This window comes from Triturus cristatus, chromosome 12, assembly GCF_964204655.1.
Source record: "Triturus cristatus chromosome 12, aTriCri1.1, whole genome shotgun sequence".
NCBI lineage: Eukaryota > Metazoa > Chordata > Amphibia > Caudata > Salamandridae > Triturus > Triturus cristatus.
Genome location: NC_140595.1, coordinates 494537096 through 494681274, shown reverse-complemented (window position 1 = coordinate 494681274; position 144179 = coordinate 494537096).

The following is a 144179-nucleotide window of genomic DNA, read 5'->3' as shown; positions in this document are numbered from 1 at the left end:
CAAGACAATATCACCTCTGGGTCTGGTGGTTCTAATTATAAATGTCAGCCTGGGAGTGTAAAACCAGTTCAGAAACTGTAGACAGATATCAAGCATTCATTACTTTTCCATAGTCTTAGCTCATCTTGGGAGAACCAGGAAATGTTATTGCACATAGACTCCCTGGTTAGCTCAACCTTTAATAGGACAACTGATGCTAAATTGTAGAAGAGTTAAACAGGTTGTATGGCTGTGGGCACATCTGATTCATATTTTCTTTAACAGCAGATTATCTTCTGAGAAGATAGATCAGGATGCTCCTATTATCAGTCGGTTTCTGGCTTAGATTAATCATTGTTTGACAGACACACTGCTTTCAGTCTTTTTATCTTATGTTACCTCTGTCTCTTCTCCTTCCCTTTCCATAACTTACAGGCTTAATTTGTGCTGCATGCAGTCCTATATATGTCCCGGTTATTTTAAAAACTGTAGAGGGTATTCTGATGCACACAGAGACTGGGGTATCCATTGTTGAGAGAACTTACACAGTGAGACATGTGATGCCCCCGTGCACAGTTGCCATTGAGGATGTCATGCCATGAGATGTTGCAGTGATGTTATCAATAGTGTCATAGAACATGACATGAGTGATGTAATATGTGAGGTATTTAACAGTGCATGGCAAAGGCATGAGTTCTGGTTACATTATGGCATACGTTAGAGTTACTTGAGATACCTATAACTGTTGAATTTCAGTGGTTTTGTTACATTTTCACCTAACTATAACGTTCCTTTAACCGTGGTTTTTTTTAGTGAATTACTAAGGTTTTTAAATGTAATGTAATAAATAATTTCAATTCCTAACTATAACATCATTTTAAACTTTGCTTTTTTCAATGAATTTCTATGTTTTTAAAAATGAGAAATAAGGCGATTGGCATGTGTGGCATGGGATTGGACGCCATGCCAAGCACCCAACCACCTGCGAGTGCCCAAAAACCCCAGCACGTGGACTTTCACTGTGAGTAGTGAGGGATTGGGTACCATGCCCTGCACCCAACCCTCTGTGAGCACCCTACACCCCAGTGCGGCACGGCCTTTGACCATGTGCAGAGTGAAGTTGGCGCAGAGCCTGGCCTGTGGCCAGACCCTGCACACAACCCCTCACTGGTAGCCACACACCCGCTGCACACAGCATTCGACCCTGCAGGAGTGAGGTTAGGCTCAGGGCCTGGCCTGTGTGTTGTTTGAATATAAAGGGTGATTATTTTAGGTAAGGCAGGTATAATGAGTTTGTCAGAGAGCCAGAACACAAAAACTTAAAAAGTGGGCCTATTGTCTTTCTTAATTAGTCAACATATCAACATACATAAAGCAGACCTCTTGCCTCTGTCAATAAATCCCCAATAATATAATAAAATGTATATTTCATTAGTTCACACATTATTATTGTCATAAATACTTTTAAATAAAGTTTTGCCAAAAATATATCAACATGTCTTTGAGTATTTCTTTTAAAAATGTTCACCCCACAAAATGCAGCCATAAAAACAACCACATTAGAGCCCTGCACTCCAGCTAAAGAGCATTGAGTTCCAACTAGTAGGGCTTAAAAAAATACATTAGGCTCTCAGTGGTTCATGGATTTAATGACTCAGGAGACTTATTTTTTTGTAATGTTGGTGGGTGGTTGCTGCATCCCATGCAGCCCCCCACATGGCACCCACACCTTTCCTTTTTATTGAAGGGAGTAAGGTAGCCTCAAGGCCTCCACGGCTCCCTGCAAGTGGCCCCATGGGCTGTTCAGGAGCCAGTATAACCTTTTTTATTTATTTTTTTTTAAACTGGTGTGCTCCGGTGCCCACACAGGGCACTCCACATCATTTCTTAGGTTGGGGAATGTTGGGGGTGCCGCAAGGCCCACACAGCCTCTCTGGCTCCCCTGCCAGCACCCATCCTGGGTGCGATGGGAGCCAGCATTCCTCCACTCAGCGGGAGCAGCTTTTCTTTAGCTTCCTTTGGCAACAAGCAATTGTGTGTTTCCCAGCCTGCAGGAGCCTGGGCAGGGTGAAATGCTTGTGCTCCCTCCCATCAGGAGCGTTTCTGCTCCAACTGGGTGTGAGCACATAAGACTTCCCTGCCCACCCAGTGGTGAGAGGTGCTAGGTATGTGTATTGGTGTGTGTGTGTGTATATATATATTCACTTAAAAAACCATAGGTTTCACACATGTTATAGTTAGCTGGACATTTCACTCATAAAAAACCAATGAAATTCCCCCGTTATAGTTACTGCAGGCAACTATAACTCACGCGACCGCAATCCTCTGCTGATGCTAATACTGTATTTAGACACTTATTTGCCCATGTCTTCTTCCATTAAATTTTAGCTATACATATATTACAAATATTTTTTTTCCATAAAGACACATATGTCATCAGCAGAAGATTGCGGTCGCGTGAGTTATAGTTGCCTGCAGTAACTATAATGGGGGAATTTCATTGTTTTTTTATGAGTGAAATGTCCAGCTAACTATAACATGTGTGAAACCTATGGTTTTTTAAGTGAATTTGCAAGGTTTTTTAAATGCTAATTCCTAACTATAACGTGTTTGAAACCTATGGTTTTTTCAGTGAATTTCTACGGTTTTTTAAATGCTAATTTATTTATGTATTATTTTTTTTATATATTTATTTTACAATAAACTACGTATTAAAAATTATTATTTTTTTTTTGGGGGGTTTTCACCCTGCAAATTATTATTTTTTTTTTGTAAAAAAAAAATATTTTTTTTGTGTTTTTCAGGGTGCGCGCACTGTGCGCGCACCCCCGCGATTTTTAAAAAAAAAAATTTTTTTTTTGCCTTCGGGGTCCTTCAGGGACCCCCTGACAAAGGCTAGGGGGTCAGGAACTCTCTACCCTGCCCCCTTTTCACGTTCGCCACCTTCCTTTTTCACTCTCGCACTGAAAACAAACAAAATGGCGGCCGACACTTCCTGATTTCGACCGATTCGAACGTTGACTAACATGTAACCACCAATCAGAATTACGCTCGCGCACGTTAGGGTGCTCGCACGGTGCTCGCACGGTGCGCGCACCCTGCGCGCATATAGATATATATATGCATTTAAATGCTATTTTCTCCGGAAATACTGAACAGATTTACACCAGACCTGCAAAAGGCACTTCCTTGACCTTATGGCTACCTCTCTGCCAAATTTCAAGTAATTCTGTTCAGCCGTTCGGGCTGTAGCTGTGTCTAAAGGTCCTATGGAAAAATGCATGGGAAAAACGCGTTTTGGGACCCCCCTTTTATCTCAGCCCCCGCTTGACGAATCCCCCCGAGACTTTCAGGGTAGGAGCGGAGCGTAGCGCCCCACCTATTTTGAAAAATTCGCGAGGATTCGTCGACCGGCGCCAAAGTTATTCAAAATAGAATGTTGCGGATTTCCTATGGAAACGTGGTCCTAACTATAACTACCTACTGGCGACCGCCAGTAGGTAATATATATATATATATATACATGCTTCAGTTTTTCAGTGTCAAAATGCACACAGATTGATGAACTCTCGGGGCTAAGTTCCAAAAAGGTTTATTAGAACCCTGCAGCAAACACACAGACGCGTTTCGGTAGTCGCCTTCGTCAGTATTAGGCGTGCCGGAAACAGTCACACTTTTAACATTTTTTCTGGAATGCAAAAAGAAGCTTATGTTAATGTATTGGTCAGCACCATCTTGGCGTGGTGAAAATCACCGTAAAACGCCCCTGAAACCTATGGTTTTTTCAGTGAATTTCAAAGGTTTTTTTAAATGCTAATTTCTAACTATAACATGCCTGAAACCTATGGTTTTTTAAGTGAATATATATATATATATATATATATATATATATATATATATATATATATATATTTATATATCTATGCATACATATATCCAACAAAAGACCTCTTCGTGAAGAAAGCCAGAGGACACAGCGGGGAGCTTTCGAGAATGCTTTAATGACAGCTTGGTATGGCATGATGCATTTCTGCGTTTGCCTTCTTCAGATGCCGCTAGCTTGACTGGGAACACTCCTCCTCACACCCTTGATATTCTCAGGCCCTCCCAATCAGGGGAGGTCAGCTGGCTCCTCCTACATACATATATATATATATTAACAGAAAAAACCATAGGTTTCAGGCACGTTATAGTTAGGAATTAGCATTTAAAAAACCTCAGAAATTCACTGAAAAAACCATAGGTTTCAGGGGTGTTATAGTTAGCTGGACTTTTCACTTGTACAAAACCATTGAAATTCCCCCGTTATAGTTAGTTCAGCTAACTATAACTCGCGCGCCCGCAATGCACTGCTGATGACGTCACATATTACATCACTCATGACATGGTCAGTGACATCACTCATGACATCACTGATGACATCTCAAATGACATCACTGATGACATCACTGATGACATCATCCAGTGAATGTGTGTTATTCTGAAAATTAAATATGTTTTATATATGTATATCTCAAGGTCGATGGAAGAATAAATGGGTATATAAGTGTCTAAATGGATGATTTGTTTTTGAAAAATTGATTGTGTAACTGACTGATTAAGTGTATCATAGTGAATACATGGCTTAGTGAGTAATGTTTAAATATGTAAATATCTGTATCAGTCTCTCACTTTGTGTATAAGTGGCTGCATGGGTTGGTGAGTAGCTACATGGGTGTCTATATAGGTTATTAGTTGGTTTTTTGAGTATCAGTCTGAGTGTCTGCATGGTTCGGTGGGGGTATTACGTAGTGCATAGGTGCATGAATGAGTGACTCACTGTTTGTATGTGTTGAACACAGTATGTGTGCAGGACTGTATGGGTGGATGAGTGTGTGTATGGGTGTGTTAGTGAGTGAATGACTGTCTCAATAGTGTCTTTATGAGTAACTACATATGTTTTAAACTAGTATATGTGACTATTGGTGTATATATGTGAGTATATGTGAGAGTGAGAGATTGAAAGAGTTCCTGTATGAATAAGTATGTGTTTCTATAAGTGATTGTTTAAAAGACTAAGTATGTGTAAGTTTCCGTAGAAGTAAGTGTGGTGGTGTGTGTATAACTGTATATGCAAGTAAATGTATGTTTGATTCTTTATTAGCATGAGTGACTATGTGTGTGAGTAACTATGGATGAGTGGCATTGTGTAACAGGATGTATAGGTGTATGAGTACATATGATGAGTGAGTACATGTATGAGTGACTGTATTGGACTGTTGGTGAATGAGTGGATGTGTATGTGGATCTTAGAATTACTGAAGAGGTTGTTGTAACTGGTATTGGTATGTCCATTGTTTTGAAAATTTTAGTCTCTATTTTTGAATGTGTGTATCAAAGGTTATATTAGGGTGAGAGGAGGTCTGCCACTCTATCACAAGGATGATGTCATCAGTGATGTCATCAGTGATGTCATTTGAGATGTCATCAGTGATGTCATGAGTGATGTCACTGACCATGTCATGAGTGATGTAATATGTGACGTCATCAGCAGTGCATTGCGGGCGCGCGAGTTATAGTTAGCTGAACTAACTATAACGGGGGAATTTCAATGGTTTTGTACAAGTGAAAAGTCCAGCTAACTATAACACCCCTGAAACCTATGGTTTTTTCAGTGAATTTCTGAGGTTTTTTAAATGCTAATTCCTAACTATAACGTGCCTGAAACCTATGGTTTTTTCTGTTAATTTCAAAGGTTTTTTAAATGCTAATTTCTAACTATGCCTACAGAGATAGGACATGTGAAGAAAGAAGAAAAAATGCACAGAAAGAAACAAAAGAAGTGCAGAAAGAAGCAACAGAAGTCCTCAAATACGAAGATAAGTGCAGGAAGAAGGATAACGTGCAGAAAGAACAAAAAGAAGAGCAGAAAGAAGCCTTGTTGCAAAATCATCCTGTACCCTCAACTTTTTCAGACGGATACTGGTGGTAACTGAGTCTGACTAACCAGTCCTAGAGCCAGTGCTATGTTAAAAGACACTTAGAATACAGTGAAAACACCTACATACACTAGGGAACATTATGCGTTGGGGTCCCCCTGTGATTAGCCTTACCTCCTCTATAAGCCCCTAGTATATAATAGGGCATGGGGATTAAAACTACCTCTTAAAACAGGCCACAGGGCGTTTTTGCACACGTTAACTCAGGCCCCGTCCCCTCCTTTCACCATTGTGTAAACACGCCCTGTGTCCGTTTTTAGTTGGGAGATTAAGTTCATTTGAGTCCTGAGGGTCCCTAGGGTCCAACTAGCCCACTAGGTACCTCCAGTAAGTGCCACAGAGCTGCGTTGCAGAGAGGTGTAAAAAGTGGCACGGCCTGGACCACCTCTCTGCAATGCAGCTCAGTGGCGCTTACTGGAAGCACTTGGTGGGCTAGTTAGCCCCCAGGGGCCCTCAGTATTGAAGGGAAATTATATCCCCAATTTAAAACGTGCCATGGTGCGTGTTTGCACACGTCACCTCAGGCCCCGTCCCCTCCCTTCACCACTGTGTAAACGCGCCCTGTGGCTGTTCTAAGTTGAGAGATTAAGTCCCCTTGAATCCTAAGGGTCCCTAGGGTCACACTAGACCACTAGGTACCTCCAGTAAGTGCCACAGAGCTGCGTTGCAGAGAGGTGTAAAAAGGGGCTTGGCCTCAGAACACCTGTCTGCAGCGCAGCTCCCTGGCGCATACTGGAGATGCCTGTTGGGGGCGCGTTTGCAGAGTGCTGCATGGAGGGGGCATGGCCTCCGGCACGATGCCAGTCTTTTATTTATTTTATTTTTTTAAGAAGGGGGGCTGTGTGGTTCCCCTTCTTATTCTAATTTATTGGCCCTGATGACCCCATCCCCCAGGGCCTGTCTCCTAATTTTTTTTGACCCCAATCCCCAGGGCCGGCCACTGTTTTTTATTATTTTTAAAAAATATATATTTATAGACACACCTAGGACATGCTGGACAAACCGTACGTACCTATCACCATGACGATTTGCGTGATATTCATTAAAAGGCGACTATGCATGCAATTAATCCACGTGGAATGTATTTACACCACTAGTGAAGCTCTGACATGTCTGATGCTCTACCGTGCCTAATCCCGGTAGACACCCTGGTCGTTTATTTATACAAACATGGGTAGCTATTGACGGGCACATTTAATACACATGCACACCAAGCCATTCAAAGGGGATTCGACAAAAATTCGACCAAAACTATGCAAGAAACCCCCCTCACAGTTAATAAAACACACATCCACTGCCGGATGTGTAATACTTTTTATTTTACTCTCTGGAAAGGGGACGAACATCACTTGCGAGTCACAGCACGCTCCTGGCAGAGCCCAATGCTGTGTTACACCCACCATTGCCTGCCGAGTGCCACACACCTCTGTATTGTATTCCACTAGCTAGTGCATATGCTATGACACTCTCTAGCCCATGTGCACTGTAACACCACCCCGTGAAAATGTCATGCCACACTTGTCTTCGCACGGGTTATATTGCCCCATCTAACGTGCCTTCCTCGATGCCTATGTTATAACGCACAGTGCTATGCCATACATATTACAATTTGGGATCCATATCTTTGTCACAGTGCATATGCAACGTTACACTCCCCAGCACATATTTTATATTACAACTTTAGAGACTAGTTAGGTTACACAACACTGCCCTGTGCATATTACACTCCAAGGCGCATATCGCACGCTAGTGCCTGTGCTATCTCGCACTCTCCAATGAATCTGTCATTGCGCACAATGTATTGCATATTATATTTCACGCCTGGTTCATCTTATATCACACTTTTTGGTGCATAGTTTATACCATACACTATATCTAGTTTTCATTTTCAATCGTGCTCTCAGGACTATGTTCTATATAACACTGTGTTCACCTACCCTTTTCACGGGCATTACATTTTGCGATAGGGGGTGGAGGGTCAGGGGGTGTTTTTGCCAAGTGAGCCCGGAGTCACAGTCACTAACGTCTTCTTCTTCCTGAATAAAAGTGAGATTATGCTGCATACTTGTTCATATTTTAAGTAGTTTGCACAGACAAAATGTTTTAAAAACAATAAAGTTTCTAATACCCGCCTTCTCTGAACAGTTAGCTTGCTGCCCCATCCCCCTCCTCCCTATCCTCTGTTGTGTGAATCCATGGACTAGCCTCCTCCCTCCTGCCATGCATGGTCTGATGTGCTGCCACTGCCCTCAATTTAGTATGATGTACCAGTCCACTCCTCCTGCCCTCCATTGCCCAATTCTATGCCCCATCATTGACCTCCTGCTTAAACTCTGTGCTTAGCTTGCTGCCCCTATTCTCCTTCCCCCTGCCCTCCGATGTCTTTGTGCATGCCCCTGCTCCATCCTTTTTGCCCACCATGTCCCATGGACCTGCCACTCCTATCTACTCTGAGTGTTCTGTTGAGCTGCCACTCCCCTCCCACCTGCCTAGCATTGTCAGATGACTGTAACCTGTCCCTGCCACCTCCACCCTGCCTGTCCACATGCCATGCCTCTATCCTCTTCCTCATGTCCTACATGGTCCATTGTACTGCCACACCCTTCTGCCCTCCCTGGTCTGTTGTGCTGCAACTGCTCCTCCTGCCTGCCCCGTGTGGTCTGTTGTGAGGCCCCTTCCCCTGAACTTTCTTGTCTGTGCACAGGTCCTGACCCTCCCTTCTATCCTCCATCGTCCTTTGTGCATGCCCCTGCACCCTCCTTCTTGCCCATCATAGCCATTGTGCTGCCACTAACCCTCCCACTTGCCATGCATGGTCTTCTGTGCTGCCATGGCCCCTCCCACCTTCCCTGTGTGGTCACTTAGCTGCCCCTGACCCCCTCCCACCTTCCCTCCATGGTCTGTGTGTATGCCATCACAGTCTCACTGTTGCTCTTCATGTTGTGTCTTGCTTCTAGTGCCCATCCTGCCTGACCTCCATGGCCATCTTGCTGCTCCTGCCCTGCCCCCTTGCCCCCAGCCCTCTGTTTACATGTGCAGACCCCTACTCCCTCCCTCCTGGCTTGTCTGTTCCATTGTAATGCCCCTGATCCGTCCCTCCTGCCCTTTATGGTCTGTTATGCTGCAGCCTTCTCTCCTGTCTGTCCATTATGGTCAGCTAGCTACCATTGCCTCTTGCCCCTCTGTTCTCTGTTGTCCATGTGCATGGTCCTGTCCCCTCCCTCTTGCTTTCTATGGATTGTTGTGCTGCACTCCCGTCCTGCATGCCCTGTGTGGTGTATTGTGCTGCTGCAAACCCTGATGCCTGCCCTGCAGGGTCAGTTTGGTGCACCTCTCCATGTCTCTCCTGTCCTCTGTTATCCAAGTCCATGTCCCTATCCCATTTCCTTCCATGATCCAATGTACCATACTTGCGAACATTTTGAACTTGGTAAGAGGGAGATTTTGAAAAAAAACTGGGGTATTGAATTTCCCCTTTGAGTTACATTGAAAAAGAGGATATTGTAGACAGGAGACAGATCAAATAAAGCCCATTTGAGCTTAAAAACATTGGACGTTTCCTGGCTGAATCGGGTCTGTTGGCATGTATGGTTGTACTACCATTGCCTCTTCCTTCTGCCCACAATGGTCTATTACATTGCCACAGCCTTGAAGGAGGGTAGATTTTGTATCAAAGGGGGCCCCTGGCCCGTTTTGTCCACACCTGAAGTATGAGACCCTTGTCCTTGCCCTGCCAGCCGCATTTGTAGGCCGTATTAAATTGACCAGCGGGTCCTGTGTTGCTATATAATTATCCTGAGACATCCTTACCACTCAGCCAGCATAAAACCCCTGTGTAGGCCCTTCTGTTCAATATGTAGGCCTCTTTGTTAAATTGACCATAGCTCTGCAATTTTAGTGTATAGCAGTCTGAAGGCAGGTCTGCGAGGCCTTCTGCTCCAAACTAGTAGCCCCCACCCTACCCGAGTGCTCCGTGCTCGGTATCAAAGTTCAACATCCCCCTGAAGCTGTCGACATACAGTAGGCTGCATCCTGGACTGGTACTTGCTTCCTGGGCAGGTTTCCCGCTTTTAAGGAAGTGGCAACCGCAGAGCGTCAAGTTAGGAGAACTGAGGAGATTTTATACATGAATATATTGAATTCCTGTACAATACCCATTATTTTCTGCTTGCTCTATGGAACTTACGATAAGCGATTGGCCTGAGAGACTGACCTTTTCACCCAGTCCATTGTCAGCATTAAGTGGGTAAATGACGAAATGTCTGGTAAAATCTGCAGACGAAGCTTTTGGGTAGCATACGTAGGTAGATGTAGCGTGCAAAGGAGCCCACAAAATGATATAAAAAGGGAGCACCCACAGATATCGACGGACAACCTCGCCGTCTGTATGTAGGTGAACAGGCTGTGCAGGTTTTCCCCAAGAACTGGGAGCTCTTGTCTTCCTTTGCTTAAAATGTCTTGCTCGGCTTTGCTTGAAGTATCTTATTCTATTTTACCTATATGAAATGTCATGTTATGTTTAACCATTGTTCTCTTTACTTTTGCATTTAAAAGATGTTGTATTGTAATTGCAGGAATGCTTGCTCTAAGAGTAAATGTGAGTGTCCCTAGGTAACATTTTCCTTGGTGTAACTTGTTTCTCATGATGCATTTATAGATGTGTTTTCTCTCTCTCTCTGTCAGTCCATTAATTGAGATACAGAGAATATCATGACAGCTGTATGATTATCTGGATTCTGTATTTTGTACTTTAGGTCTCTATTCTGCGGTTTCTTTGAAGTTGCATCTTCTCATTAAACTGCCATTGTATTCTGCCTCCAATTCCATGTCTCATATGTCTGTTTTCTTCATTTTTGGAGCAAGCGTTCCTAGGCACCCCGGCTCAAATTAAGGTGCCCCTTTTGTCCCTGACTCACTCTCCTGCTCAGTTCTGTGGTGGCTCCCGGGGCTCTGGGGACCGCCCCTAGCTTCCTTGACCCGTAATAGATCTTCCCTCCAACAGCCTCTCTTGCAAGTCCTGTATTGTTGGTTTGTTGCCCCTGCCCCCCTTTCCACTGCCCTCCATAGTCTGTTGTGCTTCCACGGCCCTTCCTGCCTGCTCAGTGTGGTTAAATTGTTGCCTTTGCACCCTCCTACCTGCCTTCAATTTTCGGAGTCCGTGCCCCTGGCCTCTGCCTCTCAACAGTATCCTAATGAACAACTAGATTGCTAACATTCTATATTTATTACAAAAGTGTGGAGCGCCTGACATCATCTTGATGTAATCAAAACTGTAATACCTAGAGCATTCCTTTAGAAATTACATATATGAGAGGGTCTTATTGGCATCAAAATTATGGTTAGTGCTCTAAAAGACTAAAATAAGGACATATTTTCTGAGTTTTCAAATAGCGACAAAGCACTTTTAAATTATTTGTTATCTTTATGTTTTTTTATCTAGTTGACAACTTGATTAAATGTTGCACTTAGAGGAGAGGATGTGGTGTTACTTCCAGAACTGCAGACTTTGCAACTGGGGAACCAGGTTGAAGTTTCTGCTTCAGCTCGACATTCTGTGATTCTGGTCAAATCACTTAGTTTCCCCATGTCTACAACCAAAATGAATTTGTTCTTGTGTGATGTAACCAATGCTCATGTAAAGCACTCCAATACCTGACAAGTCTGCACTATATAACACTGCAAAAACACAAAATAATAAGTGTTTTGCACACTTCTGTCATTGGGCTATATTTGGGCTATATCTGGGTGATTTTGGGCTACATTTGGGCTCTTTTGTCTCTGGTGGCCATCTTGGCAGACTTATTTGTTATGAAGATTCCTAATTTCCTCATTTACTGCAGTCTCCTCAGTCGGAAATGCTTTCAGTTTTTTACTTTGATTCCATCATGAAGGTATTCAGATATGTCACACATTTGCCATGAATTCTGAATGTTAGCACTCTAGTTGCTCATTAGATCACTGTAGTAAAACTACTGCTCACCATGGAAGTCTGCTCCTGGTATTAAAAGTGCATGTTTCAGTCTGCATGTCAGAATTTTTTAATGAAATAGAAGAGGATTTGAGAAGTCACTCAAAATGTGCCCTCATTTTCTTTCTTCAGCATTAATCATAATTTCTATGGCAAAATGAACCCCCTCATTGTGTTCCTTTTTAAATTAAATGTTTTAAGTGTTACCAGTTTATTCCAATCAAGATGGCTTCAGGTGTGCCATACTTTTGTCATAATGAAGACAGTAAGTGCTCTAGTTGTTTTTAAGAACATTCTTGGACATTCTGTCATTGGGCTATACTTGGGCTACATCTGGGTGATATTTGGGCTACATTTGGGCTCTTTTGTCTCTGGTGGCCATCTTGGGAGACTTATTTGTTATGAAGTTTCCTAATTTCCTCATTTACTGCAGTCTCCTCAGTAGGAAATACTTTCAGTTTTTTACTTTGATTCCATCAAGAAGGCATTCAAATGTGTCACACATTTGCCATAAAATCAGAATGTTAGCACTCTTTTTGCTCATTAGATCACTGTAGTAAAGCTACTGCTCACCAGGGAAAACTGCTGCTGGTATTGAAAGTGCATGTTTCAGTCTGCATGCCAGGATTTGAGAAGTCACTCAAAATGTGCCCTAATTTTTCTTTATGCAGCACTAATCATACTTTTTATGGAAAAATGAACCACCTCATTTTGTTCCTTTTTAAATTAAATGTTTTAAGAGTTACCACTTTAATCCAAGCAAGATGGCTTCAGGTGTGCCATACATTTATCATAAGTAGGACGGTTAGCGCTCTAGTAGTTCTTTGGAACACTCTGGAAAGCTGCAGTAGAACACAAAGGAATCAACTGACAGTCTCTGCCCTTGTTGGATGTACATGTTTTACTGAGAATGTCAGACTTCATTCTCACATGACTGAGAAAGATAATGTGAATTTACAGAAAATAAGCTCTCAGTTTAGCTTATAGATCACCTTCCAAACCTCTGTGGTAAAAGCATGAGAAAATATTTTTCTCTCAATCATGATATCCCAGCAGAAGGCTTTTTCACATGGTGAAATCACCTTAGAACATACCACAATTCCTAAAATGAGTATGGTACCATCAACAAATGATTTATAATGTAACTAAAGTCTTAAAATCTTCTATTAACTGCAATGCTTTTTAATGAGGTGCTATCATGTATATTGGTCCCAAGATGGCTGCCAACACTTCTTGGATGAAGTGCTGACAGCCAATCAGATCTCAGGATGAGATGTGTGGTTAGGCTCCGCCCACATATATATATTGATTTAAATGCTATTTTCTCAGGAACTACTGAACAGATTTACACCAGACCTACAAAAGGCACTTCCTTGACCTGAGGACTACCTCTCTGCCAAATTTCAAGTAACTCTGTTCAGCCGTTCGGGCTGTAGCTGTGTCTAAAGGTCCTATGGAAAAATGCATGGGAAAAACGCGTTTTGGGACCCCCCTTTTTTCTCAGCCCCCGCTTGACGAATCCCCCCGAGACTTTCAGGGTAGGAGCGGAGCGTAGCGCCCCACCTATTTTGAAAATTTCGCGAGGATTCATCGACCGGCGCCAAAGTTATTCCAAATAGAATGTTGCGGATTTCCTATGGAAACAGGGTCCTAACTATAACTATCTACTGGCGACCGCCAGTAGATAATATATATATATATATATATATATATATATATATATATATATATATATATATATATATATATATATATATATATATATATGTCACGGGGCAGGCTTGCCAGGGGACTGTAAAAGGCACTTGAAGCAATGGTACGATGCCCCAACAACAGAACAACCTCTTGTTTTCCAGCAGCCGGAGGACTGGATTTATCGCTCTTCCCCCTTTGGAAGTCCGGCAGATAAAGGGTTCTGTTCCTTTAACTGGAATGCGGAACCTGATGACTCCACCCCCAAAGCTGATGCGGCGTGGAGCAGGCCAACAAGAAGGAACGAGACCTGGAAGGAGGTGTGTTACACCACCAGAGGACAGGAGGCGAAGGAGAAGCAAGGAGAGCGAGGAGAATCAGTAAACGCGGAGCGAGGAGACGACTGGAGTGGAGCAGGAGTAACATCAGGCACCGGAGGGTTCGGAAGAAGTACGGAGACGCCAGGAGAGCCAGGAGGCCACCGGGACCTCGTTTCACCCAGCCACGCTCCAGGAGGAGCGTGCCTAGCACAGGTATGAGGGCGGTTTGTGGGCTGGATAGGGATGCAGGAGAAACCCAACGGCTAAGGGTACTAGCCCCTACCAGACCCCTCCGTAGGTGTGTTCCCCTCCCTGCACAGTCACTCCTTTTCTTAGACGTGCGACACCCGTTTGGCGTGTATTACTTCACTACCCCTTCCCTCCTTAGCACAGAAGAGCATGAAACACTCACATTTTTCCCCATTTCATTTAACCCCATGAGAGCCACCTCCAGAAGCGAAGGAGCTGGACACCCTAAATGACCTGATAGCGGAACCCCCGAAGACGTCATCAACAAAAGAGGCAGACCAGGAGGGGAGGAATATCGCATACCATCCTGACTGTAAACTTAACTCTGGCTTCAAAGAGGAGGCGCTTTCTGCATACAATAAAACCCTGTCTGCATCATCCTGTTGTCCTGCCCCTTCCTTTGAACCCCCTACAATATATATATACATATATATGTGTGTGTGTGTGTATGTATATGTATATTTATGTGTGTGTGTATATATGTATATATGCATACATATATGTATACGTATACACACACACACACACACACATATATATAGATATATCTATATCTATATATATATATATACATATACATCCACAGCTCCTTGTCGCAGACAGACCCAAGCCCCTTTTGGTGGTGGGCCGTGGTGGGGTCACGAACCCCTATAATCCATCACAATCGTTCCTTCGATGTCAGCAACAAACGGTGCCACAGCCACTAGATCCTTTGAACTGCGTCTTTAATAAAGTATAGGTTTTGGCCAAATCACTCAACGCGTTTCAGAGGAAACCTCCTTTCTCACGAGTATGAGTGTAAGTAATTTACAAGTGTTTATACAGTGTTCGTGACTCACTTCTTCATAATAGATAGTGAAAACAGACCCGGAGGTATATGTGAGTATACAGAGCTAGAAAGACAGACTTTACGTAAAATTTCATACACAAGTAAATCACGTGTAATTCACATTATCTTAAATGTAAAATGAAAAACATTTCATTTAAATATATTTAAGGCATATTAACCATTTTTTTCATTAAAGTAACTTTGTGCAATCACTAGCTTTTTAACATTGGTTGTCTCAGCTCATGCTGACATGGCGGAAAAATTAAACAAAACTTCATTGATCACTAGACGGACGTATGTATAGACCATGTGGGCATAACCAAATTTCGAATGTCTCAAAGAAAACAAAAATGCCCTTTACTCAGGGCTGTACTGGTCTTGCAATTAAAAAAATTAAAAGTGCTACTAAGTTGACGCGCACCCCATGTCACCTCTCCTCAGGGTGCTTTTTCCTTCTTACTGCACTTCAGGAAAAGCACTAGTGAGCAGGAGGGGCATTGTACATGACCACCTAATTGTTGCTACCAGTTAAAACTCGGTTAGATGTGGCAATCTTTTGCCCTAGCCAGGAAGACAATGTTGTCCATCCCAAGTGGGTACCAAATTTACTTTCATACTCTAGTGAAAAGTGCTCTTATGTCCGTTCATTCCTTGATTTAATTCACGTGAAAGAAAACAAAATTCCTGTCAGTCTTGCATTCCACTCTCCTTCTATACCTCGCCGCGGATCTGTAAAAGTGACAGAAATAGTACAAGGTGAAACATCCTAATTAAAAATTATAAACACTTATTTACAAACACTAACAGTTATTTACAAAAAGGAACGAGGTTATAAAAACATCATCTGGATGTCGACATTGAAACAGCTCACTGAATATTAGTTCTGTGGTATCGGTTGGCACTCTGTTAGCCCAAGTGTGCCGATAATCCTTCATCACAATTTTGCCCCTCAGGTTGCATGGTATGGAATTTTGTGATCATTCTGGATTCTAGTCTCCTGAGTTCCTGCACTCTATCTCCCCCTCTTGTTCTAGTTGGGATTTTGTCAAGAACACAAAATGTCAGAAGCGCATTATTACCATTGTGATGAGAGGCAAAAATGTCTTGCAACTGGGTATTGTCTGTCATTTTTTTTATTGCCCTGAGGTGTTCCAGGACTCGTTTCTTGGCCTTGTGTAATGTACTGCCAATGTAGTACTTGTCACAAGGACACCTCAGGGCATAAACCACAAATTCCGTGTTGCATGTGTAGTGTTTAAGGATTTTAAAAGGTCTGCAATATGGTGATAGTTTTACTTCCTTGACATTTATGCTGTGTTTGCAGGCCTTACATTTATCACAAGTGAAAAACCCTTGTATGTTACTCTTCTTTGTAGTGGATGGAATGACTGCTCTGCAAAGTGAATCCTTCAGAGATTTGACTTTACGGTATATGATTGTTGGGAAATTCCTCTAAACATTCAGTGAGATCCCTGTCGGTCTTAAGGACCCCCCTGAATTTTTTCAAGGATTCTCTGACACTCCATGACTGCCGTTTATAGTTGGTTATGAACCGCACAGTATCATTCTCTCCTACATTGTTTGATGCATCTTTCTCTTTAATCAGATCAGTCCTTTCTCTAAGTTCTACTTTTGAAAGGGCTTGTTTAAACACTTCGGGGTGTAGTCTCTATCCTTGAATCTTTTACACATAACTTCACTCTCTTTTTTATAGTCTTCTTCATTGCTGCAGTTGCGTTTTGCTCGCAAAAGCTCACCCACGGGGATACTTTTAATTAGACTGTCTGGGTGACAGCTGTGTGCATGGAGCAGTCTATTTCTCGCTGTCTTTTTTCTGAACAGAGAAGTAGTTAATTTGTTCTCTCTGATTCTTACTAGGAGGTCAAGAAATTAAATTTTCTCATTGTCTATATTGCTGGTAAAGTTAAGGTTCAGATTGTTTTTGTTAAGAGTAGTGACAAATTCATTAGCTTCATCAACACCACCATCCCACACAGAAAATTTCGTATATGTAGCGGGCCCATGCCTTGACGTGTGTTCTGTACTCCTCTAGGTTTCTGACCACTTGCTCCTCCCACCAGCCCAGATAGAGTCCTGCAAAGCTGGGGGCGAAGCAAGTGCCCATCGCCATACCAAGTGTTTGACGATAAATGGTTCCCTCAAACAGAAAGAAATTTTGCGTAAGACAAGTGTAAATCATATCTAAAATCATCTCTGTGTGAAAAAGAAAGGAGAGGGACCTTGTGCCCAAAAAGTGTCAACATGCCTCTACCCCTTTGTCATGTGGGATACTTGTGTACAGGCTATTAACATCTAAACTCATGAGTAGATAGCCTGGGTGCCAGTCCGTCCTCTCAATTAGTCGTAACAAGTCCCCTGAATCTTTGACATAAGAGGGGCGGTTTTGGACTAGGGGCTGTAAATAGAAGTCCACATATCTGGAAGTATTTTCCAAACAGCTACCCCTGGAGGACACAATCGGTCTCCCAGGTGGATTCATCATGTCCTTATGCAGTTTCGGGAGAAGGTACAAGGCTGGTAGCTTTGGATATTTGCATTTGAGGAAATTGAATTCCTCTGGTTCAAGTAAGCCCCTGTCTCTCCAGTCTTCTACCTGGTTTTGGAATTTGGTATTTGCAGTGTCATAATCTTTCTTGGAACATTTCTCATATCTATTACTGTCATTTACTTGAAGAAGACCCTCTTCGATGTACATTTCTTTAGGGAGCACCACAATGTTCCACCCTTTGTCTGATTTTCTGATGACAATGTTCTCGTCCTTTTGAAGGGTTTGTAAAGCTGTAGCCTGAGCCTTGGAAAAATTATTACTGGCATAGCTTCTGTGTTTTGAGAGTTTATTAAGTTCATTAATAACTCCCTTCTCAAAGACCTCAATTGCTTCATTGGCGATTTGGGGTAAGAAATTTACTTGGGCCGGAACCCACTGTTGTGGTTCAGATCCAATCTGATATTGTCATTTATCAAGTTTAAGGTGGGGTTTTGGTTAATGGATTGGTTGCCATCTAGGTCATGTAACGTGTGTAAAAAGTCAATTTCATTGACATATACATATATGAATCGTCAAAATGTTAAGAACACTGCACTCCAAGAAGTTTGTTTACTAATTCAATGTATTCACCACATACAAATATCGCCATATAAACTGCCACAGTGGTTTATATGGGGATATTTGTACGTGGTGAATAAATTGAATTAGTAAACAACCTTCTTGGAGTGCGGCGTTCTTCACATTTTGATGATTAATGATGTACGGGGTTAGTCTGCCCTCAACGTAGGCACCAGCTGTGTGAAGTGTGCCCTACAGATGGACTAACTTGGTGGAGAAATAGCTATTTATCTAGATACATAGATAGATAGATAGATAGATAGATAGATAGATAGATAGATAGATAGATAGATAGATAGATAGAAGGATAGATAGATAGATAGATAGATAGATAGATAGATAGATAGATAGATAGATAGATAGATAGATAGATAGATAGATAGATAGATAGATAGATAGATAGATAGATAGATAGATAGATAGATACTCAGGAGGCTCTGCCGCTGTTGGAATGAGAAGCCTGCCTGCTGATTGCTTTGAAAGCACCTTGATGGCAGTCAGGGTTTGCAGGGGTATTAACCCTGCACTTCGAGAGTAGGAAAACATTGGATGCTAAAATGAGCAGGTACTAACATTGAGGCTATGTCAACAAGTGCATGAGGATAAGTGCATTGGGTGTAATATGAGACAAGTGTTGCTGCTCAGCCCCACACAGAATTTATTCCATCCGATGCAAGAAGAGGGCATCATGTCTTCATAATTATAAACATGTCATTCAATAACTTTGTGATAAAAGGAAGGATGCAATGACATTTAACCACAGTTGCATGGCATTATGAACTTTGGAGTCTTGTCTATATGGGGACACCGAAAGCATCGATCTGCCAACTTAAATATTGCTAACGTTGGTGCATTGGCAATATATAGTGACATAGTATTGGTCATTAAGAGTGCTATTTGATACACCAAATAACAAGGAACTGTGATGCTGAATTACTGATTCACAGTCTATTATTGATATGTTTGCACTCTGGTCCTTCTTCACTGTTTGATCTTTGCAGTATATTCAAATCCACGAGCAAGTTCCCCTCGCAATTTGCATATGATTAAGACACGGCTGGGTCGAAATGTGTTATGCCATGTTATTGGGTTACCTGCTGGAATTAAAAACGTACTTTTACCTGCTCTCAACTGGAGGGCTTGTTGTTCACCTGAACTCTCTGGTGCTATATGATGTAATATGTGAGGTCGTAGGCTGTACATTGCGGGGGCGCAAGTTATAGTTAACTGCTGAATTTCTCTGGTTTTGTACGAGTGAAACCTGAGCCTAACTATAACATCTCTTTGACCTTTGGTTATATATATATCTTCACTAAAAAAAACAAAGGTTACAGAGACGCTATAGTTAGGCTCAGGTTTCACTCGTACAAAACCAGAGAAATTCAGCAGTTATAGTTAGCTGGGCTATCTATAACTCGTGCCCCCACACTGAACATCTTATGACCTCACATATTACATCACTCATGGCATGGTGAATGACATCACTGATTACATCTCAAATGACATCACTGATGACATCATCCAGTAATTGTGAGTGTTTTTAAAACGTTTCTGAGTGTTAAATATATATACCAAGGTGTATGGTGGATCAGTGGTTGTATGAGTGCCTGTAAGGATAATTCAGTGGGTGCGTGACTGTATAATTGAGTGATTAGGTGTCTGAGTGAATGTATGGGTGAGTGACTAGGTTGTGTGAATATCTGTGTCAGTCTGTCAGTTGGTGTCTAAGTGACTGTATGGGTTGGTGAGTGGGTACGTGAGTGGCTGTTTGGGTGATTGATTGATTGTCTGAGTACCTGTATGGGTGTATGAGTGTCCGTATGGGTGGGTGAGGGTGTGTGTGACTGCCTGCATTGATGAGTGAGTGGGTGAGTCAGTGGCTGTATGGGTTGGGGAGTGCATCTGTGAGGGGCTGTATGGGTGACTGTGTGTATGGCTGTGTCATGAGTGAATCGAAGTGTCAGTGATATATGGGTAAGTAACTGCATATGTGAAAGGCAGTATAGGTGAGTGCTGGAGTATATGAGTGACTGTATATATGAGTGAGTGATTGTGAGAGTCACTGTATGGGTGAGTGTGTGCTTATATCAGTGACTGTATAGGTGGGAGAGTATGTGTTAGTATCTGTATGAATAAGTGAGTAGGTGTGTGTATAACTGTATAGGTGAGTAAGTGGCTGTGTGGTTGACTCTATTGGTGAGTGCATAGGTGTGTGAGTAGCTCTGTGGCTGACTGACAGTGTGTGAGTGGCTGTATGGGTATATGAGTGGATATAACAGTGGTGGTATTAGTGAGTAAGTTGGTGTATGAGTGGCTGTATGGGTGTCTGAGTGGATGTGTGTGTAGACCTATGAATCAGTGAGTGTGTGTGTAAGTACTGGCAAGGGTGTGTCAATGGTTTTGATAATGGTGTTCTGGAAGCTGGAGTGGGTGTACAAAAGGTTATATTAGGGTGTAAGTGGGTACGTCAGAGATTCTATGGATGATGTCATCAGTGATGTCATTTGAGATGTCATTTTAGATGTCACCAGTGATGTCACTGACCATGTCTTGAATGATGTAATATGTGAGGTCATAAACAGTGCATTGTGGGGGTGCAAATTATAGTTAAACCTGAGCCTAAATATAATGTTTCTGTAACCTTTGTTTTTTTCAGTGAATTTCTGAGGTCCCATCCCCCAAGGCCAGGCCTTATACATATTTTTTGAATAGGGGAAGGGTGCTGCCTGACCCCCCATCCCCAGGCCGATTTTTGGGCCCAGGTACCCCATCCCCTGGGGCCAGGCCACTTCCTCTGGGACTGCGGGCGAGCCTCAAGACCCTGCGGTCCCTGCCGGCTCCCCGCCTCCTACGAGAGCCAGAATTGCCTTGAGACCCAGGGAACTGCTATCATGCAGCTCACTGGATCCCAGAGCAATGTCTGTTTCCCTGCTCGCTTCACAGTGGGCAGGGGAACAGACGTGCTCTGCTTTCAGCAAGGGAGAGCATTTTCTGCTCATTCTTGCTGAAAGCAGAACAGGTTTGCTATGGCATGGCAGGAGAGGTGCTCCCACCAAGCCATAGCAAAATGCAATGCAACTCCACCAGGGACATTGCTGGACATTGCTGGAGCTACCCTGGGGAGTGGCGGTCCCTGGGGCCCCCTTCTCATTCTTTTTATGTTATATGTGTGCCCTGGGTAAGTGGTGGTCCCAAAGACTTTGAATAGCCCTAGGAGGGGAGCCCCGTCCACCCCTCCTACATTACCACAATGCCCCCGGGACCTGGGTTATTCTAAAGCATGGGAGTCCCACTTGCTTTACTAAAAAAAATGTTGCGCAGATTCACAGATCCACCCATGAGTCCGTGTCAAAATATTTTTTTTAAGTGCTTTTTATTCCCCCCCTGCGGGGTACCTGAGGGACCCCCTGCCATATCTGGGGGATCAGGGTATTCCTACCCTGCCCCCTTTCCTTTATATCTAATGTTTTTCTGGGACTTGGCTTCAAGCCGATTCCCAAGATGGCTGCCAACACTTCCTGGTTATAATGTTGGCAGCCAATTACATTTTAGTGGGATCCGGGAGCCCAGTGCACAGACTCTCATCCCCAGATATCTATATTTTTTCAAGTTAGATAGCTCAAGAACTAATAAATGGATTTAAACCAAATTATAAAAAGCACGCTTTATGGACCAACATCTAACTTTCTGCCAAATTTGGTGTAATTCTTTTCAGCAGTTCGGGCTGTAGTCATGTTAAAAAAACAATGTTACTAGGGTTACAAGAATGTTGAAAAGAATGAATAGTTCAACCATTGAACAATTGCGCTGATTAAATGCAATATATACAATGGTGCTTCTACGTAGCATCTCCTATCCTAGTAAGCCTAGGGTGTGCTAGTCTGCCAGAATACCTCAGAGTGGTCTAACTCCCCACTTACATGTGGGTATGTGATATCTGGGAGCCATTCTTGGTGTAGAACAGGCTGCCGTCCTTCTCAGGATGGTAACGGGATTCAGCTGGGTTAGAGTTCCTGCATGGGGTGACCTCGGCTATCCCATTGAAATGTTTTGCTGTCTAAACAACAGCTAGGTGCAGTTTTTATAATAAACTTCACCTATTCTCTCTCCCAGAATTCTGGTCTGGCTGCCATTGTTGATTCTATCCACCCAAAGCTGTTGCCAAACAGACTACAACATTTTATGTAGTAAACTTAGTCCTTGTACAAAATGTTCCAAGGCCTGATAATGTGCCTATGAAGAAGTGTAAATGTAAGCAAGCCATTTTCTCAGAACATTATCCAATACAGGTGCACAAACAAATGTGCAAATGTGTGTAAATAGTCATCGTTCATAAAGATGGTAACTTTAAACATGAACATTCATTCATTAATCTTTATTTCGGTTTTGCTTAATCCATAAAAGATACATAATAGCAATTCATACATATTGTTTGGTAAAGCACAGTTAAAATACAAAACATTCCAGTGGTGCCGCTTTAGACAAATACAAATGCTAAAATAATCACCATTTGAATAAAAACCGGCAATCGATCTAGCAAGTTAAAATATAATAAAAGTGCTAAGTTTACAATCCAATATAATTAAAACGTTTAGGAGAATATAAAATTCAGGTTGGGTTAGGAAGAAGCGAATACTAGAAGAGTAAGTGTGCTGAATGAAACCTTCTCTCATAGAATCTAAACAATTACAAAAGTGTAAGTGCTTTGAAAGTGCTTATGGGTTACCATGAGCGGGACGTAGCATGAACAACAATACATTCTACCTGAGCTATGGGCAATTCTAAAGTGCAAATGCAGAAAAGTTCATAATAAAATTTGAGATCACATATAAAATTCAGAACATCAAAATGTCAGACCTTCTACATGAACATGTAAAATAGAGCTGTTTGTGCCTGGGCCTATTTAACTTCATGACACCATTTTGGGTGTTGATCGGGGAGTCAACCGAGGCCTCAGGTCCCTTGAACTCTCCCCAACAGCCCAATTATTTGATATATGAGGTGCCCTTGCACCGGGGAACTAACCAAAATAAAAAAGAAGCAGCCTGCTCCCACCGGCACCCACATTGGCCCTAGACCTCCTTCAATTACCCAGTAGGGCTGAACACCCACAAAAATAATGCCCCCCCAAATAATTAGTGTAGATAAAAGAATAATACATGAGCAGAGGAGCTGCTCATTTGTTATTTACCACTCCCTGAAGGAGTTTAACATAATTAAATATATTTTCATGAATGGTGGTGCCCTAATCTGGGCAAGGACACCACCAGCATTTTTTAAGTGTTGCGGAGGGCTGCAGGGAGTACAGCAGCCCCCAGAAAAACATGAATCCTATGTTCCCTGGGGTCTGGTTGACATGAACCCAGGAAAAGTTGAGAATTTATTTAAGCATTCCCAAAGTTGGAGCCTTTGCTCTTCAGCTTGGGGATGCATGGACCACTTGTGGTTGGTCTTGTGGCTGCATTATGAGTCTTGACAATTGCATAAGAAAGAGACTCACACGTGTTTAATATTGTTATGACTACAAATTATTTATTTAAATGTTTATTTACAGACATTGTAATCACCCTTTGACAATATCATTTTATATATTGACAGTGACTTACATTAAACAAGCATTGGAAATTCATTGAAAAGCCAGAGGTTATAGTGATAGTTATAGTTAGGTATTCAAAAAAACCTTACAAATTCACTGAGAAAAAGAACAAAGGTTAAAGTGCTGTTATATTTAGGTGACACTGCCAGTTGTAACATTACATTATAGACTAAAAACAACACTGAAATTCACAAGTTATAGTTGCGGAAATAACTAAAACTCTAACCCTGAAGTAACTATAACTCACGCCATCAGCATGCACTGCTTATACCCTCACATAGTACATCACTCATGACATGTTTTATGACATCATTGATAGCATCACTGCTGACATTTGAAATTGAATCTTTGATGACAACACTGTGCATGGCGGGGCACATGTTATAGTTACTTAAGAGATTGAGTTATAGTTACTTCAGTTGTATAAAAGTAAAAAAGATTGGAATTACACGCCTATTTCTCGGGTTCCTAAGCAGAACATCAGTAGAATCATGTCACAAATATTACAAAATGTGAGCAGTAATCTATTTGACATCAGGCCTACACTGCAATTGGTAAATATTCACTCCTAGCTCATTTTCTCCTGCAAAATATTTTCTTCTATTTCCAAGCACATATGAAGTAAATTATTATAAACACATTAATAACTAACTGTTGAAATTAGATACATCTTTAAAATATCCACTTGTATATCAACTGGTTTTAGCACATTCAGCACAACTCTCTAACGTGTACTAATTTGTAGTCTAATAATGTGCTGAAACTCGCCTATAATATAATCCATCAATGCATTGCAGTGCATTATTAGATACCTACACTAAAACTACTCTAAAATAATTAAGCATAGTAAAAGTGTCAATATCAAACATAAATGCTACTTGAATTAAACCGAGATTACCTAATTATAATCTCCCAAAAGATTGTGCTAATTTTCACAACTTCTAATTAATTAGTTTCACCATTTTCACAGCAGAGTTGTAATGTTTTCAAAAACAACAGACATGGGGCACACAAAGCAACATAAAAGAACCTAATAAAACAACTATGAGAAATAAAACAAAAACAACACCAGCAAAACAATTAGCAAAATTAATATTGCTCATCCTTAAACCTCTATTTTCAAGTATATCCAAACTCTTGCTAATTTAATTCATAGTGCAGATAGCATATTTAAGGTGCAAAGAAGCAATTGCTATGTACCCATAATGTTGTCATATCTGTATAGTTGATTTTTAAAAAATAGAACAGAAACAAAGCAAAAAACAAGAGAAAAATCAATTCTAAATGCTCATGGAGCTATAATTAATTTATCCTCTTAAAATATAGCTAGTTAAAATTTGTAGCTTTATGTCTCTCATTGAGACATGCCCAAAATAGACAATCTAAACCAACCTTTGTACAGAGCACCATTCAGTTTCCTTCTATCAAACAGCTTGGCAGAGGTAAAACAATGTGGTGAGTGCAAATGATATTGGCATCTGACATCATGACAGGCAATACGTCACATTGTCCAACATTTAAAAAAATGTTAGCACATTTTTCCATTTCTATTGTAGTTCGAATAAATGAGACACAATACTACACTGATTCTAAATTTGACTGAAGGTACTTTTCATTTACATGGCAAGCAATATTCACATTTTCCAAATTAACTATTTACCTTTATAATAAGCCACAAAGTACAAAAAGTACACTACTCAAATACTTACCTATTTTTTTAAAAATATAGTCTTAGCGTTTCACAATATACAATTACTTATGTAACACATTAGGGAGTCTTGAAATCCTAATAATTACATCTATGGAGCTGTTCTTTCCTCACCAAACCACACCACTCAGGAAGCAATATTTCTTTTGGATTCAGTATGGTGATAGGAATTTTCTAAACAATGAGCAGTTATAAAAACCTACTCCAAAAAAGGACACATTTTGTGATAGAATAGCTAATCTCAAGTGTAAGAAATTGGATAACTGGTTGAGGGTGTGAAACCCTTCTCCAGCAGCAACCACAATTCTTCTCAGGGTGGTCACAAGCGAACCCTAAATTAACCTGTGCTCAACTCTTGTGTAGCTTGGCACAGAGCAACCAGACTAAAATGATAAGCAATATGTAAATTATTTGTGCAGAATTCAAACACAGCACAAATGGAGCCCACAACAGAGTTAGAAAAAATAGAGTAATTTTTAATAAATAAAACAAGATGACAAAATGAGAACAAGCAAAGTCTTGCTCAAATTAATTGTTAATTGTGAAACTGTGTAAATGTGTCTTTGGACAATATGATACAAAAATAATTCATTCTGTAAAAATATATGTACAAAAAAATCTTTTTTTATAAATAAAGAACAAAATAATAACCAAAGAAATTGATGTGTGGAGACAACTTCTTGATAATGCCCCAGTTTGTTGAGCTGTAGACAGCCAAGTTAAAGCAATAAAGGTCGGGTGGGAGTTTGCATTAGCAATAATATATATGTTAATTTCCCCCTGCTCCCAGACCTAGTGAATAGGGGGCAGCCTTTTTCTGACATTGTAGAAAGAAGTATTATACATATAGGATAGGGAGGTCCAAGTGTGCTGTGCGGTATTGAGGAAGTACATGTGATCTGAGATAACCTCGATTAGTGCACTTTGTCTTGGGATGAACGCTTAGGGGGAAGAACAGGAGGTGGTCAGAGAGCAGGTAGGAGGTAGGACATTGTGATACAGTGTCAGGGCGCAACGGCGAGTAGGGATTTGCATTGAGGCGGCGGCTATCCCTTCGGGACTGAGGGGTTGAAAAAAAGGACTTTTAGTTGTTTTTTTAATTTTGTGAAGGACGAGATAGTTCTGATATCTGCTGGGATTGAGTTCCAGATTTTGGGTGCACTTCCGGTGAAGGATCGTGCAGTGGTTTTTTGTTTGCGTGAGGTCAACATTAATGAGGATCTTTTCATAACCATGGACATCGAGGCGCTCTATAAGAGCATCCCCCAAAGACGCACTCTGGCAGTCGTCGAACAAATCCTTTTGAATCAAGATTGCATATACATGACCCCGAGTCATTTCATTATGGAGTGTGCGGAGATGGCCCTTACCGAAAAAAAATCGAGTTTGAGGAGGTGCTGTACCATCAGATCAAGGGCACGTCCATGGGCAGCACTTTTGCGCTGAGCATGGCGTGCCTGTATGTCCACCAATTCGAGGAAGACTATATCTTCAATCCCAACAACCCCTTCGCTCAACAGATGAAAACCTGGAAGCGATACATAGATGATATCTTCATCGTGTGTCACGGGACACCAGAAGAAGCCACAACTTTTGTTGAGTGGGTTAACAGCAAAGATGAACATCTCAACTTCACCCACATCATTGAAAAGAACCACGCTATCTTCCTTGACCTGGATATTACCCTGACGAACGAGGGGATCGCCACTAAAGTACACATCAAACCTACGGATAGGAACAGCTTAGTACTGTACGAAAGCTACCACCCCAGGGCACTGCATCAAAATCTACCAGTGGGACAATTTCTCAGAGTTCGGAGAAATTGTTCTGACCTAGAAGTGTTTAAAGAACAGGCAGAACATCTGGAAACCAAACTCCTGGCAAGACCCTACCCTAAAAAAATGATCAGAAGAGCCAAGAAAAGGGCTAGAAATAACAATAGGGAAGCACTGCTGGACACTACACCCAATGAAAAATCTGATCGGATGGTATGCGTAACCACGTATACTCCTGCATCAAACAAGGTCCAAAATATCATAAAGAAAAAATTTACAATTCTGAATATTGGACAGCAACAGTGGGCACCTCCCCTTCTTGCATTTAAGAGGAGTCAACCAAAATCCACAGGCCATTTTCCCTGCGGTAATTGCGTAGCATGCCCTCTTACCATCACCACAAAAGAAGTGGACATCGGTACTAACAAACCGTGGAAACTGAAGGATTTCAGTAACTGCAATACCGAAAATGTAATTTATCTCCTGAAATGCCCGTGCAACCTCAGATACGTGGGAATGACCACAAGGAATCAACGAACAACGAAGTACCATCCGGTACAAAATATCAAATACCAGACTAACGAAACAGCTCTTAGACCTCAACCATAACGAATCAGATCTACAATGGGTAGTGCTGGAAGTGATGAAAAAACAAAAAACGGACATCACCAGAAACCTGCACATCAGGGAACAACGCTGGGTGTATCGCTTGCGCACATGGGAAACAGGACTAAATGACGAAATCCCATGGCTACAGATGGCACGATAGCCCAACCAGTCTGACACAATCATAACTAAATAAAATGCCACCCAGAACACTGATGGCTATGACACACATTGCTTATAGGATGATGAACAGGCATAAAACATCTAAAACATTGTGAATATTCATAAACTGTATACCAACACATACACTGTGTACCAACTAAACCACATTTTTTAAATAAAAACTGTCACAGGATACTACAACATGTTCAGACTAGGAACGCGCGGTAATCGTTTTACCTGGTACATGACCAGGAAATCATACTTCTTTAAAAAGTGCAACAGGAAGAAGAGGACTCTATCTATTATAAGAGAAATGATAAACAAAAGAGGCGGCATTACACGATCTGCCTTCGCTAACCCCAAATCAGGCTATTAACCATAAGCTTTGACTGAGATAACAACCCCTCCATCAAGGAGATTAAGAATGTACCCCAGTTTGTGATTAGATACATCTTTCCTAACACGAGGGTATTGTTGAGATTACTATTGTCATTAACTAAATTCTACTGACACAGGGAATTAACAGTATACTATTTTACATATCCGTCCATGGCCTTTATTGTGTGAAAGTAGGCGATCCGCTATCTCAAACTGCCTCGTTTGTTTCCTCTATGATACTCTGAACGAGTCCGTTCACCCGCTCCTAAACAGCATGAGTCCAGGCAACTGCCTGACCATGAGTAGTGACTCTGAAGCGCATCCAACATCAGACGCATGCAAAGTTATCTCACCCCCATCCACGCCCATAGCGAGGAGAAGTGCTGGAAGTGAACACATGCTCTCCTCAATCGGGAAGTGAGCAATGCGACTCTGTTCCCGACCACGCCCACTAACCAGGGGAATTTTACCAAAGGCGCACACACTTGAGGAAGGAAGCAGCGACTTCGCTACCTCGACTAACACGCCCACAACCAGGCAACCAGGCACCATTACAATGGGACACCGGATCCCACCCAAGTGCTACTAGCATACTCCTAATTGGCACCAATTACATGCACAAGAGTACTATATAAGACCATTCCCACTAGCATTCAACGGTGGGGAGGCGAAGCGGACACCATTAGGCTTTACTGCGGAAGGTGCACCTAAGACAGTAAGAGTGTGAATGATGTATGGATGGATGCTAGAGCGTTCACTACGCCCCGATGTAGGTAAATCCCTCAACTACTTTTGTAAAGTACCTGTTTTCTGCCACAGTTTTTAATGTTTACCTGCATCTTTAGATTTTATGTCATGAACCTGACCCAACACCATCAGGCTCTCATGTTGTGTTTTTCTCCCACTTTTTCCCAGAATGTCAGTATAGGGGCTTTCCCCACTCGACGTCCCATGGAGAAAGTAGGGTAATTACCGAGGGTAAATCAAGCGAGACATTCTCTCGCCATTCACGAAGATGTGTAAACACGTTTGACTGACACGTGTTCTGCACTCAGAAACCACCACGCACGATTAAAAGTGTGGTGATGTATGGTAACTTGCCTTACAACCAACAGAAACCCACATATCTTGTCTGTGTTTATTTTCTGTTTCTCTACAGGTATATTTTGGAGTACTATACCGGTGGGGATAGTGACAATACACACCCCATATAGTGGTTGGTCTTTATTTACTTTCTTTTTAAATATGAAGATGGAGCCCCATAAATACATAGTCCTGACAAATGCTACGTACCCTTGTGGGACATCTAGCAGAAACATGTTGACCACAACCAACACGGTGAAGGGATAATCAGCTCCCCAGTCACCGCTCACTTCTTTTAATGCCATACAGTTGCCCAATTAAGTAAAAACTAGTCTTTATGACAACTGTAATGGTTTTTAAATCACTTTCACTACTCACGGGCCCCCACTTAGTTTAGAAGTGCATCCCTGTCGTCAGGTGTATGCCCGCCCTCTATCAAACCGAGTTTTTAGAGGGTGAGGACGGCCTATGATGAAGCATGACACCAGGTGGTGTGTGAGGCCAGTCCTACACTTTTTGTGAGAGGCCTCCACCTTACACGCATCTCTAGAGACCTGTAGAAATCCCGACTAGGGGCAGCCCCATTTTGTGTTTACATTCCATGTTAGAGGCTGGCTAGCCCCTAGGCCCTGTGCCTCTATTTCCCTTCCTTGGCTACATACCAGGGCTAGTGTGTTCGATCGGCCATCATTTTTAGCCATTCTGCAATTCGAACAAGTTCTGGCTGGCCGCGATAGAGCGCTGGCCGACTACAGGGCCCCAGTTAGGCCTGTTGAACAGAATACCTTAATACTGGTTTGCAGAGCATTGCGAGGATCCGTATTGAAGATCTGTTGTGCAGTTGAAGCGATGTGTCGGTTCCGAGATGTGGCGAGGCTGGGGTTCGAGGTCCTGCATTGTCTTCAAGAATCCCGTCATTGAGGGCTTGCGATGTGAAGTACGGCACTTTGTGCTTTTTGGGTGCCATTTTTCACTAAAAACATTTCAATTGCATATCTCCGGTTCTAATGATTGACTTTTTGTCATTTTGGTCTTGTTTTATTTATTAAAGAAAGTTCTATTTTCCTAACTTGGTGAGGGATACTTTATGTGTGGTATTTTTCATTGTATTACTGTTTGAAGTGTTGCACAAATACTTTACACATTGCTTCTAAGTTAAGCCTGACTGCTCTGGTCCAAGCTACCAGAGGGTTGAGCACAATTTAATTGAGGTTTGACTTGTGCCTCACCTTGACAAGGATTGTGGTTGCTGCTCGACCAGGACTCACACCCCAGGCCACCAATAACCCATTTTCTTACACATACACTTTTCAATAAGGTTACAACTTTTCGGTATTCCCAAACTGCACTTTTGTAGGAACTTAAACTTTTGTTGTAAGTCCCTATCTCTATTTTTGTCTAGAGCAGGGTGTTGCAGTACTACAGGTTGGCCATGTCTAATGCTGGAATTACAAAAAAAGTGTATGTTTACCACAAAGTGTAAGTTACTACAAAAGTGCAGTTTGTGAATACCGAAAAGTAATAAACATACTCAAAAGTGAAAACTTACACAAAGGTACAAATTACCTTTGTGAATCAGGCCCTGAGTTAGAAGCACATAGTACAGTTGTCCACTCAGGTGTTTGTAGATCAACCTGCCTGTGTGTAGGTGGTTGCAAAACCTTAGGTCAGGTTCTTATGATCTACTTAACTGGGCCAATACAGAAGGAGCATGAATGTGATATTGCCCTTTTTTTCCTCATAACCTTTCTCATTTAGAACCGGGTACATAGGAATTAAGAACATAAGGGGGTGTGCAATTCCATATTACTTTCAATATGAAGCATGCTAAAATGTAGTTCGAATGAAAGACGGTCAGCGGAGACAAATTAACCCAAAACCATCTAGAAAATTCAAATAAACTGTTTCCACAGCTGGTATTTCACATCCTACATCTGAAACTTGATTCTCAACTTTAAAAGGCTGCAGAGGAAATACCTTTTTCTTTGACTTTGTTAGCATAGGCACATTTTTCACAGTTCTGTTAAGCGACGTTTCTAAGCTGCTAGATTCATTGCCCAGGCTTTTTTTTAACCTTCAGTGCTATGAACAGGAATAACAATCAAAGCTGAAATTTGGCGAGTTAGCAAATTGTTATGCACTGTGATGATGGCGAGATTGGAAATTCCTCTTTTGCACCAAAGAAAACTTGCTGCAATAGTATAGTTTCTTTAAAATGAGAAAATCAATTCTAAATTTCTCTTTTTAAAGTAATGAAATTGAAGGCTACTCCCAAAAAAATATAGGAGTCAGACGCGACCTACAAATGAAAACTCCCCATTTTGTTTGGGCTGATAGAGACCTGTCAACTACTAAAAACATTTCACCGTGTGAGAGGAGGGAGAAGGGCTTTCGAGAAATGCAGGACTTTTTATCTGGACACTACCGAGAGGTACTTCTTCTAACACCCGTCAATTTCTTTTTTTTTTTTTAAATCTAATGTCACCTATTTCTGGAAAGATTTCAAAAGCCACAATGGACATCAGCTGGACAGATCCTTCAAACAAAAGCTGGAAGACCCTTGTGTATGTAATATATCATATGACACATGGTTTCATCATGTGAAAATTGGAAGGTCTGTAGTCTTGATTCAGGCACAAACAAAAGTTTCTCAATAGAATGTTTACTTCGCATGTATCCTGGAAGGTGCTACGCTCAGTGAGGGCAGGTATCTGAGAGGAGGGGGCAGCGGGCAAGTGGATGCATGCGAATATAAAATTTGAAAAGAAAAAAAAAACACTTACCTTTCATATCCTCCTCGCTCTGGACCTCGGACCCTGCCTTCCATGGGAGCACCGACAACAGAGCGGGCACCTTGACCAATCCTGGCGCTGCTCACATGCTGTTAACCAGCATGAGAGCAGTGCCCTGATTGGAAAGACCGGCCTCCACAACACACTAGAGGCCTGCAATTGCTCTCAACCCAGCTGTCCTAAGACAGCTGGGTTGAAAGGTTTAAGGCTTAAAGGTTTAAAGAGACCTGTGCACTTTAAACAGTGCACAGGCAGCCCACCACTGCTGCCACTCAGCAGGCCCCACCCCATCCTGACGCTCGGTTCAGGACAAGATGATGAAAAATTAAATGGCATTACCATTTTATTTTTCATCTCTGGGGCTTTGGGGTCCAATTAAGTGGGGTGACGTTCCTCCGCTCCAACAGAGGAGCCGCCCCTGGCTGCGATATAATATGACTTTGTTGGCCCCAAGTACAGTACTCAACTCTGTCACATGACTCTGCGCAAGATGAGTGTTCATGGCCATTTCTCTCATGTTCAACAAAGAAGCTTACTCAGTGTCCCTGCACCATATCTTGGGTCCCTCTCAGAGAGATTGGCTGCTGTCCTCGTGAAATCTACCGATTGGTTGAGGACTGCTTAGCTTGACTATAAACTAACACTAAAATACTTTCTTTGTCTCCCTCTAATAGAAAGATAGCAATTTAAGACTATTTGTCTTACCCATGTGGCTTTGCATCTATAAGGTATGTGTTACCTACCAGAAGATCTCTCCAGGCTCAAGGTTGTTCATTATGTAAAATGCTTAGTCTTCGTCTTAACCAACTTAAATGAATTCGAAAATATTATCTTGCTGTGTCATATAGAAATATGATTACGAAGCAAAAAAAAAGAGAATGGCGCTCTGCCTTTCTTTCCAATTGAGGAGAAACAAAATATTATCTGAATACGTCACATTTTTATGAGAACAATTTTTCCTACTGCTTGTGAATTAAGGACCTGTTTCACAAGACCATCTTCAGTCATAAACCTAAGTTTACAGCAGAAAATGTGTATATTTGTGCCTGTCAGGAATTCACAAAACGAATCCTGAGAGGTGTAAATATTTTTTTTCTTCATTTTAAAAATGCTTCATTAAACAATAACCAAAGGGAAATACAGTAACATATGTAGAAAAGTATTAATGTTGAGAAATGTAATGAGGAGGGCAATACCCATAATAGGAAATTGATAAAATATACACAAAATCCTTATATGAAGGTAAATAAAATAAAATAGATCTCAATTGAAACTAAAAAGATAATGTTGCAATGTAAAACAAATTACATTTTATAAATTATATAAATTTTTATTGAAGGTAAGGAAATAGAAAAAAACTAAATAAAATATGACTAATAAGGAAAATGAAGGATGGCAGGGAAATGAAGATAATGTTAAAGCAAGAGGTGAGTATCTGACTATATTATGGGATCACTTATATTCAAAGAAGAATGAACCACATATCTTGAAAAAGACAGGGTCTATAAGTGTTGTACACTCTAACCCGTGAGCAGTGATATATCTGGTTTTCCGCTTGAGAAGGTTAGGTGATTGGTTTTATTATTGGGTCCTTTTCCGCCTGAGTTTCCTGTTCTCCAGGCAGTCAACCTTCCACTATATGAAATCTATATAAAGCACCAATATGCATGTTTTTTCCTTTCCCCTTTTTCTTTCCCAAGTTATAGGTAGAACCATAACCTATCGATTACATAAATAATGACGAAGATGGGTAAGTGACATTAACTTACCCAATGTGTCAAAGCGATCTATCACGTCATCGCTATGACTAAGGTCCTGATGAAAGTCCACCGATCTTTAGAGACACCCATGGACTGAAACATGTCGACCACTGAAATCATCATTATATAGGTGTGGTGGACCATTCACACATCCACCAGAGAACCACACATTATTTTTAATCTTACCCTATCCAGACGAATAAAACAAGAGTCCAGGATAGGAGGTATTTTTAATTTAGCACTTTTTTCCGCTAACACTATTGAAATCACGACCATCAAAGAACCAGATGGTCTCCCTCTAGGTGAAGGAAGGTTGACTGCCTGGAGAACGGGAAACTCATGCGGGAAAGGACCTAATGATAAAACCAACCACCAAACTTTTTCAAGCGGAGAACCAAGATATACTGCTGCCCACGAGTGAATGAGGGCCTTTGTACAACACCTATAGACCTTGGCTTTTTCAAGATACGTAGTTCATTCTCTTTTGATTATAAACTATTAAGCATGGAAGCAGAATGAATCACTGCTTCTTCCTCCCTTTTCTTGATTTTTTGTATATATTATGGGATAGGAAATATGTTAAATGGAAAACCAGGAATTGCAGAATTCAAGAAGGTTTGGTTACTTCAACATTTCTAACATTAGTAGAAAAAGGGAGAGACACATATGAATTAATGGGAAGCCAAATCCCATTTCTCTTGATGGCTATGTATAAAGAGGAAGAGTGAGAGGTATCTAATCTGTGATTATGACAAATCAGGTTCCACCATGCCATGTAAGAAACCTTATTAAAATGTTATCAATTGGAAGTAATAACCTGAAAAGCAGCCGCCAGAAGATCCAATAACATGCCTTTAGTCTTGGTGCCTGACCATAGTCCGAGCAGCTACCAGTAAAAATGTTAATTATGTGAAAGGGAGTTGAAATTGAGAATAGTTGAGATCTTTTATGCCATACACGCTGACAAAAAGCTCAAAGTTTGGGATAGAGAAAGAACATGTGAAGAAAATCACCATTAGGGGAACCACAAGACCAACAATTGTTATTAGGTAGAAGTTTCATTTTGAATAAAAGTGTAGGGAGTTAAATGCAACCTATTGTAGAAAGCAAACATGGTCTGGGTGCAACTGTGCTAATGTGAATCCAAGGACTGTTCACCTGCCACAACTGCACCTTCTCCTCCTTCCACAGACCAGCCCCACCAACCATATGACCCTCAACAACTGGACCCAAACATCTCAGATGCATCCTACTGAACACCCACTGCCTCAAGAGACACGCCGTGGAGATCTGGGACCTGCTCGAATCCATCTCTCCCTGTCACCTTCTTTACGGAAACCTAGATGAACCCCACCTCAGCCCTACACATTGTAACCACCATCCCAGATGGCTACAAAATCCTCCACAAGGACCGCGTCAACTGACAGGGAGGAGGCATCGCCATCATACACAAAATCACCCTCCGCCTAACAACCAACTCCAACGACCACTGACCCAACATGGAGCACCATCATTTCCAGATACAGACCAACCCGAACGCCACCATCTGTGGCACCCTCATCTACAGACCTCCCCGGCTCCGGCTCCCGCCCCCGTTCAGTGAAGTCACAGTCGACTTTATTGTTCACCACGCTCTCGCCCCAATGGACTACATCCTCCTCGGCAACCTCAATTTCCACCTGGACAACTTCGACGACCACAACACCTCATCCCTACTGGAGAACGTCACCACCATTGTACTCAAAGAACTGGTCACATCTCCAACCCACTAAGCAGGACACACGCTCAGCCCCATCTTCTCCGTGAGCAACAACATCTCCGTCAGCCACACCTCCGAGCCACACTGGATCAACCACCACTGCATTCACTTCTCCTTCACCAAACCCACTGTATGCCGCCACACCTACCGCGATCCTCACAGAAGCTGGAACAAGGTCACTGAAACCAGCTCAAAACCTCCCTCAGCAAAACCCCACCACCGACATCCACGGACACCAGCACCTCAGCACGCAACCTCCACTATTGGATCTCTAACTGTGCCAACACACTGGCTCCCCTCAGGAAACCCTCAGGCAAGCAGCCCTCCAAGGGCCAATCCAGCTAGTTCTCCCCCACCATCCAAGAGTCCAGGCGCACCTGCAGATGGCTAAAAATAAAAATGGAGGAGCAACAAGATCGTGGCAGACCACGCAGCCTTCAGAACTGCTATCGCCGCACACCACCACCTCATCAGAACAACAAATAAAGCAGCCATACAGGAACACATCAACGCCAATGCACACAACAGCAAAGAACTCTTCACCATGGTCAAATAATCTGCCAAACCCAGCACACAGTCAGAAGACATTTCCTTCTGTCAAGACCTCTGTGACAACCTCACCACCTTCTTTCACCACAGGATCAAGGAGATCTGTGACAGCTTCGCAACCCAAGACCCACCTGCAACCACCACACCCAATGACTCCAGACCCCAGCAGTCCTTGCTCAACTGGACCGCCCTCCCCTCTGACATCACCCTCAGGATCATGAAGAGCATCCACTCTGGAGCCCCCTCGGATCCCTGTCCTTACCACATCTTCAACAGAGTCAGCAGTTCCATCACACCCCAACTCTGCCACACCATCAACTGCTCCATCAAGTTGGCCATCTTCCCTGACAAATGGAAGCACACAGAGACCAACCCCCTGTTGAAGAAACCCTGTGCCATCCAGACGGACCTTAAGAACTACAGACCCATCTTTCTGCTCCCCTTCCCAGCCAAAGTCATTGAGAAAGCCGTTAAAGCTCAACTCTCCGAGTTCATTGAAATGAACCACATCCCAGACCTCTCCCAATCTGGCTTCATAAGCAACCACAGCACAGAGACCGCTCTCCTCACCACTATAGATGACATCCACACCCTCTTAATCCGAGGCAAAACTGCTGCCCTCATCCTCCTGGACCTCTTAGCTGCCTTCGACGCAGTCTCCCACTACACCCTCTGCTCAAGTTCAACTCGGAACCCACAAAGATGAGCTGCGGGGTGCCTCAGGGATCCTCCCTGAGCCCCTCCCTCTTCAATATGTACATGGCCCCATTTGCATCCATCGTCAGAAGCCACGGACTCAACATTGTCTCCTACGCTGACAACACCCAGCTGATTCAATCGCTCACAGACAAACCCATAGCCGCCTAGAGAAACTTTGTCAACGGGATGAAGACAGTCACCACTTGGATGAAGGACAGCTGCCTCAAGCTCACTCTGACAAGACCAAAGTTCTCATCATGGTCTCCACCCCCTCCGCCTGGGATGACTCCTGGTGGTCCGCACTGCTTGGAACCCACCCACACCCACGGACCATGCACAAAACCTCAACATCATCCTGGACTCCTCGCTCTCAATGAACCGCCAAATCAATGCTGTTTCGTCCTCTTGCTTTCACATGTTCTTTCTGCTTCGGAAGATCCTCAAGTGGATCTCCACCGCATCCAGGAAAACTGTCACCCATGTGCTCATCAGCAGCAGATTCGACTACGGCAACGCACTCTACACTGGCACCACCCAGAAACTCCTTAAGAAACTGCAGAACATCCAGAACACTTCCGCCAGACTCATCCTGAATATTCCGCACCACAGCCACATCACCGTCCACCTGAAAGATGTTCACTGGCTACCTATCAACAAAAGAATTACCTTCAAGCTCCTTGCGCACACCTACAAAGCCCTCCACAACGCTGTACCTGCATACGTCAATCACCACCGCTCCTTCAACACTCCTACCAGACATCTCTGCTCAGCCCAACTGGCTCAGGCCACCATCCCACGATTCCACAAGACCACGGCTGGGGGAAGATCCTTCCCCTACTTCGCTGCGAACACCTGGAACTCCTTGCCACTGCACTTCAGGCAATTACCATCACTGTTGAAATTCAGGAAGGACCTCAAGACCTTGCTCTTCGACTGAACTGCAGATCCACCCCCCCCCCCCCACTAAGCAACTTGAGACTGTTATGGGTGAGCTATATAGAATCCTGATTGATTAGTTTTCTGCCACAGTTTATTCCATAAATTAATTAAGAAAGAGGATTGAAGATCCTGTTCCCTAGCAAGTTTAATTTTGGTTTTTAACCCTGTCTGGGTCTTGAATATATAACTGTTTGTAAATAAAAGCAGCTTTAACATCAGTAAAGAAATTATGAGGAAGTATAAGATCACCAAGTAAATTATCAGGACTGAGCGAGGGATCAATAATTCTTTGAGAAAGAATATCTTGAAGTAAAGAATCTTGAAGTTGAGGGAAAGTAATATAGCACCGAAATGTAATGTAGACATTTAGGACCAAATCCATGGCATCTAAGAGCTCTAAAAAGAGAATCCCAGTTAACCTAGTCAAAAGCCTTTTCTGCATCCAAAGTGACCTCAGCCAGCGAAATCTGAGATGTATGAGCTCCGTGAATAATTTTTAAAAAGGTGCGAGAATTATCAGAAATGTTACGCCCCTTTACAAAACCAGATTCCTCAATACCAATTAAAGAAGGAATCAAATCCATATCTCGCAGAGCGAGCATTTTGGAGCAAATTTTACAATCTGTGTTAATTAGAGAAATCGGCATATAATTCTTACATTCCGCTAAGTCTTTATCTTTCTTGGGGATCAAACAAATCATGGCTTCCATGAAAGAACCAGTGTTGGTGTCTAGTGATAGAAGGTGTTGAAAAAAAAGTGAGCAAGTGAGAGAACAGAAGAGATGACAATTTGGAGTAGAATTTGACCGTAAAGCCGCCTGGGCCTGGAGCTTTCTCTTTTGGGAGTTTATGTATAGCAGCGTGTATCTCAGCGAGAGAAAAATCAGTTTTCATTTCAAGAAGATGAGTCTCTTGTAACAAACCAACATGACAAGATAACTTTGAGAGGTGAGTAAGGACCCTCTGCCTCTTTAAGGGGTTTGGTAGTCCCTTGATATTCCAAGATATGATTCAGAAACTATTCTAAGAAATGCAGAAAATCATTGTATGAAAAAGAAAAAAAAGGAAAAAACTTCTGTGTATAAGAAGAGAAAACAAAAGATAATTAAAACAAAAGCACAAAATGTCATATCTAAATACCATTCAATCTAAACTGATAAAACTTAAACACAGAGAGTAGTAAAAAAAGGTGGGTAATGAAGAAAGAAAAATAGGAGAATGGAGATAAAAGGCCAAGGAGGTCCCACAAAGGGAGAAGCCATAGGAGAATGACAAAAGATATAGAGAAAAGGGAGTAAAAGAAGTGAGAAAGTAAATAAAACAAGCAAAAAAAGGAAGGAGGAAAAAACAAGGAAAAGATAAAGGAAGAATGAGGGGAACGAGTATAACAGAGACCCTGAAGATGAAAGGAAAGAAGAGAATGGCCAAGAATCCGAAGGACCTGAGCCATAAGATGAACATCAAAGAAACAGAATAAATTGAGAAGAGAGTGGCGGGAAACACCATAAAAGATGAACCAGCCAGAGCGCCCAGTCCGAGTTTACAATAATAAGATAAAGAAAATAAATGACCAGAGGTACAAAAGGAAATAAAAAGGAACAGGAGAAGGAATGGGAGCTTTGAGGAGACATGGATATCATGCATAAAAGAACGAACACATTTAGCCATCAGGGAGTGGCAACAAGGACATACGAGGAACCAGGGAAGCGGAAACAAAAGGCCTTGATAATAAAATACAGAAGGACAACAATATAATACAGAGACAAGCTTTGAAAGAGAGGCCAAAGCATGAGACCAAAGAATCAGAAAATGATGTTCCATTAGTGTCCATGGCCTCCTTTCTGTGAAAAAGAATTAAGTCCTTAATTTGAGCTGGAGAGACAAAAGAAGAGGTTCTATCTTTATAAGTAACATGGAATGTGCATGGATAAAGAAGTCCATATCTGGCATCCATTGCTCATAACGGAGGACGTAGACTCAAAAACCATTTGCGCTGAGCAGCAGTGATCAATAAAACATCCTGAACTAGAAAGATCCTATGGCCAGACCAAATCATTTGCTTTTGCTGTTTGGAAGCAGAGGGAACTTGCAAAAGATTCATATATTGGAGAAATAAGATGATAATTCCTCTGGGTTTAGAAGAAGGGTTCGCACTACAGAGTCTTGGTCCCAAGAGGTGAGCACTTTGGATGTTAAGAGGGGTACTGTTGGTAAGACCAACTAACTTGGGCAAATTTGTTTGAAGGAAGGGGATGATGTCACCTTCCTCTGCCCCCTCCGGTATTCCATAAACTCAAAGATTATTCAGCCGATTACGATTCTCTAAATCTTCGGTATGCCTTTTAAGGGCTTCCAATTCCTTAGCCATATTATTAGCCTTTCAAGATATGTCATGAAATTCAAGTGAATGCAGCTCCAAATAAGAAACTCTAGCATCAAGTGAGGACCATTTATCATCTAGTTGTTGATGAGTATTGGCTGTTTCCAACATAAATGGTTTCAACATTTTAAGTTCATCCATCAAACCCTCCATTGTGATTGGGAGGGGTGACTTGCCAGAGGAGGCTGGATCCTTCTTAAGTCTCTTACTACCACACCTGCACTCCCCTCATGGATAACTCAGGATGAATTGCCATGAGAACCATTCTTGTGAGAACTGCCACCCTCTGCCATAGTGATTAGATAGAAACAAAGGTAGGGAAAATGTGAGCAGAGAAAAAAATGTGGGAAAATTAATGCTCCTGAGGAGAATTTCTTCACTCAAAATTCAAAAGTGCCAGCAGAATTCATATATTTGAGAAAATAAATACATTTTAAAATACAGAACATAAAAATCACCATAAACGCCAGGTGAGAAGAAGTATGACAAAGCAGAGGCCTCCAAAAAGGTGTGAATGGAAAGCTGCGAATCTGGTCAGCACATGTTTGGCAGGAAAGCTCGAAAGTGCTCAGCCATGAGAAGCAAAGGCGGTAAACAGCAAGCAAAGGGCATTTGAATCCCAAAACGAAACTCACCGCCCGAGTTTCCCTGCTCCTACAAACAACACGCCTTCATGGAACAAGGCAAGTGACAGCTTCAGTCAAAGAAAACAAAAGAATAGTGAACTAGGAAAGAGGAGCTCCGCAGGGAAGAGGTGTGGTGCAGCGGCCAGGGCGACTGACGCCGGACGCTGGGGATCACGGTTTGATCAAAATAAACAAAGAAGGGGGTATCCTTAAATGAGAGAAGGTAAAGACCTTCTGTCTGTTAGAGAGTTCTCAGAGAAGTAAAAAGAGAAATTATTTCTTTTTTATGAAACCCCTCACTCACCAACCTAGTTGGTGACATGCTTCATCATCGGGGTCCACCCGAGCAGTCGAATACCACTCGGGTGTGCTTCAACGCCTGATTACAGCGGAGCAGGTTTGTTATTATATCAGTATGTGTAAGTGACGTGTGTGAGTGAGTGAAATAAATTTAAAAGTAATCCTGCTGTACTCCCTAACAAATTTAATATGGAGCAGCAGGGTCACGGTTAAAAAAGTGGTGAAGTGTAATACTAATGTAGGTTTAATTTGACCTAAAGTATTATCCAAATATTGACGGTCTACATGTTTCAACCTTTTAGTGTAATCACAGGTTTTCGTCAGGACCTATCGACACACCGGGCGGTCTACACGCACTAAGGTGCATCCAACCCTGGAGCGTCTGTGTGCCACCTACATATACTTGCGAAGGTGGTAAAAAGGGTTCAGGGAGTCCTCTGTGTACAGATGAACCTGAAAAAAGCACATACAGTTCTGGGCAATCAGAAAATGATCTATTTAGAATTAGAATGAACAGTGCCCATTTCCGTGTGAACTCTCATTTTTGCGCATATAATCACCTCATTCTGAGTTATGCGCCCTATGTAATTACCATTGGTTGTTGGAACCGAGCATTCGTTCCATATTATGCGACATTAGCATCAACCCACTAAATCATTGTGGAAATCGTGGGTGTCTTACGGCTGCACAGCAATTGTGAGTATACTTGATGTGTGATTCTATAAAGCGGACAAAGACGTACGTGAAAAAGACTCTATTTGTGACATGCGTGCGCTAAGGAAATTATTTAAAAACAGAACACGGTGGAGAAAAGGAACGACTCAAGACTCACTCGTGATTCTTACTCGAATCGTGTCATGGGCTCAGAAGGGAGACAGACGGTGCTGCATTACTGTTGGACAAGAAACACAAAACACGGGCGGCAATGGTCAGAACACTTAACTCTAAGTGCCTCACATGTGCGTGGCCACCAGCTCTTCCCAACATACTCTTACCTCAGCTCACCGACTGCCTGCCACAAACCTGCGGTGCTTCCCCCAGGCGCCTGGATGTTACTGAATGGGCAGCAAGGCTTCAACTAAATACTCCTCACTTCCTGGTTATACGTCACATGACTAGTGGGCGTGGCCTGGAGTGAGGAGACAATTCTTAAAGCGACAGGTCAATTTCTGCTGGTGAATGGCTAGTCATAGGTGAGAAAATAAAAGGAGTCAAGAGTGATTATTAAAAATATATTTACATGGAATAGGACCTTCCACACGTAGGAGGAATGCTACAGAAAGGAAAACAGTAGTTCAGTTAAAATTACATGGCACAATGAGGTTATTTGTTCAGCACAGAGTTCCAAGGTATGCAATCGTTCATACCATGTTTGTGGGTGGACAATCTGTGCATCCAGCGTTGTTCTTTTTCATACAGATATTTCTGTGTGTTAGTACCAGTCACAGTTTCAATTATCGTCCAACGCATATCGTTGGGTGTATGATTGTGTTGAAGAAAGTGTTCTGTTAGACGCGTGGTTTGTTTTTTGCATCTAATAGTGCTCCTGTGCTCACAGATCCTCTGCTTCACTTTCCTTGTTGTCATCCCTATGTAACGAAGTTCACACGGGCAGGTAATTAAATATACTGCATTAGTGGTGTTACAGTTTGTATGTTTTCTTTGTGACCATTCTCTGCCAGGTTCTAGGGATAGTGTTTTTGTGGCTGTGGTGAGATGGCACACGCTACAGTCACCGCATGGAAAATGACCTGTAATGTTAGGTAGTCCCCATGAATTAAGGACAGTACATCTTGTTGGTGTTTCTGGTTGTTTTGGTCTGGTGTGTACCAATGCATCTTTTATACTCCTTGCTCTCTTGAAAGAGAACAAGGGTTTTTCCCATTTTAGATTGCCTGTATTCAGGATGTTCCAGTGTTTGTTAATTGTCCTTGTGACCTGGTTAGAGATAGTACTGTATGTGGTGACGCACGTAAGAGGCGTGCCCGTCACTTGTTTCGGGATATCCTCTGTCTGACAATTTGAGTGACAGGTCATTAGCTTGGGAGCGGAAGTCAGAGCTCTTGCTACAGTTTCTCCTAATTCTGAGATATTGTCCGAAAGGGAGGTTTTCCCTGAGGGGCCTAGGGTGGAAGCTATCAAACCTAAGTAGATTGTTTTTCGCAGTCGGTTTGTAGTGTGTGCGGGTTTCAAGGGCCCCGTTCTCTATAGTGATCACAACGTCCAGAAAGACTAAGGACTGGGTGTCACTACAGTGAGTAAATCTGAGATGGTCATCGCAGGTATTTATCCATAAGAAAAATTCATTTAGAACATTCTGGGGTCCATTCCATACTAGGAGTACATCATCTATGTACCTGCGCCATAGTGTTATGTTTCTAGAGAAGGGGTTGGATGTGGTCAGGATGAACTTCTTCTCAAAGTCATAGACATAGAGTCCTCCCACACTAGGAGCGAAGGTACTACCCATAGAAGTACCGCCCGTTTGTAAATACAGGGTACCCTCGAACTCAAAAAAATTCAGTTTCAGGGCTAGAGTGGCGCAATCGATGATAAACCCCTTGGGGGTTCTATGGGACCATTCTGAGTTCTCGAGTGACTACTCAAGCACGTTTAGGGTCGCATCCTGAGGGATGCTGGTGTAGAGACTTTCAATATCCAGGCTGACGAGGATGGTGTGTTCGTCAACCTGGATTGTTTTAAGTAGTGACAGAAGACTTTTGGTATCCTGGAGATATGTTTCCGATTGTTGCACCATAGTCTTGAAAAAGAAGTCACAAAATCGTGAAAGTGGCTACAGGAGTGAACCAATCCCAGAAACAATGGGCCTCCCTGGTGGTGGGGACTTATTTTTGTGCATTTTGGGGAGGATGTAAAAGTAAGGAATTTTTCCTTCCGTGGTTGTCAAGTAATCTGCCTCCATTTTGGAGATCTCATTGTTACAGGCTGCTGAGTTAACCAATGAACTGATGTCACATTTTAGGTCATTAGATGGATCAGAGGGGAGTGGGAGGTAATTTCTCCTGTCAGATAACAGTCTCAAACATTCTGCTTGATACATTGCTTTATCCAGTATGACCACCCCTCCACCCTTGTCAGCTTGTTTTATTACGATGTCCTCACAGTTCTTGAGACCCTCTAAAGCAATCTTGCAATCTTTGTTGAGATTGAAAAACGGCTTCTTGTCTGGTAGTCTCTCGATTTCGTTGAAGACCGCTTGTTCAAAGGTGCTTATTTCACCAGGGACCATGTGTGGAGGTGGTGTGAAACTAGATTTGAGTCGTAGTCCCGTCTCATTAGTGTCAACAATTGGTGTGTCGTTACTTTTAGTTGCAAAGAACGCTTTTAGTCTTAGTTTACGGAAGAAAGTGGCAAGTTCACAGTGTAGATTGAACTTATCTAGTTTAGGTGTCGGGACAAAGCCCAGTCCCTTTTCCAAAACTTGTTTTTCTGCCGATGTGAGCTCTTTTTTCGACAGGTTTGTGACTAGGCTCTGTTGCTGCTCGTCCCTGCCTGGGGTTCCTTGGTCCTGCTCCTCGTGTTGTGTCCCACTGCCCCCTCGTCTTCTTCCCAATGAACCTGTTGTTGATTTTGCGGCTTCCTTCGTCCTCTCCCCCTCCTGCCTCTCCCTAAAAAAGGCGGCCTGAACATATTTTGTGGGAAAGAGGGTTGCATGAAAGGTGGTTGCCAACCGTACATGGGATATTGCTGATGTAGATTGAAAAGGCCGGGTGGTCACCCCATCATTGGTGGATTTACGGTGGGCCAACCACTGAATGGTCTTGATCTGCCCTTGTTTCTGTACCTCCCACTGTTCGTGCTGAAGGTACTACTATCGGATGAGTCATTACTCGACTGATCTGAATTCCTGTCAGTCCTAGGGGGGGGATGAAGTCTGGGTCTGAGTACGGATAAGTTTTTACAAATGAAAACCGTTTAAGATCTTTTTGGAATTTTTGGATCTTTTGTTGTGTCAGGTTTTCTTTGTATTCGTTGAGTTCTTTGTTAATTTCTTCTAGTTTTTTCTTATAACCCATGATGGTGGTTTTAATGTGTGTCTCAGTGAGCTGTATTTCGATAAGCATTGCGTCTGATAGTCTTTTGGCGGTTTTAACTATCAGCACTATCCAGTCTCGTGTACAGTGCCACGCTATCTGGGCCCAATCTCTTCTAAAAACTGGGTCATCTAGAAAAATTTGTGGGGCGGTTTGATCCCCAGCACCTGTGGCAGGTCAGCCCAGCACCGTGTGACTCTGGGCAATATCTCGCTTAATCTTCCCGACGGCCCCCAGTGCCGGGATGCCTACGGGTAGCAGTGCGCTTTACAAATACTGGATTTACATTTTTTTTTTCGATGTGGCAGCTATCATTTGTGCATCTGACCGCGTACTCAAGGTGCAAATAGTTTTAACACTGTAGATTTCTCCTCAATGCGTGCAGAAACATCTGCAGTCTTAAATACCACACATTGGCTAGGAAGTGGATGGAACAAGACGTGGTTAATAATTTTGAGATTGACTATACCAACAACACTGTAAATGGTTAAAGATTTACTCCAGCTGAAGTACCCCCATTAGATGCACAGATGTCATCACGTTCCAGGCAGAATATAACATCTCTTTCAAGAATAGCCAAAAGGTGTACGAGTACATTCATGCTGAGTTGTAGAACTATTGCCTCATTTTACAGTTATCTTTGTGAATCTGCATGCAGTTCTTTAACTGTAAAAATGGAGAGGTACTTCAAAAATCATTCTCATTCCTCTGGTAGGGGTAAAGGTGACGGCAGGTGAGGAAAATAATGGATGAATATTTTGAAATAAATCTATGCTTTATCACCCAGTTCCCCAACAATTCATTCTCTAGAAATGGCAAAGAAAGGGTTAAACAGAGAGACTCACTAGCCTTCCATTTCTGCAAACATAGAATACATTATAAATGTGCAATCATTCACAGTGTTCTACTGCTAAGGTGGATTGCATATGTCATTAAGTGGTTGTTCTGCTGAATGCAAAATAAAACAGTGACACTTTAAATGGAAGGCAGTTGTTGACACTGTGATATTAAGGTAACATTAAAATGATCATATTTTATTTTTACTGGATCAGTAGAATTGATCCAACAAATGTGTAGTAGCTTTATTATAACAATACATGCCTTTAATTTCATTGATTGTGGCGTGCTCATCAGAGCTGGCATTCAATTCATACATTTTTATTACAGTTAGTGTAAGCTATTTTTATGTAAACTAAGCTGTGTACTGTCTTAGCCAGGAGGTATCTAATTACACTTACCGAGCGACCCATCTTCAATTTAGTCATATTGGTTTCATCATACAAACAGCAGTATATGTAGTACTCTTCAGAGACACAGATGCTTTCAGATCAGACAGGCATACGCTATTTATTGCCATTGTTGATAGAGGAGAGATGAGTCATGACCCACTTGAGGCATCGCCTATTGTGTTTATGGTCCTGCCCCACACGCAACAATGGTAATAAATAGCATATTACACTCTGCACATTTGCATATATACTGTATATGTGTGATTTTTAAATAAACATCAAGGGGGGTGAAACCACCCCATTATGGGGATAAAGAGTCTCCTAAAAAATTGTATTGTGGCCCTCAACAGCTATATGTTATCTCCACTGATGTACTAGTACCGGTAGCTTCATCATCGGGTCTTACTTCCACCAGCGGGAAGAGTCTCTAGGCGTAGGGACATGGTGGGATCTGTGAAAAATGCGGCGAAATAAAATTACCTCCTTTCCCAGAGGGGTGCTATTCATTAAAACTGGGATGGGGTAAGGTTACAAAACTGTGAGATGTGTTGGGGATGGGTTATATATCCTTCACATCTATCAATATGGTCAACATGTTTTAGTCTGCTTTCGCCTGGAAAGATCAACGGTTTTCTTGAGGACCTCAATGTGTCAGATCCCAATGGCACCAGATGATACAATCCCCACTGGAACTTAAATGGTAAGTGCATTGACTTACCAGTCTGGGAAGTGAATTGCTATTCACTTAGGAGGGCAATGCCTGTACCCCGTAGGACGTGGGGAGGAGGCGGGTCAATTGCCAACGGAGCTTGTAGAGATTCTCACCTGTACTCTGCTTAAGGCGTCCTCCACGACCTGCAATTGGCCCACTGCCTCCCTTGTCCTATCGTGCCACAGTGATAACCGACTGTGACAGCCAGCCTCCTTTGCACTACAGCGATGACCTTCTGTGACACTCAGCCTCCTCCTCTTGGCCTCCTCCAACGTGAACGAAACTCTTTCAGCCAGGCGTTGAAGGTAATTCTTCAGCAGAACTAACCTGGTGCCTTTATTTGACCCGCGCTCAATCATGGTTGGCCTGCACTAGTGCTCCCCCTCTGTCTAAAACAACCAGAAGACTGTGAGTGGGGATTTGTGTTTTTAGGCACTATTTTCACAGAAAATTGTGAAATTGCATATCACCAGTTCTACTTATTGGAGTTTTGTCATTCTGGTATCATTTTATTTTTTAATCATAATAAATAATTTATCAAAATGTACTCTATTTTTCTAAATTGGTGTGGGATTTTTCTTCTGCTGTATTTTCATTCTATTCCTGCATGAGTGCTGAATAAAAACTTTCTTTATTGCCTCTAAGTTAAGCCTGACTGTGTTGGGCGAGCTACCAAAGAGTTAGGCACTGGTTAATTTAGTGACATTTTGTGGTTTACCCTGACAAGAATTGTGGTTATTTCCAGAGAGCGTCATCCACCCCCTCATCCAATAACCCGATTTCTTATAGTCAGCATAAGATGATATTGAGAAACCATAGATCGCACTTACTCAGCCAACTGAGCTATATTAAGATTAAAAAGCATTGGGCTGAGGGATAAACCCTATGGAAGACCACAAGGCAGGAAAAAGTCTCCGACCTTAAAGGTTAACATGACACTATTTGTGACCTTACTGTTAAAATTTACTCAAGAAGCTCAACCTCCTTCTATTATATGCACAAGTTGGGAAGCAGGGCAACTAGCATGTGGTGGGCCGCTGTCTCAAATGATGCAGTTGATAAACGCTGGGCAGACATACTGGACCAGGAGCAGGACCTGCTCGATCTGCTGGGCATCAAGGTTTCAGAACTCGGTGACTAAATATTTATTTGTCTATTCTACAATGCTAAACACAATGTCAAATAGCATGCTGCTCACACTCAGAGGTGAATTAAGTTTACATTACAAATATTATGTGATCCAGTTGGCGCTAGCCAGGTGCTCAGTGCTACCTAATCATACTCGTTGGTGCTTGCTTGGGCTGATTGTGTGAAAAGCCATGCAGACTTGCCTATCCCGTCACTAAGATAATGGTAGTAGTAGTAATATTGGCAGCGATGGCGATGGCCTGAGATGTAGAGGCAAAGAGTTTCAGGTCTGCGCAGTGAGGTAGGAGAAGGATCTTCCTCCAACCGTGGTCTTACGGATCTGTGGGATGGTGGCCAGGGACTGTTGGGCGGAGCGGAGATGTCTGGTGGGAGTATAGAATTAGAGGCAGTGGTTGAGGTATGCAGGTCCGGCATTGTGGACGGCTTTGTTTGACCTGTCAACAGCAAAACCCAGGTGGGAAAACAGTTATCAGTTGGAGAAAAATCGGAATCGCAGAGGGACCATTTACAAGACTGCAACTTGATTTTATAGAATTGCCACCGTGCAATGGTCTGAAGTATGTCCTTGTCATTGTGTGTCTGTTTTCTCGATGGGTAGAAGCCTATCCCATGAGAAGGAATGACAGTCTCACAGTCGCCAAGCTACTGTTGAGAGAACTTATTCCTAGGTTTGGATTTCCAGTCACTTTGGAATCAGATAGAGGACCTCATTTTAACAATGAGATAATTAAATTAATTTGTACAGCTTTCAAAGTTGAGCAGAAACTGCACTGTGCCTATCGACCTGAAGCTTCTTGAGTGGTGGAGCAGCTCAATGGCACAATAAAGTCCAGGTTAGGGAAAGTGTGTGCATCTACTTCACTGAAATGGCCTGATGCTTTGCCCCTTGTATTGATGAGTCTTAGAAGCATCCTTGACAGAAGGACGCGATTGAGTCCACATTAAATCCTCATGGGAAGAGCAATGAGACAAGAATTTGTACCTGGAAACAAACTGACGAATAAAACTGATGATCTAGTGTTGGACTATTGTAAAGGACTAGCTGATCTGGTACATTCTGTGTCTCACCAGGTTGGAGAAGATGCAACCACAGCACAGCCGAATCAAGCTCATGATTTGTGTCCAGGAGACTGGGTCGTGGTAAAGAAGCACACTAGGAAATCGTGCTTAGAACCCAGATGGAAAGGACCACATCAAATTATAGTGGTCACAACAACAGCAGTGAAGTGTGCTGGCTTACCAAACTGGATCCATGCCAGTCATACACAAAAAGTCCCAAGTCCACCTGAACGACAAGAGCAGCGACTGGTAGAACAAAGAGAAGAACCAGAAGCTGAAAGTTGTGAAGTCGAAGAGATCAGAGAACCAGACTCTGAAGAACGCATCGATGATGAGCAACCAAGCACAAGTCAAGTAGGGTGGGCACAAGTTACTGGGTCTCAAGAGACTGCTGTAGAGACCGATGAAGAGCAAGAGTTTGAAAGAACAGAACAAATTGATCAAATTACAGAAGATTCCAGTGCTGAAAATCCAGATCAAGCTCAGTCAGAAAAAGAAGAAGAACAACCGAAAGGTCCAGATTAAACTCTCTCAGGAGATGGAGAGGAAAGACTGAAAAGTCCAGTACAAATTCAGTCAACAGAAAGGGAAAGATGAGAAAGTCCAGAACAAGTTCAGTTAAAAGAAGGAGAAAATAAAAGGACACTCGAAATAGGCGAATGAGGTGAAAAGGCAGTACAAACCAAAAGGGTCAGAAAAGGTGATCACAGGCAGTGCGGAGTAAAGAGACTGAGATATTTTCTAAGAAGGAAAACAGGAAAAGAGCTAGAACAAGTAAATGAGGTATCAAGTCAAGTTGAGCAAGAACAATCAAGAAGAAGATCTTTACAGGGAGAAAGGAGAGAGAGAGTACCGACCAGAAAATATAAGGCTCTTGAAGGGATGTATGTCATTCTCGAGGGCTTTGAAAATCTTGATCTGATTGAAGAACAAGAAAGTGTCATTAAAGAAGGAACTGATGAAAGCAAGTTGAGACCACCTTAAAAGGAAAAGACTTTGACATAAAGGATGGCAATTGACAAACAAATAAAAGGAGAAGAAAATAAACTAAAGAAGAAAAGAAAAGAAAGAAAAGGGGGCAAGGACATAAAGCTTGTGAAGTATGGGATCACACGAACATTTTTATATATATATATATTCTAATTTTTCTGAAAAAGTTTCTATTTAGAAGAAATAATTTTAGATATTCATTAATCTCCACCAAAAATGGCAGAAACAGAAGTGACTTAACATCCGAAATCTAGTCTAGAACGAAGATGTGTTAAATGTTGTTTATGTACTTCTCAAGACCTGGCTATTCGAGCAGTAAGCAGCCCCCCTCAGCGCCTTGAGACCCTCGCGGGTGAGTAGTGCGCTCTACAAATGCTTGATTGATTGATTGATTGATTGATTGATGTAGTATTACAATACTAATGTTGATGTGGTTATTGTTAACTGTTGTGATACCTGTTCTAATGGTAACTAATAATCAAAACAACACAAATACTAGTAAACGAATGAATGCAGTTACTAAAGGAACTACTACTACAAAAATAGAACAAATAGACGAGAGCATGTATCAGCATGATAAATCAAATAATGATTTGTCATTAAATGTATTAACTAAACTCCTTTATCAATACCTCGATACGATGGATGTGAGTGATTGTTATGTTCGCATTAAATTACCTACGTCTGTCTCAGAGGGGGTGACATATCACCATCTTCCATTAACATATGGTGTGTCATGTAGTGTTGTGTCCAGTCTGTTTTATGTAACAGGCAAGTTGCAGTATTATTATTCAAATATGGATTTAGTCTTCAGAAATCCCTATTCGAAGAAATATGAACCCAGTGCTTAGTAGTAAAGAGGCAGAGTTTATGGGTGAGTTCTTTTTCACAACGAACCCAATAGATATAACATATGCTCATAAGAATAATCTAACTTGTATTCTAAATTTAGTAGAGGCGAGAAGGCAGGAATTCCAAAAGAAGGCTGTTGAGCAGAAGTCACATGCACCACCATGGGCTAATCAGGAGGGGGACTATAAGAAAGGCGAGACTCATGCTGCAATGTCCCTAGACTTGTCCAAATTGGGGAAATTCAGTCTACATAGGCTAAAAACAGATTATAACAATATCTTCATTGGTTCCAGTGAATGTGAACATACCTTCCTAATCAAGGGGGGATGGGGAATAAAAGCAGGAACTGATCCTATTTTTCCAGGGATTTATTATGTGTGTGGTAAAAATGCCTATTATAGGTTACCTGCAAGATGGTATGGTAGTTGTTACTTTGGAATAGTATTTCCAAAGGTTTATCACATAAATAAGAACAATGGAATCAATGAAGTGAGTCAGGGACTAAAAAGAAGTAAAAGAACACATTTTTGAGAAATAGTAGGTGACATATTTGGTGCACTGATACCATCAGTTGGAGTCGTACTGAATTCACATAAAATACGTACATTTTCAAGAGTAGTTGATCGTATGTCAACAGATACTGCTGGAGGATTCTTGATGATTAATACCAAAATGGTTGCAATTAGATCCATGGTTTTACAAAATGGACTTGCCCTTGGTATTTTATTGGCAAAAGAGGGTGGAGTCTGTGGCATGTTGAAAATTCAACACTGCTGTACATATATCTCAGACAAAAGTAGAGGTATTGAGGGATATATTAAGAATATTACAAAGATTCATGAAGATTTGACCCAACTGGAGGTTGACTGTGTTTGGGAAAGACTCAGTAAAAGTATTTCAGCTATAGGTAGTTAGTTTTCTACTTTTGGGAGTGGCCTATTAGGAAAATACTAATCCCTGTAATCTCAATAGCATTAGTAACCCTGATGATAGTGATGACACATACGTGTTGCAAGGGTAAAACCAGAACCAGAATGATGGCTGAAATAAAGAATAAAAGAATGGGAAGAAAGAGAAAAAGGGAAGCAATTGAGTTAGAAGAAATGAAAGGAAGTCTATATGATAAAATGAACGAATTAGACATGAAAGGGAAAATTAAAGGACTTGTAGAAAGAGAGGAAGACACTAAAATTAGGTAAATGAAGTTGGCACTTGGTAATGATGGGTATATTATGATCGCTCAAAATGCCATTAGAGGTGGGATTGATGGAGCAAGGATTCAAGAAAACAAAACTTGCTTGGAGCAATCCTACATTAACTTCACTAACCGTTTAAACTATAGATAAAATGAGACTAATACGCAATAGACATCAACACATGGGAGAAAAACTTTACGCATGCTTAATTAATATGGAATAAAATGCAATGCAACTAAAACCCGGTTTTAAAATGGAAAAACGCGTTGCGCATGTGCAAATCAAGATTACGTAGAAAAACATGTGACTAACCCACTTGAAAGGGAAAATTCCCACACATGCGCAAGAAGGACTAAATTGTGGTTGTGAGGTACCACATGCCCGGCATATGCTTGCTTGAACTAAAAGAAAAGCTGCTATTATTAATGCTTTTGCTCAAAAGAATACTAATAACACGGAATAGAGTAGAAGTGGGTGGTGAACAATGAGAACTATATATTTGAGAAATTAACATCTGTTTATGATTCCTTTATTGATAGTGCACATTTGGGCCTGCTATCGTGCATGCACGAAAGAAAATGGCGCTGGATGAAATGGGAGCCGCGCATGCTCAGTGGATTCGCAATGTGACCTAATGACTGCGAAGCTGAAAGGATGCCAAGATTCAAGGACAAAAGTCATGTGAAAGAAGAAGATTTGTGTCCCTCGTCTGTGGAACTGTATTGAATTTTTTAAATTAAATTGGCAACAATAGATGTATGGGCAACAAGTGGAATAAAAATTATGAATGAGCTAAAAGGGAAGGGTTTGCAAGACAAAGGAGGATTAATAAAAATCAATATGTCAGTATGGTGTGACGACGACGCCCCTACCCCGTCCAATCATATTCAGTATTTCATCAATATTTACAACTTTTGAGGGTGGGACATGTAGAAATAAAGACTATAACTAGAGTGACTTAAGTTAGCAAGGTGGACATCGATGCTGAGAGAGAGAGAGAGAGAGAGAGAGAGGCGAAAGCTGCTAGAAAAAAAGAAGAGAGAGCGGACGGGAAAGATTCAGATCCAAATGACAGCCTGATTAGATTTGAAGATTCCGGAAGAACATCAAGGAGGGACAGAGTGTAAGAGAGGGATGCGTCCCGGTGCGTTGGGTTTATAGAGAAGTCTAGTAAGTATCTGTCCTGATCCTGTACTATAGTCTTTGTCTCCTGATCCTAATTCAGGGGACCCCCCACCAGTCCTTTGGCCAGAGGGGTGGTTTTCAGTATTTCTTTAGGTAATCATCATTTTGTCTCAAATTTGCATATTTCTTTGCAAATGTATTTTATCTACATGCCATTTGTCTCTACATCTATCCACTCTTGTTGCATTTAATTTGTTGAATGAATTCTGTATCAATGAATGTTCTTGCTAAATGAATTTTTCTCTCCCATGATAAGAATGATGGTGCTTGCACTGTGAATCTGTAAAAACGTTCAACTCCATGATGGAATTCTTAGATAAAGCTTATGAATATTACCCTGAGTCTGTGGTTATTTCACTGAGATCTGTGGATTAGTTAAATAGTTGTTAATATCAGCATCAACATATTCAACTAATGGTCCATCGACCAGAGGAAAAAGTGTTGATTTGTGAAGATTAGTTAGGCATTGAGTTTTATTTTCAAACTGGTATGTTTCACAGAGAACTAACTGATCAGAAAATAAGTGAAATATAAAACTTGACCCCCAGCGATTTGCCAGGGAGTTTGAATGAAACCTTCAGATAAATGAATATGGGCCCATTGAAATTTTTGGTTTAGTTAATTTTCCAACCTTGGCCTTCTGCTGGATCAGGTTCACTGAGAACCCGAGGTACCCAGAGCCAATAAATGAGCTGCGTCTTGCAATGGTTTTTCATTGTGTACCAGGTATATAGCAATTCATTTAGTAAAATATAAAGAGTGAAAAATAGGTACCAAGGAAGCCTATATATTTCCAAAATGGGAACAAAACATAAAGTTTAGAAGCAGTGGTTATTTGCACATCTCCGAAATTCTGGGTACCACTACAAGCATTTGAATTAGAGGACATTTTTCAAAATGACTTATTTTTTACACATTGTCTTACATTTCTACTATTCTGTGTTTCCCTAAACCTCCTGATAAAAATATAACCTCACTTGTGTGGGTAGGCCTAGCATCTGAGACAGGAAATGGCCCAACACGCAATGTGGACACATCACATTTTTCCAGTGAAAACTGACCCTTTCTTTACAATGTACCTGTCTGTGGATTTTGGACCCTAGCTCAGCCGTCAGAAGGGCAAGAGGTGAACCACTAGAAGGGCCAAGATGAGCAGAGCCAATGGGACCAGGACCGGGTTACCAATGCCAGAGGCGACCAGGATCAAATAGACAATGAGGAATAGGGCAATAATAACATCACTCAGGGTACCAGGACCACTGTGAGAAAGATTAGTCGGTTCAGGAAGATGTAGAACAGGGGGATCTAGACCCATTGGACAAGGGCCCAAAGAAACAGAAAGACCAGTGGTAGAAGAAACATAATTCCATGACCAGGACCAGATGGACAAGGGCAACCAGGGCCTAGAGTAGCAGAGCCAAGTAGACAGTCCTAAGCGGACCAGAAGAAGGAAACCAGTGGAGAGAAGGACCAGAGATAGGTGGAGCAAGACCACAGACATCAGATCAAGGTGAACCTAGGGGTGGCTAGGAGCAAAAGGGCCAGGACAAAGAAGACCATAACACAAACTACCAGGTATAGCAGGACCTGGAGACCCTCAGTTAGAATGATCAGGGGATTATAAAGGACAAGGAAGTTCAGTCAAATCAGGATAAGAAGATCCAGGAATGTCAGACTCAGGGGCATTCCAAACCAAGGTGACAAGAACTACATGAACCAGGGTGACTAACAAGATAGGAACTAGAAGGTCCAGTGCCAGAAGGATGAGTAAGACTGAACCAATAGGACCATTACTAGGGTGATGATGAAAGAGGGGCCCATGATCAGATGGACAGGAACACAGAAAAATAGGTTAACCAGGAGACCAGGAGAACCAGGGAGTAGGAAGGCTAGGGAAACCAAGGCCAATGCAACTAGCACCAAAAGACCCGAAACATGAGGGCCAGACAAAGGGGCATGAGAACTAAGATCAGGACTACACGGACCAAGGTAACCAGGATCCAAAGGATTAGATACCAGCAAATGTGGGGACTAGATAAACCAGGGGAGCAGGACCAGGAGGACTGATGGATGAGAATTAGGGTGAAGATGATGAAAAGGTCCAGAACAGGTAGTCTGTGAAACAGGAGTCCCAGGCTCAAAATGACTAGGGACAGGAATACATGGGAATGGCGACCATTCAAACCAAGACCAGAAAGTACAGGGCTTAGACTAGCATAAACCAGAGGTCAATGAACCTCAGAACTAGGAAAGACTAGTATGTTTGTGACAGGGCAAGTTATTGCAGAGCCATGCACGCAAGGAGCAGGAGGATCAGGGCCAGGAGGATCAGGACAAGATTGAAGAGCACTACGAAGATCAGGACCTGAAAGGCAATGGCCAGTATGTCCATGATAACAGGATAAGCAGGACAGGGATTAGGAAGGCCGAGAGGGGCAGTACCAAGGGCACCCAAAAGACCAGAGCATGAAGACTAGATGAAGTAAAAGGATCATGACCAGGAGGACTGGAAACAGGGCTAAAAGGGCTTTGAGAATCAGGAACTAGTGGGCCTATGGCTCAGATTACCAAGTGGGGCAGAGCAATTATCACGAATACTAGTCCCAGGGTGAAGAGAAACCGAGGTAAGAAGGCCAACCAGAATCTGCAAGACCAAGTAGAATGGACAGTGGTGGGCAGGGGAACCAGGGCCAAAATGTCTAGGCTCAGGAGGACCCAAACAAGGAGAACCTGGATCAATAGCTGCAGTGCCAGTAGGACTATATGGAAAAGGAACAGATCCAGGAGAACAATGACAACCCAAACCAGGCGGGCAAAGACTAAGAGTGCTAGGAATATGAGAAGCAAGGTGGGCCAGGACCTGTGGTACCAGGACTAGGAGGTTGATGGTAATGAGAACCAGGACAAAGTGACGAGGACTACAAAGGAACAGGGCCAGATGGGCCAAGACTGTGGGAACCAGCAAGGGCCATGATGGCAGAACGACAAAGGTTATGATAAAAAGCACAATAGGTATGGACAGACCAGAACAACGAAGATCAAGGAAGTGGGTCAGGTCCAGCGGTACTAGGTCCAGGAGAACCCAACCAATAAGGAGCAGGACCAAGAGTATCAGGGACAATGGGGACATAATCTTGCAAAGGACAAGGGCTATGAAAAGCAAGAATAACATGACCTTGACCATGAATGCCAGGCAGCTGAGACCAGGGACATAGACAGCCAGAAGGAAAAAGAGGACCAGGAAACAAAGGACTAAGGGAACCAGGAAGATGAGGGCAAAGAGGATCAGGACCTTGAGCATCAGGACCAGGAAGACCTGACTGAGGAGAAAATGAAGGATCAGAAGGATCAGTACCAAGGACATCAGGACCAGGAGGACACAGAGCTAGGAGCATGATGTCCAGGAAGAGGAGCCGCAGGATGGGCAGGCCCAGGAGGACCAGACTAAAGGAGACCATAATAGTTTGTGTAGCAGGACAAGGACAAACAGCAGGAAGACTCAGGCCCAGAGGATCAGCACCAGATCCAGGATGGCAGGAGATGGGCTAATATGACCAAGGGACTAGAATAAGCAAGGAAGACGAGGGGGTCAGTAACAAGAATACCAGATTGGCCAGTGTCAAGTGGACCAGGAACAGGCCTAGGAGTGCTGGGGGGCATGGTCATAGGTACGGTGCCCAGAGTACAATGTGGAGCAGAAAGACCAGGGTTTGGGTGTAGCAGGACCAGGGTGAGGATGATCAGAAAGACCAGAAAGACCAGAAGAGCCAGGGTCAGGAAGCCTAAGGGGACTGGGCCTTGATGACCAGAAGGACCTGGACCAAAATGGCAAGACTCGGAAGGACACATACAAAGAGAACTAGGACCAAGTGGGAACAGGCTATTGGGTGAAGAGCCAGAAGGACCATGAGCACAAGGCACAGGGACAGTAGGACAAGGATGATCCAAAATGCAGGAAGACAAAAGCTAAGAGGTAAAGCCTAAGAGTGCAACACAAAAGAGGACAGGTAGGCAAGGGGGACCAGTAGGACCAGGAACTAATGTACTGCCAATCAGTTCAACACTTTTTATTTCAGTAAAAATATACCATAAAAGATAATAAAAATAATAAATACATAAAAACAAAAACTAAATATTACAGAATCACTCCGCAACACTCTGAATCTGCTCACCTCAGACATTTGAGATGAGCAGATTCAGAGTGTCACTGGTGTTGGAGGGTACTCTACATAGGAGCTGCTCTCTACCTAAATTTGGGAACTACCCAGAGTCCTCTACTTCCTATTTTGCATAATTTATTCAGCACTCCAAGCCTGAAAGGGTATTGCTTTGACTTCTACTGGGTGCTCCCTTGTGTCTGGATAAAGCTATACCTCTCAGAAGCACTCTAATGAGAGTGAATAAGGTGTCAGAGGTTTCTTTTATGCATTCCAGGTTGGCTTGGATGGTATTTTACCAATCCAAAGCTGTAATACTGTGCCTGGAGTGGTAAAAGGCTTTTGTCACTTTACAGCTTGGCATGGATGGTGCTTTGCTACTTCTATGCATAAAGAATTTGCTGTATAAATGGCAAACGTCTTTGTCCCTTTCTAGCTCGTCATGGATGCCACTGTGCTAATCCTATGCTTAAAAACGTTGCTAGAAAAACAGACATTTGAGGTGAGCAGATTCAGAGTGTCGCTGGTGTTGCAGGGTGCTCTACATAGGAGCTGCTCTTCACCTAAATTTGGGAACTACCCAGAGTTTTCTGCTTCCTATCTTGAATAATTTGTTCAGCTCTCTAAACCTGAAAATATATTGTTTTAAGATATATTGGTTGTGTGACTGTCTGTATCCATGTGTGAGTGGCTTTACGGGTGTGTGAGTAGCTGTATGAGTGAGGGAATGCGTGTGTGAGTGGTTGTATGGGTGTGTGAGTGGCTATGTGAGTGGCTGTATGGGTGAGTGATTGAGTGTGTGAGTGGCTGTCTGTGTGAGTGAGTGGTTGTGTGAGTACCTGTATGGGAGAGTGAGTGGCAGTGTCATTGGCTGTATTGGTTAGTGACTGGTTGTGTGATTGCTGTATGAGTGAGTGAGTGGGTGTGAGTGGCTGTATGGGTGTATAAGTGTCTGTTAGGGGTTGTATGAGTGAGTGAGTGTGTGAGAGGCTGCATAAGTACATGAGTGGGTATGTGAGAGGCTGAATGGGTGAGTGACTGATTGTGTGAGTAGCTGTATGGAAGAGTGAGTGGGTGTGTGAGTGGCTCTATGAATGAGTGAGTGGTCGGAAATATAGATAGGCTGTTTCTCTATGATTTTTACATTCAATCACATGATCAGAACGACTCAGTGAGTCTGGATCCTTGGAAAAGAAGGTATCAGCAAAATATGTCAAGTGCACAATTGGTGGCAAGCAGTTATCCAGAGACACTACAAAGAAATATTCGCATGGGACTAGTTCTATGAGGAAGCACCTAAAAACAATTCATCGGAGGGTGTGCAACCAGAAGATGCTATACAAAGCAGGTGCAATAGGACGGACGACCTCTACAGCAGCCTTGGAGAACCATCTTCAACTCCTTACAATACCAGTTTCCTGTGAGGAATTGAGTGACATGGTTATTCACTGTGCAAAATATCGCATGCTAGTCACTGTAAAAATGTCTTCTGTGGGTGCATTCTTGGATGCAGTGAAGAAGCATTGCTGTTAACCTTTTTTGAATTCAAAGACTACAAAATGTTTGTTGAAGAGTGAAGCCAGTTTTTTCTTTGCATTTCCTCATCCTCACCCTTTTTACTGCCTTGTTTACTTTTTGTAAAACAAAAACAAGATTTTGTTTTAAATAAAACATTTTAAAAACACCTCTACTCAAAGAAAGAGCTAACTCTGTGTTTTTAATATGTCACTGACCATGAGTGTGAGAGTGGGCGAATCAGTGTGTGCGTGAGTGTATGCCTAGGTGTGTTAGCATATGCATTAGTGAGTGCCTGGGTGTGTTAGTGCATTCATCAGTATATGCCTCAATGTGCTAGCATATGCATACATTTGTGCCTCAGTGTGTTATTGGATGCATTACTGTTAGCCTGGGTGTGTCAGTGTCTGCATTGGTGTATGCCTGGGTTGGCCAGTGCCTGCAATGTGTTAATGTATGCATCAGAGTGTACCTGGGTGTTTTATTGGATACATTACTGTTTGGTTGGATGTGTCAGTGTCTGTACTGCTGTATGCCTGTGTTAATGTCCACATTGAAAGGTCCCTGTGCATGTCAGTGTATACATCAATGTGTGTCTGTGTGTATTATTGTATGCATTACTGTTTGGCTAGATTTGTCGGTGGTTGTATCAGTGTGTAGTTGGGTGTGTCAGTGATTATATAGATGTGTGTTTTAGTGTGTCAGTAACTTTATCAGTGGGAGCCTGTGTCTGTCAGTACCTCTGTCTGTGTGTAGATGGGTGTGTGATTTGCTGTACTGCTGTGTGACTAGGTGTGTTAGTAAATGTAGCAATCTGTCGTTGCATGTGCATCTTCAAAATCTAAAGTTATGGAATAGGACTGTAAGAGCTAATTCGTGTAGTACATTAGCCCAATATATGGTGCCACTGATCTGCATAAGAAGAAAAAAACTGGAACATTTATTAGTTTTACAATTAGTAGAATTACAAAAGTAACTTACAATTTCAACAGTGCATAAATACATATTTCTAAGAAATAACTAGACATTTCTCATACTTAAAGGTATATATTATTATAAATAAGCATTTAATTTTCCCTTTTTTACTGTTCCCAGCTTCTTTACACATACACCGGAAACTATGTACTTTTTAAGGAGACACCATAAAGCAGTGGCGAAAAAACAATCATAAAGATTGTACAAAAACAAATCTGCACATTATCTCATTGCAATTAAGAAACACTGTGGATTGCACTCACTACAAATAAACATAATTTTGCTTATTTATTTATTAACCAATATTAACTATTTATAAATATACTTTTCTGCACAATCTTTTCAAGCACATGCATGTATATCATTACAACAGCACAAAAGAAAGTGATGTTTGGAACCACTTTACTATACCTTCTGGGGAAGAGGTAACAGCTAAATATGTTCAGTGCAACATTTGCGGCATACAGTTACCCAGTAGCACTGCCAAGAAGTATTCACATGGGACAAGTTCCAATTGGAAGCATTTAAAAGCACTTCATGAAAGGATGTACAACTGAATAATGCAGCAGAATATTCCACCACTAGAGCACCCTTGGGAGAATTCTCATCAGCTACAGTCCTCAGAATACCAACAGCCTGTGAATATTTGAGTGCGATGATTACTCACTGTGTGAAATGTCACATGTTTGCCATTGTAAAAATGAACTATGTGGCTCCATTTTTACTACTACTGTACCTGTGTGAATGTCTTTACAGGTGTGTGAGTATATGTATGAGCACCTCTAAAGGTTTCTTTGCCCATATATTAGCTTCAAAATAAATACATGTATAACTTTACAAGTATTATTTTTAACATTTTACAATACAATTTAAACCAAACAATTAACAAACGAACATAACAAAAATTAGCACCATGGGAGAAGAAGAGATGATTCCTAGAAATGTAGAAGAAGAGAATGGTGAAGAGGCACAAGTCAGGTGCAGACATGCTCCGGCACATTAATGAGATTGTAGTAGCTTTTCGAACATGTAATTGACAGAGTAGGACCCCATCCATGTATTTGCAGTGCTGTTGTCCATTTACTTTACCTCTGCAAATAATGGGATGAATGAGTACTGGTATCATCATGCTGTTGAGCTTAAGTAAATGTTGTGAAATTTAGGTACAGTAACTTGGTTTCTTAAACTGATTTTTGCAGAATATCCATGGGATCACTTACTTTATTTTCTCAGAGAAGTGAACTCTAACATTAAAGGTATCCTCCACTGAACTTCTGAAAGGGCTTAAAGGTACAGTTGTGTCCTTCTCTTTAGATGTTAAACACTGTGTTGAAACTTTGAGTGCAGAAACAGATTTGGAATAACCACTTGGTATTCTAATAAATGCTGTGCTCGCAAAAAACAACAAAATGTGGCAGGAAGCATGTGAATGTAAATAAGGGGAAGAAAGCTACATTATATCTTAAGCACAATAATGTATACTATAAAGTTGTAGATGTTCTCTAACATGGAAGTTGCATGATGGAAGAAATGTTGCCTACAGGTGGACAGTTTATATATTATGAGCATTACAGTATTCATCTACTACATTCAAAAGAGATTATGGGGATGCCACTGAACTGTATCAGATAAACAAGCGAAAATAACTACAATATGTGTCTGAAGAAAAGGTTCCTCAAGTTGTTTCTTCTCAGTCCTATTTGAAAATCTATAAAACTGTTAGAAACACCTTCTTAAAACACAACAGTACGTTTAACAAACATTTGAAAACTACCCCAAAAAATCCTCCCAGTAGTAGTCACACAGTTTCTGACCAACACTGAATTTCAACCTGCACTCCTCTGGGGTTAATTTATACTTACTGACAATGACCTCCTTCATAGTGCGATACCTCAACCTCTTAACCTCCTCTAGAGCCAAGCATGGTGTCCATCCAATCACCACAAATATGGCTTCAAAGTAATTTCTACAATTCTCATAAGATATCCTCTATACCACTACAGCTACTTCTTATGCCAGACATAACTTGTCTACATCAAAGCCCTCCTTAATGTCAGGCACCAAGTTGCTGAACATATTAACACTTTCTTCTGCACTCAACACAGTAGTGATGCGCACACCTTTTTTCTAGATTCTAAAAGCTGTTTAGCCTACAAGAGCAACTCCTCAACACACCAGCCAGCAAGACCCTTTTCTCCTCCAAGGTTCTCTTAACCTCACCTTTTCACTCCTCTGCACTCAGCTGGACCAGCTGTGGCCTCAGGTCCCATTGAGCCTGTCTGCTCTTGAGGTTCTCAGGGGACTGGGTTTCGGTGGAGACAGTACTTCCTGCTTGGTATCCAATAGAGAAGTCTCTCTCTGGGGAATCCCCTCTTTCCTCTCGAGAGTTTTCCCACTCATTTCTCAACTCATCTCCCCCCACCGAAACCCACTACCCTTTGGGGCCCTGACTCTGAGGTCAACAACAATCAGGGTTCTCCCTTTTCAAGAGTGCTGAAGTAGTCCTCTTCATACTCTTCATGTGTTGCAGATTGCATTCTGTGCATGTACTCTCAGGCTCCAAGGGTGAACTAGTACTCAAACTTGGATGTAGAGGTGACTAAATGGGTGTGTGAATGGGTTTATGGGTGTGTGACTGAGTGTTGCAGTCACTGGCTATATGAGTGGTAGGTACATAAGTGCTTTTGTGGGATTTCAAATAGATATGTAAGTGACTGCCTGACTGTGTGAGAGCAGGCAGGCACCCACATCTAATTTGAAACACATTCATTCATACTCGCTTAATACAATTACTTTAGTATACCAATTTCTCTTTCTCCTTTCCTGCTCACTGTTTAGTTAATGTTCTCATCCAAGCTCCCTTCTATTTTCCCTTCTAGAATAGTGTCTAGAAGGTACACATTTTCTTTGCACTTAAATACACTCACAATGTTTTATCTAACTATACTTTTACATACTACAATCTAAATAAAATATCCATAAAAGCTCTTTGGTATTACCCCAGTATTATTTCTATGTTAATATCTGTTTTCATTCCATATCTCCCGTCAGAACTCCTGCAAATGACCTCCTCTCTGAGTAGTAAAGCAGGAAACATGGCTAACCATCACCAGGTGCTCTTACATATGCTGCTCTAGCTAACAAATCACAGCATTCCTTTCCTCTTTCTTTCCTGTTATACCACTTCTAATTCAAATATCTGTAAAAGCTATTTGCTGTTCTCCCAGTTTTATTTCTATGCCTGGTAACATCTGCTTTCATTCCAAATCTCCATTCAGAACTCCTGCAAACCACTACGTCTCTGAGTAGTAAAGCAGGTAAAATGATTACCCCTCACCTGGTGCTCTTACATATGCTGCTCTAGCTAATAAATCAAAGCATTCCTTTCATATTTCTTTCTTGTTATACCACTTCTAAATGGTCAGTATTTCTTTAACCCTTTCCATGCTTCCTGCGAGGAAGCCCAATTTGTTTGAGTTTTTCTGTGAATCTGCGAATCCTCTGTGATACTCAGGGCATGTAACTCCAGGCCTGGTACGCATATTTACATGGGGGCTGCGAGTGACCAAAAGAAAACATTTCTGGGTATTTTAGTGCCCATTAAACATGCCTACAGCTCATTTTTAGACACCCATAGTGTCAGGGCACTTCTACACTGACCCCTTCATCTGCTTTACATGCTTCTTTTCAGCCCGGGGGACCGTTCCCCAACACACAAAATGGCAGCCGCAACTTTTCTCTCAGGTTGCGGCCAGCCAATCAGGGCCTTACTCTGGCACGTGTAACCACAAACCCACCGCAAGTGGATCCGGGCCTCTAGATATACAAATTTGGATTTCAGTTAATATCTCTAAAACTACTGAACAGATGTACACCAAATTTGGTGTAATTCTGTCCGGTGGTTCGGGCTCTAGTGTGTTCAAAATCCTTATGGGAATTAGCATGGGGAAAATGTGTTTTCTGACCCCCCTTTTTTCTCAACCCCCGCTTGACGGATCACCTCAAAACTTTCCAGACAGAAGCTGAAGTGAGGGCTGTACTCATTTTTTTGAAGATTTGTCAAATGGTGCCAAAGTTTTTGGCAAAACAAAAATGTGATTCCAATGGAAACCAGGTCCTAACTCTAACTACTTGTCTGTAAAAGTATATGTATATTTTCATCATTACATAAACTTAACTTACCTGTAATCATGCTGCTTGAAAAAATAATGTTTGAATTTTTAATAAACAAAAATATTACTCACCGAGCCCCACAACCTCGACACCTAGCTGGTCGAGCAGGTTCTGTGCCCTGTCTAGGATGTACACCCAGCAGTGCGTCAGCTGCTGCTGGGTGCACTGGATGTATATGCTGCAGCACACACACTGCCACACTTGCCCCCAGAGCACCCAATGCTCCTACGGGGGTAACCCTTACCTGGCTTGCCACCTGCTGCCAGGATGTGGGGGAGGTGGCACTAGACCCAGAAAATGAGTGCGTCCACCTAGCCTTGCTAAAGGTGGGTGGGGATGCATCCCTGCCAGCATCGCCCACAGGGGGTGCGGATGACGCTGCTTGCTTGTTTTGCATCTGCCAGTGGGAAGGAGTTGGACTGGGCATGGGAAGGAAAGAAACGGGACGACAGACAGAGAGCACAGGGGCCAGGAAAGGAAAACAAAAAACAAAGCCTAAAAAATCACAAAAACACACACACAATCATGAATACACACAAGGAAAGTCAGACAGTTATAAGGAAAAGGTAGGATTGGGAAGTGGGTGGTCAGATGGGGAGGATTATTTTGGATTGGAGGGGGATTGAATGTGGAAACAGAGCAGGGAGAAAGGCAGGCAGGGCAGGAGCAGGTAAACACAATGGTTGTGTGCTTGTGCACTGAAAATTCAGCTCATAACCCTCAACTGGTGCTAAATCGCAGCGCAACGTGCATTTTCCACCCATTCGCGGAACTCTGTGTAATCACACAGACTTTTTTTGTAACTCAGCAGAATTACGCAGTGTGAAATTTTGTGAGTTCTGCACACCCTTAACAATAGCCGGGTTTGCCATAGCTAAGTATGGAACAGAGAAATCACACAACCAAATTCAGTCAGGAATACAATCCTTGGTTTATGGGCTTGGATAAGCTCCCCAAACTAAAAATAGTTTTTATCTAAAGAGCACATGTTGAGGAGAAAATACATAATGACTTCCCCTTTAACATCCCTAGAATCTGAATTTACAGATAAAATATTACTAGTCAAAGTAGGATTCAAAAGAGTCCCCTCACCCCTCACTCACTCCTAAACGATCTACAATATAGTGCCCACAATGCTGGCGGATTCTGTCAGAAACAAAGTCTCATTCCCTTAGAATACTGGTGCAATAGCAACCATTAAACTTACCCCCCTTTATTGATTTCCTTGAGAGCTTGTTTAAAATAAGTAAAGTGCTGGATACTGGCTGAGTTAGAAGAACTAGGGGTTCTGGTTCTGGGTGCCATCCAGGCGCAGACGGGCTCAGATGAGCACAGATGGGCTTGCCTTTAAAAAATGTGTCTGCTGTTATTGATTGTCCAACATCTGTATGATGATACAGACAAATCAAAAAACTTTAGCAATGCTAAAAAAGCACTAGCATCCTGCTGCCTTGATGATTAAGTTTGGAAAATGTGATGCAATAGTGGCAAAAAGAAGTATGGGTGGAAGAACCACTATGGGGATTGATGATTGAGGACCAAGAAGCTGTTGCTAGGACAACAGCAGTGGTATAATGAACAATGGCTTTCATTCTTCTGCAAATCTTCTTAAACTGTGGGAGGAGGAGCGAAGCCCTAGTTTAATGATTGTGGCAGACCATCCAATTCACATGCTACTGCCATGTGTTACATGTTATTGACACGGATCATATGAGTGTTTGATGAAGAGACTTTCTGAGTTGGGATAAACTAAGGTGAGGTGGGAGCCCTTAACACAGAATCTTTCCTGTCGATGTATGATGACTGTGACTAAGTAGCACATGGCATGCCATTTTCATATGGGCAAATAGTGCATGTGCAATTAGCACATAGGACTATACCAGCTGACTTGTGATCATGTTTCAGTTGCAAAAAGCACTTTGCACCTGAAACAGAATTAACACTGTAGTTGTAAATTGTAATGAGGACCTTTTTGTAGTACATGCGCCTTTGATACAAGCCATAGAATTGCCTCATCTCATTGCATTAGCTGCAATTAAGTTATAATATGGAAGGGTTAGTGTCACAAAGCCTAACTGCCATGCGCCAAGCTCTCCAGAGTTAAGATGCATACTTTTCTGTGTGCAAGAAGTTAAACTTCACATAATTTGATTAAATCAATTCTTAGATGTTGCCTTCCTGAGACCAGGAAGTGAGTCAAACAGACCTTCTCTGTTGAAGGTCGCACAGGATAGTATTAGACAGTATGATCAGGAGGGTGTAGTCGACTCTTGGTTATGAAGTAATACTCATAATATATTCATCACACTCTAGCCCTCATGCACGGTTGTGGAAGATTTTCTCAGGTAATTTTATGTAGGGTTGTATCAGTGATGAACTTTGCAGGACAGATAAGGGTTACCATGTGAACTGAGAGCATCCATGTGGACTGGTGGCACTCCATGGCAACGGATGGTTCCCACTTAGCAAAGGGGCAGACTATATGGAAACCCACAACCTACAGCTTTGTACAGCATTTGGTTATGATACTGGAAGTGCTCATCTTCCTTGACAACTAGAAACCTGTCCTCAATAGCTGCATGGTAATGAAACCAAAAGACAAAGTGCCGTAACCGTTTTCTACATAAAGTGCTCAGTCACCCTTTCGGTTCGAATCTATCCTGTATAAAACAGCAAAACAAATAATAAATACAATTTAAAAAGTTTGACGGTTTCTGCGACCAGACAACAGCTGAGATATAATTTTTGAAATTACTTTTCTCTTCCTTATTTGTAAATTATTTAAGGTTGGCCTTTGTTTGGCAATAATAAGGTTATGTAGGTAAGGTGAATGATTAACAAGAATAAAGAATGAGTGAAAACTTTGCAGAATAGGACAACATTCATTCTGAGCACATCTGAATTTCTGCTTATGGAAGCCACAGTGTCATAAGCAGTAACAGTGGCATTGGATGTTTCTAGTGAACTGCATTGCATGTTTCCAATACCTTCAGATCAGTAATGGTGGCACATTGGATTCATAAATTTTTTGCACCACCAAATATGCCACTGATGGGCCGCTATTCATTTTTTATGTTGTAACAGAAATCTTTACAACCACATAGAATAAATCTGAAATAAGTTCGGTCTCTATGAGAAACGCTTCAGGTAGGTGCCAATGGGCCAATCTGTGTGCTGTTGACTGGTTCCAGATTGCGCAATGGCACGTGTACATCTTTGCGGATAAGCCTTAACTTCCTTATTTTTTCTACAGTGGCATTATCTCAACGAGGAACAACTGTCACAGTGTGTCACAATTTAGTGACTCTACATTTTAAGTGGGTCTTGGTGGCAGAATGTTGATCAATTCGACTTGCGCTTTTGCCAGTCACTTGACAAAACCTGCTAATTAAAATCTGTCACCCATGCTCCTCTTCTGCTGTGATTTTGTTTACATGCATATAATCCTCTGTTGTACTTACCCTGCAGTGTATCCTGTTCTGCACCGAGCTACACAATTAGAAAAACAAACACTCAAAAACAGGTTGACTGCCTATCACTTACTTTGTATACATGTTGCAAAACCTGGACTTTAAGTTTTTACACAATATTTACTCCACCTTACCCTCACATCCTGTGGAATTTGTTAGGTAAGAACGAATTCACAAGCAAGAACTCCTTTTGTTCAAGGACCCTCATTCAGTCATGATTCTTACGACAGAAAAGGAATAGTTTGAAACGAGCCCTTAAATGTTAATTCCTATAACTAGTTTCAGAATACATACCTCAGGAAATCCCTGTTTCCCACGCTGGTTCTCTTCAGATCAGGCTCCTCAAGTCATTTGGCAGAACAACTGACTGCCCCTGGCTCTGTTTGCACTGCATTTGCCAAAAGAAGAAAGTGAGTGTCATATGAATGCATCAATTCATGAACTAAAATGTGCAAAAGCTGGCATCTCACCTAAGATTTGCATACATCTGCAGCAGGTATGTTAACCCATTGAGATACCTTAATGAAGCAGTGTACCTTAATTAAATGACAATTAAGAAGTTTGGTAGACCTTGATCGAATTTTATTTGGAAAATAGCTAGTAGTGATGTTGAGCTAGTATACATTTTTTAAGTATCTTGGTGTTTTTACGTGAGTAGGTGAACGTGAGGTGATCGTCACGTGATCGGGAGCAGTTGGTGAGCTGGTGAGCGGTGGTGATGTGGTGGAGGAAAGAAGGAAAGTCGGCCTCAAATTTACCCTGGGAGTTGCAGCCTTGCAGCCTTTAACATACGTAGCAAGTGCTCGAGGAGTGTGGGAGCCACGGGCTGCCTCGGAGACGCTGAGGGGTCAGGCTGGGTCAAGCCGGGAGGCAAAACAAGCATTGGCATAGCCAATAGGTCTCGCCTTTGGGACCTTATAAGTGTTTAGTTATCCAGCACAATATCCTTGGTGCAACAACATCAAGTGTTGCATGGCTAAATACTTATAAGGTCCCAAGGCAAGACCTATTGGCTATGCCAATGCTTGTTTTGAGTGAGTGGCTCGTGCAGGCATGCCACTATGAGGAAGAGATGCTGTGAGTGCTTTTACAGGAGCCCCTGTGACATTGCGCCTCTTAAAAATGTATTTTGGGTCTGGTGTAATACTTCCAACCCCTATTCCTGTCTTCTCACACCCAATGCATCCTTAAATGTCCCATGTACAGCCGGGGTTGACAATCCTATTACCCCTGCCCTCCAGTGACACTTTATCTGTCATGGGTGGTGGTGGTGGTGGAGGTGGTGGATATGGTGGTGGTGGTGGACGTTGTGGTGGTGGATGTGGTGGTGGATGTGGTGGTGGACATGGTGGTGGTGGACGTGGTGGTGGTGGACGTGGTGGTGGATGTGGTGTTGGTGGTGGATGTGGTGGTGGTGGATTAGGTGGTGGTGGACGTGGTGGTGAACGTGGTGGTGGTGGACGTGGTGGTGGTGGATATGATGGTGGTGGTGGACATGGTGGTGGTGGTGGCCTTGTTGGTGGTGGATGTGGTGGTGGTGGACGTGGTGGTGGTGAACGTGGTGGTGGTGGAGGTGGTGGTGGTGGACAAGGTGGTGGTGGATATGGGGGTGGTGGATATGATGGTGGTGGTGGCCTTGGTGGTGGACGTGGTGGTGATGGTGGATGTGATGGTGGTGCACATGGTGGTGGTGGTGCACGTGGTGGTGGCAGACGTGGTGGTGGTGGATGTGGTGGTGGTGGGCGTGGTGGTAGTGGTGGACATGGTAGTGTTTGTGGACGTGGTGGTGGTGGATGTGGTGGTGGACATGATGGTAGTGGTGGACGTGGTGGTGGTGGGCATGGTGGTGGATGTGGTGGTGGATGTGGTGGTGGACGTGGTGGTGGTGGTGGACATGGTGGTGTACATGGACTTGGTGGTGGTGGATGTGGTGGTGGTGGACCTGGTGGTGGTGGACATGGTTGTGGTGAACGTGGTGGTGGATGTGGTGGTGGACGCGATGATGGTGGACGTGGTGGTGGTGGATGTGGATGTGGTGGATGTGGTGGTGGTGGTGGATGTGCTGGTGGTGGACATGGTGGTGGACGTGAGGAAATTCAAATACGGCCCCCTCTTTCCTAGTAACACCATTACGCTGTTGCCCTCACTCAGGCACCTTCAACCTTCATAGCGTTTCTCTCTCATTCTATACTGTTGCACATATTGCACGGCCTTTCCTGTTTCCCTGAGCTAAGTCCATTCTGAGACCCGGCTCGAAGCAACTAATCCCCGAGATAACCATCTATTGACCCTTGGTGACCGTTCTCGGCCTCTCCAGTTGTTTTACGAATCACCATCTTCAACACGCAAACACGTCCTGTCGTAAATTAATTTAACCAAGAAATGGCTATGCCGCCTGACCTATAGGGTCGGGTAGAGAACACGACCTTAGGGAAGGAATTTCTATTACCCATTATCCTGTATCTTGTACAAAGAATGTTTTCTTGTGGATGATTTGTATTTTTATTGCACATTGTGGGGGTTGTTGCTTTAGGGGATTCAAGCGCTACAAAAGACTGTGAGCCACAGATTGAAGTGACAATCTCCTGAGAACCTACCACTGATGTACTTCTAGGACAACTGTACCTAGCTGCAGCTAATAAATTGAAGTTCCTATGCCAAACAGAGTGTTCCGTGTCTCTGTAATTTGGAAGGCGAACTCAGAAGATTTCAGGCGTACCCTGCGCCGCCAGGCTTAATGAGCCCGGTTCTTCAATTGGTGCCCTCTGTGAGGCTGCTTCAGAGGTCGCGGGTCCAGCCCAAGGATCGTGAGGAGCCCCGCAAGGAAATTCCGGAGGACGCACACCACGTGATCGACCCCTGCATGTCGTAAGTGGACCGAAGGTTTTTTACCGTGTGGCTTCTCCCTTCCAACGGCTACAAAGACCTGCTGCCCTGACTGCGGCCACGCTTTGGCTCCCTTGGTAATTGGTATCGCGAGACATCAGACGGACCTCTGTTGGCGTACGAAAACATCTGTTTAAGTTAAGTATAGTGGCCACTCCTTTGTCTTTGTTTTGTCTTTGTTCGACTTTTGCAAAAGCCGAAACCGAGGGGTGAGTGCAGTTTTTGTACTATAGAGTGACTAATTAACCCCTTGAAGTTTGTAAAGAAACTATTGTGGTAGCGATGCCTGGTTTCAGTAAGTTTGGAAGATGGTTTTGTTGTAATCGCGATAGGGCTTCACGACTGGAGGACTCTTGTCCAATTCCTCCGGCCGGAACTCCCACTTATGAAGTATATTCTAAACATGGTATTGGCCCCATAGCTTTTAATAAGGCATGGGTTCGCTATACTAGGAAAGATGGTGTTTTACGATGGCCACAGAACGGCAGTTTTGAGCTCAATATTTTAGATAATTTGGAGAACACTTTGTTTAAGCGAAAAGCCCGGCCGGTTATGTTTGACTCTTTTCGCCTATGGCGTAAGGAGGCCAAACAGAAAGAAATAAAACAAGCTAAAAGAGATAGGAGGGATATGTCTATTTTACAAGCTGCGCAACAGTTTAAAAATAATGAAACCGATCATGCGATTGAGGTCTCAGATAGGCAACATCGTATGGTGATAGATAAATGTTATCCAGTGTTGCCAACTTCCCCTACGGAGAAAAATGTGGACCCTGAGAAGGATTCTTTATTGTCCCATCTGTTGGGATTACCCCCGCCCTATGCGCAGGGAGCTAATGTACCTTTTAGATTACCGCCTGCCCCCGGAGCGAATGCACCTTTATTATTAGCACCTGCCCCGCCTGTTCCGCCTGTTGTCCCACCTGTCGCTCCTCAATTGGTTCCTGCACCCCCACCACAGCTTTCTACGGTATTACCGAGCTCTCCCTTACCTTCGGCTCCCTTCATAAATGTTACTCCCTCTTCTGCCGTGCCTAATATTATGTCTCCTGTCCTAATGACGAATTCTCCCTCCGCTCGGAGGCGAATGATCGATACCGTTCCTGGCCTTTTGTCCCCTCTCTTTGGGACATTTCAAATGACCCCTGTTCCTCCTCGTAGACAAACTCGTAGTCAGCTCCCAGGTCCGGAGGAACGGTAAGTGCTAGATCTTCAAGCCCGAAGGTGGATCACGAATGGCCCCCAGTATAGTGTGCAAGATATTATGGTCACCTTTTAGCAGTGGGAGGCACCAACGCAGAGATATGTTTTTGATACTATGTGTAACATTTTACGTCAAGAGTGGGAGGATATGGGATTGGGACGAGCCCCTCAGGGCCTGCTCGATGTACAGGCCAAGTTTGATACAGGGCTGATTGTGGGCGCAGAGGTTGAGGACGCGGTAGGAACGCTTGTCACTTTTAGAATGATGCTTGCCTGCCGGTCCTTGCCAAAACGCGATTCCTCCGTCAGGCGAAAATTAAAACACTATCCCATGAGAGAGGTTCCCCCAGTGTGGAGAGAGGAGGTTGCAGCTCAGGGTGGTAATCCTCTTATACCTGCTCACTTTCAACGTGTGTGGGTACACGTTCCGTGGAAACGATCTGAGGTATTGGCCCTTAAGCAGTCGTTACCGGACCCCCGTAAAAATCCTGCTGGGTACTACAAAGAGTTGTCCCAAACTGTTGATGCATGTATTATGAATTTGGCCGATATAGACATGCTAATGGGTAATGTGGTCCCACAACCGTTATGGGCTAGGATTCGGAAGGAGGACCATGTGGGGGAACTGGGGGTGATTGGGCTGCCATACTCGCCGCGGACAGTCTCCAAGTGGGTGGTGCCAAACCTGCGGCTCTAATTACAGAACTCCCAGCTAGGATCATTGCCTTACTGAAAACTATGATGCCACCTCTGCGAGTTAATTGGGATAAGTTAGCAGCTTGTAAGCAGAAAGCGGATGAAAACGTCTCTGATTTCTTCACTCGTTTCGAGGAGACGTTCATCGATCATAGTGGTCAGGATATGAGTACGGAAGGTGGCCAACGGTTGTTTGTAGACAAATTTGTGTCAAATTTGTTTCCGGAACTATCTAATAAGTTGAAGAATTCCGAAAGTGCGTGGGCGGTCTCCTCTTTGGCCCAGATATTGGCTACTGCCCAGTATTATGAAAATAGGGATAAAGAGGAAAGGGAGAAACTTGATAAAAAGACCAAAGAGTTGAAAACAAAAGTTCTTTTGCAACAAGCTTATCCTCCTCGCCCTGCCCAACGTAAATATCAGCCGTCTCCACAATTCCAGAGACAGTTGCAGAGGCCTGGGCCTTTTGTTTCCCGACCCCCACTGGGCAAAAATCAATGCGCTTACTGTAAAGAAGAAGGCCATTTAAAGTATAAATGCCCGGTTTTGTTACAGCGCACAAGCGGTATTCCCGCGTCACGAGGCCAGGGTGGTTATCAGTCAGCACCAAGAGGTAGAGGACGAGGTACGCCGCCTAACAACCAACGTTCCATGCCCCCTGGAAACTCCACAAATTATTTTGATCTGCAAAATGTTCAGTCTACCAACTATTACAACAGTGAGTACTATACTGAGGATGAGAGTCAGAATTCCCAACCTAGCTAGGACAGCCATGGACAAAGTAAGGGAGTAGTATCAGTTCCAGTGGACCAAAGCGGGCCTTATGTTGATGTGGAAGCACTAGGTGTTACAGAGCCATTCCTATTAGACACTGGTGCAACAAAGAGCTCTATGATTCACTCTAAACACCCTGGGGCACCTTTGTCTGGCTGTACAAATGTTTCTGTAGGTTTTTCTGGCGCCCCAGTTCAAAACCCAGTTTCATGCCCTTTGCCCATTTCAATAGGTCCTTACAAATTGGAGGCCCCGCTCCTTTTAACAACTGGTTGTGGTGAAAATTTGTTGGGCTTGGATTTATTGAAGAGATTGTATGCGACATTACACTGTTCCCCTTCTGGTGTACGTCTTACCTTAGGTAAGAAATTGACCTCACCGATGTACTTGTCTAAAGATCAGCTTCCCCCTGAATTACAATCTCTTCCAGCCACCCTCTGGGCCACCGGCCCCAATGATGTGGGCCTCCTGCGGATTCCTCCCTACATTGTAACACTCAAGCCTAATACTAAATTTCCTCGCATTACACAATATAAAATTTCCAGTGACGGCGAAAAAGCTCTTTTGACTATAGTTCATGATTTGGTACAAAACGATGTGGTCGAAGAGACTAGGGGAAATGTATGCAATAGCCCTGTTCTGCCTGTTTTTAAACGAACCAACCCTTCTCAGCCAACTGTCTATCGTTTTGTGATTGATCTCAGAGAGGTCAACAAGATTGTGGTACCTCAATTCCCTATTGTCCCGGATATTAATGCCCTGCTGACAATGATACCAGCCTCAGCTTCCTGGTTTTCCGGCATTGACCTCAAAAATGCTTTCTTCAGCTTTCCCATTGCTGAGGAAAGTAGGGATATTTTTGGCTTCTCCTTAGCAGGCCGAAACTTCCGGTTCAAGCGAGCTCCTCAAGGCTATTGCGAGAGCCCCTCCATTTATAGTCAAGCATTGAAATCACAGCTCGATACTTTGTGTTTACCACCAGGGGCCACCCTCATTCAATATGTGGATGACCTGTTGGTTGCAGCAGATTCTGAAGACACTTGTAAAAAGGCTATCATTTCACTGTTATGCCACTTATCTGACCACAACCACAAGGTTTCACCATCAAAATTGCAATATTGCTGCCAAGAGGTTTCCTACCTAGGTCATCTCTTGTCAAAGGAGGGACGGCAATTGACCCCAGAACGTATCCAAGCAATTGCCCAAATGCCTATTCAATGTACGCAAAAAGAGGTGCGTGCCTTTTTAGGTATTACCTCTTATTGGAGACAATGGATCCCCAATTTTTCCCTTCTGGCAAATCCCTTGTTGGCACTCACTCTTAAAGATACACCACACCCACTTCCATGGACTGCGGAATGTCAGCAAAGTTTCACTGATTTACGCACTGCCTTGTGCTCTGCCCCTGTGTTAGGTACTCCTGATTACAGTAAGCCTTTCACACTCTATGTTCATGAGAAAGAAGGTTGCGCGTTATCAGTTTTAACGCAATGATTTGGGGACAAGCAACGCCCCTGTGCCTATTTTTCGGCCACGTTAGATCCAGTGGCCAAGGCATTACCTAGCTGTTTGAGGGCTACAGCAGCAGCGGCAGTTTCCATTCGCCAGTCCGCTGGAGTGGTATTAGATAATACCCTTATTGTCATGGTACCGCATGCAGTAGACACCCTCCTAAATAGAACAAAGACCCAACACCTCACGAGTGCACGCCTTTCGGGGTACGAATTGACACTCTTGGCTAGCCACATACACATTAAGCGATGTAATACCTTGAACCCAGCAACATTGCTGCCAATTCCAGTAGAAAATGACACTCAGGAGCAACACGACTGCTTCCTCCGCACGGAGGAAGAGACAAAAGGCAGAGTTGATTTAAAGGATACTCCACTTCCGGAGACCCGGATGGGACCTTATGGGTGGACGGTTCTTGTTTTAAGCTTCCCAATGGTGAAACGACCTCAGCCTATGCAGTCACTACCTTATACACTGTTGTAGAAACAGCGCGTATTATACATAACTCAGCCCAGGCAGCTGAATTGATAGCACTGACTAGAGCTTGTGTGTTGGCTGAAGGAAAAAGGGTGAATGTGTATACTGATAGTCAGTATGCGTTTGGAGTGGCCCATAGTTTTGGCTGCCTGTGGAAGGAAAGAGGGTTTCTCACATCCCATGGCACTAAGATACAGCATGGCCAATTGGTAAATGACCTCCTTGAATCACTCACCTTGCCCACTCAGATAGCGATTGTGAAGTGTAGTGCACATAAGAAGATCACTGATGATGTAGGTCAAGGAAATGCTTTCGCAGACCGCATAGCGAAAGAGACAGCTAGAGACACTACAAGCTGCATGTATCTTGCGGGCTCTGCTAGATGGGTTGCACAAGGAGGGATGTGTGAGAATACTGTGGACAGTGTGAAAATGATCCAGGCAGAGGCCACAGAGAAAGAATTGAGTACGTGGAAAGAAAGTATAGGAAGATTGGATGTGACAGGGTGCTGTACAGACTTGTCAGAACATCAACGCTGGTTGTTACCAGATGCTTATGTACTCCCAGTAGTTACCATGGCACATGGTCCAGCCCATATTAGCGCTAAAGGTATATGCATGCTTCTGCCTCCGGTATGGAAGAATGTGGGGATCCCTAAATGTGCAGACAATCTGGTTAAGCATTGTATTGTATGCTTGATGCATAACCCGGGGAGGGAACACCAACACCAGCAGGACACTTTGCTTCCCCAACTTACACTTTTGAGGTTTTACAAATAGATTACATCCACATGGAACGATGTAACAATCTGAAGTACGTTCTTGTTGTGGTATGTGCCTTCTCCCGATGGGTAGAGGCCTATCCCCTGAAAGATAATACTGCTCTATCCACAGCAAAAGTCCTTTTGAAGGAGTATCTGCCAAGATTTGGGTTACCGAGAATTATTTGGAGTGACAACGGAAGTGAATTTGTGGGTCAGATCATGCAGAAAGTATGTACAGGCCTTGGCATTCAGCAAAAGTTCCACGCAGCAAACCATCCTCAATCAGCAGGTTTGGTGGAATGCTATAATGGCACCCTTAAGCTTAAACTGGCGAAAATACAAGCCAGCACGGGTCTTGCCTGGCCTGATGCCTTGGCTCTCTTATCCACCAGAACAACCACCCATTCCCGTATGGGGCTTAGACCTCATGAGGTTGTCTTTGGATGCCCTGGAAATGTTTGGGGAGTCCCAAGGCCAAAGAAATACTCAGAGATAGAGCATCCATTGTTAATTGGCTATTTACATGATCTAACCACTAAGTGACGTGTCCTTCACCAACAGGTACAAGATACTTTGCCCCAGGCTTCAACGGATCCTGGTCACACCATACGGCCGGGAGACTGGGTCTGCGTCAAAAACTTCCAGAGGTAAAAGAACTTGGAACCTCGCTGGAGAGAACCTAGTCAGGTGCTACTGACGACGCGTACTGCAGTAAAGGTGGTCGGCAAAAAGAACTGGGTACATGGGGTACATTGCAAGAAAGTGCCCCTACCATTGCCTTATGATCAATGGGTTCATAAACGAATTAGTGACTCTGAAACCGGAAGAGTACCAAGATTTGGACTATTCAGCGATGCGCGCCTAGACTTTGCCGGAGCATGACAAGACGACGATGAGGTCCTCCAGACAGCTATACCACCGGCAGTGAAATTGGACACTACTAAACCACATCTCCTTTTCCAAGAGCAAACTGTACCTGGTTCCCGGAGGTACGATTTGAGGCCCAGACTGAACAAAAATACCTCAATAGTGCTTCATTGACTTTTGTCTTTATCCCGATTTCCACATGATTGCAGGGCCGTGATCGCAAGTCTCAGAATTGTGACCCAAGATGTGGCTCTAGGCCTGTGGGACTTGTAGGAAAGTATAAAGAACTACAGACAATCACAGCTGAGTGAAGCAACCTCCCGTCACGGGCAATATTTAGAGCTGGAAATGACTGTTAACAAGGGAATGGACAAAATACAAACAATGAGCACAAAGCATTGTAAATTATTGCATAATCGTTTTATAGTGGCTTTAATAATATTGATTTTGATATGTATTATATTGTCTTGTATAGGATGGGGACTACACGTAATTTTTACATAGCCTACTCCCAAAGTTACGGTTGAAATGCATACACATGTCACTCTACCACCTCATGTTGAGTCAAAAAGGAGTGAATTCCGCAACAACACATTTGTTTACATGCTACACCAACATCAATTGGCCACTAATGGGACAAACTGTTGGGTTTGTGGTCTTCTGCCAAGTTCAGTGAATACTGGAATGCCATACATTACCCTTCCTTTTTCATTTAATGGCTCTTGTAGTGCATGGTGGGAATTGAGCGCCAATTGGGTATTTTCTGGAGATGGGGATACTCGAGAAGTAAGGAGCTTGGGAGTACATCTATACCATTTATGTTGGTGTGACAGAAAAAGGATATATGGGACGGATAGTGAGAAGTCGGAATATGCTGATCGCCAAACCAAATCTACGGATTTGTATTTTCTGCCCTCTAATAGAACCTCTCGAAAATGACAAACTTTTCTAGTGGTACCTGGACAAGCACCATTCTGTATTAGGAAAGGAGGGTTAGAATATAAAGGTACAAGCAATTGCCAACATATTGTGACATTGAATGGGACAGATTGGCCTCGTATGGTTCCCTCAGGTAATACATACTTTGTGTGTGGAAATAAGGCTTACACTTCTCTACCAGGTAATTGGAGAGGCACTTGTTATATCGCTTGGTTTTTTCCCCTACATATATAGCAGATGCCAAGCATCATTTACAGAAAAGAGGGGTGGCGTCTGACCAGGATACGTCAGGACAAGAAGTCGGGGATGTCTTGAAAGGACTCCTTCCATTCTGGGGCTCAATAGCCAACAGTAGAGACATAAGACAACTAATTCGAGTTGTAGAAGCCACTGTCAATGAAACAGCTGGAGCTTTGAGTAACATCACTGCAGAACTCGCTGCTGACCGCCTTGTCACGCTTCAGAACAAGATGGTATTAGATATCATCCTTGCTGACCGTGGGGGCGTATGCAGATGATCGGATCTAGCTGTTGCATTTTTATTCCAGACAACGCCCCTACAGTATACCAAGCCATCTCTAAGCTACATAAGATCGCTGAGTCCGTTCACCAGGATGAAGGGATCAGGGTCTCTGATGGGATGGTTTGGGGGACTACTGTCTACATGGGGATGGAAGATTCTTACCTTTGTCGGAGCGACTTTGGCTATTCTCTTCTCATGTTGCCTTTGCCTACAATGTGGTCCAGCTATATGCGGGCTCTGCGCCACCCTGTGTGTTCCAAATCCGGTATCACAGAAAGCAGCGAACACAAAGATAATGCTGCAACAACAGCTTGTAGATTTCATGGCTATTGAAGTCGATTCAGATTAACAACAGCCTCTGGTTTCTTTGCCTGAGTAATGGCAAAAGGAGGGTCTGAGGAAATCCAAATACAGCCCCATCTTTCCTAGTAACACCATTACGCTGTTGCCCTCACTCAGGCACCTTCAACCTTCATAGCGTTTCTCTCTCATTCTATACTGTTGCACATATTGCACAACCTTTCCTGTTTCCCTGAGCTAAGTCCATTCTGAGACCCGGCTCGAAGCAACTAATCCCCGAGAGAACAATCTATTGACCCTTGGTGACCGTTCTCGGCCTCTCCAGTTGTTTTACGAATCACCATCTTCAACACGCAAACACGTCCTGCCGTAAATTAATTTAACCAAGGAATGGCTATGCCGCCTGACCTATAGGGTCGGGTAGAGAACACGACCTTAGGGAAGGAATTTCTATTACCCATTATCCTGTATCTTGTACAAAGAATGTTTTCTTGTGGATGATTTGTATTTTTATTGCACATTGTGGGGGTTGCTGCTTTAGGGGATTCAAGCGCTACAAAAGACTGTGAGCCACGGATTGAAGTGGCAGTCTCCTGAGAACCTACCACTGATGTACTTCTAGGACAACTGTACCTAGCTGCAGCTAATAAATTGAAGTTCCTATGCCAAACAGAGTGTTCCGTGTCTCTGTAATTTGGAAGGCGAACTCAGAAGATTTCAGGCGTACCCTGCGCTGCCAGGCTTAATGAGCCCGGTTCTTCAGACGTGGTGGTGGTGGGCATGGGTGTGGTGGTAGACATGGTGGTGGTCATGATTCTTACGACAGAAAAGGAATAGTTTGAAATAAGCCCTTAAATGTTAATTCCTATAACTAGTTTCAGAATACATACCTCAGGAAATCCCTGTTTCCCACGCTGATTCTCTTCAGATCAGGCTCCTCAAGTCATTTGGCAGAACAACTGACTACCCCTGGCTCTGTTTGCACTGCATTTGCCAAAAGAAGAAAAGTGAGTGTCATATGAATGCATCAATTCATTAACTAAAATGTGCAAAAGCTGGCATCTCACCTAAGATTTGCATACATCTGCAGCAGGTATATTAACCCATTAAGATACCTTAATGAAGCAGTGTACCTTAATAAAATCACAACTAAGAAGTTTGGTAGACCTTGATCGAATTTTATTTGGAAAATAGCTAGTAGTGAAGTTTGAGCTGGTATACATTTTTTAAGTATCTTGGTGTTTTTACGTGAGTAGGTGAACATGAGGTGACCAAAGCAAAAACCAAAGGAAATGATGGACGGAATGTTGAACATTGCAAGCACTCACCCCCAGTCAACTGATCTGGGTTTAATCCATCACCGTTCTTTAGCCCACTCTGCCACCCCAGTTCAGACATGGCCATATGCAAATCAGTCTGACACTGTGCCTCGTGGGAACAGTCCAGCCCGAACTGCCAAGCCATGTCTTCCCTGGACCGGAAACAAGCTTCCTAGGACCGGTTTCTGGCATTTCAGCCGTCTTCAGCCAGGCTTGCTTGAATCCAGTGGCAAAGTGAGCAAGGGACTCACGTCTGAGCATACCCTGCCAACTTATGGCGAACAAAGCAAAAACCAAAGGAAATGATGGACGGAGTGTTGAACATTGCAAGCACTCACCCCCAGTCAACTGATCTGGGTTTAATCCATCACCGTTCTTTAGCCCACTCTGCCACCCCAGTTCAGACATGGCCATATGCAAATCAGTCTGACCCTGTGCCTCATGGGAACAGTCCAGCCCGAACTGCCAAGCCATGTCTTCCCTGGACTGGAAACAAGCTTCCTAGGACTGGTTTCTGGCATTTCAGCCGTCTTCAGCCAGGCTTGCTTGAATCCAGCGGCAAAGTGAGGTGACCGTCACGTGATAGGGAGCAGTTGGTGAGCTGGTGAGCGGTGGTGCTGCAGTGGAGGAAAGCCAGAAAGCCGCCCCGAAATTTACCCCAGGAGTTGCAGCCTTGCAGCCTTTAACATGCGTAGCAAGTGCTCGAGGAGTGTGGGGGACACGGGCTGCCTCAGAGATGCTGAGGGGTCAGGCTGGGTCAAGCCGGGGAGGCAAAACAAGCATTGGCATAGCCAATAGGTCTCGCCTTTGGGACCTTATAAGTGTTTAGTTATCCAGCACAATATCCTTGGTGCAACAATATCAAATGTTGCATAGCTAAATACTTATAAGGTCTCAAAGGCGAGACCTATTGGCTATGCCAATGCTTGTTTTGAGTGAGTGGCTCGTGCAGGTATGCCACTGTGAGGAAGAGATGCTGTGAGTGCTTTTACAGGAGCCCCTGTGACATTGCGCCTCTTAAAAATGTATCTTGGGTCTGGTGTAATACTTCCAGCCCCTATTCCTGTCTCCTCACACCCAATGCATCCTTAAATGTCCCATGTACAGCCGGGGTTGACAATCCTATTACCCCTGCCCTCCAGTGACACTTTGTCATGGGTGGTGGTGGTGGTGGAGGTGGTGGATGTGGTGGTGGTGGTGGACGTGGTGGTGGTGGATGTGGTGGTGGACATGGTGGTGGTGGACGTGGTGGATGTGGTGGTGGATGTGGTGTTGGTGGTGGAAGTGGTGGTGGTGGATGTGGTGGTGGTGGACGTGGTGGTGGTGGACATGGTGGTGGATGTGTTGGTGAACGTGGTGGTGGTGGACGTGGTGGTGGTGGACATGATGGTGGTGGTGGATATGGCGGTGATGGATATGGTGGTGGTGGTTGCCTTGTTGGTGGTGGACGTGCTGGTGATGGTGGATGTGGTGGTGGTGGACATAGTGGTGGTGGTAGACATGGTGGTGGTGGACATGGTGGTGGTGGATATGGTGGTGGTGGATATGATGTTGGTGGTGGCCTTGGTGGTGGACGTGGTGGTGGTGGTGGTGGTTGTGATGGTGGTGGTGGTGGATGTGGTGGTGGTGGATGTGGTGGTGTTGGTGGATGTGGTGGTGGTGGATGTGGTGGTGGGCATGGTGGTAGTGGTGGACGTGGTGGTGGTGGTGGGTGTGGTGGTGGTGGTGGATGTGGTGGTGATGTGGATGTGGTGGTGGACATGGTGGTGGTGGTGGACATGGTGGTGGACGTGGACATGGTGGTGGTGGATGTGGTGGTGGTGGACATGGTGGTGGTGGACATGGTGGTGGATGTGGATGTGGTGGTGGTGGACGTGGTGGTGGTGGATGTAGTGGTGGTGGTGGATGTGGTGGTGGTGGATGTGGTGGTGGTGGTGGATGTGCTGGTGGATGTGGTGGTGGACGTGGTGGTGGACATGGTGGTGGACGTGGTTGTGGTGGATATGGTGGTGGATGTGGTGGTGGTGAACGTGGTGGTGGTGGTGGATGTGGTGGTAGTGAACGTAGTGGGGGATGTGGTGGTGGTAGACGTGGTGGTGTTGGTGGACATGGTGGTAGTGGTGGTGGACATGGAGGTGGTGGACGTGGTGGTGGTGGTTTGACATGGTAGTGGTGGGCGTGGTGGTGGTAGACATGGTGGTGGACATGGTGGTGGCAGACATGGTGGTGGTGGATGTGGTGGACGTGATAGGGATTGATGTGGTGGTGGTGGTGGTGGTGGATGTGGTGGACGTGGTGGTCTTGGTGGATGTGGTGGTGGATGTGGTGGTGGTGGATGTGGTGGACATGGTGGTGGTGGTGGACGTGGTGGTGGATGTGGTGGTGGTGGACGTGGTGGTGGTTGTGGATGTGGTTGTGGACGTGGTGATGGACATGGTGGTGGGTGTGGTGGTGGTGGATATGGTGGGGGATGTGGACGGGTTGGATGTGGTGGTGGACGTGGTGATGGTGGACGTGGTGGTGGTGGATGTGGTGGTGGTGGATGTGGTAAAGGTGGACATGGTGGTGGATGTGGTGGACGTGATGGTGGATGTGGTTGTGGACATGATGGTGGGGGACATGGTGGTGGTGGTGGACATGGTGGTGGTGGACGTGGTGGTGGGCGTGGTGGTGGTGGACGTGGTGGTGCCCATGGTGGTGGTGGATGTGGTGGTGGTTGTGGACGTGGTGGTGGACGTGGGGTGGTGGTGGATGTGGATGTGGTGGTGATGGACATGGCAGTGGTGGACGTGGTGGTGGTGGAAGTGGTGGTGGGGTGGACGTGGTGGTGGTGGCGGTGGACGTGGTGACAAATAGTGAGAAAAGGTAAAAGCAAAACACAGAGTGAATGATAAAAAAAAGAAAGCAAGATAGAGCACGAGGGAATAAGTGATGTCACAGTAAAAGCAAAACACAAAGTAAATGATAGCCGTGCACAAGTGAATAACTAATGCTGCTATTTTAAAGCACACGCATGCTTGTCACAGAAAAAGTAAAAAACACATGTTGGCACTGCAATTGTGTGTTTGCTGGCCCGGGAGTGGTGCGTGCGTGCGTGAGCGCGCAGTCGGCTCTTTTTGGAAGCACATACTCATGCTTGTGGGTGCACCCCTGCTCGCTCCCGCAAGGTGGATGCCGCCACAAGCACGAGTATGTGCTTCCAAAAAGAGCAGAGCGACTGCTAAAGGTCCTCCTTAGCAGCGCATGCGCGCTGTGTAGGCGAGACCTAAAAAACGAGTGTCAGCACAGGAATCGCTTGACTACGTATAGGCGGCCGGCTGGCGGTAGGCTCGCGGGTCTGAGCAACCGCTTCAGTCCCCTCAGTCCGCCTGCCCAGTCTGCTTATCTCGCCCTACCTTGCCTTGTTTCTCCCTCCTTCTCCCAGTGGAGGGTCCCCATCCGAGACTAGTGTTGGAGGAAGGAATAAGGAGCTGGTTTGGAGTGGCTGTTCAGCATCCAATAGCGTGTCATTAAGGGGGCCCCAATCAGCTTTGGCCTGTGCGTCTTTGGTGCTGGTGCTGTGTCTTGGCTCTAGGGCCGGTATTGGAGGCATTGGGGGCCACAGCTCATCTAACCGGGTAAGCCTAAAGCGAGCCGTGGTGAACATAAGCTGTGTGTCAGTCTAAGTGCCATCTTTGGGCGCCGACCAGTGCAGTACAGAGGGGTCCTGTGGTCACTGCCTGACTTTCAGACTTTTAGACTTCGTTAGAGCGGCGGTCTGTGAACCGGAAATTTGAAGTTCATTTTCCTGATTAAATGATTAAGCGTTTAACCGTGTGGGGGCAGGAATCAACCAGGCAAGCCCGAAACCCAGAGCGAGATGACTTCTCGAAAATTGCGCTCAGGGTATGTGCTCTCCTCCTCACCAAGTCATAAACTAAGAAGATCATTTAGCGGCACTAGACAATTACACCATCTCTGCTATAAATCCCACCCTGTTATAACTGTTTTCTTCTGTAAAATGACTCGGATTGACCCTGAGGTGGCAGTTGTGGTCCAAGAAGGCCAGACCTTTAATTTTCATCTTGTAATGCCTTCAACCTCTTCTTCATTGCCTCTCGTGGATTCACAGGAATTTCAAGGTAGCCTTGCTGGGTGCCAGGTGCAGTCTAGTGGAGGGCCCGGTCTCTGGATCAGATTACTGAAAGAGTGGAGGATGGTTCCAGTGAGCAACGTTTGACGCACCTACCGGTGCTTCTTTGGATTCTGATTTTCTTGCCATTCATCAGAGTCAGCCAATCATTTTATTAAATAGGACAAAGCAGACAAAGCAGTCAAGGAGTGACAGTATGATTGAGGTTATACCATTTGTTTCACCAGCCCAAGCAGACTTTCATAAGGGATCAGGCGGGGACAGAGTTCTGGATGATCGCCTTGGCGCTCCTATGGTGGAGAAGGCAAAGTTATGTGAAGAGTCAATGCCAGGGGAAGACTTTACACTCCCAGACATTGATATAGAAGCTCAAAAAAGGGACTGGGGAGACCAATTTGACTGTGGGCATAAGGGCAATCAGTTAATGAGTGGACACAGGGAACAAAACACTCAAATTGTAAGCTCCTCTCCCAGGCGTCTTTCTGTGCCTTTCTTATACTGTAGTACAAGTCATTTGATTGGTACCTCTATGGAGTCTGCCCATGATGTATTCTTGCCTGATTCTCAACCGAAGTGGGAAAATGAGAGAGATGGTGTGCCCTCAGAATATCTTGTTTGTAGTGAATTTGTTTTAAATTCTATACTGTCCTTATTAGAGAAATCTGTACTGAGTTCTGACCACATACTGGAAATGAATTCTGTAATGCTATTTGAAGTGCAAAAGGTAAATAAGTCTGTCATCACTAAACCTATCTCCATGATCCTCCCTCAGATGGGAGCACGGCCAAGTGATAGGCCTGCACCATACCTTCCCTCGGGAGAGGCGAAAGACGTCTCCGTACAGGCAGAAACTCCTCTTTTCCTGGTGTCCCCCATGGCTCCCGTGTGTAATCTTGAAAAGGAAGAGTTATGTTTAAGCACATTATTTGAGAAGGCCGAACTGAGTCCCCCTTTGGAGAAGTCCATCTTGAAAATCTTCCCTCTGTTTAAGAAGGGTAGACTGGGGGGCCCCGGAGAAATTGAGAAAATCAGGGGCAATGCCAAGCAAACTAAGCAGGTGGGGAGGGTGGGTAGGGGGGGAGGCGCTAATCTTTCCTACTACTCAGGTGGACTCACCCACATTGTTAGGGAAGGGAGGACTGAAAGTAGGTAAGAGGGATAGTCTAGTATCAAAACATAAGGGGAATTATGAAAAAGAAACATAAAAGAAGAGACAATTTTCCAAACGGAAAGCGTCAAAATTGCACTTTTCCCGCATTTTAGAAAGTCAGAGCGATACCAATTTAGTAACGGAGATGGGAGGACCCAAAACACCATTAGCAGATGGCAACCCAAGAGAATCCATCAGAGCGCCCATGGCATTAACCGGAAGATTGGGGAGACTCTGGTCCGGGAGTATCTCTTCTAACCCGGTTGTCGCAGTCCCTCCAAGTAATCCATCCCTCCTCTAATGAGTTAGCGGGTCCATCGGGAGGGGAAATGGAAATGGGTTATGGGATCTCCTCGCTGCAGACAGGGACTGGGGCCATTGACTCCACCGATCCCAGGGTGGACGGTAACCTAGAGGGAGGGCCTCAAGCTCCAATTATTCCACAGGTTGGGCCGAATAGAACCCATATAGGGACCCCATCTCCGTCTGATAGAAATATTGAGGCCCCATCTCCCAATACTGCTTCATACTCGAATATCCAACACCATAGTGGTATACAAGTTGGCAGCCTTATGGACAGGATCCCTTGGAGAGATACTCCAAAGAAAACTAGCGGGGTACAGACCGGATTATCTCCGATGGTGGATTTTATCTGGTTATTTGATAATTGATCCACTCCGGTAAATAAAGGATACATTCTTAGCTTATTCTCGGAACTAGAGGCATTAATGCTGATAACAAGCAAGGACATTTTAAATGTGATGATTAATGTACATGACACTGTTCCGTATTCTAGGGTCACTTTTTGCTCCCTGATAGTGGCCAACTTGGTTTTGAAGAAATATGAGCATTTTTTTAAACAAGGGCTTGATATAACATCAGTTAATGAACATGAGGAATATCAAACTGCTGGCCCCAAAACCCATCATTTGAAAGTTTCTAGGGCTACTAATTCATTGGGGCTAGATGCATTGTGCACCGATACTGAGTATTCTATGAGCAATTCCAAAGATATATTGGTTTCCGTGGACTGAAGGGGGCATTCAATAAATGTTGTGTCCAGTGTGGCAGTTGCCCCTCAGAATCCAGACACAGAAGATGAATTTGCCCAGTGGAGTTGGGTTGTAAGAGCCCTGAATAACACTCATCCGGAAGCAGTAAGGAGTGCTCCCCTGAGGTAGCCTGGGTGGGCTACTCTTGTCTTGGAATATGGCCGGTCTGGGACCCAATGAAACAAAACTGAATTCCTTGAAAATTATGAACCCTTTAATTATATGCTTACAAGAAACAGGGTCCTGTAAAGAGTTTGAATGTGATGGCTATTTTGTTTACTCTTGTTATGCTAAGCGTTCGGGAAGGGGACACGCTAGTGGGGGTCTCTATTTTGCTTAAAAACTCCATTATTGGGATCAGAAGGTCTTCTGCCACTCTTCAAACCTCTGTATATGTGTGAAGTTGGGGTGTCTGGGAGATTCTGGTGGTCTACTTCTTTCCAAACTTGTATATCCCCCCGGGAACATTTTTGATCATCTTTTGCATGTATTTTTCTCTTTTATTCAGGATATAGCTATCAGGGAAGAATGCCTCCTAGTGACATTAGTGGGGGACTTAAATGCAAAAATTTCGAACTCTGTTTCGGGAATTTATGCCAATACTGACAAAGAGGAAATTTGGCATATTCCCGAGATTTTATTACCAAATAAAGTGAAAACAGAGAAGCAGGGGTTTCTTTTGTTTGATAGCATCAGAAGCCTAGATCTTGTTATTCTAAATGGGAGAGTGCCCGCTGATAAAATAACACATTTTACCTTTTACTTTCAACACACTCAGAGCCTTTTGGAATATGTGATTGTTTCTTATCAAATGTTTGGGGATTGTGATAATCTCTTTGTCCACCTGTCAATATGGAGCGACCATAGCATAGTGGATATGACAGTGGCTTTTGATCTACCCACATTGGATTCGGGAAATGCTGGTCAGGGCATGGCCAATTTTAATAAAGCAAATGGTCGGTCCTTCTGGACGCAAAAAAACATCTTTGAAGTAGGCTCGATTGTGAAGATGGTTTATTCAGAAAAGCAGGGTTTTACTCACTCCAATATTATACCCTTCTTTGAGAGTCAAATGGAGAAGATTTGTAATTTAAGCTCTACATCTTCTGAACCTCGCCTGTATATACAGGATACGTCCCATATGATATCTTTAAAACAAGCAATTAACCATCTCGTCTGGAAACAGCATATACATTTCCTCACTGGTCGGCAGCAGGAAATCATTCGCCTTAAGCGAGTGAGAAGGCATTTTACTCTCAGTGAAAAAAGTAGGGAACTTGATGCTAAGTGGATTGGTCTGAGGGAAACCACAAGGGCCAAAGACTCAAGAAAGTATTGGCACTTTATCGCGGAATACTGTGATTCAAGGCAGAGGGCTCTACCCATACCGATTCCAGAAAAGGACTGGGAGGATTTCATCTCCCTATTATATGGAAATAATAGCCCAGTCTATCTCTTGATGACTGATGTGGTTAAACCTGCGTCTACTGAATTTACGGAATTTGGCCCCCGGTCAGGAGAGGAAATGGTAACCCATACAAAGAATGCTAGAACCTCTGGCGCACAAGGGCTGGACGGAATCCCGATTGCACTAATCAAAAAGGAGCCAGAAGTATGGGGTGATTTTTTAGAGCCACTTTTTAAATATTGTTTTCTTATGAATAAAATTCCCCCCTCTTGGAAGGGGAGTATTATAGTTCCTCTGTATAAAAAAGGACCAAAAACGGTGCTGGCTAGTTTTAGACAGATTGCCCTCCTGGATGCCTCAGGCAAACTATTTGCAGAAAGCATATTATGTCATCTGCAACAATGGGTTTATGATCAGAATATTCTTCCACCAGAACAAGCTGGTTTTAGAAAGAACCATGGCACCTTGGATAATATAGCGGTTGTGCAGACAATTGTAGAGAAATATGTCTTCTCCCAAGGTATGCCAATGTATACAGTTTTTATTGATTTCTCCACGGCGTTTGACAAAGTGGACCCCCAGACGCTGTGGAGAAAGCTTGCCCTCCTTGGCATACCACATCATCTTTTGGGTCTGATTATGGAATTGCAAACAGACACCTGGTGCAAGGTTCTGTTGGGATGTTTGCAGGAGTTATCTTGTAAAATTAGAACGCACAATGGGCTCAAGCAGGGTTGCTTATTAGCACCACTTTTATTTTCTTTGTATATTGCGGATCTCCCCGGCGCTCTGAATTTTGTAAGGGGGATGCCCCCAAAATTAGTACAATGCTCGTTGGCTCTCTATTATATGCAGATGATGTTGCAATATTCGATCTAATGCCTATTGGCCTGCAACGTTGGCTGGATGCCCTAAGTAAATATGCAGAGGCTCACTTCTTGAAAATTACTATTGCAAAAAGCAAGATTTTGGGTTTTCATAAGAAGGGGCTCAGAATAAAGAGATGTCTAAAATGGATGCTTGGTTCTGAAATACTGGAACTGATTGATTCGTACCTATATCTAGGGAAGGTTTTTTCTAAAACAGGCCGAGATCTGGAGCATATTAAACACTGTGTTAGTAAAGCTGTCTCCCAGACAAATGCATTAAACAGATTCTATAAAAACCTGCGGGAGATGCCATTTTGGCCATGTTTTATGTTTTTAAGGTCAAAATCCCTCCCTCGTTAATATATGCTGCCGAGGTGTTGGACATGAATTATTGGCTCTCTTTCAATAAGGCGGAAGTGAAGAACTGGGACCTTATGGGCCTGGCGGCGCAGGGTACGCCTTAATCTCTTGAGTTCACCTGCTTTGTCGAACAGAGACATGGGACACTCTGTTAGGCGTAGAAGATAAGGTTTATTAGCTGCAGCTAAGTACAGTTGTCCCAGAAGTACACTCGGTATGTTCATAGGAGACTGCCACTTTACTTCGTGGCGCACAATCTTTTTATAAATGCACATGTGAAGAAGCCGTTGCACACCTATTTTTTCTTTTTCATCTTGGTTTTCAATATAATCCATTTTTATCCATTTTACGCGTGCAGTCAGGGGCCGCGCCTCACCTCATTGCGCGGAAAACGTATACATCAACAACATGCAGCATAATTATGCTGCAGACCCATTCGCGCTGCTTCAGAAAGAATGTATCGCAAACTTTTCCAATTTTTTGTTCATTTATTTTCAATATTCATAAAATGACAGGGTGAGGTTTATTGTGCATTCAGCAATGCGGGTATATTTTTGGCAGGCCTTACATCGAGGAGGAGAGGGGGAGGTTACCGCGCTGAATTAATTCTTCACAGTATCGTAAAGATGTTGAGGGTCAGTTATTGTGGTGATCACTGAGTTAAAAGGCATTGACTGTGCAGGTTATAGCATGGAAAAGTTGTAAATACGTTTCATGAGTGACAATATGGATAATTAACATGCTTCCCCTGATGAAGGGCAAACAAAGATGTCCGAAATGCATTGGGAATTAGATTTTCAGCTGCTATTTATGAATCATATGTCCTGACGCAATGTAGTAAGAGGCCTGGATGGGCACAACTATTTGTGTGAAGTTTATGGACATATGGACAACTTTATCGTCATTAATCTAGTCAAGTTGGATAACGAATGAATATTGAAAATAAATGAACAAAAAATTGGAAAAGTTTGCAATACATTCTTTCTGAAGCAGTGCGAATGGGTCTGCAGCATAATTATGCTGCATGTTGTTGATGAATCTTTTATAACACACATATTCACAAAGAACACTCCCAATGAGCCTCTCTTCCAACTGTGTTTGTCACCCTTCCCCACAAGTTAATCAGTGGTAGTGTTTATAAGTCGACTTGCAGGTGACAGGACACATTTGTATGCCCCGGAGGACAGTTGTGAAATGAGAGAATACGAGTAAAGAATAGCGCAGGCCAGAGGATAAGATAAAGTCAGGAACGAATGGTGCGAACCAACAGATAGTCGAGACAGGGATCAGTCAATCCAGACGAGGATTAGTGAAGTCGGCCGGACCCTGACACCAGCTTTAAACAGAGGCAGGAGGTTATTTGACATGTTGCAGTAGGATGAGGGAAAACAACACCTCGTTCACCGTGCTGCCTGAGTGAGGGCAACACAAAATGGCGGAAAGACACAAAATGGTGGCTAAATATGAAAATTGAATTACATCAGACCCTCCTTTTGCCATTACTCAGGCAAGCACACATACTCATTTTAATCTGAGTCGACGTCAATGGCCATGAGGTCATCAAGCTGTTGCTGCAACATCATTTTAATGCTCTCCGTCTTCCGTGGCACAGGCCTTGGGACACACATAGTGGCACAAAGACCACAGATGGCGGGGCCACACTGCATACAGAGACAGCAGGAAAAAATGATGGCCAAAACCACTCCAAGGAATGTTAATACCTTCCATCCCCATTTGGACAGTATTTCACAAAACCATTTCAATAAAGACCAATCTCCTTCGTCTTGATGAATCGACTCGGAGATCACATGTAATTTGGAGATGGCTTGGTATACCGTAGGGGTGTCGTCAGGTATATAAATGCAACAGCTAGATCCGATCAATTTACAAACTCCACCACGATCCGCAAGAATAACATCCAGAGCAGTCCGGTTCTGCAATGTCATGAGACGATCCGCCTGAAGTTCAGCTGTGAGATTACTCAAGGCTCCCACAGTGACATCTATGGTAGTCTCAACAACACAAACCAATTGTCTCATGTTTCTACTGTTGGCCATTGGGCCCCAAAAAGGGAGAAATCCTTTTAGGAAATCACCTCCCTCTTGTCCTGCCGTGTCTTTAGAATCAATAATCCCTCTGCCATATCTGTTTCTGTGATGTCCCGAAGGAGCAGTGTATGTAGGAGAGAGAAGAAAGGCTATATAGCACGTTCCTGAAAAATCCGTCGGTAACCACGTGTAGGCTCTATCGTGGCAGACAAAATACGTGCTCTGGGATGGGACTAACGGTGGTGAATTCTGAGATGTGTGAATGTATGTATGGGAACAAAAACTCTTTCCTTGTCCAGTGTCAGCAGTCTGGCCATTCATTTGTAAACAAAAGTCACCTCGATGAGGCACAGTCCAAATTGGTGGAGATTTTCCCTGTTTAACTCTATCTGTAAGGCTAGTAACGTAACAAGTCACGTTCCAACCATCGTATGCCCATTTCTCATCAACAGGAACCCTACTATTCTCCACAATTCTAGCCATAGCCACTATTCCTTTTATCAGAGAACTATGACTAAAATCTTGTCCACTACCATATGAACCAACTGGACGTCTAAATCGGTTCTGATATGCATTTGAAAATATCACAAAATAGGCCCAAGCGGAACCTTCATAAGAAAATGGAAGGGTTAAATATGGCATCCCTTTTGTTTGTGGTATGAGGCATAAGTCCACACACCCAACAGTCGGTTGTGTTGACTACCAATTGGTGTTGATGCAACAACTGGACAAATTAATTGTTAAAATATTCTGTTCTCCTGATTAGTTCATGTTGGGGAAGTGTATGTAATTGATGTGGGGAGATAGTAGAATGGAGAGACAAGGAAATAGAAGTAGGGACAGATTTGTGCTGCATAGCATGAACAATCCAACCTACACAAGCCAATAAGGTACTAAAAAAAATAAGAACACACAATGTTATGCCACATTGACTGTACACTAATTTACAATATTTCTTTCTCATCTCTTCCTTCTTATTATTCTTTCCCACTTTTACATCCATCCTCTAAAATTGTTGCTCACGGCAATCTTCCTTACTCACTTGGCTGTGATTATTAGCCGTCCTGTGACACTGCAAGTCCTGGGGGCCTAGCCACTATACGGGTCACGAACCAAGACTCCTACCGTGACCTTGCAACCTGGACAGATGATACATGTCAAGAAAGAGATGAAAATCTCAGGTGTCCTTGACCAGTCTAGGTCTTAAATTATATCGAGTTCTGTTCAGTACAGTTTGGTCCTGAAATAGTGTCTGTGGATCTGTAGTGTTCAATCGGAGATGTGGCAGTACGGCTTCTTGTAAAACGTCGTCATCTTCTTTCTCTGACCGAGTTCCATCTAGGTGTGCACTACTGAAAGGTACAAACCGAGGGACCCTTTCGCCTTCAAAATCACCTACACCCTTATGGACCCACTGGTCAAAAGGCAAGGGCAAGGGCACCTTTTTGCAGTGCACGCCATGGATCCAGTTCTTCTTCCCTTCCACTTTCACTGCTGTACGTGTCACCAGAAGAACTTGTCGAGGCGCCTTCCAACGAGGTTCCAAATTCCTTGTTCTCTGAAAATTTTTCACACAGACCCAGTCCCCCGGTTGGATAGAATGACCTGGGTGTGTGGAGGTCGCTGGTAAAGCGTTTTGAACCTGTTGGTGGAGAACACGTAATTTAGTGGTGAGGTCATGTAAGTAGTCAATCAGCATTGGATACTGTATGTCAGAATACATTTTAGGGCGAGGGACTCCCCAAACATTAGCCGGGCGCCCAAAAACAACCTCGTATGGGCTGAGTCCCAAACGAGAATGTACAGCTGTTCTAGTGGATAGGAGAGCCAAAGGTAAAGCATCGGGCCAGGCAAGTAACCTGAGTCACAGAAATGACTTGAATGTGTAGATTCTTTTTTCAGAGCACTGGATGGTTGGGTGAAGGGCAGTGAGGTAACAGATTACCGGGGATGTACAATTTGATTGTGTGGGAGCACTTGTCTAGTTTGTGTTTTCCAGTTATAGTACCCTACTAGACCCGCTGATTGGGGATGGTTCGCCGCATGGAATTTTTGCCTGATACCAAAACCGGCACACACCTTTTTCTTAATTTGGCCCACAAATTCACTTTCATTGTCACTCCAGACAATGCGTGGCAAACCAAACCTAGGGAAGAACTCTTTCAGAAGAACTTTGGCAGTGGACAAAGCAGTGTTGTCTTTCAGGGGGTAGGCCTCTATCCATCTGGAGAAGGCACACACCACCACCAAAACATATTTGAGATTGTTGCATTGTTCCATGTGAATATAATCAATTTGCAACACCTCAAAAGGATATGTTGGGGGAGCAAAATGACCTGCTGGAGTTGGGGTTCCCTTTCCTGGATTATGCATCAAGCAAACAATACAATCCTTCACTAAATTATCTGCACATTTTGGAATTCCTTCGTTCAGCCACACTGGAGCCAGAAGCCTACATATTCCTTTCGCACTGATGTGGGCTGGACCATGTGCCATAGCAACTACAGGCAGTACATAGGCATCTGGTAACAGCCAACGCTGATGTTCTGACAATTCTATCCAACATCCCATTGCGTCTAACATTCCTGTACTCTCTTTCCACTTACTCAACTCTTTCTCTGTAGCCTCTCCTTGAATCGATCTCACACTTTCTATTGTATCCTCACACATTCCTTTTTCCTTGACCCAATTTGCAGGGCCCGCAACATACATGCGACTCATAGCATCTCTGGCTGTTTCTTTCGCTACCTCATCCGCAAAAGCATTCCCGTGACCATCACCATCAGTAATCCTCTTATGCGCACTACACTTTATGATTGCTATCTGGGTAGGCAAAGCAAGTGACTCAAGAAGATCAGTTACCAACTGACCATTCTGTATTTTAGTACCGTGGGAGGTAAAGAATCCTCTTTCCTTCCACAAACGACCAAAACTATGTGCCACACCAAACGCATACTGGCTGTCGGTATATACATTCACTCTCTTCCCTTTAGATAACACACACGCTCTGGTCAAAGCTATCAGTTCAGCTGCCTGAGCTGAATTATGTCTGATGCGTGCTGTCTCCACGATTGTATGCAAGGTGGTAACAGCATAAACTGAAGTTGTTTCACCAGTAGGGAGTTTAAAACAAGAACCATCCACCCATAGGATCCCATTCGGGTCCATTAGTGGTGTACCTTTCAAATCAATCCTACCTTTTGTCTCCTCCTCAGTACGGAGAAAACAATCATGTTGTTCCTGAATACCTTTCTCCTCTGGAAGAGGTAACAATGTGGCTGGATTTAAAGTGTTACATCGTTTGATGTGCACATGACTAGCCAAGAGCGTCAGCTCATACCCAGACAAGCGAGCGCTTCTAAGATGCTGCGTTTTTGTCCTATTTAGCAAGGTATCCACTGCATGTGGTACCATAACAATAAGAGTGTTATCTAGCACCACTCCAGCAGACTGGCGAATAGAAATTGCTGCTGCTGCTGTAGCTTTAAGACAACTAGGCAATGCCTTGGCTACTGGATCTAATGTAGCTGAAAAGTAGGCACATGGCCGCTGCTTGTCTCCAAATCGTTGTGTTAAGACTGACAACGCACAACCCTCTCTTTCATGGACATAGAGCGTGAAGTGCTTACTGTAATCCGGAGTACCCAAGACAGGAGCAGAACACAGAGCAGCACGTAAATCAGAAAAACTCTTCTGACATTTGTCAGTCCAAGGAAGAGGTTGGGGTGTGTCTTTCAAAGTGAGTGCCAACAAAGGTTTAGCCAACAAAGAAAAATTTGGAATCCACTGTCTACAATAAGAGGTAATGCCCAGAAAGGCACGTACTTCTCTTTGTGTGGATGGCACAGACATTTATGCAATTGCTTGAATACGTTCTGGGGTCAGTCGCCTTCCCTCCTTCGACAAGAGATGACCTAAATAGGTAACCTCTTGGCGGGCATATTGTAATTTAGAGAGTGAAACCATGGGGTGAAGGTCAGACAAGTGGCGCAATAGTGCAATAGTCAAGTTCTTGCAAATATCCTCTGAATCAGCAGCAATCAATAAATTATCCACATATTGAATAAGGGTAGCACCTGGCGGCAAAGGAAAGGCATCAAGCTGACATTTCAGAGCTTGACTATAGATGAGGGACTTTCACAATAGCCTTGGGGTGCGCGCTTGAACCGGAAACTTCGGCCCCCCTAAAGAGTTTTTATACTTTGTCGTGGGAGGTGGTATTGTTAATAGGTGATAGGCGCTCGCGGTTACTTCACCTGTTATCTAGTGGAGATTGCGTTATTCACGGTGCTAAAAGGGGTTTGGGGAGAACCACCCGCCTCCCTAAATTATTGTGGCAGAGCCACAATATAGTCTTCAAAAGGTGTACCCCTAGCACTCGTATAGTATCAGTTAGCATAAATGCGAAACCATTACGGCATGAAACACAATAAGTTAGTCTTTTGCTTCTTTCTTTGTAGTTTCTTTTCTTTAATGTTCCTCTTTCAACAGTAGTTCATCAAGCCAACACGTGTTTTGTCGCCTCCGTAAAGTAGTACATGCGACTTGATCACGGCTGAATGAAGGATAATATGATAATATACATTAATCTTATTATTCTTGTTAACATTATTCATTATTATTCAACTTAGGTGCTCCCAGGGTGACTCCAGTGGTATTGGTTGTTGAAGTGACGCCGTCACACAATTGTGGCATAGAACCATGCAGGGTGCACAAATTGTGACAAGCTGTCTGATCATGGCACCTATACGTGATGAGCCCAAGGGCTGAAATATGCCGAAATTGAAAAGTGCACGTGAAAACTAGTGGTGAGGTGGTAGTCGGTGATACTATCCGTTCAGCATTTCTAAGGGACTAAAAGGTACGTGTAGTCTCCAAATGATCACACTCCCGGTGGAAATTGAAAAAATATAAACGAAAGGGAAAATTTTATCGAATTAAGTATTTCAGAAAAAGACAAACAACTATGGGGCTAGGAAACAAGAACCAGAAACAGACCAAAAGTTAAACACTGACCTGAATCCTGATATCAGAAGAGGTCTGAAAAAATATATAAAGAGAAACCCATACAACTAAGTAATTGTACTCTCTAGAGAAAACTATGTCGTTGTCTAAGTGTTCTTTAAAAAGGAGAAAGTATATCTTTCCCCAGCAAGACTTCATGATACATACATAAAGTGCGACGATAATTCCGGGTCACACTATCCTGTGACGCAAGGAGGTCCCCTGTTGAGGGTTCGGCTCTTAATCCTATGAGATTCCGGATCCCGGATATATTTCTTTAAGTCTAAATGTAAATGAAATTAAAACAATGTATCTGCCATTAGGACTAGAAGTCCACTCCCTCGTTTGAGAAACAGGGCTCGTTACCTCATACAACTAAGTCATCACACGACTTACGGATCCCAACACAAAATGGCCGCCACGTAGGCTTTGTGTATATACACACACATTAATTAAGTACTACATGCAACTTATAAGAAAGAAAGCAGGGAATGTTCATATACATTCATTCTAGTTTTCCCCATTGAGGACGTTTATATAATAGAGGTCCCGATAATTTTTGGATTTCAGTAGTTACGAGACCCCAAACGCAAAGGTCTCATACTGATGAGCTTTCCGGTGCACCATGACTCAACTAGCCCTCCCTCTAGCTTTGGCAGCATCCAATCACCTTGATGTTTGGTCACGTGTCACAGAAGCACTGAATAAAGCAGTCTACAACGCTGAGACCGGCACTCGTATTTGGAGTCCTGCGCAAGGAGACAGCGACACCCCCCCCAACCGATAACTGCGGGAAAGAAACAGGAAGGTAAGGGGACACTACTAACATCTGATCACACAAGACGTAAGTCGTGTGATGACTGAGTTGTATGAGGTAACGAGCCCTGTTTCTCAAACGAGGGAGTGGACTTCTAGTCCTAATGGCAGATACATTGTTTTTATTTCATTTACATTTAGACTTAAAGAAATATATCCGGGATCCGGAATCTCATAGGATTAAGAGCCGAACCCTCAACAGGGGACCTCCTTGCGTCACAGGATAGTGTGAGCCGGAATTATCGTCGCACTTTATGTATGTATCATGAAGTCTTGCTGGGGAAAGATATACTTTCTCCTTTTTAAAGAACACTTAGACAACGTCATAGTTTTCTCTAGAGAGTACAATTACTTAGTTGTATGGGTTTCTCTTTATATATTTTTTCAGACCTCTTCTGATATCAGGATTCAGGTCAGTGTTTAACTTTTGGTCTGTTTCTGGTTCTTGTTTCCTAGCCCCATAGTTGTTTGTCTTTTTCTGAAATACTTAATTCGATAACATTTTCCCTTTCGTTTATATTTTTTTCAATTTCCACCGGGAGTGTGATCATTTGGAGACTATACGTACCTTTTAGTCCCTTAGAAATGCTGAACGGATAGTATCACCGACTACCACGTCACCACTAGTTTTCACGTGCACTTTTCAATTTCGGCATATTTCAGCCCTTGGGCTCATCACGTATAGGTGCCATGATCAGACAGCTTGTCACAATTTGTGCACCCTGCATGGTTCTATGCCACAATTGTGTGACGGCGTCACTTCAACAACCAATACCACTGAAATCACCCTGGGAGCACCTAAGTTGAATAACAATGAATAATGTTAACAAGAATAATAAGATTAATGTATATTATCATATTATCCTTCATTCAGCCGTGATCAAGTCGCATGTACTACTTTACGGAGGCGACGAAACACCTGTTGGCTTGATGAACTACTGTTGAAAGAGGAACATTAAAGAAAAGAAACTACAAAGAAAGAAGCAAAAGACTAACTTATTGTGTTTCATGCCGTAATGGTTTCGCATTTATGCTAACTGATACTATACGAGTGCTAGGGGTACACCTTTTGAAGGCCTCCTAAAGAGAAGCCAAAAATATCCCTACTCTCTTCAGCAATGGGGATGCTGAAGAAAGCATTTTTCAGATCAATAACAGAAAACCAAGCTGCCGAGGCAGGTATCATAGTTAATAGGGCAGTGATATCTTGAACAACAGGAAACTGTGGCACAACAATTTTATTAACCTCCCGGAGATCAATAACAAAGCGATAAACAGGAGGCTGAGTAGGATCAGTGCGTTTAAGAAGCGGGAGAACAGGACTATTGCATACATTTCCCATCGTCTCCTCAACCACACCTTTTTGAACCAAATCATAAATAATAGCAAAAAGTGCTCTTTCATCATCATTGGGAATTCTGTATTGAGGGATGCGTGGCAATTTAGCATTGGGCTTGAGGGTAACGACATAGGGTGGGATCTCAAGACAACCAACATCATTTGGACCCGTAGCCCAAAGTGTTGCAGGGAGAGAGAGCAATTCAGGTGGAAATTTATCTTTAGACAAATACATTGGAGAAGTCAGTTTCTGCCCTAAAACGAGATGTACACCAGAAGGAGAACAATATATCGTTGTATGCAATCTTTTTAATAAATCCAAACTCAACAGATTTTCGCCGCAACCAGTCGTTAAAAGAAGCGGAGCTTCCAAATCATAAGAACCAATTGAAATAGGCAGAGGACAAGAGACCGGGCTATGAACTGGGGCGCCAGAAAATCCTACGGATACGTTTGTTAAGCCAGACAAAGGTGCCCCAGGGAGTTTGGAGTGAATAATAGAACTTCTCATCGCACCAGTATCTAAAAGAAATGGCTCTGAAACACCCATTGTAGTGACATTAACATAAGGCCCATTCCGATCTACTGGAATCGATACAACTCCCTCACTTTGTCTATGGCTGTCCTAGTTAGCGTGAAGACCGTCATTCCCACCTTCAACATAGTAATCATCATTGTAATACTGGGTAGACTGAGTATTTTGCTGATCAAAGTAGTTCATAGAATGTGGAGGTGGAAGGGAACGCTGTGTCTGGGGCGACATACCTCGACCTCTACCCCTGGGCGCTAACTGGGAACCACCACGACCTCGTGGAGTAGATAGTCCTCCATTACGCTGTAATAAAACCGGGCAGCTATTCTTAAAATGACCTTCCTCCCTACAATAGGCGCATTGGTTAGGACCTAACAAAGGCCGCGGAATATAGGGCTCAGGCTTTTGAAACACCCTCTGAAACTGGGGAGGCTGTTGAAACTGGCGCTGAGCAGAGCGAGGAGGATAAGCTTGCTGCAGAAGAACCTTCGTTTTTAATTCTTCGGTCATCTTCTCTTGCTTGTCTTTTTCCTCTTTGTCCCTGTTTTCGTAATATTGAGCAGTAGCCAATATCTGAGCAGAAGAAGAAACAGCCCATGAACTTTCAGAGTCTTTTGATGTATGTGACAACTCAGGGAGCAAATTAAATACGAATTTATCTACAAATAATCGCTGTCCACCCTCCGTAGTCATATCCTGACCACTGTGATCAATAAACGTTTCCTCAAAACGAGTGAAGAAATCGGAGACACTCTCATCTTTCTTCTGTCTACACGCAGCTAATTTATCCCAATTAACTCGTAAAGCGGGCATCATTGTTTTCATTAAAGTAATAATCCTACCAGGGAGTTCTGTGATCAAAACATCAGGCTTAGCACCACCCACTTGTGCTCTATCCGAGGCAGTTATAGCATTCCATGTACCACCCAATTCTTGAACGTGATCCTCTCTACGAATCCGAGCCCATAACGCTTGTGGGACTACATTTCCCATCAACATGTCAATATCGGCTAAATTCATAATACAGGCATCCAGAGTCTGGGACAATTCTTTATAGTAACCAGCAGGGTTTTTACGGGGATCCGGTAAAGATTGTTTGAGGGCCAAAACATCAGATCTCTTCTAGGGCACATGTACCCATATATGCTGGAAGTGAGAGGGAATAGCTGGATTATTACCTGCTTGCGCAACCTCTTCCCTCCATATCGGAGGAACCTCTCTCATTGGGTAATGTTTCAATGTCTGCCGAACAGCAGGATCAGAATCAAGAAAAGTTTGTGAAGAAAATAAGGACCTAAAAGTAACAAGTGTCCTTACGGCGTCCTCAACCTTAGAACCCACAATGAGTCCTTTATCGAAATTAGCCTGAACGTCCAACAGACCCTGGGGAAGTAAACCCAAATCCATATCCTCCCATTCTTTAGCAAGAGTGTCACACATAACATTAAATACATATCTCTGCGTGGGCGCATCCCACTGATGAAAGGTGATCATGATATCTTTCACACTATACTGGGGACCCTTCTCGATCCATTTGCGAGCGAGAGAGTCCAACACCACCCGTTCGTCGGAACCTGGAAGTTGACTACGAGACTGTCTTCGAGAAAATGCCGGAGACATGTTCAGAGTCCCAAGGAAAGGGGACAAAAAAACAGAGACCGTATCTGTTATTCGTTTGCGTACAGTAGGAGAATTAGACATAAGAACAGGGGACAAGGTATTAGGCGATACAGGAGAGGGACTGGCAGTTATAAGGGGAGCCAAAGGCAAAGAAGATTGATGTTCAGGAGATGGAGACAAAGGAATCGGTGGCACGAGAGGTGGGAGTGGCAATACCGGAAGGGGCAAATGTGGAAGAACCGGAACAGGTGGGGGGACAACAGGCAACTGAACAGGTTGTAACAACGGGGGTGCATTCGCACCTTGTACATAGGGTGGAGGCAATCTCAATAGGTGAGACATCAAAGGGTCTTCCTCCAGATCCTTACTTTTATCAGAAGGGGAATTAGGCAACACCGGATAGCATCTATCTATTGCCATACGATGATGTCTCTCTGAAATTTCCATTGCATTATCAATCTCATTATCTTTAAACTGCTGGGCAGCCTGTATAATCGTCATATTTTGTGCTTTCTTATCTCGTTTTGCCTGCTTAATTTCTTTCTGTTTGGCTTCCTTACGCCAGAGGCGGAAAGAGTCAAACATTGCCGGCCGGGCTTGTCTTTTGAACAATATCGCTTCCAAATTGTCTAATATGTCAGGCTCAAAACTACCATTTTGTGGCTACTGTAGAACGCCATTGTTCTTCGTGCATCGGATCCATGCCTTATTAAAGGCAATGGGGCTGACACCATGTTTTGAATAAAGCTCATAGGTGGGAGTTCCAACCGGAGGAATCGGACAAGAGTCCTCCAGCCGGGAATCCCTATTACAACAAAGGCAACAGAACTTCCTAAACTTACTCAGACCAGGCATCGTTATTTCACTGGACTGTTCACAAACATCAAGGGGTTAAATCAAATAATACAGCACAAATGTACTCACTCCTCGGCTTCGGCTTTTGCAATAGCCGAATCAAAGACCCAAATCAAAACAAAATAGTGGGAGCTACCCACCAATACTTAAATAAGTGTCTTCTTACGCCAACAGAGGCCCGTCTAATGTCTTGCGATACCAAACATCATCAAAGGGACCAAAGCAGGGCGGCAGTCAGGGCAGCAGTCGTCAGCAGCCGTCAGAAAGGAGAAACCTCGCTGCAAAAGACCTTCGGACCACTTCGACATACAGAAGTCGCTTGACGTGGTTCGCGTTTCTTGCGGGGCTCCTCACGATCCTCGGGCAGAACTGCTACCTCTGAAGCCGCCCCACGTTGGGCGCCAAATTGAAGAACCGGGACCTTATGGGCCTGGCGGCGCAGGGTACGCCTTAATCTCCTGAGTTCACCTGCTTTGTCGAACAGAGACACGGAACACTCCGTTAGGCGTAGAAGATAAGGTTTATTAGCTGCAGCTAAGTACAGTTGTCCCAGAAGTACACTCTGTATGTTTTTAGGAGACTGCCACTTTACTTTGTGGCGCACAATCTTTTATAACACACATATTCCCAAAGAACACTCCCAATGCATACAGGGTTAACCAATGAGAAGAATGTGAAAACAAGATATTAAGTAACTCAAATAAGCCTCTCTTCCAACTGTGTTTGTCACCCTTCCCCACAAGTTAATCAGTGGTAGTGTTTATAAGTGAACTTGCAGGTAACAGGACACGTTTGTATGCCCCGGAGGACAGTTGTGAAACGAGAGAATACGAGTAAAGAATAGCGAAGGCCAGAGGATAAGATAAAGTCAGGAAAGAATGGTGCAAACCAACAGATAGTCGAGACAGGGATCAGTCAAACCAGACGAGGATTAGTGAAGTCGGCCGGACCCTGACACCAGCTTTAAACAGAGGCAGGAGGTTATTTGACACGTTGCAGTAGGATGAGCGAAAACAACACCTCGTTCACCGTGCTGCCTGAGTGAGGGCAACACAAAATGGCGGAAAGACACAAAATGGTTGCTAAATACGAAAACTGAATTACCTCAGAAGGATTAATCCTGCGTCAAATTTGCAATTTAAACTCCTTGGCAGCCCCACATGTGCTACGCCTTGAATTTGGATTAGTCTCATCCTTCATTTTATCCCTGGAAGCTGTTCTTAGGTGGGGTAACTCTCTCTTTTGGGGGGTGGAGGGTACACGTAGGGCTGCCCTGAGAATAGAAATGTTTGGCACACTAAAAGAATGATCAACCTTTTTTATGTCCTTTATATGTCCAAGTGATGCATTTGGTTTTAGTTTGAACCCCGCTTCTACTATGCCTAAATCTTTACTGAAACAGCTTTTAAAGAATTATATATCCCCTATCAGTTTGGTGAGAGACGCTGCCTCAAGTCAGTCCAGGTCCAGTAATGAGGCGGTCAGTGGGAGTTCCTTGGAGAATAAACCACAGCCTTATTTAACTTGGAATATCCCTCACTGGATTAGAAGGCTGATACCCCTACTAAGATTTCATTTGCTGCCTCTAAGAGAAGTCACTGGTATCTGGGGCAAAACACCAAGAGAGATGAGAATTTGCGAATTGTGCCAGTTGCAAATCCAAGTTTTAAATCATGTTTTATTTGTATGTTCAAAGCTGTAAAGTGCTAGGCGAGTGTTCTTAAAGCCAGTTTTTATCAAATTTAATATTCACTCTGCCCAGGAGGCACGATCTTTGTTTTTCTCCCCTCCGAATGAAATGGTTTGTTTTAAGATATGTCAATTTTTTTAAACATTTCTTTTCATTTACTAGGAATTTTTTTAACAGTAATTGTACTTTCATGACATAATACTGATTGGTTGGTTATTTGATAGCTTCATGTATTTATAGCACTATTTGCACATCTCTCAGTATGTTTGATATAAGCATTTTTACAGCAATATATAAGGAACAATTTTGTATTGTATGTAAAGTTTGTCTTTTTTAAATCTGTTGGTGTGTTTTTGTGGACCTCCGTGGGACTTCCATAACAAAATAAATAAATAAATGGAAATAATTGGAATTGGTGTTCACATATATGTAAATTTAAGCTGGGATTCCCACTTGGATATGGTCAAAACAAACCTTGTGGCTGCCTGTAGTGGACTAAACATTTCAGGAATTAATAACATGAAGGCTCTGTACTCTCTCTTTTGAAAGCTTTTCCTAGCAAACAAAGCATCTGATTTGCTGTATGCTCTTTTGAAAAACGTTTTAGTGATATCTTATCGATTTTAATAATACAGTTATTCCAGGGAAGGAAAATTGTGAGCCATTACATTAATCCAAACACACATATGGCTGATAATATAACAAACAAAACAGGAATACATGACAAATGACACCCTCTCTAATTAATAGGGGTATTGACAAGACTTTTTCCCTTCCTGCCCAATCACTTACATAGGTACCAGCCCAACAACGTCAAAAACTTTTGCTCTTCATCCAAACACTTAAAGTAATAGCAGTTCTTCCATTCAATCTCTATTCATAGTGGACCCTGAGCTATTAAAAACCATAAAGGAAGTGCCTGTGCACACTTAAAGTGCAATTATTGCAAGGAAATTACATTTCTCCCAAAATATTACATATGAAATTACTGTTCCTCACATCAATCCACCAATTATTGCACATTCTAAGGTACTATATATCGGAAAGTGCTAGTGCTCCCTTAAAGTGCAATTATACCAGGAAAAGAAAATTCCTGCAAAAATACCTCAAACATGGTGAATGTACTTCATTTCGGTCCCAGATTATTGCATATCCTAAAGTGCTATATGTCAAAAAAGTGCCAATGCTCCCTTAATGTGCCAATGCTGCAAATTAAAAGAAATGTTTTGACCGAAAAAAAGACAGAGCTCTCCTCTCCAATGTGCCTCGTCTTCTATAAATAGTGCTAACAGCTCTACTGGAGACCAGGCCCTACTTCGTCCAGGTCAATTAACTCAATTTTCAATAATATTGTAAAGAGCAATTAACGCTAGCATTAAACCAGGCTTCCCACTTTTTCTAAATTGTTTCCACCCATTGTTCTAGCATAGGGGCTGTGGGGGATTTCCAGTAAGTGATGATCAGAAAGCAGGCCACCAGCATTGCAATGATTATAAAATGCTCACTATCCTTTTACCCTGTCATCCCCCCATCTCGAATGCCCAAAAATGCAGTTTTTGGGAAATGATAAATATTACATTCAACTATCCTACCTACTACCTGTAACACCGCCCCCCACCCCCACTATGTCTCCAAATATCCACAGGTCCAAAACATATGCAGTTTTTGCCTCATTAGTTTTATAGCCCACAATATTCACAAAGGTCAAACCAAGGAATCTGCACATTTGGCAAACACAAGTCCCTGGAGTTTCCGAATGTATGTATATATATATATATTATCTACTGGCGGTCGCCAGTAGATAGTTATAGTTAGGACCGTGTTTCCATAGGAAATCTCAAAATTCTATTTTGAATAACTTTGGCGCCGGTTGACGAATGTTCGTGAAATTTTCAAAACTAATGGGGTGCTCTGCTCAGCTCCTACCCTGAAAGTCTCGGGGGGATTCTTCAAGTGGGGGCTGCGAAAAAAGGGGGGTCCCAAAACACGTTTTCCCCATGCATTTTCCCATAGGACCTTTAGTCGAAGGTACAGCCCGAACGGCTGAACAGAATTACTTGAAATTTGGCAGAGAGGTAGTCCTCAGGTCAGGGATGTGCCTTTTGCATATATGGAGTCAATCTGTTCAGTAGTTCCAGAGAAAATTGCAGTAAAAAGCACATTCGGTAGAACCGAGGCACAAGAAATCAGTCAAACAAGTGCGCAAAACGCAAAAAGGGAGCAGGGTAGAAACACCCCGACCCCCTAGGCCTGATTTTTTAAAAATCGGCATAATTCGTGCAGGGTGCGCGGATCCTGCTGAGAAAAAAACAAACAAAGCACAGGCTCCCGCGCTTTGTTAATAATTAGACCCCGGGTGGGCCAAATCCCGGGGGCAATATTTTAATTGTAATGGGCCCCCAAAGGGGCCCATCAGCCCCGGGGACCGCCACCCCCGGGGCTTTATAAGAATATGTGCAGGGGGGGCTCACAGCCCCCCCCAGCCCTGGGGACCGCCACCCCTGGGGCTTAAAAAATACATGGGTGGGGGGCTCAAAGGCCCCCCCAAGCCCCGGGGACCGCCACCCCCGGGGCTTTAAGAATATATTTGCGGGGGGCTCATGGCCCCCCCACAGCCCCGGGGACCACCACCCCCGGGGCTTGTGTTGCATTTAAAAAAAAGTTGTAAAAAACCTGTGTGGGGGGCTCGAGCCCCCCCACATGGCCTGGGAACCACCACCTCCCGGGGATCTAAATAATAATATAGGGGGGTGCATGACAGACCCCCGAGCCCCGGGGACCACCACCTACCGGGGCTTTGGAAATGCTTTGGTTTTTGGAAGAGAGAGCAGGAAACCTGTTGGATCCTAGGGACCCTCAGGATTCAAGGTGACTTAATCTCCCAACTTAAAACGGCCACAGGGCGTGTTTACACAGTGGTGAAGGGAAGGGATGGGGCCTGAGGTTACGTGTGCAAACGGGCGCATTTTAAGTTGGGGAAATAAATCCCCTTCAATCCTGAGGGACCCTGGGGGCCAACTAGCCCACCAGGTGCTTCCAGTAAGTGCCACTGCGCTGCATTGCAGAGAGGTGGTCCAGGCCGTACCCCTTTTTACACCTCACTGCAACGGTGCTTATTAGAGGTACCTAGTGGGCTAGTTTGACCCTAGGGATCTTCAGGATCAAGGGGACTTAATCTCCCAACTTAAAACGGCCACAGGGCGCATTTACACAGTGGTGAAGGGAGGGGGCTTGAGGTGATATGTGCAAACACGCCCTGTGGTGCGTTTTAAGTTGGGGAAATAATTCCCCTTCAATCCTGAGGGCCCCTGGGGGCTAACTAGCCCACCAAGTGCTTCCAGTAAGCGCCACTGCGCTGCGTTGCAAAGAAGTGGTCTGAGGCCGTGCCCCTTTTTACACCTCTCTGCAACGCAGCTCTGTGGCGCTTAGTGGACATATCTGGTGGGTTAGTTGGCCCCCAGGGACCCTCAGGATTCAAGGGGAATTTATCCACCAACTTAAAACGCCCACATATCACCTCAGCTCCCCCTCCCTTCATCAGTGTGCAAACCACCCCGTGGCACGTTTTAAGAGGAAGTTTTAATCCCCCTGCCCTATTATATACTAGGGGCTTACAGAGGAGGTCATGCTAATCACAGGGATACCCCAACGCATAGTGTTCCCTAGTGTATGCAGGTGTTTTCACTGTATTCTAAGTGTCTTTTAGAATAGCACTGGCTCTAGGACTGGTTATTCAGAGTCAGTTACCACCAGTAACCGTCTGAAAAAGTTGAGGGTACAGGATGACTTTGGAACAAGGCTTCTTTTCGCTCCTCTGTTTGTTCTTTCTGCATGTCTTCCTTCTTAAATATGATTTCTAACATCAAACACATGTTCACATTGCATTTGCCATACAATTTGGCCTTCGTTAGCAGGAGAGAAATTGATGAAAAAAGGTCTACTCTCATCAATTTCTGAATGTAGCCAGTCCCTTACCGTCCTTTCTGTCAGTGCCACTGCATCTGCTGCACAATGGTGACTATGCACCTGATGCCCGCTCATGCAAGGAACTTCCGGAAGCAGCCAATGGGATCCAAAACCTATGGTAAAACCCAGGATTACTTTGCCTGGGGCACAGAAGCACCGCTGCAAAAGTCTAATCTGTGAATTCCCTCTCTGGTACGATGAGCTATCACAGATGGAATGCCAGTGATTCTGTGTAAGTGGAGAGGTAATTCAGCACAACAGGCAAGGTAATTCTGAGAGTTGGCATACAATTCTTTGGCATATATAACATATCTATAGGTCTCTAGTAAATTGTACATCGTGTACCAAAGGGCTTCATAAAAATGCCACCCGTGGACTGCAGCATCTATTGGGTCATTCACTACATATGCAGTACAAACATGACATCAGGTATACCAGTTTTGACTGACTGTAGCAGTGTAAAACCAAATTGAAATCTATCAAAATAAGCACTTTTCACAGGTCAAAACCTTCCTTTGAAATATTAATAAGTTACCCTTATGTAGACTTACTTGCCCACAAGCCACGGTGCATTGTATTTAAAAGTAGGGCATATAGGAATTTAATGTTAACATCTTTACAGTGACTATCACCCAAAAGCAATTGTTTAAAGTGGCAGAAAGAGCTGGCCTATATAGAAAACAGTACAGATAAAAAAAACATCCTAAAACTGTATCTCATGCATGGGACTAGCTAGAAAAATTCGAACTATATTTGATAGGTGATAAAATCCAATTCAATGGTGAAGTTGGATATTTAATAAATAATAAGCAAAAGTTACTTTTAGAAAGTTACTTGCCTGATGGTCATGGAGGCTAGATTTGCATTGACTCTCCCACTTCCACCAGCTATTAATAAGCATTTGAAGAGGTCGCAGGGCAGAGAACAAAAGACTGGGTTTAGGGAGGTGTTATTGTTCCCTTGACAGAATGAACAGTAAGATTGGGATCAAGAATTTGTTAGGTGATAAATGGGTAGGAACCTTGCCTTAGCCCTTAGCCAGCGAGGCTCTAATCACACTAGCCTCCTTTTGACATTAAAGTATCAAATGCTGCTTGAGTGTCACATCCTACTTGACAGGTCTGTTGGGTTTTTGTGTATAAAGACTGAGGGGTCCTAGAAAGGAAGGTAAACAGGATGCCAATTGTTTCTTGTGTATTCACTGTCTGGTTGCTGGAAAACCCTGCTTTGTTCTACCAGGCATCTGTCTCTGGGCTAATTGTGTATACAGTGAGTGCCCTAAACTCACTGTTAGATATAGGAGGACACTAGAATTACCATAGTACACTCCCCACAGCCCTTAAAGCCCACGTTTAGTATGTCCAAAAAACCTTTAACATCTTGAAAATGCCCTAAGTGGGTAGTGTTTGCTCTGGGAATGTTTACCCCATTGGTTCAGGCATTCCCATGAGTCATTGCCACTCACTAGCTCATACCTGGCATACATGTGACATCTCCAGGCACTTAGCTGGAAAATCTCCAATTGGTAAACAGGAACACACTGATTCCAAAATAACTGGAAAACCTGACATATAAGTTGGACTGTAACAGGATAATCCAAATAAAATGTGGGCATAAGTCAGACTACTAAGGTCTTTAATGAATCTGTTTTCAGTTGGCCAAGCAGGAACTGAGCGAAGAGCCATTTCAATTGCTGTAGGGAAAAACCGTATGCTGACCGCTGCGCCTCTCACCAGGCCGGGTCACCCCCTTGCTCCTCCTGCCGCCTCCTGCTCCTGCCTGCCAGCCTTGCCGCAGAGCCGCCCGCTCGCCAGTTTCCCGCCGCAGCTCGCCACAGGCACCGCCCACCACCGGCCCATTGGCCGAGCCGCTCCCGACGCCCAGCTGACCCGCCCTCTCGTCCCCCTTCTTAAGGGGACAGCAAGGAGTGCTCGGGAGTGACCGCTGCACCTCTCACCAGGCCGGGTCACCCCCTTGCTCCTCCTGCCGCCTCCTGCTCCTGCCTGCCAGCCTTGCCGCAGAGCCGCCCGCTCGCCAGTTTCCCGCCGCAGCTCGCCACAGGCCCCGCCCACCACCGGCCCATTGGCCGAGCCGCTCCCGACGCCCAGCTGACCTGCCCTCTCGTCCCCCTTCTTATGACGCCCCCAGAGCGACCGCGCAGTGGACGCGCGCAGCGGGAGAGCCGACTGAGCGCCGAAGGTGCGCCAAAGGTAAGCCCGTCTGCGCCCGTCCACGCCTGGCCCGCAACCAGCGCCAGGACCCCTGGCCCCCGCAGACCCCAGCCAACCCGCCGCACGTACGACGCCGCCACCCTCAACGCACTCAACGCCGGCCGAATCCCAGGATGCTACCGAGCCACCCCGAGACGCACCCACGGACCCTTCTGCTGCAACGCCTGCAAGTTCACCTGCATCCGGACCAGCACTACTCCAGCACTAACCAAGACCAAGACGAGCAACAGCAGCAGCCACCTGAAATGCATCCTGCTCAACACCCGCTCCGTCCACAGACACGCCATCAAGCTCTGGAACCTGCTCGACACAACCTCACCAGACGTCGCCTTCCTCACGGAAACCTGGATGAATGCCTCTTCAGCGCCCGACATCGCCATCGCCATCCGAGACGGCTACATGATTATCCGAAGGGATCGCATCAACCAGACCGGAGGAGGCATCGCCATCATCCACAGGAACACCATCCGCATCACGACCAACACCAACGACACCCTCGTACCCGCCGAGCACCTGCACTTCCAGGTCCACATCAACCCCAAGACCACCCTCAGAGGCACCCTCATCTACAGACCCCCGGGACCACGCACACAATTCAGCGAAGACATCGCCGACTTCATCAGCCCGCACGCCCTCATCTCCGCTGACTACATCCTCCTCGGGGACCTCAACTTCCACCTGGAGAACAACAATGACCGCAACACCACCACCCTGCTGGACAACCTCGCAAACCTGGGACTCAAGCAGCTGGTCACCACCCCCACCCACTACGCCAGACACACACTCGACCCCGTCTTCTCATCCAGCAAGGACATCGCCTTCAGCCACACCACCGGACTCCACTGGACGGACCACAGCTGCGTCCACTTCAGCTTCAGAAGGACCACGATCCACCACCACCAGCAACAGGTTGCATGCAGAAGCTGGAACAAAATCACAGCCGACTAGCTCGCGACCTCCCTGAGCATGAACCCTCCCACCAGCGCAACGAACCCAAGCCAGGCGGCCACCAACCTCGCGAAGTGGATCAGCAACTGCGCAGACGACCACACCCCTCTGAAGACCCCGCCTAGCAGACCCGGCAGCAAGAAAGCCCCATGGCTCACCGACGAACTCAAGAGCTCCAAGAAGAACTGCCGAGTCCTCGAGAGAACATGGCGCAGAGACCCAACACCGGACAACATGACTGCCCTCAAGCTCGCCACCCGAAAACACCACCAACTCATCCACGCCACCAAGAAAACCGCATTCAAGGAACGACTGGACAACAACGCCCACAACAGCAAGGAACTCTTCAACATCATTAAAGAGCTCTCCAACCCCAACGCCGGAAACAACGACATCACCCCTTCGCAAGACCTCTGCAACTCCCTCGCCTCCTACTTCCACAACAAGATCGCGGACATACACAACAGCTTCAGCACTCAACCGACGCATGCCACGACAGAACCACCGCCCCCCACCACCACCCTCCGCGCCTGGACCCCGATCAGCACCGAAGACACCGTCCGCACGATGAACTCCATCCACTCCGGATCTCCTACCGACCCCTGCCCTCACCACGTCTTCAACAAGGCCGACGCTCTCATCGCACCCCACCTGCGGGACATCATCAACACCTCCTTCGACACCACTACCTTCCCGGAGAGCTGGAAGCACGCCGAACTTAGAGCTCTACTAAAGAAGCCATCAGCCGACCCCACCAACCTCAAGAACTACCGCCCCATCTCGCTGCTCACGTTTCCTGCAAAAGTCATCGAGAAGACCGTCAACAAGCAGCTGGCCGCCTTCCTCGAGACGAACGGTTCCCTCGACCTCTCGCAGTCTGGCTTCCGGGCCAACCACAGCACCGAGACCGCCCTGATCGCAGCCACCGATGACATCCGAGCACTGCTTGACAACGGAGAAACAGCAGCCCTCATCCTCCTAGACCTCTCCGCGGCCTTCGACACTGTCTGCCACCGTACACTAGTGCAGCGACTCAGCAACGCCGGAATCCAGGAGAAGGCACTGGAGTGGATCATCTCCTTCCTCGCCGGAAGGACACAGAGAGTCCGCCTCCCCCGTTCAGATCTGAAGCCACCGAAGTCATCTGCGGCGTTCCTCAAGGCTCCTCGCTCAGTCCAACCCTCTTCAACGTCTACATGAGCCCCCTCGCAGACATCGCACGCCAGCACAACCTCAACATCATCTCCTACGCCGATGACACCCAGCTGATTCTCTCCCTCACCAACGACCCCGCCACCGCCAGAGCCAACCTTCACGAAGGGATGAAAGAAGTAGCCGAATGGATGAAGAACAGCCGCCTGGAACTGAACTCGGACAAGACGGAAGTCCTCATCCTGGGATCCTCACCCTCCGCCTGGGACGACTCCTGGTGGCCCCCCGCCCTAGGCAGCGCACCCAAACCAACAGACCACGCACGCAACCTGGGCTTCATCCTGGACTCCTCCCTCTCCATGACCAGACAAGTCAACGCCGTCTCCTCGTCGTGCTTCAACATTCTGCACATGCTACGTAAGATCTTCCGGTGGATCCCCACCGAGACCAGGAAGACGGTCACCCAGGCCCTCGTCACCAGCCGTCTGGACTACGGCAACTCCCTCTACGCCGGAACCACCGCCAAACTCCAGAAGAGACTCCAGCGAATCCAGAACGCCTCAGCACGACTCATCCTGGACATCCCCCGTCGCAGCCACATCTCCGGACACCTGAGAGACCTGCACTGGCTCCCGGTCAACAAGAGAATCACCTTCCGACTCCTCACCCACGCACACAAAGCCCTACACAACCAAGGCCCAGGATACCTCAACAGCCGCCTCAACTTCTACGCTCCCAAACGCCAGCTTCGATCGACCGGCATCCGAAGAGCCACCACAGGGGGACGGTCCTTCTCCTACCTCGCCGCCAAGACATGGAACTCCCTCCCGACCCACCTCCGCCTGACCCAGGACCACCTCGCCTTCAGGAAGCAACTCAAGACCTGGCTGTTCGAGCAGTAGCGGACCCCCCTCCCCCAGCGCCTTGAGACCCTCTGGGTGAGTAGTGCGCTATATAAATGCTTTGATTGATTGATTGATTGACATTGTCTAATTTTCTTCAATGAATGTCTGGTGGTAGATTATGAACCAGGGTAATACTATGGTATAGAGCTTTAAGCAAGGCTTTTGACTGAATGTGTGCATCAGTAATGTGGGATGAAAAATATGTAATTTTTATTTGGATAATGTAAACCACTGAACCTCTTGACGACTGTTCACAAAATTGTTCACACATTTTTCTGTTGTCTTTTAATGTTTGCTTGCTTGCTCTTAATTCTTCTAGCATGGCCCCAAGTTTAGTACTTATACCAGTCTTATTAGTTACTGTTGATTCTTTGGATTACTCATGTGTGCGCAAACAAAGCAATCTATGCATTCATTTCAGTTTCTTTGTAGCAGATTTAATTAATAGGAGTTAACTGTTATCATTAGTGGGGAGTGCATGCAGATGGTTGCTGGGGTCAATAGATGAGCTTAGAGGAGGTTAGGTATTGTTAGTTTGCAGAGGTTGTGTTCTTTGAAATGAGTTGTGAGCAATTAGCAGAACTATATAAATAGAAATGAAGGTAAACATGCAAGTGATTTAGAGATGGTTGTGCCCAGATTGGAAAAAAAAACATGCAGGGGATGGAAAGGATAGGATCGTGTGAAAGAGAAAAGGGAAGGCGACAAACTGAAATTTTAAGTAAAGACCAGTTTTCTTGCCAGATTTTGGGTATATAGAGGATGCTTTTTGAGACAGCATCCAATTTGAGGATGCAAGACTATTTGCATGTGAATATGGAGCAAATGTAGAAAGCATTTTATTGGTCTCAAACGGCCTGATTCACAGAATCAGGCCATGTGCGACTAGGAAAATTTTTTTTTCAAATGCACAAAATGCGATTTGGTAACTTGTTATTGAATTGCATTTGCGATTCAGTGTTTGGAAGGGGCGTGTTTAGGGCCCAAAAACTGAATCAGTATGATATGTATTACTCTTTTCCGACCGAATTTCGTAATTCTTTACCACCAATTTAGGACTGGTGGTAACCCATTCGCAAAGGAGAAGGGGTCCCCACAGACTTTTGCCTACTCTTAAAATATGAAACTTCAATGTTTTCCATTTTTTCATTTTTAAAAACATCCTGTTTTCCTTTAAGGAAAATGGGCTGCATTTAAAAAAAAAAAAAAAGATTGCTTTATTCAGAAGCAATCACAGACATGGTGGTCTGCTGACTTCAGCAGGCCACCATCCCTGTGATGGCTGTGATTCCTAATGGGTCGCAAACTGCAACCTACATCATTAATATTTATGACGTTGGTCGATTTGTGACCCACAAGGAATCCCTAAATAAAACTCAATAAGTTTCATACATTAGGAATACCAATTTCCTAATTGTGATTCAGAGAGAATCTCAATTAGAAAATCGGTATTCCTAATATTTGTACATCTGGCCTCATAATCTGTACTTTCGCACTAGAATCAAATTCACCATCTGTTTGTTGCCGGCTAGCACTAGACAACAACTTCAGCAAGGACAGTTGATCAGCTCAGGAGTTGAAAGTGTAAAGTAAAGCCTGCACTCAAACCTTGAAAGCAGATTCCACAAATGCTGGAGCAGTTGTCTTCCTAAATTTGGCTCACAGTATTAATTCTAGACCAAAGTGTGATCCATTTTGGATGCCTCTGGTTTGACAAGGCACAAGATGAAGGGCGAGGACAGCTTCCCCATTCATTAGAAGTATATTGACTGCAGGAGAGTGGAGATCCTGGCACTGAAATTCAATTAAGATTTTGTTAGCAAGGAGCTGCCAAGTAGACTTCCTGAAGCATTTCCTTTTGGTAGCAGTGAGGAGTGAAAGAAACCGCAGATTCTGTTGTCAAAGTTGATGGTGGCTCATTAGGTGGGATCCAGATTCTGTCTTCCTTATTCAATTTTGGTTGTGCTGAAGACAGAAGTGCAGAAACCTCACACCTCATTGTGCCTCTGTTGTAGGTGATCCAGGCCAGAGACTACCCTGCTAAGAATGGTATCACTATACAAAGGTTGCATCTGGAAAGGAGCCTGGAATGTACATTTGAAAGGAGAACCATTCCCAAACCAGTTCTGCAGCTCATACACTTTAGAAAGATTTATCATTGAGTTGACATCATTAGAATCCATTCCTTACATTGAGGGAGGGCTCTTGGCTGTGATTATCATAAGATTATGTTGCCCTGTTATTGATTCTCTGGTGACAGGGTGTTCTGACATTTGCAATAGGATATCAGTTAGGCTTGTATTTATATGCCAGTTAGGGAATCAGTAAAAGATTTTATTTTGTTAACTTTTAGTTGGTATGTCCATTTTAGATTTTGGGTGGTGTCTGCATATACGTGGAAGTTGATACCCTTAGGTCTAATGAGGATGATTGATCTGTTGCAGATATTGAAAATACATTATATTACTCAGATAAGTCCTGAGTATTTTACTCTCAGCAGATTGAGATCTATCTGATATTATTGTGTCTGTCTTTTAGAGTATTAAGTGCCGCAGGTGAGGCTACATTTATTGATGTTAGCATATGCCAAAAATGACTAACTGCTCCATGAGATGGTGTACAGCTGGGTTGGTTAACATCTAGTTTTCCTAGGGATTTGTGGAGGGCCTGAAGTTTCATGCTGGTAATCAGTTTGGCAAGAAATGGTCTAATAGCGAGAGATAGATGTGAAAACTTGAAGGTCCTGACTAAGAGTGGGCCGGTAAATTCTGTCCTGTGTACAAACCGCTGTTTGATTGAAATTGCATGTTTGGCTTTATTTCGCGCATCTGATAATTTTCGGATGCATTAAATACCTCAGCTGTTGTTAAATTTCAGCAGTTTAAACCTACTGGAATTCAACAGGGGAAACCTACAGTATTTACCGTACTATGCAGATATGGTTGTGTTTAAACACCAAAATCGGCATGTTATTCCACACAAACTTGTGATAGGTGTTACTTACCACATGCGATAAGTAACATAACCAGTGGTATCGTTATTTATCATATGCGATAAAAAACACGTAAACTTGTAATCAGAGTCCATTAATCTTATCTTTAGAGAGAATTTTTTGTGTGGGGCAGAGTTCTGAAGTGACACGGTTAAAGGTCAAAGGTGAAAAGATGAATTAATGGCATGATGTGCAAGACATTAGTTTATGAAAAGGGGGTCCATTGTGAGTATGTGGGATTTGTGTTCAATTATTCTATGACCTTTTCCACAACAGCTATTGACCTTTTCAATATTTGTGGAGTGCCGGAAGTTTCATGCTGGTAATCAATTTGGCAGTCCTTGCAAGAAATGGTCTGGTAGCAAGAGATAGGTGTGAAAACTTGAAGGCCCTGACTAAGAGTGGTCCGGTAAATTATGTCCCGTGTGCAAACCGCTGTTTGATTGAAATTACATTTTGGGCTTTATTTAACGCATCTGATAATTGTCGGATGCCTTAAGTACCTCAGCTGTTGTTAAATTTCAGCAGGATAAACCTACTGGAATTCAACAGGGGAAACCTACAGTATGTACCGTACTATACGGATATGGTGCGTTAAACACCAAAATCGGCATGTAATTCCACACAAACTTGTGATAGGTGTTACTTACCACATGCCATGAGTAACATAACCTGTGGTATCGTTATTTATCATATGCGATAAATAACACCTAAACTTGTAATCAGAGTCGAATAGTCTTATGTTTAAAGATAATTTTTTGTGTGGGGCAGAGTTCTAAAGTGACACGGTTATGTGGGATTGGGGTTCAATTATTCTACAACCTTTTCGACAACAGCTATTGTTCTTTCCAATATTGCCTTAAATAGCAGTACCAATTGTCATAAAAACGAAGCTTTAGTGGATCCCAAACCAAAAATCCGTAATTCATAAACAAATGCCTGATGTAAATTATGTTTTATTGTAAAAGCTGAAACAACAAAGATGACTTTTTTTCACTTTCACTTAATTGTATTAGCTGTGGGATGAAGTGCGATGAAATACAAAAACCTACTAATTAATCTCTTAATACTATTAGATAAATAGGTATCATAACAGTATAATACATGGGATTCTATAATCCCTGTATAAACGACGGTCTCCAATTTCTTTATAATCAGCGACTTGTGACGCACCTAGTCGCAGATTCTAAAGAAAAGGCATCAGAACTCGACTATTATCATTTATTACAGTTGAGTTCTGATGTCTCAATGCCTGTTGCCAGAAGCCAAGGTGAAAGTCAGGTGAAGTCACGAAGCATAATTGAAGCAGCTGTTTTATGGTTTAAATGTTTTTATTGAATAACAAACTTCACATAAATACCGCAGTCTCAAAGCGATTGTTATGCACTGCTGTGATATAACCACTGTTCCATGGAACTTTAGAACTTCATCTTAACAGTGTGCATGTAGCTGGAGTAGAACCTTGATTGAAAAACGATAAAGTAAAAAAAAAAAAAAATTAAATACCAAAAAAAAGGGGGATAAGTAAGAACTCCCACCAACCCCTCCCCTGACCCGCCCCCTCCCCTCCTCGTGCTCCATGTCCAATCCCAAGGCCGTCTTAAACACCTATCAACCCCCTCAGCATTCCTCCCCGGGTGCCGCCGTGAGACGCAACAGCCTAAGGTATCGAGGGCATGTGACTTCTCTGAATTCAACAGCCAACAGTGACAGGAAGGGCTGCCACAACTCGCCATATTTATCCCCCTCCCGCACCATAGTTAGTGCTAGCTTCTCCATGCCCAGGACATACCACAGACGGTGCAACCAACCCGTAAAGGTCGGGACATGGTGGGTGCACCAGTGTGTAAGAATATTTTGTATAGACGACCCTAAAGCAATGGCCGTCAATCTGCCTCTGCGAGATCGCAGTGGGTAGGTCAAAGGATTGGGTAGACCTAGTAAGACATAAGCTGGAAAGCGTGGTATCGCCGTCTTAAAGTGTTTGTCCACCTCATCCACTACTTGGGTCCAATACGGCTGAATGTGTGTGCACTCCCACAATATATGAACCAGGTTGCCCACCTGGCCACAGCCCCGCCAACACGTCGCGTCCCTAGACCGGTCCACCATATGTAAGAGTTCTGGGGTATAATACCAGTATGTCACAATCTTCGTGAGTGTCTCCGTAAGTCCCGTGTGATATGCCGAGTGTCGGGCCCTATAATAAATACCCTCCCAGTCTTTGTGACTCAGTGTTCTGCCCAACTCCTGCTCCCATCGCTCCCTACCAGGGTTGTGTGTGTGTTTATATTTAGTCTGCAGCATTTTATAGAGGTCAGAGATGAGGTTTTTATCTGACGTGCAAGTGATAAGCCATCTTTCATAAGGGAGAAAACGTCTGTTTGCTCCAGCCCGAACCTGTGGTTGAAGCGCCCAATGTCGCACCTGCAAATACCTTAGCCGCTCCGTCTCCGGGAGACCGAACTCCCGCCTCAGCTGAGCGAACGAGTTGACCCCTTCTGGGCCATAGACATGATAGAGAAAACGACAACCAGCTGTCCTCCAGCCTGTAAAGGCAGCGTCCGTCATCCCAGGGTTGAAGTCAGGATTACCGAGCAACGGAGTAAGCGGAGATGGGAAGGAGGTGAGCTCATGCATGAGATTGGTGGCATCCCACACCTCCAGGGGAACCCGCGTGATATAGGAGGCATATAGATTAGGGGGCCTGTGGGACCTACGCAGGAAGGGAACTTTCTGCAAGGGCCGCGCTGTCACCGCCTGATCTTAAAACAACCAATGCTTCTCCGATTCCCATCTGCTCCACTCTACCAGGTACCGCAATTGAGCTGCCTGATAGTAGAGTCTAAGATCAGGAACTCCAAGCCCTCTGCAATATATTCATATAATGTGTGGCAGAGTGTTCTTTATCTCTTATATAACCCAGTTTGTGCTCTTTAGAAATAAAGACGAAAAATCATTTTAAGCTTGCAATTGTTGGTTATTTCTATTTCTTTCGTTCTGTACAGTCATCTAATTATTACCAAATCATACAGTGCATCTTTCGGATGTAACTCCTTTTGCAACTTGTGTCTTTTTTCAGATGCTTTGCGTTTTTACTAAAAGTTTGTTTTTTATACACTATCTACATTGCAAAAACGTAATATTCTAAAATAAAACCTATCTTCAGATTTTGGATGCAGATCTTGCGAGGATAATATCTGTTTCTACTAAAGTCTAATATTTTGCTGCCACGATATACAATCTAAATGTGTTTTTCTGTTGAGAACATCTTGCTTACGTTGGGTGGTCATGTTTGCTGATTGTGTTTGCAGTGGAAGCGAATGAGCTAATGACATACATTGGAAGCCAAGGTATGTAATTCACATACACAGTAAAATACAACTTTGCGGCTATGTTTGTGGTTTTTTTTCAAAATTGGCCTTCCAGTACAATAAGAATTCAATATAGTCTCATAGTTTAACTTCAATTTTAGCTTTCCGTGCAGAGAGGGGATCATTTTTTTCAACACAATTATGGGTATAAATAAGTATCACACATATGTTTAGAGTTTAAATGTTTCCATGGATGGCAATTTTGTCAAAGCAATAAAAGGGAAAGGATGTCCTGAAAAAGATCTGAAACTTCCTAAATCCTTCAAAAATACATTTGCTTGGGTTTTCCTTTCAATTCAGCTTGCTGGCTTATTTGCATTGTTACAGCATGTGGATGCGTAAACCGGTAAATTATCTAGTTAGAGAGTGAGTGAGTGACACAGTCACAAGCCAATTGCACACTCATAAGGACATTACCTCCTTATCCACCTTCATCATGCCAGTTCTTGCATGATGAGCTTTGCCTCCCCGACAGACAGTATTTACCTACTCTAATTCTTATAAAAAAGCTTTTGAAGGATTCCCTTTGGTCCCCAACTCTAGCTCCTCACACTCCTGGTAGCTGCAAACCCTAGTAGGCGTCCGGATTTTTTCTGTCTCATTCAGTAGTCATGATGCTTATTTTGTCCCAGTCATGGATTCCTAGGTAAGCAAATAGCTTTCTGATTGAAATCAGTAAGTGCTTCTTGGAAACCTTACTCTACCTGTGGCTGTTACTCTTCTTTCTGCTCCATCTCCATGCTGTAGCCACCAAGAGGGTGTGTTCTCTTCATCCTGTCCTGACCAGGAGTGTAGCCAGTATTGTGGGCCCTAATGCAAGGAAGGGAATAGCTCCCCTGGCTGCAGTTTGAATTATAAAATACAGCAATTATCAGGGTTCCGTATGCCCTTCTGACCCTGGGCCCCGGTGCCACTGCACCTGCTACACCAATGGAAACTCCACCCCTGGCCCTGCCCTACCCTGCAGCTATGCACTAGCCAGTGCAGGGAAAGTATCCAGGTTAAAAGTTTTATTTCATTGCTGAAGGGTGTTGCTTTAGTGGAAGCTTACCCATGTTCCCACTTCACAGGCCTATCTCTTATGGTTTGTGTATGACTGTACTTTATTTTCTCTAGGTCCAGGTGCGCTGGGCTAGAGGTATTGTGAGTTGAGATGATTTGTCTATGTGGGAAGTATTGCATGCTCTCCTGTCAACACTATCCCCATCGCCATTTTTATGTGCTATGCAGAACTGTGTTTTTTGCACAAGTTTGACTCCCACCTAGGGGCATCAGTGTGTCTTTATTCACCAAGGTCTGAAGTGTCAAGAACTCGGAATTCACTTGTCCGTCTAAATTGCCATGACTTTGTGATCTGAGATCTTGCAGGATTTTCAGAAGATCATCTAGGCATTCTGTCCCAGTCTCAGCAGTCTTTCAATGTGTGAGCTACTGGGTGAAGGCGTGCTTCTGATTCAGTGGGTGTGACAGCGGGAGTTTATTTATTTCATTTATTTGCAAAGTTTTATATAGCACTGGCTAGACCCGGAGGTATCAGAGCACTTTACATGAGGATCAGCGAGTTACAGGTTACATAATTACATAAAGTTTAGACATAGGAGAAAAACATGAGATTACACAATAATATGAGTTATTAGCGCGTACACACGCCTTAAGAGGAGTGAAAGGTAGAGGGGGAATGGTAAACAGGGGTAAGGAATGCAGGTAGAAGACACAATGAGGAGACGAGGAAAACAATGTCCGATGTCCGGCTGGGTAGGTGACAGCTGAGAGGTGAATCACAGCCAAACTCCTCTATAGCTGCATAGGACAGCTCCTCCGGGCATCGGCCAAGGTTGCTCCGCGGTAAGTAGAGACAGTTAAGGTTTCCGCCCAGGGGGCATCATTAAAGTTCCATCGAGAGCACCGGACACCAGTCATCATCTGCCCGACTCTCCAGTTTCTGCACTTTAGTTTTCATATCCCGTAGGCGGGTCTGTATCGAAGTCACGGTCGGGGATATTTCTGCCAACTCCCGTTCTTTGTTGGTTACCTTCTCAATGATTTTCTTATGGTCAGCTTTAAGTAAGCTGAGTTCTGTGCCAATGGAATCTATTTTAAGTTCCAAGGCTTCTGTAGTGGCGGTAAACGCTTGCAGTATGTCCTACAGAGTGGGATCTCTGGCCGGCAATTGGCGTAGAGGATGTCTGCATCTCTGTTCCCACAGTTGTGCTCGGTTCTCCCTGTTCTGGTTCCTTCCTTCTGGTCATCTTGCCCATTCTTTTCAGAGTTGATTCTAGATTAGGATGCCCTTGTATGTTTAACCTAGTTTGTTCTGGGCCAGTATCTTAGTCAGCAGGATTTTTGGTGCCCCAAGGTTAGGACCCTGCCAGTGTTCTGTTTCACTAAGTGGGCATGCAGGGCGCGCAGAAGCAGACTTTCGCCCTTACATGTGCAGTTTGGTTCTTTCTACTATACAACCAGTGCCAGAGTGCCCGCTATGCAGCTTATCCTTCTGGCGCTACCGTGGACAAGCTATTGCTGTGAACTTGTAGGCTCTTTTCTAGAACAGGGGGTGGCAAGAGTTCTTCCCCGCCATCATCTCGTATCACAGCTCAGGAGAAGGAGCCAGTGGCCGAAACTTTGGTGCTTCTTCTTATAGGGCTATGGGTTGAGGAGGGGCAGGGTTGCTGTGGGTCAGTGTCTTTAAGCACTTCCCAGTTGTGTTGGAGCAACCGTCCTCGTACTGCTCTTTCGTTGTGGGCCACCACCCCGTCTCACCGGCAACGTGCTCACAGCACTGAAGGTTAATATGGCCAGGCCAGCTATGCTATGGGTGGGCGCCATGGGGTGAGTTCCCTCATGCGTGCTTAGTTGTGTCTTATCTGGCACTAATTAGACGGCAGTATCTTCAGCACTGCTGTGCCCCCTCTGATTCTCAGAGATGGTTGCTGGCAGACACGGTCAGGTGCAGAGAGTTTTATGCTCCCTACTGTAAATCCTTTAGCAGTTATAGGGGTTTGCATCAGTTGTACCATAAAGTATATAGATCAAAAGGATTTTCAATGAGTAAAGTGTCAAACTGAACTGAGTTCGCAAGTCATTAATTTTTAGGTCGAGCCTGAGCCAGCGCGCATGCGTTGCACTGTGAGACTTGTTGTTGAAGAGTATGGAATAGAATCCCCGCCCACTCTCTACCATATTTGTCATTGGCTTGTGTCATTGTCCTTTGTAAACGCTGGCTTCTGATTTGGTAATCGGCTTGTTAGTCCCTCCTTAGGATGGCCTCGTCTTCATTTGTAATCTCCCATGGCGACTGGCCCTTTTACTTCGGTTGTTACACTGTAGTCTTTTTTAGTCTATTAGCACTATTTTCGTTATTGATTTTCTCTGACTGCAGGCAGCACATGGGTGCCTGCTTTCACTTAAACACGGGCGCCCGCTTTCACTTAAACATATGCGCCCGCTTTCACTTAAACATGGGCCCCTGCTTTCACTTAAATACGGCTACCTGCTTTCAATTAAACACGGACACCCTCATTATCTCAATCCCCCCACTCCTGGCTGCTTAATGTCGCTCCCTCATGTCTGTTTCCCCCCCACCAACCAGACCTAAAGCCCCACCCCTTCCACAAGACCATCTACATTGCAGCTATCATCATTGCTTGTTTCGTTTTTCCAAGTTTGCTAAACTATTGGCCAGACAGAGTGAGAGAGCACCATCACAGCTCTTCCTTGCCATGAGGGAAACCCTCCTGTACTCGCATTTCTGCTTTGCTTCCCTGTCTCCTTTTTCTGCATGTTCTGCATGTTGGAAAACCAGCCGCTTTGCCGCTTGCAGACTCCTACTTTGACGGCTGTGCCTGCCTCTCATTCAATTTCTCCATCCTCCATAGCTCTGCTTTCCCAGGCCTTATTTCTCTTCGGTGTCCTAGCTCTCAGTTACTTACTGTATCCACGCTTCTCTGTACCCTCCTTTCATGCCACCGCTCCTTTAATCCTTTTCTCCTAAACTCAGGGGCTGCTCTCCTTCTTCCTCGCCTTCCCAGCTTCTCACCCAGCACTGCCCTTCCCCCTCTGGCTTGCTTTCTTCTCAGACCCCTGTCCCCATCCCTCTGTGCCAAGCCATGTCATGCAGCAGCTGGCTCTGGTGGCAGGCCCTGGCCTGGTTGCAGATGCCCCGCGCGTTGATGAGCTTGGTGGCCTGCAATGATGCACCCCTCCGTGCCTGAGGTCTGCCGACTTCGTGCGCTACCACTACCATGGCACCTTCCCGGACAGCAGCAACTTCGATTCCAGGTGAGGAGGGGAGACAGACGGGCTTGTTAAATGACTGCTCACCAGGCGCCTGGATGTCACAAAAGTAATCTCACACGCGGCTATTTCACATGCATGTAATCCCAAGCCTCCCTAGACTCCTAAACGCCTCGCTAGTTTTTAGGTCTCACCTGAGCCAGCGCTTTAGCGCTGCTCTGGCGAGAGCTATAGAAAAACGGGGATTTGGAAGTGCAAACGAGTGTTTTTCAGGCCCCCAACTACAGCGCATGTGCGCCGATACGGTGCACCATTTGGCAGCCTGTGTGTACATTTTGCGGGCGCTTTGATGTTCTCAGTGAGCTGCGCGGCCAGTGAGAACATCAAAGCGCCCGCGAAAGTGCTCACCATATGCCAGCCTTCCCTGTGTTGGAGCTTTAAACAACTATAGTGACATCCTGTGTGACTGCAGTTAAATAACAGGCTATTTGGCAAGCTTGTGAGTCCTGCTGAAGCATTCAAATGCCAAGAAATCTTAGTGCACTGGTCCTCCTATTCAGGCCTGGACTCGTTTCAGTTTACACTTCGCTCAGTTCATTGCTTCCACACAGGCTGCATTGGTCCATTTTAAAGATGCCTGCTCTGAAATGTACGTGTGGTTTGTGCTTGGACGTTCTCCATTATCACTTCAGCTTTAAAATGGTTGGCTGCTGTTCTTCTTTCTTTTCCATGCAGTGTTCCAGTCTCTGCAGCCATTAGACTGTATGTCCTGCAGCACAGGGAACACAACAGTTTTCTCTTGCGTGGTTATGAGGTTTTCTGCCTCTGCCCTCTTTCAAGGTTACCTGACCTGGTAGCGCATTGAAGAGTACATACAGCACACAAGTCCAACGCCCTAGGACGGTTTTCGATTAAAGCCATCTGATTTATAGAAAGTTCCTTTTCAATTACCAAAATAACTTTCTTTTTCCTTTCGTACCTCAGAGTTGATCATAAAGCTTCTTTTATGACTTTTAGTATATATGCATTCAGTATATATGAAATATTAATGAGATAAAATGACGAAACTGACAATATCAATTTCTGAAGATTTTCTTAAGCAAAAGCAAGAAGACCAACAAAAGGATTTAGAAATGCAGATGTGCTTAACCATGTGTACCGCTGATGTCAAGAAAATCCTGTGCTTGAATGGAGCAAATGCTGAGATTCTTGTGCTTCCATCCCCTTTGAGCAGCCACAGACCCATGGAAGCCCACTCTGTACACCTACAAAGAAACCAGCATTTGGCTGCCAACTTCTTGGTTTTCCCAATTGTTGTTTTCTTATTTCTTTTTGTAAACATTTACTACAAAAACAATTTTGTGTCTACAAAAAGCACAATAAAACAAGTGGCTAAGCTATATGTCTGCACAAACTAGTGTGTTCCTATTTTTAAAAGTTAAAAAAAGTCTTCATACACGGTGTTCCAAGGAGATGAAATAGCCATCACACTCCAACACAGGGAAGCATCGCTCCCCACAATAATGTATAATACTCCATAGCTCCGTAGTGTGAAGTAACAAAGAATTCAAATTCATTCCAAATATAGTCCTTATAATTTTCTTTATTTTCGTCTTCTTAAAGGCATCCAACAAACGTTTCAATTCTGTAGCCAACACGTGTTTTGTAATTAAGGTGCATCAACCAATGATTTCCTCAGGGCTACAACAATAAATTAACAAGCATTGGCATAGCCAATAGGTCTCGCTTTTGGGACCTTATAAGTATTTAGTTATGCAACTGTTGCATAGTTAAACACTTATAAGGTCCCAAAAGCGAGACCCATTGGCTATGCCAATGCTTGTTAACTTCAGTTTCCTTGATACTGCAGATGCCTCGAATCTCCCTAGAACAGATTCAGCCAATCCAGTATATAGCCATGAAATGAATACGTATTTATAATCTGGTTTACTGAACTTCGTCACAGTGCAAGGGCAAACACGAAGATTTTCAGCAACTGAGGTGTGCATCCCGTTTATTGATGAAGTCAAGGACTCAATTAGACATGTAATTGGTTCCCACAGAATCATCCCAGCTATAAATTGAAGCAGTTAAAACCAACAGGGCTCCCCATTAATACTTTTGGTGCAACATACTGAGCCCACCCCTAATTTCTCTGCTCCCTTCTCATCACCTCATACTCCTGCGCTTCCTGACTGTAGTTATTCATCAGATAATCATTCATTGATTACAGACTGTGAGAAAACTAAATAGAACATTCAATACACTTGTTCTGAAATTTAACGACAAACCAGTTCCCCTTGAATTAATTTAAATCTTGAAACACATCCGTCCAAACAGACCATCCGCGCCATGGACACCTCATAAAAACCCACGCTTACACACACCATCCAACAGCCTTACTCTTAGGACCTCTTTCGCAATCACTCACATCCATTTCACTTATTAAAATGAAATACGTTTTGTCATTTTAGGTGCACACGGGTACAGCGCACTTCATTTTGCATATGTTTTGTTTTAGTTGCTCTGCCCTCCCTCCCTCCCATTGTTCGTGCCACCCACCGCTCCCCCGCCCTCCCCCCTCTCGTTGTTTGTGATGCCTACCATTTGCAATGCAATAGGTCTCGCATTTACGCGAGTTTGAGCTATTGCCTTTTATGTTTTTGTTTTTAAAACATAAATAAAATGCATTTTCATTTACAATGCCAATAGCTTAAACTCGCGTCAATGCTTTTTTGAAAATATAGCTACGGTGTTATGAGTAAATTCTGCTATGCTGGGATATGTCTTCCTGAAAGTCAGTTCCAATACGGACATATTTTGGGTTTGGAGGATTTTTTATCGTAAACTAGGTGGGCTAGTGTCCTCACCTTGTGGTTCAGGTCTCAGACACTCAACCTTGAAGGTTATGGGTTTAAGTACTACTGTCAGCTTAGTTATTTGTCTGCTTTTCCAGGACTGACACAAATAATGGAAAGGTTATCACTTCACATATCGACCTCCCCCATCTGTTGGTTTGAGTCTGAGCACCATTCAGGCACAGGGGGTGCAACAAAAAAAGTGGGGTTTAAAAAATCTCTTTTTCCCTCAGTGCATTTTATAGTCTTTTGTACAGATGCAGCGGCAAAATACCTGAATGGATTTTTATTACATTTTGCAGGAATAAAAATTATGGCGTGGAAAGGGTGTTTTTTCTTATTTGCTAAAAAAGTGGTTCAGTAGTCTTTTAGTAATGAGGGACAAAAACTTAGTGATGTTTTGAGCCGTGGTATACCGCGATACTTTTGCTATATACTGCGGTTTATAGCGCTGACAAAAATGGCAAAACACAAGATTATTGGTTAACGAAAGCGCTTTCAAATTAAACAGCAGCCATACTGTTTAGACCACACTTTGGCTGTTCTGGGTTTCCACGTAAGAAGTAATTTATTCCAAATTTTTAAAGCTATAGGCACTTTACCAAAGTCTCAATAGTAAGGGGAAAGTATTTTTATTGTGGTATATATTTTTTTTAAAGTTTACGGAATACCAAGTACTTCTTTGCAACAACCTAGAAAGTACCGCAGTACCTATTGAGATAAAAACAATTATGACAAAAGACACTCAACTATACACCACACCACTCCATTTCACTGTGTGACATGCCACTCCACTCTAAAACATGCTAATTCACTCTACGCCACTCCACCCCACACCACTCCACTTTACTTTATGACATGCCACTCCACTCTATGACAAGGCACTCCACTGTACAACATGCCACTGTAATGTACGCCACCCCACTTTACGCACCTCCACTCTATAACACATCACTCTATGACATGTCACTCAACTGGTCTGTATGACGCACAACTTCACTCCGTGGTCCCTATGAAATCAAAAAATAAAAATGACATATGACAAACCACTCTACTCCACTCTATGCCACTCCTCTGTGCACCTCTCTACTCCACTGTACAATACTCTACAACATTCCACTTCACTTCACTCCACTCCACCACCAAACACCACTCCACTCTATGACACGCAACTCCGCTCTAAGACACGCCACTCCATTGTACACCACTCCACTCTACTCAACAAAAATCCATGCTACTGCACTGTACAGCATGCCACTCTACTCTACAACATGCCACTTTGCTCTAGGCCACTCCACTCTATGCCCCTCCAGTCTAAGACACTCTACGACATACCACTGTATGACATGTCTCACCACTTTACTGTACGACACACCACTCCATTCAATGCCACTCTATGCTACAACACTCTACTCCACTCTATGCCCCTGCACTCTACACTACTCTATTCCAGTCTATGCCATGCCACTCCACCCTATGACACACCACCGAACTCCGCGACATGCCTCTCCACACTGCGAGACTTCACACCACTCTATGACACACCACACCACTCTACTAAAAGAATTCCACTCCAGTCTACAACACTAAACCCTCCACTCCACTCTACAACATGCTACTCCACTCAATGACATACAACTACACTCTACGACACAACATTCCACTCTATGAAAATCCATTCCACTCTACACCACTCCATGCCATTGCACTTACTATATGCCACTCCACTCTTCAATGCTGTGCTCCACTCTATGACCCTCCCCTGTACACCACTGTACTACAATGTACCACACTTTACAACACATCACTCCTCTTGACCACCCACCACTCCACTCTATGACACATGACTCTATTCTGATATGCCACCCCACTGTACAACACTCTACTCCACATTACAACACTTCTCGCCACTGCACTTCACTCCATAAAATGCCTCTCCGATCTAACCCACTCAACTTAATTCTCCACTCTAAAGCTCTCTACAATACACCACTGTATGACACACAACTCCACTTTACTGTAAGACAAGCCCCTCCGCTCAATGCCACCCCACTCTGCAACACTCCATTCTATGCCGCTGCACTCTACGCTACTCTATACTACTCTATGAAACTTTACTCCCTCTATGCCACTCCATACCAGTTTACTCAAATCTACTCTATGACACACCATATACTTCACTGTACTCCACTCTATGACATCAAATTATTTATGACCAAAGACACTCTATTAAAGGGCACTCCACTGCAGTATATGACGAGCCACCCCACAACACACAGCTTCACTCTATGACACACTGCTCCACTCTTCAACACACTACTCCAGTCTATGAGATGCCACTCTATTCTAAGACACACCATTCCACTGCACGACTCTCCACTCCACTCTACAACAATCCATGCCACTGTATTGTCCAACACCCCACTCCATGACTTACCACTCTGCTGTATGCCTCTACACTCTATGCCCCTCTTTTCTAAGGCACTCTACGACATACCACTGTATGGCACCCCACTTCACTTTACTGTAAGACAAGCCACTCTGCTCAATGCCACTACACTCTACAGTACTCTACTGCACTCTATGCCCCAACACTTTATGATACTCTACTCCACTCTGCGGCACTTTACAACATGCCACTCCACCCTATGACATGGACTGCACTTGATGACATGCCTCTCCATTCTACGAAACTCCACACCACTCCTTTGACACTCCATGCCACTTCACTCTAAGATACACCACTCCTTTGACACTCCATGCCACTTCACTCTAAGATACACCACTCCAATCCACTCTGTGACACAACACTGTCCACTCCAGTCTATCGCACACTACTCCACTCCACTCTATGACACAACACTCCACTCCATTCTATGACACTCCACGCTGCCCTACACTACATCATGCAACTCCACTCAATGACACTCTACTCTATGACACTGTACTCTACTTCACTGTACTTTACTATATGCCACTCCACTCTACAACACTCTACTCCACTATATTCCACTTTATGACACTCTACTCCACTCTATGCCACTCCAATCTAGTCCACTCTAAGACACTCTACTCAATGACACCTCCATGACACGCTACAACTCTCCACTGTGCGACACCCCACTCTACAATGCTCCACTCCACTCTATGCCACACCACTGTACTGTATGACATCTTACTCTACTCTATGCCTCTCCAATCTAGAACCCTCTACTCTACAGTATACCCCTCCACTCTATGCCACTGTACTCTACTCTACTTCATGACTCTCCACTCTATGACACTCTTCTCCATTCTACCCCATTCTATGCCACTCCATTTTACAACACTGTACTCCACTCTATGCCAGATTGCAACACTCTACTGGATGACACTCTACTCTATTGTACTCCACTTGACGCCACTGCACTCAACAACACTCCACTCTACAATTTAAAGCACATTTTTTTCGACAAGAAATTGAAATTCAATTAAAAAACTAAGTTTAAGGCTAAGTAATAGCTAGGAAAACTTCAAGAACTTTTTGTATGCAAAACCAACTTTAACTACACAAACATTAAAAATTCTAAAGTTATAATTATAACTTACAATTACAATTTCTGCCCTGGTTGAAACTTATAATAACTCACACACCTCTGTACGCAATGTTGTCAACTCACCAGCCACACTAAATATATATGGTTAATTCTGTCTTTCAAGACAGCGCCCAACTTTGTGTTAACAATAGTTGGCAAACGGGGTATACAAATAAAGCCACATGGGTCTGTATGGAACTAAGTCTGGCATCATCATAGTCTGGCTGACCTTCTTTGTTTTCTTCCTTGTGACACCTCTTCTTCTGCTTCCTGAGTTCTCAACTTTGTTGTGCTTCTTATCTTACACCTATCTTTCTGTCCCTCACCCTATCTTCCTTCCTTCCCTCCTTTCCTCCTTTCCTATCACATTCTTTCCCTGCTATGACGTTGATACACAGTATAAATGTGACGCATTGGAATGTTCACCATTTCACCCCTGACTGCGTGTGGGCCTTATCATTAACTAATACTTAATAAATTTATATTATACCAACTCTTGTTGGCTCATTGACTCAACAATTTGGCGACGCGGAATCCTTAAAGGCCCACAGCGTATTTATCTGAGGAACATATCTTCATATTATGAACTTTATTCCTTCTACATCGGATACTTCTACAACGGACTACAACCATATTCAAAAAGGTATTTTTCTTCAAGCGCGCCTATTTCTAACAATCTACGCTTCGAGTTACCTTGTAATTGCCTTCGTGTCAGTCACAGTTGGACTCGGCCGTTTATTTTCACCGTTGGTCTATTTAGCGCGAGCAGAGCGGTGTTCGGCCTCGCGCAGATCCTTGTGACGTAACACCCAGTGTAACCAGCTGATCCGTTCATGAACTCTGTCAGTTTCCGTATTGACGCTTCACGTTGCACGCACTGCGTGCAGCCATTTTAAACAGATGAAACTGACAAAGAAGTTATTTTCTCCACGGAAGGTTCTTCTAAACTAATGGTAAGAAAAGGACATTTAAAATACCTATCAAATCAAACATATTTTAAAAGACTTAATCTAAAATAATAATCTCCATGAGTGACACAGAGGTCAAATCTGAAGGTGCAGAAACCTGTGTGGTTAAGACTATTATGGCTCAAAGTAATGCTATCTGCACACCCGCATTTTTTCTGAATGAAGCAGGAAAACCACCGATGAGATGGAAAAACTGGCATAGAGCCTTTGAAAACTATTTGGTGGCTATTGATGGAAAAGAATATAGTGCAGAAACAAAGAAAGCCATAATGTTTGGTTTATTAGGCAATGCTGGACAGGAAATATTTGACAGTTTACCAGAGTTTGAGCAACCTGCAGGGCAATTAGCTGCCTTGGATGAATATTACAAAGCAGTTAAACGTATGGAAAAGCAATTTTCAGAAGAGCCAAACATTATGGTTGGCAGACATAAATTTGCTATGCGCAAGCAATTGGAAGGAGAGTCAGTTGAGGAGTACATTGCTGCGTTGAGAGTTCTTGCCACCAAATGCGAATTCAATGAGATGGTAGATGTCTATATAAGGGACCAGTTCGTTTTCCACTGCTACACTAAGAAAATTCAGGAGCGATTACTGGCCTGTAGACCATCCCAGGCCCTACTATACGGAATAACATCAAATTAAAAAAGCTAAAAACACGGATAAACTCCACATTGCGGAGACTGAAGAAAGATCCTTCGGCACTGCAAGAACTGAGGCAGTTGAAAGAGACTCGGAAAAAAATCATCTGGCAAAATAAAAAGGAAGCAGAAGAAACCCTTTGGGCCAAGCTCCTGCATGATATTAAGAATAACAACAGCGCCCAATTCTGGAAGAAAATTAATGCCCTATCTAATCCTCAAGGACAGTGTATCAGTTCTAACGTCACAGAAGAAGCTTGGACTACTTTCCTTGAACCACATTTTAATAAAAATCAGATCCCCCAAACTGGCACACATACTCCTGTGTCCAGTATGGAACCCCAACCGTCCCAGCTGAACCTGATCACAGAAAACGTGCATAACTGTACAATCACAACAACAATCACACAAATTTACAAAAGAATCTTGAAGGGTAGACTTGAAGGAGCTCCCGGGCCTAATGGGATTCCGCCGATATTATACAAACAAGACCCTGAATTTTGGGCTATTGCCCTAAAACCGGTTTTTGATAGAATCCTGCAGACGTCGGTAATACCAACATCATGGAGAGGCTCGATAATCTCTCCTATTTACAAAAAAGGCAACAGGAATGATCCAAGGAGCTACCGATTGGTAGCTCTTTTGGACAATGACGCAAAATATTATGCCGGGGTGCTCCTCCAAGAATTAATAACATGGTCTACAGAAATTAAAGCAATTCCTTACAACCAAACCGGCTTCTGTAGAGACATGGGTACTGTTACCAACATCTCTGCCCTCTCACTAATGATGGACGCTGCACTTCTAATCAAACAACCTTTATACATCTGTTTTATCGACTACAGCTCCGCATTCGACCATATCAATAGAAATATTCTGTGGCAAAAACTAAAAAAACTAGGTATTCCACCATTCCTATTAACACAATTAATCCTTCTGCACAGCAACACCTGGGTACAAGTAAAACTGGGGGCTGGAGACCATCTATCAAAAAAGATGAATACAAGCTCTGGATTAAAACAAGGGTGTGTATTAGCCCCGACATTATTCAACTTATTTATGGCCGAGCTCTCAATCAAACTTAATGGAAGCAATGCGCATGCCCCGAAGCTGGGAGGTTGCCAGTTATCTAACCTCCTATATGCAGATGACTTAGTTCTCATCAGTCGGACACCCATAGGATTACAACGCCTGCTGGACATCACATCCCAATACTCAGAAAACAACAAATTAACTATTAACCAAGATAAGACAAAAGTCATGTGTGTAAATTACCGGAAAATAAAAACAAAATACAACTGGCATCTGGCAAAACACAAGCTTGAAGTCGTTCATGACTACAAATATCTGGGGGTTATGCTAGACAGCAGAGGCAATTACAAAGCTCAGCTCGATGCAATAAAAAAGAGGGGGTTAATAACAGCAGTAGCTTTAAGAAATTTGAAGAATATAACCGCTGGACCAAGTTATCTCCCACTGACCAAGGTGATTCAGGCAAAACTGATACCATCAATCACCTATGGAAGTGAAGCCATGAGAGGGAGGGATGCGGAAATTCTAAATGGCACCATCACAAGAGAATTGAGAATAATTTTTGGATTGCCTGGATTTACCTCTCCGGCACAAATGAGGTTGGAATTTGGGATACAAGGGCAGGAGTTAGCCAGAAAAGGAGCCTTTGTCAAAACCTGGTTTAAGATAAAAAAAGGGCAACCAGGAACGCTGAATTTTTACTTGTGGAGAGAAGTGGAAACAACAGGTTCTTGCCCAGCCAGACATTACTTGAATACTGCACTGGACCAGCTGGGGCTACGGCAACTCTGGGCATTGCCCGGGACCATGGCTAGCTTCAAGAAAATTGTAAACAAGATAGTCAAAAAAGAGTCAATTTTACAAGATAAAGCGACCTTGACAAAACGCTCACACGGCTGGCTCACGATACAAACCTATGGGAAAGCGACTCCTCAAGCCTATCTCCTTTCTAACTTCTCTAGAACCATTAAAGAAAAGTTTCTGAAATTTCGGCTAGGTTTATTACCGACGGCATACCATCTGCCTCCCTGGCTGCGCCCTCCTAAACCTGCAATGTGTCGTCTTTGTGGTAAAGGAGAGGAGGACATAGTTCATATCCTAACGATTTGCCGTGAGCTGATGCGAGAACGCCGGTTACTACTTAGGCCTATTTTTAACAAAAAACAATTACGGTCGTGCAGACAAGCGGTGCTTGCAAGCTTCTCTGGTGAAGACATTCAGCTAAGCTGTCGCCTAGTAAAGTTCTTATCTGTAGCTGACCTTCGTTTTAAAAGTGTAAAAATAAGTGTACTGCAACAGTGTTTTAAGTTTATTATCTCAAGCTTTTTAGCACAAGTAAATGCCCTAAGTAAATCACCAAAAGGACATCTAAATGGCCAACTCTGATACTTGTGGCGGCACTATGCACTTTAAACATGTATGTTTAATCCTGCACGCCATGGCCTGATATCATTCTGCAGCTAAGACTCTGAATGGGGGGGAAATGTTACCCAACAAATTGCTGCTAATATTTCCAATAGAAAGAAGAATTAAGACTATGGGCCACCAATGCAGGGGGAGTGGATATTCCGTGCAATTCTAAAATGTGTGTTTTTTTTTTTTTTGTTTTTTTTGTGTTTGTTTTTTTTTAACTGTTTATCTTTCCATTTTTTATTATGTTAATAAGAGATGGTCAATTTTTGTAATGGTTTTAATTAACTGTACAATAAACTTATTACTTACTTACTTACTGGCCTGTAGAAATCCTACCTTACAGGAAGTTATTGACATTGCTAAGGGGATTGAACGCTCTTCAATATCTACTATTGAATTATCTAGAGAAAATACAAATACTACTAATGTTTTTGCTTTAGAAAGAAGTATGAACAAAAATATGAAAACAAGAACAAGAGTTACAATAGTAGAGAAGGTAAAATTTACAGTTGTTAAAGATGTGGATCGAAAGATCATTTAGCTAACTTTCTAAATTGTCCAGGATTAGGAACGAGATGTGGAAAATGTAAAAAAGTAGGCCATTTTACTACATTGTGTAAAAATATCAAAGGTACTCTCAAAAACAAAGTCAATGTTAATGCATTAGAAGAATTTGATGAGGAAATGTGTTCCAATATTGTTCTTTCAATTGATGCACAAGAGGGTAGAACTAGAGCACCTCCAGGAATTGTACACATTGGTGCGGTGGAGTTACAGATAATGGCTGACTCTGGTTCACCAATAACCATAATTTCAGACAAAACTTTTGATGACCTCTGGGAAGATTGTAGTCTAAAAGAAACTGACGTAAACCCTAAAGCCTTTGGAGAATTTGAAATTGAAATGGTTGGGTATTTTGAAGATTTCTTAAATTTTAAAGGCAGAGAATTTTTTACTAAAATTTACAGAGCCAAGAAAGGACGCAATATCGTAGGATGGAAAGACTTAGCCAAACTTGGTGTAATTTTAAAGCCTGGATCAGATGAACCAATAGTTTTAGATGGTAATTTCTGTTACATTATAAGCATAAAAGATAAATCCCTAACACTTGAAGCAGTCCTAGAACAAAAAAAAGACGTTTTTGAGGACCACATTGGTTGTGTCAAAGGTTTTGAACATAAAATAAAATTAAAAAAGACTCTATTCCTATTTCACACAAAGCTAGGCAAGTGCCCTTATCAGTTAGGAAGGAACTTAAGATGTTGCTTCAAAAACTTTGTGACGAAGGTGTAATAGAAGAAACGGAATCATCCGAATGGGTCTCCGCTATTGTCGTCACAAAAAAAGAAAATGGCGAGATGAGATTGTGTGCTGACTTGAGGTCTCTCAATAAAAATATCATTGTGGATTGCCATCCCTTGCCAAAAATACAAGAGGTTTTGGCATCCACAAGTGGCTCTAAAGTTTTCTCTTTGATTGACCTTAGGTCAGCATACCATCAAATAAGATTGGCTGAGGAGTCAAAGGATCTCACAACATTTGTGACTCCGTTTGGAGCATAAAGATATGTGAGACTACCCTTTGGACTTGCTTCAGCCTCACGTGTTTTTCAAAAAATGATGGTCATAATTTTCAAAGATGTTAAAGGAGTCGAAAAGTTTCAGGACGACAGTTTAGTACATGCCCCAACTATGGATGAACATAACAATGTACTATGTGAGGTACTTAAAAAACTAAAAGAAAAAGGTATGACAGTAACTACAAAGAAATGTAAATTTGCACAGGATAAGAGTGATTATCTTGGGTATCAGCTTATTTCTGAAGGTATAAAACCTAAAGACGACTTGGTGCAAGCTATAAAGGAAGCACCATGCCCTAATGATAAAGACACATTAAAATCCTTTATGGGTCTTTGTGAGTACTACTCAAGGTTTATTGAAGGGCATGCAGAAAAAGTAGAGCCTTTGAGGAAACTTTTACGAAAAGGAGAAACATTTGTATGGGAGGAAGATCAAATGTATGCATTTAATGAAGTTAAAAGGTCTATATTATGTGCACCTACATTGTTTCCTTATGATCCAGAAAAAAAAAATGTGTTAACAGTTGATGCTAGTGCTGTAGGCATTGGGGCTGTTTTTAGTCAAAAAATGAAGAGCAAAGCATCTACTATTGGTTTCATTTCTAGACGCCTTAGACAATCTAAATTGGCCTATAGTACCATTGAGAGGGAGACCCTTGCATGTGTATGGGCAGTGGAAAAACTGAAAACATATCTGTGGGGTAAGGAATTCAAGATTGTCACCGATCACAAACCCCATATATATATGTTGGACGGTTCGGGGAGAGGTAACAATAAGGCTTCTTCTAGACTTGTAAGACTGATTGCAAAACTACAAGAATATCATTTTAAAGTAAGATACATTCCTGGTAAACTTAAGTTTAGAGCAGACTTCCTCTCAAGAATGCCTATTGCCAACTGTGAAGAGGATGATAAAGAGGAAGTAGAATGTGTAGTTGCCCCGATTGATGCCACAATACTAAGTATTGGTGACATTACAGAAACCGAATGGATTGAAAATCTTAAAAAAGATAACACATTACAAAAAGTAATAGAATTTATTGTTACTAAATGGCCTCCTTTGCGTAATTTGAACAATGACTTAAAATATTATCACCAAGTATCGGATGAATTAACTGTGGTTAATGGACTTCTTATGAGGCATGATTTATTCATTCCACCTAATAATCTTAGAAAAAGACTCATTTGCATCGCACATAAAGGCCATCCAGGATCAACAGCCACAAAAAACATTCTCAAAGAATATTATTGGTGGCCAGGTGTCTTAATTCAGATATCCACAACCACATTGATTTTTGTGAGGAATGCTTGAGAGCGGATAAACATTGGAAAGTAAGCAAAAACGACATGCAATTAGTTGACATACCAAGAGGACCTTGGTCAAAAATTGCTATTGACTTTTCTGGACCATTTGTATGTATGGAAGACAACTGTAAATATCTTGTAGTTTTGTCTGATTATTACACAAAGTGGATTCACTATAAGTTTTTGTCTAAAATAACAACTGATATTGTAATTGAGTTTTTTCAGGAAATTTTCGCCATTGAAAGCCAACCAGGAATTTTAGTGTTAGATAATGGTACCCAATTAGTCTCGTCAAAAATGTGCAATTTCTTAAAGATGTTAGGCATTAAACAAGAAAAAACTCCATTGCACTGTCCTTCTTCAAATGGCCAATTTGAACGAGTGAATAGATTTCTAAAAGAGGGTGTCCAACTAGCTATTGCATCCAAATTAAATGTACAAAAATATATTCAAGAAAAGGTTTGTAGTTACAACAACACAGTGAACAAAATAACTGGTCAAACCCCATTCTTTCTCTTGAGAGGGAGAAAAAGCAATACCATGTTGACACCAAAATGTTCTCATTGGTATCAAGATAATACTCGAAGTACCAAATTGATGATTCCAAATTAAATGTACATCAGAAGATAGTTGAAAAACAAGTCTTGACTAAAGCTTACCATGATGTTGCTAACAAAACAAAAAAAAGATGTTTAAAATAGGTGACTTTGTCATTATCAAAAAACCTATTAAAGTTCAAAAAGGGGAATCGACCTTTACCAGACCATACAAAATTGAGAAAGTTTCAAAAGGTTCAGTATACCTAGGTGCTAAAGGTTGGTGGAGTAAAAGTAACGTTGTAGGTCTTAAGCCAGGTCAGGAAGGAATCCTAAGGTGGGTTCAAGAGATTTGTTGCTCAAAACAGATTGGAAATACAAGGGGAGTGGCTATAATAATCAGATCTAATAAAGGAATTCGAGTAGACAAGTTCGAGACCGATCAGTCAGGGAGATGGGTGGTTGCATATCTGCTAATTGAAAGCTCCCCATTAACATGTGCAGTATATTATGGGCCTAACCAGGATATGCCGGGAGCGTTATTAGGATTAAAAACTAGTCTTTCAGCTCTGACAACACCAGTTTTGCTGGGGGGGGATTTTAATTTGGTTTTAAATGAAAAATTAGATCGCACTTCTAGAGCCAAGTATTCCCCCCCCCGTAAGTCACTAGCAGAGCTGAAGAATATCACTAAGGATTTCAATCTTATAGATATATGGAGGGTGAAAAACGGTAATAGGAGAGATTTTTCGTTCTATAGTCGTAAGTACAGACACCATTCAAGGATAGATTATTTTTTGTTAGATCAAGCCCTTTACTCTAATGTAGATTCTATTGAGTACATCCCAGCTATACTCTCTGATCACTCTATTGTGGAATTAACCATAAATTTAAAGAGTAAAAACCAACAGAGGAGGTGGACATTGGATAGATCCATATTGATACAGGATGAGGTAATCAGCAATTTGAAATTAACTATAGAGGAATATTTTCGATTTAACTCTGGGACAGTAAGCGATCAGAATATTTGGGAGGCATTTAAGGCATATATTAGAGGGATGTTAAGTATGGTAATGGTTAAAAGGAATAAGATTAGGAGACAGACTGAAAAGGAGAGCCTCGCTAAGATTAAGCAAAAGGAAGAACAACTACAGCAGGCCTCTGCCGAACTTCAAACTACTAATATATTAAAATTCCAGAATGAATTAGACCATTTGCGTGCAGAATTCCAAGCAAATCTTGATAAAATAGTAAAAGAAAAGTGGGACTCAAGTAGGCTCCAGAATTTCTCATATGGGGAAAAATGCGGTCGACTTCTTGCTTGGAAGGTCAGATCAGATAGACTCCGAAATCAGATTAGTAGTATATACCTCCAGAATACAGGTTCAATCACTCATGACGACACCCGGATTCGGGAGGAGGCAAGGTTGTATATGCAAAATTTATATAAAGATGATCTGTGCCCCTCCACTCAGAACATCGAATATTGGTTAAATCAGACAGAGATTCCACAATTAACTGAAATAGATAGAACTGTTCTGGCCGCGAGCATCAGGGAAGAAGAAGTTCTAGAACAGATAAAAAAGATGGCCAGAGGTAAGGCAGCTGGTCCAGACGGGCTCCCAATAGAAATATACCAGATAGAATCAGGGGAAGCTGTCTCTGCCTTGACGGTCCTATTTAATAAAATTTACTTACAGGGGGATATTATACCAGAATCCTGGTCTGAAGCCACTGTAGCTCTGATTTTGAAGCCCAACAAAGACCCCCTTAAAATTGAGTCATATAGACCTATTTCACTGTTGAATTCTGACTACAAAATCTTTGCGGGGGTTCTGGCAGCAAGATTGGCTAAAGTAATAAAAACAATTGTACATCAGGACCAAAAGGGTTTTATTCCTGGTAGACAGTTAAACGAGTTAACCTTTAAAGCCATAGCGGCAATAGATGTAGCTATATCTAAGAAACTCCCGCTGAGCCTTACGGCTATTGATGCCGCTAAGGCTTTTGATCAAGTACACTGGCCATATTTATGGTCGGTACTCTCTAGGTTCGGATTTCCCATGAATTTTGTTGTAGCCGTTCGGTCCCTATATAAATGTCCACGGGCAAAAGTACTGGTAAATGGTTTACTCTCAGACTGGTTTACAATTACGCGTGGAACAAGGCAGGGGTGTCCTCTATCACCCCTGCTATTTAATCTTTATATTGAACCTTTTGTTTGCTTGCTGAGGGCGGACCCAGTGATACACCCTTTTAGAATTGCAGATCTCGAGTTAAAATTCGCCTTGTATGCGGATGACCTTTTAATGTTCTCCTCTAATCCAGAGGAGGCTATTCCGAGATTGCTTGAACAAGCAGAATTGTTTGGAGTAATCTCGGGATATAAGGTAAACAGAGAAAAAACAGAGATTATGCATTGGAATCAGGTGGGCGGAACTGTTGTAGCTAAGACGCGCATGAGGTACTTGGGCATAATCTTGTCTCATAATATTCTTGAAATAGCCAAAGTAAATATGACAAGAATTTATAAGGATATTTGTGATCTATTACAAAGATGGTCTGGGCTTTCTCTGAGCATTTATGGTAGAGTAAATTTAGTAAAGATGATTATCCTCCCAAAAATCACATTTTTGTTTAATTCCATCCCGTTGACATTTCCTGTATCTGACATCGCCAAAATGCAGGGGAGAATTGGTTCCTTTATTTGGAACGCTAAGACACCAAGGATCTCCTGGAAATAATTAAGAAGAAACTTAAAAATGGGAGGTTTAGCTCTCCCGGATATATCTATTTACTGCCATTCATTTCATTTTAAGAATTTTAGAATGTTAGCTGGAAAGACAGATGCTTCTCCTCAGGGTCTCTTGTTTCAAGCTCTACTATATGGCATACCTAAAGCGCAAGAATATTTTTTATTTAAGTACGGCGATCCTAGGTTCTTCAAGAGGGTACGATTAAAGGTATTGGAAACAGCCCTTAAGAACTGGGTATATCTCAGGAAAAGCCTAAAAATCCCGTATTATGCACCCCAAGCTCCGATCTGGGACTCCCCGGGCACCCCAGAATGCCTTAATGATCAATTGTCTCGCCCTCTTAAAATGGCTGGCTTGTTCTATTGGCAGGATTTAGAGAAAGATTCCCAATTGTTGAATTGGGAGAAGCTTTCTGGCCTGACAAACGGTACCCTATCTAGATATAAGTACTATCAGCTGGCAGGGTGGTGGGCAACTAAATCTTGGGACTTTGAGGCACTGAATTCTAAGTTTGATTTTGTATCCAGAAGAGGTGTATTGAATCAGGAGGTGTCTTTCTGGTATTCGGCTATTCTTGAGCCAGAAGCGATATCAGAATCGGAACTTCATACTCTCTGGGGTAATGTTATTAGTATTGATTTAAACAACTTGATGAAATTATGGGGAGATTCTCACGTTATGTTACATGCTGTGGTAAAATCGGCTCTTCTTAAAAGAAACCATTTATACACTACTTATAGAGTATATTTATCCCCAAAAAAGTTAACTAAGATTACAGGTCTACATTATCAGTGTCCAAGATGTAAATTACCATCGGCAGATGACTATCATATGTTCATGAGTTGCCCTGAAATAGTAGCTTTTTGGGCAAAGGTACAAACCTTTCTAGCTGAGGTACTTGATAAACAGATCGAAATTACCACAGGTTTGATTATGTTCGGATTACATATTGATTACCATCTTAACGATCCGGGATCTAAACTTATTTTTTATGTTATTATTCTGGCAAGACGTGAGATATGTAGAGCATGGAAAAACATAAATGCCCCTACTTTTTCAGATTGTTTGAAACATATAATTTATACTTGTGAATCTGATATGGCATGTGACTGTAATAGTTATGGTAATGTTTGGGCACCCTTGGTTGCATGGCGGAACAGATAGGGAATATTCCAATGATTTCACCTGGGCACTACATGGCTGGTCCCTTCAATTCGATGTTGGTTTATATCACGTCGCGAAGAGAAGTGGACTGTAGAAGTAGTGATGGCTTGAGGGATTGAGCCTTTCCTTTTTCTCCATATCGGCCTTAAACACCAGGGTCGGGATAGGTTGACCATGGAGGAGAGGTTATGGCCGCCCATCAAGATCGCCCTTATTTCTTGGTATATGAGGAATAAGAAAAGAAAAAAAAAAAAAAAAAAAAGGAAGGAATCCTTTTAAAGAATTTGGAAAATGTTGAATCTGATTCAAATTTTGACAGTTTTAATAGTGATGTTAATTCACCCTCATCTCATTTTAACACTATTTCTGAAAAGTTTGACAATTGTGTTCATGTTGACGAACACAATCATAATTTAAGTACTCAAGGTTCATCACCAGTTACTATTTCCTTAGATGAGCAAAACTCTGATGCTATTAGTGAATGTGATTTACCTTGTACTTCACGTGATGATAATATGACAAGTAAAAGAATGATAAAACAACCAAAACACCTTGATGATTTCGTATTGTATTAGATTTGCTAGTTTCCTTTATAAGCAGTGAGATGTTGTGCTTCTTATCTTCCACCTATCTTTCTGTCCCTCACCCTATCTTCCTTCCTTCCCTCCTTTCCTCCTGTCCTATCACATTCTTTCCCTTCTATGACGTTGATACACAGTATAAATGTGACGCATTGGAATGTTCACCATTTCACCCCTGACTCTTGATTGAACTTGTTCCACCTGCGTGTGGGCCTTATCATTAACTAATACTTAATAAATGTATATTATACCAACTCTTGTTGGCTCATTGACTCAACACCAGTCATGGTAGTTTTGGCAAAGGTCTGTCCTTGGCCAAGGTAAGACTCCCCTTGCTAGGAAATACTATGACCCCTTTTGTCCTATTATTTTTCAATCTCAGCACTGTAACAGTCCTGGAGGATTTAAAGAGTTTGAAAATTAGACAACTAGGGTTTCCCTGTACCGGGCTTTAGGGCTCCCTGTCTCAGATATTTCACATAATCTGTCTTTCCATTCTTTGGCCTTTGTCCTTAAGTAGTTTGTTGGCCACAATGGTACCCTTTAACTCCACCTCAGTTTTCTGTCTTCATGTGGGGTTGGCTGACTTCGAGGAAAAGAACTAACAGAAGGTGTTCAGTCCATTAATGGAGAACAAATAGCTACTGAATGCTATAAGCAAATGAAAACCTCTTCAGATAGTGAGTGCACCACCTGGCTGGAGTTAAGAGTCCATCAGCCCACCCTCATTGGCGGAGCTTTGTCATTTGAGACTCTATGGGGTCATAGTCTGGGCCCACAGTGTCGAGCCAGCAGGCCCTGTCGGGTGCCCGACTTAATGATCCCAGGGTAGAATACCTCCTGCCAAAGTGTGTGCTCAAACTTGTGAAGACTCTAAAGATGTGCAGTGCTCAGTGTGAAAGTGCGTTAAAAATGACTCCGTGGGCAAAAAATATGTTTATTAAGGATTGACCAGGTGTCATATTAAAAAGCCAATAGTCTTGAAAAATTTGACTATTTCCTGACTTGATTAGATAAGGTCGACATGTTTCAGCCGGTGTGGTCCACTAACCCGGCTTTCTTCAGGACCTAGAATACTAGAAATCAAGGCTACTGCAGGACTAACTTATTAGTGTATGCTATGTTGGCTGACTTCTCCTTTCAGGGTGCCCAGCTTCCTTCAGCTTTTCAGGAACCCTCTGTCCGGCTAGCTGGGTCATCTGCATTTTATTCTCAATTCCTCTGCTCCCTCTTGGAGTTGGTCTTTGGACCGCTGAAGGTTACAGGACATTGGAGATAGCTGTAAGGTGGTATGTGCTGTACACATGCCTTTTGCTTTTACAGAGTTCCTTGGGTAAGAGGATTAATAGGTTTGTTTTTCAGTTAAGCCTAATTGAACTTTTGGTGTTCCCATGTTAGTGCAATCAGTGGATTGAAAGTGTTGCAGCAGTTGTCTTACCTTGGTATTTGGGGCCTTTTCAACAGAGCCAAGACTATATGGTCTATTCCTGTGTTGAATTCTTCTTGTTTGAGTATCCTTGAGGGGTGGCCTTTTGGGTATGGGTGAGCAGAATTCACATAATTTGATTCCGTGGAATTACTAGGAAAGACATTAAAATTCTGCCATATTCTGTGTAATTCTGCAATGGGGATAGGTGGGCATTTGGTGCTGTTTTCTTAGCGCAAAATGCACTCTTGTGTCCAAAGATGGATGCAAGGATACATTTTGCCTAATATTATACCGGGACCCCAGACGCCTTTGCATATTCTGCAGTGATTAAAGGTTAATTTCTGACCAAGAGGTATGCAGGGGCTTCTAAAGATCGCAGGGAGCGGGAGTAGTCCCCCTATAGCTAAAAAAACACTGCAGATTAAAGAAGTTAATTCCGAAAGCAGAGAGGCAGAATTTATCAGTAATTTCATGTTAAAAAAGAAATACGGAATTACCAAATTCCTCCGATCCCACTGGTGGAATATAAAGGTCCACCCAGCCCTACTTTTAGCCTGTCTTTAGCTTTTGCTAGTAGCGGTTCCTTTCTTTCTTCAGTTCCTGCTGGTTCTTTTTTTTCCCAGGGCGTAGGCTATGACATTTTTTAATACGCTTTAGGACCTGCATGACTGTGAGGGACTTTTTTGTGACATTATTAATATGTAAAGCAGGCCATCTCAGCTGTATATTTTCCTGATTTCTGTAGTTTCCATGATTGTGCTTTCGTACATCCTCCCAAGATGAGTGAAAACTAGGACAATAAAAATAGAGGAAGAGGTAATGTCTCAATTGCTTATTGGTATTATTCCTAACTCTAAGTCCTTGTTTTCTTGCCACATACATGATGAGAAAGACTAGGAATTGGAGAATTGGAGTAATGAAGATTATGAGTAAGTAATAAGTACACTAATGCAGAAGGTTTTTAACTCCTTTAAAAAATGAAGATAATGAAGCAGGAAGAAATGGTCTAAAGATATTCCATTCTAGAATATTTCATATTGTGTTTGTTATATTGTACTGAGAATGTGAAGATAAAACTATTTATGTGCATAAGTAAAACTTTGCACAAATATCCTGATTTATAAGTGCCAGCACACTTCCCACTTCACAAACGTTGTTTTTCCACTCATAAATGGATTTACTCACAGAGAGGTGTCCATGTGAATTGGGAATGGGTAGTTCAGGGCAGGAATCGCACAGAGGTTTGTGCACACCCACAAGCATGCACGTGTGTGGCTATGCACAAATCATTTTCTAACTTCACATCCTCTATGAAAAGGTCAGATATTTATACTCGTGAAAGGCAAGGATAATTCCTTTCTAGTGTGAGTGAAAAGGAACAGATTTCTCCATGGAGAAAAACAATTCTTCTGTGGAGAAAAGAAGTACGTTGATTAGCA